The sequence below is a fragment of the Spea bombifrons genome, chromosome 2 (assembly GCF_027358695.1).
Source record: "Spea bombifrons isolate aSpeBom1 chromosome 2, aSpeBom1.2.pri, whole genome shotgun sequence".
In the NCBI taxonomy this organism is placed as follows: domain Eukaryota; kingdom Metazoa; phylum Chordata; class Amphibia; order Anura; family Pelobatidae; genus Spea; species Spea bombifrons.
The window spans coordinates 27,593,133-27,737,311 of record NC_071088.1 but is presented as its reverse complement, the minus strand read 5'-3'; the positions used below and the strand labels follow the sequence as shown (position 1 = coordinate 27,737,311).

The 144,179-nt window shown below is 38.4% G+C and overlaps 2 protein-coding genes across 2 annotated transcripts; both read left to right on the top strand.

Moving 5' to 3' along the window:
- Window positions 1-1,169: 1,169 nt before the first annotated feature.
- SMS (spermine synthase) lies at window positions 1,170-58,912 on the top strand. Its single transcript, XM_053457275.1, has 11 exons — window positions 1,170-1,309; window positions 13,092-13,212; window positions 22,089-22,179; window positions 22,578-22,642; window positions 24,763-24,938; window positions 26,780-26,937; window positions 27,974-28,060; window positions 28,858-28,972; window positions 31,311-31,390; window positions 51,394-51,509; window positions 57,016-58,912. The coding sequence occupies exons 1-11, from the start codon at window positions 1,261-1,263 to the stop codon at window positions 57,053-57,055; spliced, it is 1,098 nt and encodes a 365-aa protein (XP_053313250.1). The 5' UTR covers window positions 1,170-1,260; the 3' UTR covers window positions 57,056-58,912.
- A 10,611-nt stretch (window positions 58,913-69,523) lies between these two features.
- On the top strand, window positions 69,524-135,365 carry PHEX (phosphate regulating endopeptidase X-linked). The gene is made up of 22 exons (XM_053457274.1): window positions 69,524-69,787; window positions 74,768-74,833; window positions 79,162-79,323; window positions 81,289-81,375; window positions 81,771-81,997; window positions 83,807-83,875; window positions 97,980-98,096; window positions 99,514-99,597; window positions 99,990-100,135; window positions 102,794-102,887; window positions 104,405-104,533; window positions 106,568-106,669; window positions 117,043-117,120; window positions 118,466-118,569; window positions 121,054-121,112; window positions 126,722-126,776; window positions 130,654-130,721; window positions 131,256-131,386; window positions 131,696-131,761; window positions 132,388-132,492; window positions 132,659-132,735; window positions 135,060-135,365. Exons 1-22 carry the CDS (start codon window positions 69,664-69,666, stop codon window positions 135,160-135,162), a joined length of 2,253 nt encoding a protein of 750 aa, XP_053313249.1. The 5' UTR covers window positions 69,524-69,663; the 3' UTR covers window positions 135,163-135,365.
- Window positions 135,366-144,179: the final 8,814 nt, after the last annotated feature.

Here is a 144,179-nt window from a genome sequence, read left to right as displayed (position 1 = left end):
TAAATACCATCTGCCACATGGCACGTGATCAGGCCAATAAAATGAGCTGCCATAACCAGAGTATTTATTAACGCTACCTATACTCGTCTCTCTAGGCTTTGTTTACTAAACCATGAAGATATTTTGAGGTGAGCTGAGGTATTTCATATCCTCAACTACTAAACTCTTCTCCTCTTCTCCTTTCTGTGTAGTAAAATTGATGAGATAAAATGACTGATTTAATAACGGTGTGCAACCTGGCCAAGGGCATAGTACGGGTTTAAACTGAGTCACATCCTGGCCTTGGCTTACCAAGCCAAGCACCCACAACATCAAGAAAGCCATACCAATGACCAAAATACTAAACAAGATGAGTCTGAGCTGGCTTGGCTCTGGTTCATACGCCTTCATCCTTGTTGAGTCAAGTCAGGCACTGGGCCGGCTTGCCACGCTACGTGAGCTCACTGCGAATGGCGTAGAAACTGACTGGGGCAGCGCCTTCAATGTTAACGAGAGTACTTCAAACTCCCAGCTTAGTGGGTTCACCCTTTTATCTGAATGCTGCATCCTGTAAGTGGCATATGCGGGAAACAAATTAAGGACAACGTTGTCTATCAACGACCAGCACATAACGATACGTTTGAGGTTAAAATCCCAGTGGGATTGATACAGGGACAGATGGCTGGGAGCATATGAGCAAGAATCAGGGCATGTCCTTGGAATATCCCGCTAATACGTATGGCTGTAGGGAAGGATGGATTCCGTAGGATGGGGAGAGAGATCACAAACATAATTAAGAAAGAAAACAACATTTTAAATCAAGAAAAACTAAAATTTGTATCCGGTAACAATCAGGTGTCGTCAGTGCAATTAACAAATACACCAGGAAGCCATCCTGTATAAATATTGTACACTGCTGTGGAGTGTGATGCTGTATTATTATTATACAGTGCAATGACATTCTGCAGTGCAGCACAACGGGTAAACAGTGCCAGTGGGCTATGACGTCATAACGGAGACTTAGATAAAAGGTGAGGGGGGTATTAGTATGACGTTCAATAGCCCAGCACGTGAGGTAAGCGGTTATCATCTAATGTCATCTTGTTGTTTTAATGAATATGCATGAGGGTAAGTGTGGGGCTGGGAACGGCTTGCCGTGCAGATCCTCCCCTCCGGTCTGTGAGGCCGGCCGCACACACACACAGCAGTCAGTCTGTGACAAGCGCACGCAGGGCAGCAGCGGCCGCCTCCCCCAGGCATGGCACAGGGCTCTAGCTCACTATGGCAGCAGTGCGACAAAACACCCTCGACTTCCAGCTCGGTGCCGCAGGTAACGCGCGATAAGACTCCGGGGGGAGGGTCGCCGTATACAGCGGTTGGGTGAAATGGGGTGTGCGGTGCGCGCAGTGGGAAATTGCAAGCGGCGGTATCCATTGGCGTGCGGTGCACGGGTGCACACTGTCCTCCCTTGCTGTGTGAAGGTTGCACGGAGCCCCGCAGGAGGTGCTGTCCTTTCACCGGGCTGTCGGTGTATTGCACCGACCTCGCTGCCCATCGTGCATATAGTGGGAGGTGGGGTTCCTCGGACCCCCGGGGAGACGTGCATCACTTCGCCTGCTGTGGCTTTTTATTGCGTGCTCTGTGAATCCCGCAAGACGTACTGGGTGAGGCGGAACACTACCGGCCTTCCGTAAGGCCCGGCCGTCACCTACCGCCCGCACGCCTCTCTACCTTGTTCTAATGGTGGTCCCCGGTATTGGGCAGACACGGGAAGGTGGCGGTGTGTGGCCCTGCCTTGTGACGGCTCGCAGTGCCCCCTGAAAGCCCGGGACCATGGGGAAGTCTCCCCTGTCGTCAAGTTACCAAAGGGGCATCTGGACGGTGTTAGTAATTACCGTGTGCAAGGTGCTACAGAGGTGTATATCGCCAATAATAGCGCCCGCATCATCAACAACCTCTGTTATGGAGAAGCAATCCGCTCCTCATCTGTGATGACATTTATCGGCCATACAGACACACGCGTTATATATATATATATATATATATAATAGTGTGTGTACATGATGTGGAGATAATGTTATATGTATAAATATGCACATATCATATATGTAGCTATGTATGTATGTGCATATATATATATAATATATATTATATTATATTACACACATTACCGTCCCGTTAAGCTGTGGTCTTATTAAGCAGTGAATTAATTTAGGGGAACATTTCTGCTGACTGATAACGGTTTCGGCTGATCGGTAAAACAATGGAAAGGAATCATGAAATGGTCGTGACGCGATTGATCACTTTGAGTATTGAGGTCATCTGATTCCGCAGAGACACCATTCTGCTCCATTGAACCAAAGTGGAGGTTTTCCTGCTTCTAAAAAAAAAATTCACCTCCTATCGGTCTAATCAGGACTGTTCACGGGACAGATGCTGACTATGATGTGACACCCCAGCGTAGATGGTTACCATAAAGTCCAGGTTCTTCTGTAATTTAGGGTATCCAAAGTGTCATGTCATGTATGACGTTTCTATGTATGTGTATATATATATATATGTATGTGTGTGTGTGTGTATAGAATTAAAGTTACTTTGAAATTGATGAAAACTTTTGTACAAGATTGAGTTATCCACCATTGATTTGTTTTCTAACACAATAAAAAAAGCCCACATTATTTATATTGATACCCAGACATTATGTGTGAAAATGGCAGGAAATAGTCACCGACTATTTGGACTCGATCTGGACTAAGGTCTTAAAAATGCAACCCATTTTTAACGGCCCTTATGTGGCCATCCTTAGCCAAAATGTGCAGGGTATTTCCGAGCCGTCTAATAAGCTAGTTCAGCGTTAAGCGTTGCTGAACCTTTAATAGAAAGAACTACCAGACATGGGCCTGATAAGTAAAATGCTTTACTGTCCGCGCAGCACTGTATATATCATCATATCCGGCACAGCGCTGACGGGCAGAGCAAGACCTTACCGCGGACCATCTTGGGAAATATGATTTGGTTGGGTGTGATGATGGTTGGGGCAGCTCTACACTTACACACAATCTAGCACCTTACATATACGTACAGTCAATCAAGCACTGTATACTTACACATACACTCAACCTAGCACCATACATATACATACAGCCAATCAAGCACTGTATACTTACAGTCATAGAAGTTCCGGCAGCGGAAGTTGTCGCACTTGCAGCGCTGCGGAGATCTGGATCCTAACCCTACTGTTGGCCCGCAGCAGGGCTAAATGAAAAAAAAAAATGCTCGCCCGGAACTGCATGTCCTAGTCGTCGGGCGATACGAATTGCGCATCCCTGCGCTAAACCCAATTATAGGCCGCACCCGCACTTTAAGACTTAAAGGGGGGGGTGCGGCCTATAATCGGGCCAATACGGTACTTATTTATATATATAAACATTTTTTATTGAAATTGAAGTTCTTGTTAGGATATTTATTAAAAAAATATGTTATAGGCAATCTATTAACCTATGTTCTCGGTTGATCTAAACCTGCGATGCAGACAGGAGCGGACTGCGACGGGGGGGCAATTGCCACCCTAAATAAAACGGGCGGCCTTGTGGCCGCGCGCTAAAGTGACCGAGGCAGCCGTCGTTAATGCGGTGTAAAAGCCTGCAGCAACACCTGATGGCAAGGGATCCTGGCGTGGGTGTTGGTGCGGCAGAGCCTGTCCTGGTGTGTGTATGTTTGGGTGTCGGCGTGGCAGAGCCTGTCCTTGTGTATTTGGCAATCCAGTTTCCTGGCACTTTACTTACTGTAGGAATAAATAGAACTATGTCATTTTTGCTTATCCAGAGATAAAAAGCCCTCCTGAATTTGTGGTCAAACTTCAAAGGACAAAGCTTTCTAGGCCCGGAAATCAGTGAGAGGAAAAGTAAAAGTTTTTGTGTTAATTACTCTACTTCAATCTTAGTGGCACTAAATTGTGGCTGGGCATGGATGGTGGGCTGATTCGGTAGCGCAATGGGCCACTTGACTAGACTTGCCCCCCAGGCCTTAGGCTGCCAGCCCTCCCCTGAATGCAGGGACTGCGTCTGATATTCAGTTCATCCAAATAAAAAATTTTCATTCATTTATAAAACTGATCTTTTTCCTTTGGCCCATTTCGTACTGAAATGTTGAAGATCCCTGCCTTAAAGCAATCGGTCCATCATTGTTTGTCTGGGAGGTGGTGCTGAAATATCAGACAATAGCATACAGTGGTGAATTCTGGGTTAGGAAAAGCAGATTCTGGAAGCAGAATACTTCTTTGTGACTATATATTAGACACTTTTCTCATGAGACTCCCCCTTTAAACCAGAGATTGAGGCCCTAGTGCAGCACACTAGTGGCAATATAACTGAACGTATGATAAGCAACTTCCTATCAGCACATTAAAGATCCTGAAGAACGATATTGACATATGCTGACACGATCCATAGCCTTAAAAGGAAACGTTATTATATTTATATTTTTGGGCCTAACTTTTCCTTGAAAAGCCCTCTTTAAGTCCACCTGCCAATGTGTGAAGCATCTGCAGAGCTGCTTCCATCTCCACCCATTCCAGCGTATGTGTTGTTGTGGTATGGACGGTGGTGTATTAGCTAGGTGCAGCCCTAGCCCCCCACTGCTTACCTCTGTGGCCGCTGTCCTCTACGCTGAGGGCTGGGTTATGCCATCCAATGCCATTGTACCTCATTGAGCGAGTTTGCTATGGAGGTTATGCCAGCTGGTCATAGACCTCCATAGCGTTTATGGGCTGGCTACAATGAAGACATCTGTTTTCCTAAGCAGATCTGTGGAGCTGTGGCACGCTGGGGAACCTGTTTGCTTAGTTGGCCAATTTGTCTTCAATTATTCCAAAGTTTACTCCTAAGAGTAAGTTACCAGTTTGTCCAGTATTACTAGTGAATGGTGTACACATGTAATGTACTTCATACCATGTGTCTCGGGTGATCAATTAGGCCAAATTACATTTTTCTCATGACTACATGTTGTCATGTTTTTCATTAATGACCCAATTAGTTCAGTCTCTGTTTAATAAAAACATCTAGTTTTTTATTTTGAAGCCAACTAATTTTATGTACATGTCTCACCAATAACTGCCATTCTGTTTATGGTAAAAGGCTTGGCATTTTAAATGGCCTGAAGCATTATTACTCAGTAGTTCAATATCGTTTGGATACCGGAAGCTTTAGTGTTGCAGTTACACCTTACGGCTTGATAATCAGCCAGGCAGTCTAGTCTGAAAAAACTATTGTGATTGGAGAAAACCTTATCTTGGCTTTTTATACAGGTGGAATTTATTAGTTTAAATATGTTCCATTGATACGATATATGAACGCCATACTGTATTGCTGGCATATCATCTGGCAAACAGATTTGCAATGAATGACTATTTTTAGCTCCTCATTTTTGTTTTGTGGGTTTATTATTGGAATTGCTTTCTACCCTTTTTTGTGTATTTATATATTTGTATTTGAATGCCGAAAGCTCCTTTAGAATGCCCAGACAAGAAGTCCTCTACACAAGGGAAACAACTATTCTAGCTTTGTTTTGGTTTTTCAAAGGCCTTGTCAGGAAGGCACACTTTGCGTCTTTGCATAGTGACCATGCTATAATTTAAGCCGCAGTGCCTAAGAAGGCTGGAGTTGACAGGAATGTTCTTGACTTCACTATATATTAATGAAACCTCAAAAAGCTTCTGCTGCAGGAAGAGCTTGGTCCCCTGTATGATATTTAAAGTTATCTTATTTCAGCCCTTCGTTCTTGAGGAACCTGCCAACGTTGGTCCTTTGTAATCAATAGTAAAGTGAGGAAGTGGAAAACACAAATTGCTGACAACTCTTCCTTTCGTAATTTTAGAAACCATTGAACTTCCAGTATAGTTCAATGTTTCAGGTGCTGACGTCATTAAGCATTATACAGAGTCACCCCTTCATATTGGAGAAGCCAGTTGATGCTCACCCTCCATGTACAGTGAGTTTGGTTATTATAAATGGACATCCTACCTCCAAACTCTCAGCGTAATGCTATGTAAGTACCTGCTGCTCAATGGTAGTTCCTTCCTGAGTTTCTGATGCTGTTAATGAATTTCCTGCTTACCAGCGCACACATGTTATACTCACCAGCCAGCTCCAGTGCGGGCTTGCATGACATTTCAAGGGGGTCTTATAGGACCACCGGAACGCATGCTCATTTTAACAAGTTACGTTTTCTCATAAGTGTTTTGTATTCTAGATAAAGAATATGTATTAAAGTGCTTGCGTCAGTATACATTCATCATTGACAGGGAAGTATGGGTCAGTAGACTGTACCTTTTAGATACAATTAACATTTCATATTAAACAGGTGGAAGTAAATAAACCTCTCTGAAGCAATCCAAGGTATTCCAAGGAATGCCCAATCTCGTAGAGACAGGAAGAAGGCAAGACGTTGAGTATGAGGCAAAGGGGCAGATGAATTGTGGAATGTAATTAAAATGTAAATAACATCAATTAAATAGTAAAAGTAGATGCTATGTGTATTGGGTAGTAATGTATGTACGGTGTATTTAAATTGATTATAAATGGACCCTAACATTATCCAGTGTATGGAAAAAAACGCCCAGACGAATCTGAGACAACCGAGGTAATAATCAACAAAACACAAATGAGACAAGTTGAGAAATAGGTTAAATCCCTGGGATTAAGCAGAAGATTGAAATAAACCTGTCCTAGTGAACATATTGCTAGATGAGTACTGACGAATTGTTGTGATTCAGAGCAGTTTATTTATTCATTAAAATGAATTGATGAGTTACAGATTGGCGTAGACAAAAAAATGCATTTTCATATTTGCGCTGTTAGAAAGGCGTGGCGCTTCGAGGGATAGCTTCCTATTCCATGTCACGATATAAAATAAGGTGTTATAACAATTGCCTTTTATAAATTGCCAGCATGCTTCTATATGAGGGCTGGCTGCAGTGTATTTTTGGGGGGTTTGGGATTGTGTGCAAGGTTGCTGAAATAAATGACCAAAACACAGATCTAAAGCCTTGTATTCTCAGCCTTATCGGTTTCCTTAATGTGTCTTTCTTTTCTTAATTATGTCTTTATGAAATAGTTGGTGAACTTTCTACTTCCCATGCTATCAGAAATGTTTCTGCCAGGCACTCGGTGCAGACAGCTTAACTCTCTCCCCTGTTCTTTGGTAATCAAGCCTGTCTGGCAGGTATCCGTGCCAGTGGCTTAAAATGATGTTGATGGGTTCTGTCTGCAAATTGGAAATGCAGTAGGTTCTGTGTATGTGCGGCCCCCCTCCCTCAAGGCTTGTGCACGCGCGCTCCTGATTAACAGCATTGGCCACCGGTGAATAAACCTGTGATGTCAGGAGGTGAAAACACTGCTTGATTAGTAGATGACGGGATAGCAAAGCAGAGATAGATGTTGCTTCAGTGATGTCATTCTTTTATTTACTTTGCTGGCAGCATCTGCAGGTCTTGTGACGAGCAGCACATACAGGTCTACTAGGCATTGGGTAGGCCGTGTGATGAAGGTTGTGTTAATGTTATCATCTGATGATCACTTTTTATGTTAACAGTCCATGTTTCCACGCTCATTGCCATAGGCTAAAGCTTACAGTAAGGCTGAGAATGCACGTGTTCAGTTAATTGTTGTGCTTGGATACAGAGCTTCGCATAATTTGCATGAGTCTGGAGGGCATTTTACTTAAAGTACCGCCGATGACCTTGAAATACAGGTAAAGTCAGTTTTGAAGCTAGGCACACGTAATTGATTTGTTTTTTTTTATTTTCATATTTTAGTAAAGGGAGTATTTAATATACAACTATATATATTCACTACAGTAATCATCACTGATTGATTGAAGAAGCCAATCCTTGTCGGGGAAGTGGTCAAAATCAATTGGAGAGCTTTCCATGCATGTGCTTGGGAGGTATTTCATTGCGATGTTTACCCAGCTAGCACTGGAGCTAACTTGCGGTAACTATATCACTTCAGCCGAACACCCCCCCATACAGAAAATACCCGTAGAGAGGGGCAATTCGGTAGACTCCTCCAATGCATTTACATGTAAATTTAAAGGGACCTGTCAGCTATTTTGCGCATTAAAGTACAAATGTTCTCTGTAGTATCCCTTACAAATCTGCTATAGACCAGAATTGATTCCAGATACAGACTTTAACACAACGGTTCTGGACTTTCATTCTACGCTTAGTGTTCTATTTTATAAGCAGCTTTCATTTAGTCATGGTATAAGATCCTCCAGTAGTGTATGAATGGGCATATGTGTTTACCGTCCTGTAAGTAGGACACCTGGCATTTGGCGTTGCGTTTTTTTCCCTGGGGAAGAGTATGCTTCGTTTTATTTGGAGGTTTTTTTTTTAAGAGGCCCCCCCGAAGCATTTTGTTCTTGAGAAGTAAATAGTCTGGGATATTAGGATAATGGTTTAGTGTTCTGGAGTAAGTAGAAGACAGTAGGTGCACTGGAGCGAACTCTTCGAAAAAAATCCAAACATTTGCACATTAATACTAGTGTAGCTGCTTAGTATGTAGCGCAGGCAATGTGTTGTTACAAGAGCAGGGGTGCGTATTGTCGACACATCTCTGTTTAAAATACTTGGTTTTCTTCGTCTGTCTTGTTTTTCTCCCTTTTCCACCTTTCCCACCATATAGTTCACATGTAGAGTAAATGCCTCGAGGGCAGGGGCATAGCTTGTGGGTATCCATATTGCCTATGCATTTAAAATGAAGACTCACAGGGAAAAGCACTGGGAATTTATATCTCAGTAGTATGAAAATACTGCTCAGATAATACTCAGACTAGGGTCTGTGAGCCAAACATTACTGTGATTTACAGTACCTTTTTTTTTTTTAAACCCTTTTTTTTGGTGCGGTGTTGTGTAAATGTGCACTGGAATTTCCTTATATTCTCTATTTTCATTTAGGATGGATTTGATTGTTTCTGTATATAAGTCAATGCAGGGGTTTTCTTTTAGTTATTGAAGTTCTGGCTGCCTCCATTGAAACCCAAGGAGTAAGCAGGAAGCATATTTCCTGCACATGCTCAGTACCATTCCCATTGATATCAACAGGAGCAGCAGCAGGCATTGACATGTTTGCTAGCAAATATCACCCTTCAGGTAGCTTATGTCATTGGCTACCACCACTACTATTAATTTCAATGGGAGTGCTACTGAGCATGTGCAAGAACGGTACACACAAATGCTTCCTGGTTCCAGTAGCGATAGGTGGGGGAGGAGTTACGTAAGATGCATGCACTTATTTACCTGCAGTAAAATGTATGGTCAATGCAAACATTACTACAGCATGCATTTGACGTGACTCGCCAGGTTTGAAGAGCTGCTTCCCCTGGTCTCTGGGTCACATTCCTCTTGGCAGGTGAACAGTGTTCGGTAATTCCACTTCTCTGCCCAACTCAAGGTTATATGGTGCAACCCCCGTCCCTGTGCATGGCTGTTCCTGGCGCTTGCGTATACAGTCTTGCTGCTGTATAAAAGCAAGTAACTTTATTTTTTTGTCCGTATATGTTGAGAACATTTTAACTATACATGAGAATAAGTAACGCCCCCTTTCCCTCAAATGCAACAAATAAATAAAAAAAACCATCAACACAAAAACCAAAAGATCTCCTCTAATCCTCCCTACATGAACTGGACGGGGAGAGCGATCACAATCACCCAATTGGATTTTTCACCTTAGCACCGAGTGCAAATGAAAAAGTTAAGTAATTGGCCTTATTTGTGGAAGTTGGATGTGATCACATTGCATCCTTCATAAAGGATGTAATATAGTTCATAAAGGATGTAATATAGTTTGAATGCCATATCATAAACATATTTATTATTGTAAAAGAAGATATTCCACACTCCATTTTGTTTCAATTTTTCTGGAAAAACCTGTATTTTTCTGGGGGTTTTTTCCAGACCTTCCCAACTCTACTTATAACCCTTCCCAGATTGATGGGCAGCAATAATTGCTTCTCTATGATGACTGGTGTCTTTCCTCCTTGGCATCGTGTGGCAAACTGCTAAAACTTTGTTGTTTTTTTAAGTGGTAAATTGATCGATCGATCAATCAATCAAGGATGTTGGATTAACCCCTTAAGGACAATGGGCGGTCCCTAAACCCATTGAAAACAATGCATTTTGAGCCCGTACATGTACGGGCTTTGTCACTAAGGGGTTAACACCTGTCTGCAGTTTAGCATCTTAATTCCCGTGGATGGATTAAGGGAGTACTTAGTTTTTCACGCATGGCATCTCCATTCTGGCTTTATTTCTGTTGGATAAATCATGACTTGGTGTAATATGTCGTGTCGTATTTACCTACTTTTTAGACCTGCTAAGGAACATATGATTGTTATGTCCTGATATGTAATAGAATGCAAAGAAGAGTGTACTTACTTTTTTACATAACTGAAAATATATGTATGCCTGTATTTGGTAAGCTGCTGAATAATGTAATTGCTTGTGTCGGTTATATCCATTGCAGAGCTGCCAAAAATGTACACTGAACAATGTTGGCATGGAGTTATCTTTTGGAGAGCATTAGTGTTATTTTTCCGTGCACATTATCTGACTCTCCCTTCCTTGGATTCCCACAATGTTTTTTCTTATGTTCTGTAGCATGTTTATTGTGATTATTTTGGTACTTTAATTTGTTCACCAAACAGTTGAGATAGAAGGGGAAAGGAACTACATGAGGTTTATATGTTTGCAGGTACGTGCTGAAAACGAATTATGCCAAGGTCATGGGAAAAACCTTCCCACAAATGTGTATTAAATACAAATGCTACATTTCAGATATTTTTGGCACTAATCAGTCCATTATTTCCTGGGCCACAAATAGCTTTATATAAATATATAGCAGGGTAGACAAATACCGTATTGGCTCGAATATAGGCCGCACTTTTTTCCTCCACCTTAAGCCTTTAAAGTGGGGGTGCGGCCTATATTCGGGGTCTAGCGCCCGACGCCCGGGACCTCTCTGATACGCTCAGACAGCCTCTCCTGCCAGCACCCAGGGGGGGGTTGTGCGCCGGCACGGGAGGTTGTCTAAGCGCATGCGGACCGTCCGCACGATGCGTTTTACCTCTGAACCACCCCCCCCCACACACTTACCGGAGCAGAATCCGGGGTGTCTTGCGGGGCCGGCGGGGGACATCTACGCAATACGCTTATACAACTTCCGGTGCCGGCACATCCAGTGGCAGCATATCTCGGGGGGGGGGGGGGAGGACAGTGGTAGCATATCTCGGGGAGGGAGGACAGTGGCAGCATATCTCGGGGGGGGGGGGGGACAGAGTGGCAGCATGGTTTTTTTGGTGCTTTTTTAAAGAAAAAAACTTTTTCTTTATAAAAGCACCAAACTTTTAGGGTGCGGCCTATATACGGGGGCGGCCTATATCCGGGCCAGTACGGTAGGTCTTTTGGAACAAGGGATTTTGATTTGTGCAAGCATGGGCTCCTAGACCATACCTGCCCTTTGGCATTATGGCAGAGTACATTAAATGTTTTCCTCAGAAGACCATCATTGGGGAAATGGTCTAAGGTAATAAGCCTGTTTTTTCCACCGTGCAATTGGATAATACCTTGCTAATGTTATGTAGCAGAAACTATAGTAATATACCATGTTAATGCATATATAGGTATAATGTGTAATATGTTCACAACAGAGATATAGTTGTTTTTCCTCTTACCCCCCCCCCCCATGCACACAACACTATCCGGCAGCTCCTCAGCCCACAGTGGCATTTTCCAAAACAGTCACAATCACTGTAACTCCTCTGTGTTTATAAAGTATGAAGGTACAATTATTTTTGAGGCTGTTTTGTGCCATTGTGTGCCCTGCCTGTTTGCTCGGTGTAATTACAATTTGGCAGTAAGAAAAAACAAACGTTTTTAATGTCCAGACTTGACTTGTTCCAGCTATTATTAGTAAGAGAAGCCTAACTTTTAGAGGATATGTGTAATATTAGTGGTAGAGGAAATTTGAAGATGAAGCTGGATTTTGATTTACTTTGTACATGTGTGTTTTTTCCCATAATACAGAACGCACAGAATGGAACATACAATAGTCCTTTGTTTCCATATAATTGTACTATACAGCTCTTTGGGTGGTGGTAGACATTCTCATAAGAAACATCTCTATACTATAGGTCTCCTACTTGACATAAAGGTGACTGTACAACAAGCAAAGGATGAGGGATGAAAACGGAGATGGATAGCTGTCCGTTTATTAGTAATAATAATAGCATGTTACAGAAGGATTTAAGTGCATATACACATTTCAAAAGTGTGCAAGTGTGCACTCAATATATATATAAATTTGATTTTAATGATTTATTCTTTTTCATCTGATACGATAGTAATCTTACATCTTCCAGTTGAGTATACTAAATACAAATATGTAATTCTCTATTATAAAGTATGTGTATATCATAGGAGGAGGATGGAGAAGAATGTGAATGATTAGTCTTCCACATTTGGGTCTGTTTAAGGGGTCAGCAGATTTAAGGGTTGAGTGACCAGACTCGACTAAGGTTGCATGTTCTCACATCAAAACGCCTTACAAACGTACTTGTTATTCACTTACACTCAAGTTCACTGTGACCCGTTTTAAGCAAGGAGGCTTATGTTTATCTTCCTACCACACCCATTGTACACTGGGGTGGGATGGGGGTGTTAATATACAATTCAGGGGGTATAGGACTCCACAATATCCCCCTTGTTCAGGAGATGGGGGGTAAATATATAGTAAAATAAACTATGAAAATCACAGACCCCATCCCAGTAGGATGAGGGGTTTAAAAATAAATGAAATACCTCTTGGGGTATCTATGCTGTTAAATCGCTTTAAAAACCCTTTTGGAGAGTCACCATCGCCCTCTCATGACTATGACTCATGGGGGTCAGGGGAGTAGATTGTAAAAATCATTGTCAAGTGTGTAAAAGTAAATAATTGCACTGACTGACAAAAAAACACCAGCTATAGATGGTGCCGATAAATATATATATATGCCAAGAGCTGTGACGGTTTCCCATTAATAACACAATTTCCTTCCTGTCTTGTTTTCTGTAGCTGATGGAAATGACATCATTAAAGCGCTACAGCCTATTTTTCAAGAGCAAGAAATGACAGAAACGGTGCATAGTTGGGAAGACCATGGTTACCTAGCTACATACACTGCGAAAAACGGGAGGTACGTGTCAATTATCAAAGTATTCAGAGACTCAACTGTCGTTTTATCACATCCACCGTGATGCTAAACGGGCTGATGCACCATCAAGCTGCATCGAGCCTAGAAAGGAGTATCTCACACAGCGTGGGCTCAGCTCTTACTACATACCTGCATTGATCCGATGTGATTTTTGTGATCTTGCTCAGGAAAGACTTATGGGAGACAAAATCAATGTCGCTGAACGATATCCACCACATGCCTCCTTATTTATTTGGACTGTTTTTTCGCAATTAGGTTGATTATGTCATATATTTAGTCATTGTCGAACCAAAATATAATTTTGCGCTGCAGTGTACAGTATGTCTGGTGCATTGCCTTCTCTTTAACTATGGAAGGGATTAAAGAGACGTAATGAATGTGCTGTTACTTCAATATGTGTGTTAACGGGATGGCCACAGTGAGCTTTCTAGGTCATGTTAAAGCCCTGGGGTATTTTCTCATAGAATTTAGCGGTTTCCCATTGAACAGTTCCCTTGATGACGTCAATGAACCATTTAACAGACTGCATTATATAACGCACTTTATCCCTTTGGAACTTGTATGCTCTATATACCAAAATAATTTAATGACTCTCTTTGATATTGAAATTGAAAATGATGGCCTCGTGGTGGGAGGAATCATTGGGGGACAAGGAAAATGTTACAGGAATATGTTTGAGCCTCACATGCTTAAGGTTTATTGGGGCTTTGAGATATAAAGGGATGATTAATGAATAGTGATGTTTGATCAACCAGCATTTGTATCACTGATCTGTGTCTGACTGCTAAAACGTGGTTGTGCATAGTTATAAGACTTGCGTTGTGAGATCATTTGAAAGGTGGTGGTGGTTCCCCTTTGATTTAGAAGCATACCTAGGAACCTTCCAGGACTGGAGTGTCTCTTCTACTGCTTCTTATAGGAGTCTGGATAGGTTGTGGCTGTGATCAAGGGCAGGGCTGGCCTTTGTGATGTGGGCAAGGGGTAGGTTGAGGGTAGTTAGTTGCTGGGACCAAACGCCACTCTCTCATCCAGAAATTAAAGATGCTGACCCAGAGCCCTTGGGAAAGTCTTTCTCTGGGCAACTTCAGGTGGAACCCGTTAAGCCCTGAGTTCTGATTTGAAGTGGACTCCGTAGGTTAATTTGTCCACAGGGTGGGCTCTAAAGCTTAGCATTATGCCCTGCATCATAATTGGGTCAGACGATAAGGAACTAGCCTTGTTAACTAGCTTGTATAATTGTGCATTTGGATTCGTATGAAATGGGCAAACTTAGTTACTTTGTATAAATGTCCATATACGAGGATGGGCCCCAGCAAAGCAAACTAAAATGCTCACATGTCTCTCTACCTTCTCTGACAACCGCTTCAGTGTCTCTGCTTCTTCATCTTCTCTTTCTTGTTCAAAAGAATGCAAAGGTGTCGTGTCTCAGGTGAACAAACCGCTGAAATTAAGGACGAGCAATGATATTTTGATGACATACTTCCATTACACCGAAGACCAGATGTCCATGCTTGAGAAGATAAACCTTACACAGTGCCTTTCCTGTTGACAAAGAAAAGCTCATCACCATCTCTATGGGGTTAATTAATAATATATAGTAGGGATATTGGTGTCCTTCCTTTCTCACATGAGGACATTAAATATATGTGATATTTAGCCCAAAAACCCTTGGTGCCAAGATTATATTGTGAGTAATGCTGTGACCATAACCATAACGCAGGCAGATGACTGAAATGTGCTCAGTAGTAGGAAGCTGCTAACTGAATCAGAGTTGATTTAGGGATTAAACAGCACTTTCCAGTTAATGTTGCACAAGAAAGAAGATCATTGTCCTTAAGTTAAGCTTTCAAAATGTTATCACTGCCAGGTCTAATCAGATCTCCATATAATTAACCATAGAAAAATAACTATGCTGGATATGTTTTCCGAATCATGTTGATTTGTCCATTATATCAATGCTAATCCGGATAAGAACGGACACTCCTAAAACTTATCTAGTTTAGCAATATGAGCTGCAATCAAGACAAATACGTTGCATTCTAGCAGCCAGCAGCGTTACTGTTGAAATTCAGACAGTTATTTATCAACTGTGTGAAAGGTAAATGCCTTTCCGTTACAAACCTTTTCTTACACAGAAATCACACCGTGGTAACGGGGCCACATAATGCACGTTACGTGACCTCGCTGGGCACTTCGGTTACTGACCTATTGCATGGGGTGCAGCCAAGCAGAGGAGTCCAGCTTCCATGCTCTTCAGAGATCGGGGAAATGGGGGTCCCATGGTTGGCTGGGCCCAATACACCAATATTGGGTGTACCACCTGTTGGTAGTCCCAGCCAGTGCCCCCATGTCCTATAAAACCCTAGGCATCTGGAAGTGCTTTCTTCCGTTTCCTGAGCCCTGCCCTAGGGAGTAGAGGTTTTTCATGGCCATGCATTTCCTTGCTCATCCTGGCCTCTAGCATATCCTGTTTGCCATGGAAACCATATTTCTTCCAGCCTTGAAGATTATCATAGTATTTACAGGGGCGCTGATCAGTTACAAAACATATCTAGCAGCGTCGGTACATAAAACAATCCAGCGAGAATCAACGAGGCTTCTTACAACACCCTGCAATGGTTGACAGGAAAATTTTAATGTAATCTTCATCGAGGGATCGTCGGAAATGAAGGATCATTAGCATCAAATGGCTTTGCAGTGCGTTGGTGGAGGATCATACTGGAGCCGATGGACATAGAACTATTCATTTAACATATATATATATATATTTATATATATTTTTATATATATATATATATATATATATATATATATATATATATATTTTTTTATATATATATATATATTTATATATATATATATATATATATATATATATATATATTCATATAAAGTAGTTTAAGTAGATTCAATAAAGATAACAATAACAGAAGTAACAGAGTTTTCATTGCAGACTTTTTTTTTTAAACTCGGTATTAATATTTACAGGTGTAGTATAATAACAAAAAATTACAATTATATAATCTGATTTAAAATCAATTACTCCATTTAAAAAATATATTTGTAGCACTGAGGTTGTGAAATGGCAGTTGGGTTTTTAAAGCGCTGCATGTCACCAAATGTTTGATATCCTGTCTTTGTTTAATCAGGCTTCTGATTAATGCTTTGGTGAATTTTATTGGAGTTGGTCTTAATTAACTAAACCTCGCTGTGGCACACAGTCAAAAATGAAAGGAATGTGTTTATATTGCACATCTAAGCTTTGTGTTGTCCCATATTAGGGTTGGATGGATATTGGTGGTGTTTTACACAAAAAAAACCTTTAAAAAAAATAATCATGCAGACTCCAAGAACAGAAAGTAAAGATAGCTGTCCCAAGGTGAATACATAATTTAGGCGTTTGATTCATATAGATTGTGTATTTAAATATTTGAATAACATTGTTTACCGACATTGAAGGAACCATCAGTTTTATGGAATGGTTTATACATTAAGATGTTGTTGCAGGGCATGAAACTAGCAGTCCCTGCTTGAAAACACGCAAATGTCACTGAGTTTAAGCAGTTTATTTTTCTAAAAGTTGCAGAAATGATTTAACACCTTAATGCCCCTGTAGACATAAATATGCGTCCATTAAAAAGGTGGTAGGATGCCACTTAGGACATCCTTGCCAGTCATGACTTTTTGCTGTGAGAGATCAGGTTGTCTAGTGGCAGGTGGACTCTCGCCCTCTTTTTTTTTTTTTCTTTTTTTCTTCTTTTTGGTGACTTGCACTGGACATTGCATCTCTGTCAATTTATTTAGTGCTCCCATGCAATCATTTCAGGGTTAAATGTAAAGGATGGATGTGGTTCTCAAGAACATAAAAAAAAACCAAAAACTGTGTATGTTGACGAACATAAGCTGAGTCATTGTTCAGCAGTGGCGCCTACTGTGTAGAAGAAATTTCAAAAGTCAAATTGCAAAACCTTTTGTTTTCTATTTTAGCATAGATTTTTTTCATATTATTATTTTTTTTTTATAAAATAGTGTATAATTTGTGTGTGTGCAAACATGGTTAAAAAAAAAATTCTGGCCATTAGGATGTGAAACCCCCCTGATCCTGATAGGGTTAATAAATACAGCATCAAAATATATATATTTCTTTACCATGGTTTTGGTTGAAGATCTAAAGAATTTGAGTGGCAAAACATGCAGAAAATCAGACTGGGGAAAATACTTTGCCATACAACTGTACAGGATTAAAAAGGAGTTAAAGGAAGGAACGTATTTAGACAGAGTGAAAGTAATTTGACTGTTAATCTTGGTTATCTGGCATTGTGCCCTGGATCTGTACCATTATAGATTTGACCTTTTGGCTTGGCATGTCCTTAAGCAGCATTATCTCAGCGCCCTCAGAAAACATTAGGGAGTAGTTTATATATTTATACCAAGCTCATTTTTCACAGAACACAATAATCAGCTTTAAACAGCCAGTTTCTTGGAATCCAAGTTTGCCTATTGTTGCACTGTTCCTGTTGAGCTGAAAATAGGGAAATAATGTACAATATAACAATCTGATCTAATCTTCAAAATATTCTACTGTTTCCAAGGAGTCAAATGCCTTTATACTAACCGGCGCATATTTAGACTTTCTGGGTCCTTCGCTACAAAGGCCAACACTTGCAATCAGCAAAAAAATTAAATAAAAAAATAGATTCTTTTAATAAGAAATGCCCTTAACGTATCATAGTTCTAAAGGTCTAATTTAAGAGGAATGGTCACTGACCATTCTTGTAACCAAGCTTGACTGCATCAAGATTATTCAGTCAATTTCATATCCTAAGGTTCTCTTTCTTCTAAGCCACCCTACAAAGACTGAACCAATCAACAGCAATCAGCAACTCAACAGGAAGGATGAGATAATGACCACCTGCCATGCAGATGCAGAGAATAGGAAGTTAAAGGGACAGTTTAATGCCCTGTATAGCTAACCAACAAACGATGCATGTAAGAGTACTTCCTGAGAGTATTTTTCACCCCTTAATGACAATTGCCGGTTCTGGCACGTCATGCACTAACATCCGGTTAGTGACAATTGACGTGCCTGGACCGTCATGACTTTAAACGGGTGCAGAAAGCGATCTACGTTCGCTTTCTGCACCCAAACGGTATTGCTATAATGCCTCAATGATCACCTCCTAAACTTCAATGGTGTCGCTGGAATGCCTCGGTCATTGGCCAGCTTCAAAGATACCCGAAATGGCACATGGGAGGAAGAATTACCAGATTTGGAAAAAATGGCTTTGAAATAGCAAAACCCTACCATAATGTGTAGAAAAAAGCAAAAAAAAACCCATAAAAACATTGGGTATTTCTAAACTCAGGACGAATACTAGAATCTATTTAGCAGGTTTTTTTTATTACCTTTTATAGATGAGTAAAAGATTTAAACTAAACGTTAGTCATTTTTTTCAAATTTTTTCACCATATTTTATACTTTTTTTAAATAGTAAATAATATGATACAATCAAAACAATGTCATCTAAAGAAAGCCTTCCTTGTCCTGAAAAAAACAATATATAACTTGTGTGGGTTCAGTAAACGGGAAAGAAGAAAATTTGCTGAACTCTTTGAGTGCAAGCTATGTATGTTGTACGTATCCAACCAAAAAGAGCCAAAAAAAACAACTATGTACCAAGTATTGATCAACTGCCTGGCATGCCTGGTCGCAGATGCCCCTGTCCCCTCCAAACCCATTCACCACAACTAAGAAAAAAAGGAAAACCAAAATGCATAACTATTTAAACAAAACAAAAAATGGAAAGTTGAGCTTTTGTTGACTTCATCACTTTCTGATGCTGTTCTGATGAGGAGCTGTAGTTTCCTGAAGCAGATAGACCAGAAGTGTAAAGAAGTTGGTGTACTCCCCAGCACAGTATTTTCTGCTTAGTTAATGCCTACCCTACACTATATTGCGTACTGTGACCTTCATGGGCTCTGTGTGCAGTCTTACATGCATGTACAACCACCATCTGTTTTTTACGTTTACATTATGGGTATAAAAAGGGGTAACAAAAAAGCAATTTAAGTTATTTTTAATATTTGGTTTGGAATAAATGGTGAAATAATGGAGGGGACATTTTGTATATTTACCAATATATCATGTGAAAGGATGCCTGTTTACCCTAGGCTATGTATCTGTTAATCGCTTAACATCTCTTGGAAACAAACAAACAAACAATATTAGGGATGCACCGATATGAAAATTCTGGATTTACTGGCAAAAAAACGAAAATGACCCCCCACCTAATAAAAATAGATAAAAAATAACCACACTTTTATTAAAAGTAACACACCAAAATTAGACAAAAAATGCAATAACATTAATATTAATATATATAATTAACAGCAATTGCACTCCTACCATGCTCAGGCATACCTAGATTCCAGCATGTACTGGCATGACTTAGCATGAAAGGAGTGCGATTACTGTTAACAATTATATATATATATATATATATATATATATATATATTTGGTTGTGCTTTTAATAAAAGTGTGGTTAACACGCAAATTGGACCAAAAAAATCAACAATAATATATATATATATATATATATATATATATATATAAATACGTCAATCATACTCCTATCATGCCCAGGCAGCCAGTACATGCTAAAACCTGGGCATGATAGGAGTGTGATTGCCGTTATCAAATATATATTATTGTTGATATGTTGGCTCCCTATGCCATGCTACCCCCCCCCCCACTTACACATCCATTCTATCACAAACACTCATTCATATACTCATTCATTCCCTTAATCAGGCATACTTGCTCATACACCCTCCCTGCCCTTACCTGAACTGCAGATCTCTCACTTGCAGAATTCTGCAAGGGCCCTGTTGCTTCCCTCTGTGTTGGTGTGTGAGCAACTTCTCTTGTCCCGCCCCAGGGGAAGAAGGAACGGAGAGGAGTCATGTGACGGGCATTCACATGACTTTGCTGCTTTTCCTGACCAGTACAAGAGATGCTGGATGCACACTGTGCGGCCAATGCACAGCTAAGCAGCCTGGCCCCTGAGGACGATTATTTTTGGCCGTTTTTTTTATATTTCGGCATATTAAAACAGAACTTCAAAAATTGCCATGCACCCTGACGGGAAATTGTGCCCTAACCCCTGGCACTCATAGTTAAGATACCTTACTACATGGCTTACCCGTAAAGTTTTATTATGCATGTAACCATGACAAAAGTGTCATTAAGATGACTGGTGTTACAATCCAAATTACGTTTGCCATCGTATTAATATTCTAAAGTAGAGAGTGTATCGTATTTTAAGATGAAAGACCCCCCCCCTGTTCAGATGCAATGATGGGAGACCTACTCTAATGGAAATATACAGATAAATTATTCTGGTAAGTCTTTATAATTATTAAATGTTTCTTCAGTTTCTCGTACAGTTTGAGTTTCTCAAGAAGAAAATTAAAATCGAATCTTGCGGTAGGATCAGTTGAACAGGAAATAAGGTTTCTTTGTTCTGCATTTTAATGTTAACATATACATTTTTTTTAAAGGCACTTTACTCCACAAGTTACGTAGGTTTTTCATCCAATGACATGTTCATTTGAGATTGTAGATTGCTATGGCCATGCCGTTGTTTTCAGCCGTTTCCTTAGTATGATTTCGATGAGTCCTCCAGGCACTCTGTAGAGGTACTTTCCTTGCCCCTTTTGGCTCCAGGGCACATTTGCCTGTCCAACAGAGTAGTGTTCCTTGGACCAGACAGATGTGACTCTGGACTGAAAGGACATGGAGAATGCTCCCCATACCTGTACATGCCAGTAGCCAATGGCAAATTAAATGGGTGTAATGCTGTGTGTTGATGAATAAATGGCATCAGTGAGCCGAAAAAATTTATGCTTTAATGATGTCTTGTAAAAATATGGGGATCGCTTTAATAGTCATGCATACAAGTCTTGAGATTCACAGTGTAACCACGTTTTGTTTTTCATCAATTGCTCTTATTATTCTCTCTATATAAATATGTGGTAAAAGTAGTATTAGTTTTCCATGTGAGGTTCAATGTCTTGTATGATTGGCATTCATTTACATGCCAAGTTCTAACTGATCATCTTAAAACCTAATCCTTATTGTGACTCTGGCTATTATTACTCAACTTCCTCATTTAGCAAACACAGCTGATATTCGGTTTTCATGTTATTGGGCTACAATTTATCTGAATATGTAATATTCAGGCAAATGCGCTAATAGAATACTATTCCCATTAGCGGAGTAGATGATGACAATCATGCTACATTCTATGGATCTCAAAATGAAATGCCTTGGGTAGTTTCTGTTGACTGAGGGATTAATTGTTGAAATTGATGCTTCTATGAGCTGGTGGGAGAAATATGCCATTAAATGGGAAAGTCAAAGATAAAAACTAATTGCTCCAGTCACGTTCTCTGAAGTGGCCAACGGGCAAGGTAACGCATGAATTCCAAACATGCAAGCTTTATTGCATTGTAATGGACATGGACAGCAGCTGTTGGGTTGAACATCTAGAATTAGAAGGTACGGTCCTACTTATGATGGGTGCATGTAACCATGAAAATAACACCTTTTTGCATGGAAATGCCTTCCATGCGTTTGCCCTCTTTTGTTGCTGCCATCTCTGTGGCTTCTATTTATGTACCATATTATGTATGTATGTATGTATGTATGTTTGGCAAGTCTGTGTTGGGTTGTTGACTGTCACTTTAGGAATCTGTTCACACGTGAATTCTTGTTAGGCCGGCTTCTGGTTTCATGATTCCTATTTAGTTTACGATGCTTACTGGTTTAATTGATTGTCCTCATTGTTTTCCTAGTTTTTCTTCAGTAAGAATTTATCCCCACGGTTTAGTGCTCATCGATCTCCAGACTAATGATGAGCCAGATCAAAAGAATTTCGCTCAGGAGGTGAGTATATACATGTTTTTTTTGCTACTAATCAATAAAAATTAGAAATGATCTGATTGTCTTTCAGTATTAAAACAGGGTTTTTTACATTTGGACAAAGACTTGTAGAGAAATACACACAAAAAGTCACACGAGTTGAGTCTCTCAATCTTGTAATTGATGCAGTTTTCTTATGTAACATTGTGTGCTCAATTGTTGGCTGCTTTTGCACCAATGATGCATCGTACTTGGTACCGAGATACAATGGAAGATGATAGCTTGTGTACTCCTGACATGTGCTTATCCTACGTTAGTTCATTTACTGATGATCACATTGGTTACAAAGAACTCATGTGGCAGTTGGATTTTGTTTTGGTTGTTACATTTTTCTTATCTACTATTTTTTTGCATTTTCCCAGCTATTAGACCAGATAGAGGAGAAAATGAAAGAAACTTTGCACAATAGTATCAAACAGGTGAAACGGTAAGTAGTTTGACTTCCAAGAACACACACTTTCCTTTCGGCCTTGTGTTTGCTTATTTTTTGCATTTAAGCTTCCTTATTTCTTTTTTTAATTTGTTTAACATGACATGTTTTCAAGTTAATATTATTTTTATTGAAATCCACAATTTTAATCTGTCAGAAAAATAATTTCAGTGTTTGTTTTCTGTAGTGTAGAAGACACTGTGTTATCTTGCTTGTGTATCCCTTTTTGTTGGAAGCTGCTTCATGGCAGCAGGGAAGTAATTATGCATGTGAACCTAGGAAGACACATACCGATTTTTAAGAAAATGAACTTACTGGTATTTAATTTTTAAGATGAGAACGTTTTCCATCTCTTTAGCATTTGCAAGTGGCCGCTCCATTTTATTATAAACATGCCTGTCCTGCCTATTTTTCTTGTCAGTGAAATATAAAGTCTTCAAAGTTCTATAGTATAGTATAAAACACACGAATATATGTGTGCACATATGTGCGTGTATGTATGAATGTAAATATATAATTATATAGTAAATGTATTATTTGGGCCATGAACTTGTACTGGAAGTTCCTTGTGTTTTATCACCCTCTAGTGGCAACAGAAGGCAATGACTTGTAGCATGAACTGCATTAATTTTATGGTATTCTTATGGAAAAGCGGACCTGATATTATCTTTTATTTATATAGCTGCAGCAATTTACGCTGTGATCTTTACAGAACAGACTAAAACTAACCGATATATTGGGTAAAGAGGGCTCTGCTCGCAACCTTACACTGTAGAGATGATGGGATCAATTGGTTTCTTGCTTTATCTTCTTTGGTTAGGGTTATAGGGGAAGGGGACAGGGCAGGACTGGGACTGAAAAGCAGCCCTGGAAATATTTGGAGACCAGCCCCATATAGTTTATCTTGCGGTCGAGCTCTTATACCCACACGCACCGCTTATACACACCCGAGTCACACTATTTGCCAAACATTCTTTTTATCACATTATTTGTATTAAAGTGACAGAAAGCAAAAGTGTTAAAAGGCCCTAATAAATGAAATACATTACACATAATGGAATCCAAACATTTGCTACTGCAAACATTTTTAGATGAAAAAGTTCCATTTTTATTCAGTGGAACAAAACAGCGATCACATTATTCTTCACGATATTCTTGTAAGAATATATTTAGTTATGCACATCTGCCCCAGGCTTGCCACTGTGCCCCCTGAAATGCCTTTTAATCCCCTATATGCCTTTTAATCCCCTATATGCCACTCTACCATAAAGCCGGTCTGGCTTGCCATATTAAATTTAAAAAAAAGAAGAATTAAAGTAGCGGATTTCGGGCGGCCTGGGGGGCAATTGTCCCCCTGCCCAGCCCGCCCCTGGCGCCGGAGGAGGCTTCCAATCCCGCTCGCGGCTGCTCGGCGGCTGTTTTCAATGTTAGTTTGCCGGCCGCCCACGGATCTGCTGGCCCTGGAAAGGGAACATACTAATATGTTTGTGATGTGTCACAGATCTAAATTAAGCTTTCATAAACTGGATTTTCTATTGGAAACCTGTTTGAAATCGAATTAGTTTTAATATTGAAATTTGGTTGTGAAGTACCATATTGATATTCTCTTTAAACCTTACTGTATTCCCGAACAATGGATTATTTTGAATTTATTGTACAAGCAGATGTACAGTCTTGTATTTTCCCTGCTATTCTTGTAAAGCTTTTTACAAGTGATGAAAATATGGGAAAGATACACTCCAGCATTCATATTCTTATATCATACCCTTTTCGGATCTGAGTGCATAGAGGGATACATCCACACATATGGCGCTCTTCATACAGAAAGCACTGTTCATTTCGGTAGGAATGCCTCGCTGCTAGTGATTGACAGCAGTTTTTTCTATTACAGTACTATAGTAATATGTATCCTTTGTTGGTAGGGCTGTATGAGATGCCAGACTATCCCTGTAATTAAACAGTTTAGAAAATAGCCAAGAAATCTGTTTTATTACATAATACAAAATGTTATTAGTACTTTTTTTCCCCTTTTCATAACCAGTGCCTGGTGAGCATTAATGAGATAAGTCTGTGTATATAATGTATATTGTACAGTTTTTCTTTTCTGTTTTCCTTAGATTACCTGCGCTTGTTAGAGGAGCGTCGGTTGACAGATACTGGCCGACAGCCGACGGACGCCTTGTTGAATACGACATCGATGAACTTGTTTACAGTAAAGATTCGCCTTATCAGAATATAAAGATCCTTCACTCTAAGCAGTTTGGAAATATACTTATCCTCAATGGGGATGTTAGTAAGTATTATTGTCTTTAGATTTAAAAAAACCAATACAAATATACTACATTTTGTAGTATGTAGGGATATTGACATTTATATGGTGGCCTAGATTCTAGTGCTGTACTTATATAATATATATATATATACCGTATTGGCTCGAATATAGGCCGCACTTTTTCCCCCCACTTTAAGTCTTTAAAGTGGGGGTGCGGCCTATATTCGGGGTCTAGCGCCCGACGCCCGGGACATGGACATGGGGTTAGGATACAGATCCCCCGCAGCGGTGCAGGGGACCTGCATCCTACTCTCCGATACACTCAGACAGCCTCCCCTGCCAGCACTTCCCACGGGGGGGGGGGCCAGCACGGGAGGTTGTCTAAGCGCATCGTGCGGACCATCCGCACGATGCGTTTTACCTCTGCCCACCCCCGACTTACCGGAGCAGACTCCCGGGTGTCTTGCAGGGCACCGGAAGTTGCATACGCGTATTGCGTAGATGTCCCCCGCCGGCCCCGCAAGACACCCGGTAAGTCGAGGAGGGGGGGGCAGAGGAGGACAGTGGCAGCATATCTCGGGGGGGGGGAGGACAGTGGTAGCATATCGGGGGGGGAGGAGGAGGACAGTGGTAGCATATCGGGGGGGGAGGAGGAGGACAGTGGTAGCAAATCTCGGGGGGGGGACAGTGGCAGCATATCTCGGGGGGGGACAGAGTGGCAGCATGTTTTTTTTGGTGCTTTTTTAAAGAAAAAACTTTTTCTTTAAAAAAGCACCAACCTTTTAGGGTGCGGCCTATATACGGGGGCGGCCTATATCCGAGCCAATACGGTATATATATATATATATATATATATATATATATATATATATATATATATAGCTGTGTATCTATATGTTTCAGCATACGCTTTGCAAAGCAGGATTCCGTTGAAAGCATCTTCTACAAGTCAAGTTGCTGGGAGGGTAGTAGTAATTAGTGTAGTTTTTCTCTGGGAGTCTATTCAATAAAGGGAGGGTTTTAACAAAAGTTATGAATTCAACTCCTTGACCTCACTTTACATTATGAAGGCCCAACCCCTGTAAGCATTTGCTGCAGGAAGAGCTTGGCTGGCCATTTAAAATACACAGTGTAAGGGGGGCAGTTTACATCCCTGACAGCCCCCTAAAGAAGCACTGTCATATGCATCCTTTGAAAAGAAACTAGTAAATAATGGACTTTCTGTAGATAGAAGCTACAACACTGGAGGTACTTGTGTCTTCTGTGGTCTGACAATTCTCACTGCTGATTGGCTGCTTCAAGCAGCCAATCTGTGGCAGGAAAGTGCTCTCATTGAAATCAGTGGGAGCTCCTTCTGCACATTGGCACAGGGGTTCTCATTAGACTCCCCACAATGTTTGCCGAGTCGGTGCTGGGGCTGACTGGCAGTAAGTGTTCAGCCAAATACATCTGCTGCGCAGAAAACGGTGGTGGGGTGGGTAAAGGAGCCAATGAGCTGTCAGATTGAGAAAGAATCAAATCGATAGGGGGATTGTGCAAAAATTTTAAGGGACCTCACATTCATTAAAGTGCATATTTGAATATATCTATTGTATTAAGCGCTGCGTCAATTGTTGGCGCTATATAAATAAAAGATAATAATATTATGTCTTTTTATCTCTGGGAAAAACCTGGTAGCTGCAGTAGCACTCTGCCAACCGCCATGGGCTTACTTCAAAGTCTCTTCTCCCGTTAATTATTATACATTATATTATATACAGCTAAGACCTTCTTGCTAGAGCAACCTGCCATAATGAATAGTGAAGTGAGGGGGTTGAAACTCCTTTGTAACTGACTATACATCTAATGTTTTCTTCTTTTAGACTTGGCAGAAAGCGACCTGCCATATACCCATGCCATTATGGGCAGTGGCAAGGAAGACTACTATGGGAAAGAAGTTTTGATTCTTGGAGGTGGTGATGGAGGCATACTTTATGAGCTGGTCAAACTGAAACCAAAAATGGCTACCATGGTGGAGATATCCTTTCTAATCTGTTTTACTTTTGTATGCTGTTATTTAAAAAAAAATATATATACATTTATTGCATTGACATTCATAAAAAAACTGAGGGGGGGACATAATTTGCCATACCTTTTTTTTTTTTCCCACTATCTTTTTTATGACCAAAATGCAAAGTTTGTATCCTGCTCTACATCTTAATCTTTTTTAGTAATTCTAGGCCCACTAAGCATGTCCTCCTCCTATCTGCTGACCCCACACGTACGGTATACTGTAGCCACTTTATATTAACCGCCTCAGCCGTTTCCGTTCTATTTTCTATTAATGGGACAGCTGAGTGGAGGTAGGAATGCATGCTTGCGCTCATCTGTACGCCTCTCCTGATACTAGCACTGGGGGTACTGGACAGTATATATTTTTAGAATCTTATTAGATGTGCGTTTTGTCTGTTAAATGATAATTGTAATTGTTTGGCAGATATTATAAACATTGCTTTTCACCCAATGGGGATGAACTAGTATATTTTTTCGCCTGATGTTGTTATAACTCCTTAGCGATGCTTACAAAAGCAACTTACAAAAGAGGAAAAATACCTTGGAGGCTCAGTTCCGCTTACTCTGCGTAATTTGACTTTTGTCACCTAATGCAACATTAGAAATGTTATTCCTGATACCGTTAGATCTCCAAACCCTTTCCAGAAATTAAGTATAATTTTGTCTCATTAATGTTGGCTCGGAACAGGAACGGGAAGTTAAGATGGTTGTACCTATAATAAGGTGGACCATCGCAGTGTTAGCAAAATACCACTTAATCCAAGATGAAGTTTAAAGACTAAAAGTGGACCTGCCCCCCAAAATTGCATATTTCTGTCCTTGTAGTGGCAGAACGAGTGGTGTGAAGAACAGGGGTCATGTGACTGAATAAACTATCACTTTGGCACAGAATGGCACAACATTCTATTATACTGTACGGGAAATGGGGGTGGTTTTCTGAAGATAAATTTAAATGAGGCATTTAACATGGAAACAACATTACACCTTAACGTGCTTTAAACATAGACCAAATGGTGATTGACGGATGTAGGAAGTATATGCGAAAGACATGTGGCGACGTGTTAGACAATCTCAAAGGTGACTGTTATCAGGTATGTGGCTGTATGCTATGCATATCTGTTTGCCGGACAACTTATGCTAGGACTTGGTAGACCGGTCTCGGCCTGTTGTCTGGCCCAGCAATGGCCCTATCCCTAGTAAGGGGGATAGGGCCATTCACAGTGACTTCACGACTAGAGGAAAGGTGGGATGTCCATAACTGTCTTTATATAAATAATTAGCAAGTAAAACAAAAAAAAATTAAGTTTGACATATCGATCTTTTCTGAATATACCAGTGAGTTCCAGCTTGAAGAATAATCTTGGAATTAATGTTTCACTTGAGACTTCTTGGCTTTCTAGGCTTTGCACCCAGCAGAGAAGTAGCAGTGGAGATCAGTTCAACTGTAACAAAGTTGCAAAGTACATGAAGCACATTAGTCTAATGAAAAGCTTCACACTGTATGGGTCTCACTGGGGGCATTAACTGTGCGCAATACAGATGTCTTAATCATATGAGTATTATTATTTTATACACTTTTTGAATATGCTGAGACAATTAAAACAATAATTAATATATATACTGGAATCATGGCCACCCATGATTGGCATTCCCTTTGGAGGCAATCTGAGGAATCTAAAGAAAGTGCCGATGGATTTACAGTTGTAAATGGTTTGCCATATAGTGAAAGTGGTTAAAACATATCTCTGCCTGGATCTTGTTTTGCACAGTTCCACTTGTATTTTTCTTAATTTATTAAAAATGGGATATTTAAAGTGGTTTAAGTGTTAAATTAATTGGAGATCTGTGACATATTGGATGATTGTTTTGTCATTTCTGCTTCGCCTAGGTTTTAGTTGAAGACTGTGTCCCAATATTGAAGAAGTATGCCAAAGAAGGGCGAATGTTTGATTATGTGATTAATGACCTCACAGCTGTCCCAATCTCCACATCTCCAGAAGAAGGTTTGTAATGAAACCTTATATATGTATGTTCTGTTGTACCTGAGGAACTATGCATGTAACAATTATAACTATTATTTTTAATTTATTGATTTGTGGGATCTGCCACTTCTAAGCTAATGGTAACATGGAGCTACTAGAACATGAGGCGCAAAGTAGAGTTATCTAAAACTCTGTTACATAGCATACAACATGCCTGCCAAGGGTGCCCCCTGAAAGTCACATGGATGTGTATATATAAAGCAGAAATGTGTAAATACATACATTACACACACATATTTAAATATACATTTAATAATGGGATCAATAATTAAAAGTGTGAATAAAAAGCATGCTTATCCTTCCTTATGAATTCCTTAAAACTGGTCACAGAGCAATTGTCTTGTGCATCGGGGATTCGTACGAATCCCAGAAAACAAGGAGGGAACCCTCAATGAAACAAACGAAAACAAAGCAAAGATCTTCGAGCTTTCCTTGGAATTTGGTTGGACTCACTCATGCACTCACCCACTCTTGTGAGCCGTATCTCCCTAGACAGCAGGACATGACCTCCCAGTGGACTTGTGCAAAATGGCGGAGGTTCCGGGCAAACATTCTCCCCCCTATTGGAACGGGGGGAGAGTGTGTGCCCAGAGGCTCCACCCTTTTGCGAAATTCACTGTGATGTTAGTTAAGGGAAAAAGGCAGAGCCGCCAGGCACACCATCTCCCTTGTTCATCCAATCAGGAAAGAGGATGTTTCCTGGAAGTGCCGCCATTTCACCATAAGGTTACTTTGTGTAAAAGAGGCGGATCTTCTGGGCACACCCTCTCCCCGTTCCTCCAGTCGGGACAGAGAGCGTGCCTGGAAGCTCCACCATTTTGAGAAGGTTCACAGGAGGCGAATGGGCAGGAAATGGAATTCATTGTTCAAAAACAAAATGAAACGTGTCCAAATCGTTTTTGGTCCATTGTCACAAGTCTACAAAGTAACTTAAAAGTCTGCAACTGAAAGAAAAGAGGGATTTACCTTTTTCCTATCATCACCACCACCATGTAAGTCAGAGTGTGCTGGGGAGAGGAGGGACCATGCTAGATAGGGTACAGGGTAAGCTGTAGAGAGGAATTATGACGTCCACACCTGCTTCAAAAGAGGAAAATTGATCAGTAGGTAATTTAGTAATTAAGCATTCATATTAATATGCATTCTTCTTTACAAGGGAGTGTCAGGGAAATTAGATTGTCCCTTAAAATCTGATGAAATTTTTTGGTGATAAAACCTCAGATGGCGTGCCACTAGGTCCAAGTTCCATTCCTGGAGATGCTACTGTGCTCAAATGAAAGGTCTCTGTAGACCCCCGATTCGGTATACAGCAGCAGTATAATATGAGTTGCCAGGCATTTCACTGCTCATTAACTTTTACCATGCCTGTTTTATTCCTTCTACTTGTTCTGCAGTATTAGTCTGAGTCATTTCTGTGTTTGTACAATAGACATATAACCATTGTTCCATGGCCGCCTTTTTCTTCAGATTAATACCGCGTAATGTGAATTTTATACCCGCCGTCATAGCGCGGCTTCCGTGTATCCAGTGCCTCAGGGCGAATGTGGAGAAATTAGTTCCTGGAATTTGCAAACGGTTTGGTTTTATCATGTTTGCTTAGACGTGTGGAAATTTCTTAACAAAATGCTGTTCTGTACTCGGCTGTAAATCACAAGGTTTCATTTCATACATTGTGTTATATAGGAATAATATAATTTCCTTCCTCTTTGCATGTACTGGTGTTTCCTTTAGGGAGTATTCACAGATAGCTCGAAACCTGAGAATTATCACTCCATGTATTCAGTTATCTTTCCTCTTCTTGAGTGTAAAACAATCTGGGCTCTATTCACTAAACTGGGAGTTTGGAGGCACTTATTTATTTAAAACAAAAGTTTGTAGCAAGAAAAAAATAAAAATCCGTTCATCATTAGCACACTATATATTTTAAACAGATCAGTATGATAAAGTGTTGATTAGTCTTGTAGATCTCTGGTAATATAAATGCATTTATTACTAGGGCAGTTTGATGTCCCTGACAGCCTAACCAAATATAGTATATTAAACTATTTAATACACATTCTTTAAAATTAAACAAAAATGCAACAAATCTGGGGGTGGGAAAGGGGCAAATGTGTAGGGGGATCCTGCGGGATCCCCCATGTATTTGCAGGGGGGGCACCATGTATGCGTTAAAGCGCACATTTAATAGTACCTGTGTTTATTTTAACTTTACAAATAATGATTATTTGGCTAGGCAAATACACTAGATATTTTGGAGATTATTTTTGCTTATTGTCGTTTTCTTGCATTATTTGCACAGATTCAACATGGGATTTTTTGCGATTGATTTTGGATCTTTCCATAAGAGTCTTGAAGCAGGATGGAAAGTACTTCACTCAGGTAAAATCTTACATTTTGGAAAGTGATGTAATAGATACCTGATTTGTAACGTAGATGTCACAGATGATATTGTCAAATGGCCCCAAAACTGAATTTGTGTACATTCCGCAGCTTTATAGGCTTGCAAAGTTGTAAATTGCTGAATTAAACAGTGTTCGATTTGCTGAATATGCTGAATTACACTGCTGAGTGAAACATTCCTATTGGAATTTAGTCCATAAAACTGTCAAAAGTATTTAAGGATAGGCAGGAATTGGTAAGGAATGACCACCACCTTGCACTTTAACACAACGTGGTAACATCAGCCTTTTGTAAATGAAGACAAGGTAGATGACCAGCACTCAGGACTTAGATCAGAAGACACAGGGATACAGTAGAGTAATTCTAGAGTAAGAAGTAGATGCTTCTCAGATATCATCCAGGACTCGGGAGGTCGGCTGAAGGTGTTTACAGTGTACTTGATACAGGTTATAAGTCAGACAGGCCAGGGTTCGGCACCAGGTGGGCAAAGCATTATCTGTCAAGATGAAAAGCCATAGTTAGCACCTGGAGGTCTGCAAAGTTGTACAGGGGGTCAGGAGCTTTAGAGGGCAAAGTCAGAGATCAGCACCAGGGGAGACGGGAAAACCCAGGAACAGAGCTGTTTGAGAGGTTCAGACACTAACAACAGAGCACCTAGGAGTGGGTGTCAGGAATAGTCTGTTAATTGTAAGGACAATTAAATAATAGGTTCCAGTTGTGTGGTCTGAACAAGCTGCTAGCCAAGAAGCTTAAAGTTATAACAGCCAGTCTCTGAATCTGTCAAACTGGGGTTCAAGTCTCAGGGGTTAATGCTAAAACCTTTCCTGATCTAGTTCTTGAATTGTGTAAAATGCTATGTCTAGGTATATTTTAAGGTAATGCAGTTAAAGGAACAGTTCTGGTGTCCTTAAAAATCATCTTTCCGCTCATACTGAGAACACACAACTAACCTGCCTCCCGGATGGATTCAGGCACGTTTCAAGGGGCAAGTAACGTATGGCCGAATAACACGGCATACTGAAAATACTGCTTGACTGTTTCCACACCCAAATAAACTGCTAAGAAAGTGTACACAGGGGACACAGAAATGATTACAAGTGAAAAGTCTAGATTGTAAGCTCTTTTGACCAAGTCATTGTTTTGTGATGCACCACTTGCCATGTCCTGTTGTACAGTGCTGTGGAATATGGTGGAGCTATATAAATCATTAAATAATAACCGCAGATTCTACAAATCAGAGCAACACTAGGGCTCGTCACCATCTCCTGCCAACCCTTCTTTCTTGACTTCTCTTCTAGTTATGTGATATAAACTTTCAGAACCATTGAGATGTAACATTATAGGATTGATTATCTTTTCATCAATGTGTGTGTGTAGGTTTTGCTTCTCCGGTCCATTTTTACCCTTAGAAATGTATTTCAAAATAACACATTATACAAAGAAAAGAGTGGTGAAATACATCACAACGTTTTCAAATGCAGATAAACTGTTCATAGGTTCCTGTGTTTTGCTGCTATTTGTAGACTATAAAGCATCGCTTTTGTTTTGCGTGTTTTTTGGGATGTTAGAGAATGTCATGTTGTTTATTAGTGGCAGAATACTAAGCCTTCTGATGAGCTGCAAAAAAACTAAAGGAAATTGAAGGTCGCTGGCTAATACCTGTATAACCAAACTGAAGTTTTCATTTTGAATTTATTTATTTTAAAGGTCAGCATCAATTCACATTATCGTTCTGCAGCTTACTTTATACATAGAGCAATAATAATAATAATAAAGGGAAAAGCAGCTTTGTGCTGTTTGTAGGAATTGAGGTTTTGCAGCAGAAGCGTACTCTCGTGGCATTTGGCAGCAGAAAAAGGTATCTTTTGGTTTATTAACATCCATTTTAGTGCTGCCTATATATCTGTGTCTGGGCTCAGCTTTGTTAGCGTGCGGGGTCCCAAGGACCAACACCCCCACCTTGCCTCTTTTAAATATCATTTTCTACAAATCCTGACATTTTAGTCAGAAACCTGCTTCCCCCCCAGAAGCCCTATACTTTATATGTCTTCTTAAAGACCACATTGCAAAAGTCATGCGCACCACTGGTGTTTCCCTTCTGAAAAACATAGGAGTTTCTATACATCAGTGTCATTTATGGTCTGTATTAGTCCTTCAATTTTTAATTATTTATTTTTTGTGTGCCTGACATTTATATCAGTTTGATGAAGTCTGTTTTTTTTTTTCTCCAAACAACTTAGAAAACAAAATTAGATTAAATATTTATAGATTATCGATAATACATATATATACAATAACTGAGATGAAAACATTTAATAATCATGTCTTTCCAACCTGTCTTGAAGGTATGTTAATTTACTATGTTTAGCACTTTTTATGCATGATTTAAATTCTGCTGTATATCATAAAGACACGGTGTTGTTGCTTTTATTCCCACTAGGGGGCGATATAAGCACATTTAATTGTAGAATGTATTGCGAGAAATAACTAGACTGATTAGGCCAATATATGATCTCTTTGAACCGACTTTTCCGCGGACCTTCCCTATATATGGCTATTTTTTGGTGTTATTTCTTAGGTTTTATTGTCAATTTTCCTTAAAGAAAAATGATTACTTAAAGCAGTGTAGGACAAACCCCGTCACGGGCTGCCAGTAGCCGCTGATGATATAGTGTTTTGTTAGTGTTAAAAACCTCCAAAAATGTATGGACAGTGAGTGTGTATTGAATAAGTCTTAGATGCAATAATAGGTTAAATAATATGTTAAGTGTAATATACTGATATTGATCCTGGTATTTATTAAATTATATTGCGATTGATTTATATAGCTCTTTCTTTTTATATAATCATTTGTACCAACAACTAGATTGGTGTTTGAAGTCATCTAAATGTTTAAGGAAACGGGTCACACCAATAAATGAAATCAGCCCGGTAATAATGCATGGTACCCAGAGAAAGCAATGCTTGTTGATCATTTATATTGCTTTGTCTGCACGGCTAGCAGAATATGCAGCTTAATGATATGTCAGATATGTTACAATAGGGGAAACAGAAAATTAATATTACATGCACGTTACGAGATACTAGCTCTTGCTAGCTTACAATGTATTAGATTTAACATACATATAAATTTGCTACCGTGACAGTTCCTGTGCTTATTGCTTACGTCTAGACAAAGGATCCCTGCTTGCTTACGCTCTCTGCTCACAAGACAAATTGTTCATGTGCATTCTGTGGTTTGAGCTGACATTTACTTGGCATTTTCTTCATCAAATCCCTAATCAGAAAGGAATAGTGGAATCAAGGGTATTCCGGGCTGGAATGTGTTGCATCTGCATTGTTTTCCTCAGTAGAATCAAAACATTATTTACCATTGTTAAACAAAGAAGATGAGGAATCACCGCGGGACCACAGTATGAGCAGAGAAATCCCATCCAACATTGGGTTTCATAGAATAAGAAACACCTTGGGGTTGGCATTGTTTGTTGTATGTACAGCATGTTTAAAATCCTTACATATCCTCTCATATCATATTATATAAGCTGTTTATTGACCACCTTATTTGACTCAGGGATGTGCAAATATATTTAACGTTTAGAAGCCAGACAGACAATTTTGGGGGCTAGCTTTATTCATTTGCGAGCTCGGGGTGTGTATACCCAAAGAGGTTAATATACATAACACAGAGCTGGGCAATAACATTTTCCGAGTCTTGGCTGCCATCCTCTGGGTGGTTGTCCAGCACAGTTGTAATGCCCAAGCATTTTTATGAAGCTTCCAGTTTCCCGTACTCCGTAATGGCAATGTGTGTGATAAGTTAATTTTACCTCTCATAACATTGGCACTTTTATTTTCCGTTGCATCAAGAGTTTTTTTTTTCCCCCTTAACGCATTGTATGTGCCCTAAGTGTTATAGAACATCTATTTGTAATACTGTGCAGTCTCTACACTGGTAATACATTAAATAAATAAAAACCATCTTGAAGATCTTCACTATAACTAATTTTAATATGGGCAACACGGGTACTTAAGAGGACTACCATCAAATAAATACCATAAACTTTGCTTTGATGATAATGGTCTTCTTTAGCCCGACACTCCTAATGCGTTTCGCACTGGGTGCTCATTCATATGCAATTTGAAGCAATGTGTTTGAATACGTGTTGTGGACATACTTGATGCTGTGTGAAGAACTTTTTAGTAATGCACATTCTTACAGGGAGTTAAATGGTTAACATAGGATAATCTGTCAGGGATATATTGACTATGAGTAGTCTTCAAATACATATTGTGTAAATAAAAAGTAACAATTAGCACAAATAATGGAAATGAGCAAAAGAGGGGATTTAATTCCAGTACTATGCTGCGTTAATTTCTTGAACAAGTCCAAGACTCCAATGTTAAGTATACTTGGGGGTTCTATTGGGAAAAAAACATCCATAAATTTGGTAAAGATGATGCCTTTACTGGTATATAACAGGCTGCCAGCAAGACTATCTAGGTCTGTTCTTCAGGCGTATTATTATATCGTACAGAAAAGCTCGTATTCTGTTACCAAGTTACATAATCCATTCCGTGGTTGGATTAATATTCTTCTAGAGGTGTTTGGTGCAAAATAATTGCTGGATTCGCACCCTGTTCCATTTGTGGCTGTTGTAATGTTGTATGTTTATGATGCTCTCAGGTTAAAATGCATGAGTGCAATGCATTGTTTGTCCTCCATGTGTTCAGTGTGGGATGTAGAGGTAAATACCGTATTGGCTTGAATATAGGCCGCACTCCCCCCCCCCACTTTAAGTCTTTATAGTGGGGGTGCGGCCTATATTCGGGGTCTAGCGCCCAGCGCCCGGGACATGCAGTCCCGGGCACTGGGCAGGCAGTGCGGTTAGGATACAGATCCCCCGCAGTGGTGCAGGGGACCCGTATCCTACTCTCGGATGTGCCCAGACAGCCTCCCCTGCCAGCACTTCCCACAGGGGGAGTGCCGGCACGGGAGGTTGTCTAAGCGCATCGTGCAGACGTGCAGCGGCGATGCGCGTAAACAGCCTCCGCTGCCGGCACGTCTGCACGATGTGCATTAACAATCTCCCTTGCCGGGAATTCCCACGGGGGGAGTCCCGGCAAGGGAGATTTTTAAAGCACATCTTGCAGACGTGCCGGCAGTGGAGGTTGTTTCTGCTCGCGTCGCCGCTGCCGGTGAACATCTGCGCGTACAATCTTCCTTGCCGGTACTTCCCACGGCGGAAGTGCCGGCACCGGAAGTTAAATACGTGTTATGTGTAGATGTCCCCCACCGGCCCCGCAAGACCCTGTGGAGTCTGCACCGGTAAGTCTGGTGGGGGGGGACATCTTGGGGACAGAGTGGCAGCATATCTCGGGGGTGGGTAGAGTGGCAGCATATCTCGGGGGTGGGTAGAGTGGCAGCATATCTCGGGGGGGTAGAGTGGCAGCATATCTCGGGGGGGTACATCTTCGTGGCAGCATATCTCGGGGGGGGCAGAAACTTTTTTCATTAAAAAAGCACCTAACTTTTAGGGTGCGGCCTATATCCGGGTGCGGCCTATATCCGAGCCAATACGGTAAATGTGCTTAAAGACAAAACGTAGGTTGGTCCAGTGATACCCACCATGCATTGGTTTGTTGAGTTGTTTGCCCTATCTATCCGCTAATTTTAGCACATGCTCATAAAATAAACTTTTATTTTTTATATTTTTGAACTTTTAAAAAAAATACATTTTGTTGGAACTGGTAAGAGATGGTAAGCGCTATAAGGGAAGATACTTCCTTTCCTAATGTGTTCTTGCCTATGATATCCCAATCAAATTGTTTATATGATTGCTGTACATATTATATGCATTTACTGTACCGCCCCTTTTATTACTGTATACCGAGAATATAAAGCGATAATTCTAAATAAAAATATACATACCATTTATACCCACCCTTAATCCTGAAGAATAGGAAGAAAAGGGAACTCCGCAACATGAAGTCTTACGATCTGCTTTCAGTGTTTAGACACAAAAAATAAGAATGTTCTTTCTATAATAAGCCAAGGACATACCGAGATGTTATAATGAATAGATTTCTGACTTGTTATTATCATCCTATAAAACTGTATTCTTAGGTCTGTGTTCAAAATACTTGCAGCCCTATGTTTACTTAGTCCACGTAAACACTAGAAATGTTATAAAACTTATTTATTGACGCAGTCGACATGCGAATGAATCACGGCAACTTCTGTTATGCCTTATTTTCATTATACATAAAACCCCAGCTGCACCATCCCGCTTAGTCAATATGTATAATATTATTTTATGCTTGTAGTAAATAGCAACAGTATTGTCAGCAAAGATAAATGCTGACATTTTCTTCAATATTTTAAAATGATGGCTGCAGTCGTTTGAGGGAGTTGGTAAATAGTATTATAGATTACAGCAATGAGTCTTAACAAAATTTATCACGTTCTGCTAGCAGGAAATAATTCAGTCTCTGGAGATCCTTCCCATGTAATAGCTAAGCTGTATGAGGCAAGCGTGCCGAATCAGTTATTGGGTAAAAAAAATCCTTTATAATTTCTTTTGCAATATTGCCATGTGCATTTTAGAACCATCTATATCGAGTTCTTCTTTCCCATTTAACTTCTTCCGCAACAGAATCTACTGGGTTCTTCTCGCGCACGCACGGTAGAATCCCATTTTACTCAACAGGAGCTGAGCAAATACCGTCTTATTCATCGGTAAATTTACATAGGGTTCAAGACTGATGATGCATGGTACATGCCTACTAAATTTCAGTCCATTCATTCCTCTTCTTTGCCATAATTCTGTAAACGTCCAACAGATTTTGGTTGAATATTTTATATTCATTATTAAGTTTAGAGAGCTGTGGAAGATTTAGAAACCAAGTAGTTATGCACCCAACTGGATGTTCCTAAATTAATTAGAGGGGGTAATTTATTTGTAATGTATGTTGTAATCCAATCTGTTGTTGGACTCCATCACCTGGTGTATTGATGGTCCTTTATACGCCCTGTCTTTGTGCTCTCCTAGAGGCAACAAACCCAAGAACTATATATGTATGTTTCTGTTGAACAGTAATCTATGTATCTATAATTTTACTGAAGCATAACTGAGCATAGACTAGTGTTCTGATTGAAAAGAAACAATACATTTTTTACATTTTATGGAATTTGGAAAGGCTGAAAATTGAGTAATTTTTCCCCCCGATTCCAGGCATATCATTGTATTCAAAAAGCTACTTTTAATAAGCTACCTTTTAATAAAAAGAAAAGAAATCTAGGTGCACGTTTTACCCAAGTGAAATAAAGGATGATTCCGATGTCCCTTATAGCCATTATCAAGTGGAATATTCATGTAAAGTGTAGACAGGATGTCTGTTCTCATGTTATGGAGCAATGTAACTAAAGCTTTTGCATAAAGAGTAAAGCATGTTTAGGTCTGTTGGCGTTCCCGTTCTTCTTGTGGTCTAATCAGTTCATTATGCAGCTGTGCAGATTTTTCTTATTCTTTGTAATTCATTACAGAACAGAAGGAAGCGAAGTTCACTGCCTCACAATGTTATACTACTTTTTATATTTCCTTATAAAACTTCTTCCTTCTCGCACAGCCTGGGTTTTTGGCTCTCACAGCATTGGGGTTAAGCCATTTCTAAATAAGTCGCATCACCTCAAGGCAATAAAGAAGGGAAGGGGGGATTTTCAAGCTCCTTATTTTTTTTTTTTACTGCTTATATTAACCAAAATTTGCCCTCTCTCTTTTGTCTGTCTCCTCTGTTTTTTCCCCATATACTTGAATGGTCTATTGGCAATGGCATAATATACCTCTTGGGGTACAGATTTATCATGGATTCATAAACTCTGACAACACTCAAACTCCTTTGTGACTTAGTCCCATACATTCATTAATAGGTCATTCCAAATAAAGAAACTTAGACAAAAACTTCAAAGTCTCATATTTATACAATGAAATATTAAAATATGGTCCTGTATTAATGGTCTAATGCTCCAGATAATTTAGGGGTGTAAGAAGGTTTGGTGCTGCTGTAGACCTAGAACTGAAGCTGAGGAACCACAGGAACCCTAGATAGACCATAAAGACATTAATTGGACGTTCCTGGGAATTTATGACTTCAGCTCTTAATTCAATCGAAATCGGTGTATGTGCATTTTAAATCAAAATCCTTGGTTTTCTTTTGTCATTCTAACCCAGTCTTCCGGTAAAAGTAATTAAAGATTCTAAAAGTGAGTTGTGCAATTACATTTCATTTGATTTACTCTCAGGGCTCTTTAAAAAAATGGATGGCAGGTTTTTTTTTATGGATGATTTAATGGTACTATTTTATAAAACATTAAAAACCACTATTTCACTTATTCATACTTGGGTCGGGTGCCATCTGTCTTAATACAGGCTATATTCAACACCTCCTGCATCTTATACTGGTTAAACTTATCTTTAGATTTGCAACACAAGTCTATTTTCAAGAATATTTAGACACGAGGAGAATATAATTGGAAGCAAACTGAATATTCAGCTCTTACAGTACAAATTGAGATATAAGGCAAAAGATTGTTATATAGAATTATGGTTCTTAAAAGAATTCACTACCCCCCATTTAATTTTTTTTTTTTTTTTTTTTTTTTTATAGCTGATTTTAGAAATATACCTGGATAAACATTCCTGCCTCATCCGGCTTCTTCCTACATGTTTTGTGGTTGTTCAGATGCCCGGAAGCAAACACTTTTTTCCTTTTTTTTTTTTTTTTTTCTTCGTCCGTTGAGCTATCTCAAATCGTATGAGGAAAACAAACAGGCTAGAAATAAAATACTATCCAAACTACGCACATTTTTGTCTTCAGAAAATAGCTACGTTTGCTTTGTTTGTATTTGTGGTTTTTAGGAAGTGCAGGGCATTACAAAACTTTTTTTCATGTTTTTTTTTTAACTTCTGGATAGCACAGAAGTGTTCTGGTAGTGTAACAACTCAAAATAGATTTTATCGTAGACAGTAACAAACTTAACTGTTTAAGCATTGGAGACTTCGATCCTAATTTACGTTACATTAAAGTGACCGAGAGTACTGGAGGCAGATTCCATTATGATGTGAATTCTCTTGATTGTGTTGTTGAGTGTTTTTTTTTCTTTTTCAAAGTGCAACTTATCTTTCCAATGTACCTACCCTTCCTTACGTACCTACCCTCAATATCCCAATCACTTGGGTTTAATTTAAACAACCCTTAGAATATCTAATGTGCACTCAAATTATTAAACTCAAATTAGTCAACTCAAATATACCTGTTTAGCCTTATCTGAAACATCATTGGGACAAGTGATACATTTTCAGGGGCCCTATATTTGTTTGAGTAGCCTTAAGTTAACAATCTAGTTCGAGGTGTTACTCTCTCCCAGTCCACGGAGGGCACAAGCAAAGGGTGGATCTAGGAATATTTTTATGAGCATTCACCTTTTAGAAACTGCTACGTGTAAACTATGGCAAACATTCCAGGGTCTGGGGAATGGGGAGGACAACAGCCATAGTCAGAAACATGCCAAGATCAAAGGACTGGAGAAAGCAGGGGTCAAAGTTCACACCAGAGGTCAAAGCTAGAAAATCAGATATGCCAATAACAAACAAAGCCAGGAACTGCGATGATCTGGCATGGAGGCTGATGTTGTGCCCAGGATAAATAGGTCCTCAATTGAGGGATAAGTGGGAGTCAAGAGAGGAGCAGGCAGGCATCAAATGTCCATGGGCAGGCAGAGAGTCCAGTGACCCAAAAGCCACCCGGTGGGGTAAGGTTAGATGGAATACCTACCTTACGCAGCACCATCACATCACGTCAAATGCACCACTAACCGTTTGCACATACATATCATCCCTATTTAGCTAAATGCACTGATAAAATAAGATGCGGTATTTGTTAAAGTTTAAAGTCCCCCCCCCTTCTCTAAATATCTCCTGCTTCTTAGCCCTGTGTTGAAGCTCAACAAGTATTACATACACAGGTCATTGTCTAACTATTCTGCAGGAGTTTATATAGGTTATCTGGAATGGTTGTATTTTTCCTTTGAGCTAATTCGTGATTAGTCCTTTCTCATGATGTATGTTGTGGTGTGATTTTGTGGTAGTCGTTTACTGCTTATGTGAATTTCGGCTTATGGTAATTTGCTGATAGTATAGACTATTAATGTCTTAAATCTGTAATCTTTAAACATCGTGGCATATGTTTTAGTGTATGGAACTGCAAAATCTAGGACTTGAAAGGAAATCTAGGAAAGTGAAAGGTATTAAAGGTTCCCAAAATGTATTTTAAGTAGATTCAAAGTAAACCTGTGTTTAAACTCTGTTTAAAGTTTGTTGGTTAAATTATTTTACACTACATTACAATGAGAGATGGACAGTGTGGAGAAAACCCAACTAAGGTCTAGATTGGTTAAAGTTAAACTCTAGCCACGATATGTCTTTTGATGTTTGTGATAGCCGAGGGTCACCTATTATTTTCCTGTTTTTTATGCAAAAGCATAGAGCGATTAATCAGAACTCGTTTGCGCTGTTTCCCCGCCCTCAGCTTTTTGATTTGCTGGAGATGCGTTCCATTGAACAGGTCTGGAGCCGCAGTGTCTCCAGCAGGTGTTTATTCCTTTTCTTTCACGTAAACAAAACCCCAAAATATTCAAGTAGGTCCTATGTACTTTAATATGCATTAATCGTTGGTAAGGTATTTTGGGGCTGGATCCATTCTTCTTTGTATGCCAAAAGCTCTGATTCCCCCCCCCCCACAAAATACTCTTTGATTTCATAGATAACAGGATGCCACACTCCTAGGCCTGATGGCAGAAAGGGTGGTGGTGTAGGCATCCTTCTCTCACCTGACTGCACCTTCCAGCATATACCAAGCCCTCCCTCCCTCTCATTCTGTTGCTTTGAAGTTCACACAATCCATCTTTTCTCTCCACTCTCTCTTCAAATTGCTGTCATATATCGCCCTCCAGGCCCTACCTCACAGTTCTTTGACTGCCTGGCTCCCTTTCTTCCTCTCTCCTAATATCCCCTGCCTTATTCTGGGTGACTTTAACATTCCTTTAGATATATATAACAACTCTGCTAGCTCCAAACTCCTCTCCCCGACATCCTCCTCTGGTCTGAGGACACTCACTTGATCTGGTTTTCTCCAGACATCCTCCTCTGGTCTGAGGGACACTCACTTGATCTGGTTTTCTCCAGATCATGCTCCCTTTCAGATTTCTCCATCTACCCCTTCCCTCTGTCTGACCACCACCTTTTATCCTTTTCTCCAGTGCTAACCCTTAATAAAACAAACTTACATCCCTCACATTCAGTCCCTCGCCAGATCCTGACGCTTGCACCTAAAAAACATCTCTCGTGTCCGCCCATTCCTCACCCAAGAATCCACAAAAACTCTGGTTCATTCACTTATCATTTCCCGTCTTGACTTCTGCAACACTCTTCTGGTTGGCATTCAACTGTCGCTGCTAGGCTTATCTTCCTTGCACGTCGCTCCTCTTCTGCTTCCCCACTCTGTGAAACCCTCCACTGGCTCCCAATTGCCTTTAGAATTACATTTAAAATCCTGGTACTGACATATAAGGCCATCCATAATACGGTTCCTCCATACATTTCTGACCTCATTAGCAAATACTCTCTTACTCGATCCCTACGTTCTTCCCATGGGCTAAGGCACTCCTCCTCACTTATCACCTCTTCCTTTTCCCGTCTACAAGATCTCACTCGAGCTGCCATATATCTCTGGAATCTACTCCCAAGGAACCTTCAGCATTCACCCTCCCTCCCGACATTCAAGAAACATCTCAAAACCCACTTCTTCAGAGAAGCATACCATCTTAGCTGCTAGAACTTCCTTGTCATTGATACAACCATCACACTACCTCTCACAGTTTCTCTGTGCCTTATGTTTGTCACCCCATTCCCTCAAGATTGTAAGCTTGCGAGCAGGGCTCTCTCTGTCAATTCTTGTCTTGTCATATCCCTTGAATTCATCTTCTTTTTTTTATCCCTATGTTCATATCTACTACAATTTAAATAAAAGCAGTACACATTAGTACTCATAAACATCTGGGACTATGCTATGCAGCTTATACTACAACATGACCATTGAATCTGAATGCGGGAATTGACCATTCGGGTAACTTTCTTTTTAGTTTTCCCATTACATATTTTTCGGTAGCATTAAAATATAAGTATTACATTTAAAGAGATGCTGAAACCTGTGAATTTGGCGATTAAAGCCAGCAAAACTAAATACCTCCCAGATGCGAATGGCTTTGAAAATGATGCATCAGTCTAGTTCTGTATTCAGCAGGTATAGACGATCTACTGTCAGCAATACTGACCTAAAGTGCTAGCTTCTGTTGGATCTGCTTGTCATAAGAATGGATTGGGCATTCAGTTGGCAGTAATGACTCACATCTGGGGACATTAAATATTGAAAGGAATACGTACAGTAGACCTGAAATATTAATCCTTTTTTGTTCGTTTTCTAAAAAAATAATAAAAAAAGAACATTTAAAATGTCTTAAAAGAAACCTGCTATTTGTTTTCCCAAACCCAAAGTCAAAATTTATTTAAGAGTGAAAGGCGCAAAACACTGTGGTCTAAACCAGCAGGAACAGGATGCAAGCCGATTCACTTGGTGGTGAAGGGATTACAAAGGAAATTTAGGTAGAAGAAGGGGTGGGTATAGTTCTGAATTCCATTCTAGTTTCCACCTCCATTCTTCACCGCCCGCCGTCCTCTCCTCCTGGGTGACCTCTGCCGCGCGGGGGTGACCAGATCCCTCTTCCTTCGTGCTTCTGTCCACTTTGTGAATGGGGGGGTCGTGTGGTCCTCAGAATCTGAAGAGTCAGTGTCCTCTGTTGAGTTCTGATATTCAAAATCTGTATCTTCAGAGTCCTCACTGGATTCAACCTCACTGATTCCTGAGCTCTCATCTTCCTCCCTGCCACGGACCTCCTCCTTATACTTCTCCAGGAGCTTCTCGCCTAACGCTGCTCTGCTACCCTGGCTACGGAGAACCTGTTTGAGGCGATCCTTCACAACCTCTTTCAGCTTCTTCCTCTTTCCTTTCTCTTCAGCCTTCATGGTTTTCATGGCATCGATCCAGAGGTGGACCTGTTCTTCGTCACTGGAGTCGACCTCCTCTTCGATAGCCTCAGAGTATGCCAGTGGAGCCATACAAATTGTGCAGATGTTATCAAGGATCTCAAAGCAGCCCCTGCAGTACATCCCTTTACAGCCTGGGGTGATGCAGGCCACGCAGTCCTGCCCCTCGCTGCCAGTGATTATCTTGGCACATGCCATGCAGTACTGCTCATTGGTGCCCAACAGCTGGGCAAACCAGCGGCACCCGGGGAGTTTTGCCGCCAGGACCTGCAGTAAGCTAGAGTGCCCCCCGTCCTCTGCATTCATCCTCACGCTCCTGATCAAGGAGTCCTCAATGTTTGTGCGTTTGGTTATCAAGTTGTTGTAAAGAAAACAGATGCGCTCCTGCTCACGGGATGGGTAATAATAGGCACAGATTACGCGCTGCAGCCTCCGTATGTAGACGCCAAATATCGCAATGAGGAAGCACAGGCCATACATTGAACCTATGAGTATGTATCCTTTAAAGTCTGGGGCGGACGGAGCGACTAGGCATTTCTTTGACAAAACTGTCAAGTTCCCTCTCTGAAGGATGTCAAACGCAGACACCACATTGGAGAAGATTTCGCTGGCATAACCGGAGCCGTTGATCAGCACAGAGAACGTCACCGGAGCTCTGGCAACCACGTCCGCTTGCAGCAGGTAATACACCATGTCCAGCACCCAGTAGATGATGAAGTCAATCACCATCATAAATGCGACCACCAGAACATTTCGGAAGACGTTGATGATGTCAAAAGAATATCCCTTCCTCTCACGTTTGGTCAGGTAAAGCGAACCTGGCAGGATGAAGTTGTAGGCCTCTCTGGCGGAAAGGGGCAGGAGGGTTCTGCGCCCTTGCTTGGCTCTCATCACGTCCAGCTCTATGAAGGACCGCGTTATGTAGATATTGTCGTGGTTATCTTCATAGAGGTACTTGCGCTGGTACCGAGCGGCCATGATGTAGATGAAGAGGCAAACAAATGTCATTGAATAGCTGAACATGCTGAGCACATCCAGATAGGGGTTCAGTGTGCTCTGCACTTCGCTCATGATGCCGACTGCCACCTGCTTGATGCTCTTGCTGGAGTTCAGGTTTATGTCGAAGTCGTGAATAACCGTCACGTTAAACTCAAACTTGTCCTTGATGTTGCGGAGCATGTTGATGATGGGGTTTTTCACATGCTTTCGGACATATTTCTGGAGATACTTTGGCAGGAGGCATAGGATTGTAACGGTTTTAGCCAGTCCACACAGCGGTTTGAAGGCGTCCACAATGTAGCACAGGAATGACAAGAATGACATCACCTGGAAGCACTGATTCCGTGCCGTGTCAAATATTTTCCTGCACTTTAGATAGGGAACTTCCAGTTCCTCGTTACAGACCTCCCCGATATTGGCGATAAAACGCCACACATTCCGCAGGACACGTCCGATGTGCTTCACTCCGTCTGTCACCGTCTTGAAGAACTTTCTGGCCCGATCGGCCACTCCTTTCAGCCTCTGGCCGATGTTCCTCAGAATATCCAGCGCACTCACTAACGGCCTTTTAACTTTTTCCAGGAGCTCCTTGGTCTGGTTCATGGCCAGTTCCACGCCGCAGGACACGGACTCAGATGAGCGCCGGAAATTCTCCAAGGTGTTGGCTGCAGGTCCCTGTAAGGCCAGCGAGAAGGCGACCAGGAGCACGATGGTCTTGCCCTCAATTGAGAAGAGCTGGGGCAGCATAAGGAACACTGTGACCCGCATCTTCATGAAGAAGGCCATGCCGAGGGTGAGGAGGATGCAGATGACCACTGAGGACACGATGCAGTACTTCAGGCTATAGTTCTTCACAAAGAGGACGATGGCCGCATACATGGCGGTGAGAATCAACCCAAAGGTGAAGGCGCCACAGCTCCTCAGAGAAGATTTCACCGCGTTGTCCTCTCGGAGTTGGGCTCTCACCTCCTTTTTGTCCTTGTCAATGTAATCCTCGGCGCTCACTTCCTCGACCTTCACTTCTTCAGGGCACAGGTTTGACAAGCAATCACGGGAGCAGTCACAGGGGCAGTCGCGAGGGCAGTCGCAGTCCCGCGGGCAGTCGCAGGGGCAGTCGCAGGGGCACTTGCGCTTGCAGGGGCACTTGCAGGAGCAAGGACAGTTGCAGGAACAGGCGCAGGGGCAGGCACGCCGGCATAGGCCACATGTGGTTTTGCAGCAGGTACACATCCATTCCCAGGGGCCTAGTGTTGTCCCCATCTCGTCAGTTGTTTTTGCGACAATATCTGCCCTGACTTGCCTCACTCAGCGATCACAAAAGCAGGAGGAGAAATGGGTCAAAATGAAGAAATAAAAGTCAGTCTCTTTACTAATCTTTTGCACTACTGGAGGTTCAGTCACTACAAGTAGCTTGCTGTCTCCTCTAGTACTGAAGCTCCACGCCCAGTGTGAGGTTATTATGCTCTGATGATGTCACAATAGCACTGCTGTCATGACAGGGAGAGCAGGGCACATGCCAGCACCTACGGGGGAGGGGCACCTTGCTTTTTATTAGGATGAACTGACATAACGGTTATGAGAAGCTTATTAAACTATATATATATATATATATATATATATATATATATTTATCTCTCTTTTTCTCTCTCTCTCTCTCTCTCTCTCTCTCTCTCTCTCTCTATATATATATATATATATATATATATATATATATATATATACATTAAATTACATATCCTTTAAGACATAAAATCTGGTTGTAGTCAGAAAAATCTGTGCGGCACAATTAAGTCCTTGACTAAAAGATAATAAAGGGTATGAGCCAAAATGCATGTAAGGACCATATCACGTAATGAAACCACAAGGGTTTGCTTTGAGAGCAGCCAAACCTCTTTACCAGCAGTTAGACCAAAGGGACTGTAGAAAAAGACCTGAGGTATCTAAAGTGTAAAATGACAGACACATGTTTCTAATTTAAGTTGGTGGAGATCCCAGAACAGTACTGAATGCCCAATTATTGCTTTGGCAGAAATCCCTTAACAGTATGCAAGGATCTCAGCAACTCGGAAATTGGGCTCATTTGCTTCTTATAATTCTAAGTCTATTATTCACAGAACTTGACAAAGTCACTGGGTCAGCATTGAGAGGGTTAAATACCCTTGCTATAAGGTTTTGCTTTACTTGTCCAGTGTGTTTATTTGGTTTTACACCATTAAGATCAATTAAAGTTTAGTCAGGTCATTGAGTCAATTGTGGCTAACTCTGGTTTTGGAGCCTCCTCGTGTATACCGCCTTACTAATCCAACAGACATCCTGGCAGAGGTGCCCCTACCATCTAGGTGCCCTGCTCAGGGTTGCCTTATGTTAATGCCGGTCTACCTTTTGGGGCTTACATCCTAATGACATTTTCACCACACCAAAAGATTGCAGAGTAGAAAAAATGTGTCACGCAGAAAGATTCATTTCAGCGGCTTATGTGTGTATGCAGGGTGGAAGCCACTAAAACTGGCTAGGAGAATGGCTTAGCTGTATAAGTAATAGATACATTGATACTGTTCAAACCTGACATTGATTTACCCTTGCAGCTTTTTCGCTGAGGCAGCTGTTTCAAAATTCATATCAGTATATTGGAATCTTTGAACTCTCCTCAGTTGGCCATATACTAACAGTTTCATAAACTAATGAGATACATTGTTTTATTAGTGTAATTTTGTAGTGATTTAGTTTACTTCAGGGAAGCTGAGATCTATGTCTCACTGTGGAACAGGCAGCATTATCTAGTCGTTTCCCTGCCCCTTGAAGTTTTTTGAAGCATATATATAGAGGCATTGAATCGGTATGTTCATGCTGTGTATAGAATGTCCGTTCTGTGTTTTCCGACGCTGACTAGCTTTAGTCAGGTCCATTGAATTGAGCCCTATGTGCCTAGAACCTTGTAATTCACCACGCAAAGTGTGTAGCCTTACAATGATGCTAATCCTTGTAGTGCCAGATGGACAAATAACACAATTCAAGACCCTAAGGCAGGACTATTAATAGCAATTTGCTCAAGGAATCATAATGAAGTACAGAGCTATGATGGATGGTTTGTGACAAGAAAGAGAATGCACACAATCTACCATATCTTCCATAATCCCTTTCCTTTTTTCCACAGTATCTTGTGTTTCTTGACAAAAGTTTAAAAATGGTTAATCGGAAATGCCACCCTGAAAAAGTGATTCACGGAAAATACTTTAATTTCAAATGCAAGGAGAGTTTCCGAATGTATAATTACTCCAGCCAAAAAAACAGCGCTATAATTAGAAGACTGTGTTGTGTCGGCTTTAATCCAGAATAATAATGTGTATGTAACCATGTGATCGCAAACGGCATGCATGAGACTCTTTTTAATATCAGTGTGTGCTTTGTTCTTTAGTTACAAATGAAATTATTATGATTAAATGCAAGTTAATGGTCTGTTCCAACAATGATCACCCCCCCCCCATAAAGGTATAATGATGTAATGCTGATTTAGGTCTTGCATTGTTTTGTACTCACTCTTACATTCTTATAATTTTTTGTTTGTTAGATTTGTATACACCGCAAGTCATTGTCAGGATGTCGGACAAAATGAAATTTTATTTTGTGAGTTTTAGAAACTAAATCAAAAAGTGTTACATTTTGTGCAGGATGCACTTATTAGGGTACAATAACTCCTAGAAGGGCTTGTGTTCTCTTTTGCCTGTTTGTCTTGTAATATGTGAAATTTGTGTTCATCTACTTAAAGTGGCAAGATGTTGACCAGAATATTCCAGGAAAAAAATAAATTACGACTAATCTTTTAATTTAAGCATTACTTTGCTTGCATAGCATTTTGGTGGTTACATTTCATTTTATATCATTGTCATGGCGGTGTGCTTAGGGGAAATTATTTTTAAGGAACAGCCACATCAATTATTTTTTTTCTGCCTAGATAGCGAAACCACTAGGTGAGCTTCTTGCCCCCCCCCCCATTCTATTTTGTAGCAACTGGCTTTGGTCCTTCAGATGCCTTAACTCGCTTGCTTCACTTATCCATGTAGCTCTTCAGTCATTGTATGTCTTTCAGTCTGCTTTTCTCTATCTGTCCATCAATCCACCATCCGTTCAAGTGTGCGCTCGTTTATCCAGATGTTTAGGGTTGTTAATGTCAGGGGTGTCTGGCATTAAAAAACATGATACATTTGTCACCATATTTTATGTTCTTTACTCAAACATAGGGAGTAAGATTCCAGGACAAATGCTAAATGAGTGTACTATACATTAAAGAGCTACAGGGTAAATAATGTGTGGTCTGAGCAGGTTTAACGGGTTATCCTCTGTGTAGCCATGTTAATTTATAATGTGGAACAGCATTATTTGTAAATTACTTCCAACTGGATAAACATGTGATGCCAGCCATATGACTAGCTTAAAAATGACCTTATGAATGCTGAGGAGATGACTGAAGCTCTGAATAAACGTTTTATCCAGCTGCAACATATATATTTAAATCCTCATTGTCTCATGACCCTATTCTGAAGGTGATCACTCTCACGAAAGCAGAAACTTTAGAATACAAGAAGAAAACAGTAAAACTTGGCTTAGGGGGAAAGTGTAGCAAGAGCGAGGAAACTAAAGCAGTCACACACAATGAGAACCGTTTCCGAGTTTTACCTCTACAAGACAAAAGACCAGTGAATGTCCCCACATAGGCAACAGATGCATAGGTGGCTTCTTCAAGGTCCTCATATTTCCTCATAAGGTCCTCATACAAAACCTGGTCCTGGTTGATTTTTAGTCCAAAAAAGCAATATTTCCGTAATATCAAACAGTTACTACTACAATTAAATAATAAATTATATTTGCTCAAATTTATACATATTAACCAAGGTTACCATAAGATTAGTCCTATACAAAGCGGTGAGCAGTCGTGTTGCGTATCTGTTGGACACTCAAATAGTTAAGAGCAAAGCATGAATCAGCATTCGTCCCATGGCTGGACTCCGACAGGAAGGTTCCCCCTACAGAACATAAAGAATGTAACTGTAATTACTCCAGGCAGGGAGGGTCGTGAAATGATACAGCAGGCAGGATGTTTTTTGTTTTCAAACTTTCATGTCTAGCATGTCATTTAGGTTGTGTTTGAAGACCCGTAAGAGGCTTAATAGCAAATTTCCTCAGTTATTCTGCCTACCATCAGCATCGTATGAAAGTAGAATTACAACCTCTTCTGTAAAAAATAAATAAATAAATAATAATTGCCTTGTTATATGTTCAGTGGAATTGTCCTTGGTATAAACTATGGTTTCAAGTAAAATAACCAGAGGTATAACACATTAGATGTAATGCCTACATCTTAAGAGGTTTATAGTACAAAGTGTGTATACTGTGTGTGCTTTGAATTTGGCGTAAGTGATATCTGCTGCTAATGGCTTCTGTAATTGCTACTAGGCACGCACAAGTTGACGCTTTTATTTTGTTTTCTCCATAATATCACCACGCCTGAGTGCCAGTGTTTATGTGCTTTGTGACGACTTCTGAGATGTGGATATTTAGATCCAAAGATGGTACATAGCTGAAAACACGGCTTGGGTTGTGTCTGAAATGCCAGATGAGTGGCGTGGTGCTGCTCATATATACAGTATGTGTGTCATTCCTGTCTAGAGGTGCCTAGGTCAATTCTGCTTGTATTCCACTCGTTGTTGCCATAAGAGAATTAGTTTAATGCTTAGTGATGGATGTGTTCTTGCTGTTTTGCTTCACAAGGCCATCGTTTATAATACTTGTCAATAACCGTATAATTCACCTTTCCTTTTCTCCCCACAGGGAAACTGTGTAAACCTGACTGAGGCGTTGACACTCTACGAGGAACAGCTGAAAATGCTTTATTGCCCTGTAGAATTCTCCAAGGAAACAGTTTGCATTCCCTCCTACATGGAATTGTATCCTTTTGTAAATGTAAACTCTGATAGTAGAAATATTGCAGCAGTACATGGGTTTATGTAATGATGTCAGACTTGTGTTGTTATTGATGGTAAAAAGACTATTCCACTATTTAAAATATACAGTATTTGCTCTATTATAGGATGACCCTGATTACCCTGTTTTTAATGAAAAAAGGAAAATGTCGGCATATAGGACGACCCTATTGGAAAAACAATAAAACCATTTGTTTTTGCTTTTGTAGCTCACTGTCAGTCTCTCTCACGCTCACTGTCAATGTCTTCCTACCTCCTCCGCCGGCCGCTTCAGTCTCCCCGTCTCTTTTCTGCAGCTTCTTCGGGTTGGCAGGGAAGGTAGGGAGACATTGAGAGGGAACGTGAGAGAGCGTGAGGGTGAGTGACAAGCCCCTGGGTTTAGTCGGTTGTGTGGTGGTTCTACAAATCTGAGGTTCTGAAAAAAACCTTGTCTTATAATCAAGCAACAATGATACTTAAAATAGAATTTCATAACGGGATCTTTAACAATACACTGTGTTTCTGGACACTCAGGGTGAGCATTAACAAACAAGGTAAGGGAAACCTCAAGTCCTAGTACTACTGAAGCAGATGATGTCTTCCTGAGTCTACAGATGCAGAGTTAGGAGACGTAAAGGAGGCAAAAGAGTTAACAGCTGTGTTCCTCACTACTATCCAGGTATTACCAGAGGTCACTGCAACTATGGAACACATTCTATATGTGGACGCTTAGTTAGGATTAAACACCAGGAGCAAGCTCAGTCCTGTTCTATTTCCACTCTTTACGATGCAGAGAGTTAAGTCAGATCAAGGATTAGGTCGCAGAAGTGCTAAGTGAGCATCTAGTTCTGCTGTGTATCCCCTACTCAGGCCTTCTTCTCACTATGCTTACATTAAATGTTAAATATGGTACTTTTAAAAGAGATCTGTAATTTTCCTACATTTTACAGTTCTGCCCACTTAATAAGCCAGTGTGTGTGTGTATATATATATATGTGTATATATATATATATATATGTATGTAATATATATATATATATATATATATATATATATATATATATATATATATATATATATATATATATATATAATGTGTGTGTATTAGAAATCCACCTATTCTACCATGGGAGCCACCATCTTCATTCTCTCAGGGTCTGTATTATTTCTCCTCATTAAGTTAAAGCACGTTTTAATAAAAGTCAATGAATCCTGCTTAAGTACAAATCCATGTTAGTAAATGCTTGTGACCCTGTGACCAGGTAAAGCAAGTCTACCCAACATGTTGGTAGAAATGTGTTCAAAACAAGTTACCTTTGCTTGACTAAACAGAACAAAACAACAAAATAAAATCCACACTTTAGCAATGCCAGCGTCATGTCTAAAAACATGTTTTACATCCTTTGAGACCGATGTCTCCAGACAAAGACTATGTGTGAAAAACTACTTATTATCCAGTTACAGAATGAGAAGGTAGATAACTTTTCCCTTATTTCCTACTACTTGAAACCATTTTTTTATGTTTAGAAAAGTAATTTAGTATCCCTCGTTCTTCTTCCCTGCACCCAATCATCAGCCTCTGCCAGTGTTAAATTTGGCCTTGGAAGCAATGCTGGCTTCACACAGATAAAGCATTTTTCCAAGATATTGTTAATCCTTAAAGCTGTTAGCACATAGCTCTTGCTTTAGTGGCGTAAAGATTATTAGCTTTGCTGTCAATCCATTTCATTTATTTTTCATCAGAAGCTTTTTATAGAGCTACATGGAAGAATCTGGTGATACGATCATGGAAAACACACAGAAACATAGAATTTGATAGCAGATAAGAAGCATTCGGTCTATCCAGTTTGCCCGTTGTTCCTAATGTAAAAACTCAAACTTGAATCAGTCCATGGTCTTGTTTTAGATTCAGCATAGCTATGTGCCTATACCATTTTCTCCTGCTGTTGTGCTTACTCAGTCTACTACCTTCCTATATATTATACAAAGCGGTGGTGTTGAAGACATAAAATTGCACCCGACACCCTGTTGTCGAGTCAGCTCAACAAAGACCACGGACAAACCCGTACTACTAACATTAAATATTTATCAGCAACTAGGAGAATAATTCCTATATTCTTATACTCATACCTGAGAACTTTTGGGCTACCAGGAGCCTACCCTTGCGGGACGCGGTCAAAACTGCCTACTGATGTCAGTGGGCGGGCCGGTGACATCATGGACATTCCTGCTAATGTCGGTGAGCAATCAAGCTGACGTGTTGGAAATACCCTCTATATAAGTGGGAAATGGGTGGGCTCCTGCTACCCAGAGAATGAATGTGTTGAACCGGAAAAGCAGAGCTTCTCCCGGATTCTCTGGGTGAAATCCAGACAGTTCCGAGGTATGCTCGTAATTTGCTAAATATTCTCTGTGTGAATTAAAAGTCAAAATCCTAGGTTTTTTTCAGGGATTTAAATAGTGAATCAGACTGTAACGCTTTCCAATAACTTACCTGCTGCTTAACGTCCGGCATTAAGAGTTCAGCAAATTGACCTGGCCTAGCAGCTCTCCAGGGGGGAACTTCAGTATTTTTAAGAATATACTTCTTCATAAGGGGTGGATGATTGTTCCATTAATGAAAGTGGTATAATGTTTGCATTGAAATCTTTGAAATAGTTTGGAGATATTTTATTTTAAGTAAGTAAGAAACGGTAGCTAAGCGTTATTGGAAATGTGGGCTACATGACAGGTCTTCATTAGCATTATTCCTTTACCAAATGCTAGTATGATGCATTAAATCGTAAAAGTGAATTCTCCCTAAAGCCAATTTATATAACTGCCTCTACAGGCAGAGAAAGATAAAATCAGCATTGCTCCTACTAAAGAAAGGTTCTTGAAGATTATCAGCATCTGTCAAGCTGGAACTGACCTAGATATTTTCAACTACTAGCTCTGCCAAATGTTTTTATCCAGGGTGTGATTTAACACGTGTCTAGCAGTGTATCTTAAATAAATCATTTTACATATACTATATGTATGTATATATATTGGAAAAGAACTGCTTCTGCCAGGGCTGGTTTTCAAGATTCTCTCCTAATGCTAGTTCTCCTTCAACTGTTTGTTCAGATTAAGAACAACCAACAAATTTCACATTGCTTTGATCTTCAGACCTTTAGGAACTAGCTGGCTTTTTTCCCCCTTTTCTCCATTTGTTTACACCAACATATTTTGGTTTTCTGTTCTTAGAGATTGCGGCCAGATCATACGTTAAAGTGGCTCAGTCACTAGAAATAAACTTAAATCAAAATTAGTATTGCCTATAGGTGTTAACTTTTTTTTTTTCTTTTTTCAAATCTTGCAGATGTTTTTATGCTTTCTGTAATAAAATATTTTTATTTATTTTTCTTTAGGCATTAAGCCTCACCAAGATAACATATTGTTAAATAAGTAGCTGAATAGGCTAAGCCGAGATCATGGAAGTGGAAGAGTTTGTGTGGCTCTGCAGAATTATTTTCACAGAATCACTTTGCAACACATGGGGTGCTAGGAGGAGAGTCTCTATAAAGAACAGGTCAAAATATTTTACAGACATTTAGGTACACTATATGGACAAATGTATTACGCCAACGGGGACTTTTATGACAATATGTAGTTGGTCCCCCCACTTTGAAGCTATAACAGCTTGGAAGGGTTTCCAAAAGAGTTTGGAGTGTTTATGTGGAGATGTTTGCCCATTCCTCCAGTAGAGCATTTGTGAGGTCAGCCACTGATGTTGGGTGAGAAGGTCTGGCTCAAAATCTCTGTTCCAGTTCATCACAAAGGTGTTTGATGGGGTTGAGGTCATGACTCTGTGTGGGTCAGTGAAGTTCATCCACACCAAACTCATCCGCCATGTCTTTATGCACCTTGGTTTGTAGGCTGGGGCGCAATCATGCTGGACCTGACTTTGTAGGCTGGGGCGCAATCATGCTGGAAAAAAGGGCCTTCACCAGACTGTTCCCACAAAGTTGGAAGCATAGCATTGTCCAAAATGTCTCTGGGTATGCTGAAGCAATAAGATTTTCCTTCACTGACAGTAAGGGGTCTAGGCCAACCCTTATTCCAATATAGACATGGTTGGATAGGTTTTGTGTGGAAGAACTTGAGTGGCCCCCACAGAGTCCTGACCTGAATCCCATTGAACACCTTTGGGATCAACTGGAACAGAGATTGGACTTCTTGTCCGACATCGGTGCCTGACTTCACATATGCCCTACTGGATAAATGGGCGAACATTCCCACAGAAACACTCCAAAATTGTCAGTTACTAATTGATTTTGGTCATTTTTCTTTTTATTCTTATCTTTAGCAAGTGAAACAACCCAACCAGTCAAGAATACTATTTGAACGCTTTTTTAGCTGTACAAAATTCCTTACCTGAGTGGATCTACTGGAAATCTGTCTTGTCGTGAAAACAAATGATCCCGGTTGGAAGACTCCATATATTACCAAATGTCAGGGCTAGAGATAATATGATGTGTCAGGGGGGCACCGTGTTTATCTCTCTGCGTTTTTCCTCCTCATTCTCTCTTATCATTTACTATAGACTTCTTCCTCCACATCTGGATGTCATTATTTTCATTTTGTTCTATTTACAAGTATTCTGGAAATACGAGGATTTACTTTTCACGGCCAGAATATGTTTATTGATAAAATGAATTGAAAGTGTGTTTTAATTTGAAACATCCTGGGTTTTATCGTGAAGACATGTAGGTAGTCTCAGTAGTATTCAAGTGCTTTATTGTTATTGCTTGCTATTCTATTTAATTATTTTTAATCTTAAGGATCTGTGTGCCAAAATAATGCACACATCTGAATATCTGGGAACTCCCGCATCTCCGGGTCACTTTTCACTCATGCCATGGGAGCAGCATTTATCCATGCCTGTTCCCTGCTTCCTTCCGCATCTATTGCCCCCTAGGGCAAACCCCACAACCATGGTCACCCAGCCCCACCCCATGCTACACTATACCCATCTACATAACAAATTAGCCCCCATCCTATAGATCAAAGGATTTTACAGGTATAACAGCTGATTGATCCGAGTATTCCAATGTGTGCTTAACCCTATGCATTTTTGTGTCTAACATTTTCAGCTTATTTTATTTATTTTGGGAAGCAATATATAAATAAAACCAACATTGACGTATATAAGTAATCTTTAGGCAGATGAGCAGAAAATGGTATACTACCTTGTCACCGTTTATTATAACTTTTATCCTTTATTTAGTGCTGACATATTTGGCAGCACAGTACAATGTAAAGATGTGGTGGTTAACAAATATATATAACAAATACACATTGACCTAAACAGATACAACAGGAGTTGAGGACCCTGTCCATGAGCTTGACATCTACCTTTATGGAACTTTGATAGAACGTTTACGGCAAGAATGGCGGGCTTATAAGGGACCCACTCATGAGCTTTGTTCACTGTTCATTTTTAGATCTCCTTAACTACTCCTCTCAGATGGGTATTCTACACAATTTGGAAGACAAACAATTCCTGAACCCTTCGAAAACGATCAAAATCTTCCACGCTGCATGGCGCATACTACGCTTAGCACCTGCTGCATGTGGGCATTGCAAAACCTTAAATTATACTCTGTAGATAATTCTCAGATAAGTACTAAATGTATGTAGAGGTTTTAAAATATTTAAGTTAGACAAAGTAGGAGTGGCTTGAAAAAAATGAATATTTTGATGAGCTGGTATGTTTATTTTAAGACAATTTGGGATTTGCAGCATGTATGAGGCTGCTGGATGCACTGAACCTAAAGAATGTGATTATTTTTATTTTTTCTGTTTTACTAGGTTACACCAGACGTCTTCTTAAAAAAACCATAATAGAAATACGAAAGCTTTCCTTTCATTTTATTATTCCCTAAATCTATGGTTGTGACTTTTTGCACTTTCTACATCTTAAGATCCAACAGACTATAACTACCACTAGAGTATCTTGATGCAAGCTGTTATCAGAACTATTTCTGTAACAATAAAAGTATGGATTTAGGATGAAGACGTTATCAGCTAAGCCTACAAAGCAAATCTTGTTATAAATTATAGATTGCTAGAGACCCATTTGGCGCAAGAAAAGTGAGGGATTATAGGCAGTTATAGCAAACCTTTTACTTCCTTTATTATACACAAAAAAATTGTTCGTTATGACAACAGCTTAAAAGAACGTATGTTCTGCCAGTTGATTTAGAATATGTGCCCAACTTAGTAGTAAACCTAGCAGTTAATTGTATCTACTGCGCTACTTAAAGGGAACCCATGGTCTAAGTAGCACTTCATGCACATTAGTTATGTTATAACTAACATTGGTGCTATGACATAATATTCATTATTGCACAGACCGCACATAGTGCTTCCATTAAGACTTGAGTCCTTGTTTATGAGGTTGCGTGCATACATTGCGCAACATTGTAGTTGTTTCTACTGTGCTGTACAGTTCTTTGTACTAAAGAGACTTCTTCATTCTTATATGTGTTATTAAATAGGGGTTTTGTTGGCAGTGAGAAAAAAAAAAGCACCCTTGGCCAAATATGCAGTTCATTTTAAAAGGACACATGATCAGTAGGTAGTTAAACGCGTTTTGTGGTTTTGCAAGCACCCTCCTTATACATTGTCCCATTACTAATGGTGAATGCAGCAACTTTTATGTTACTAAAAATGTACTTCCACATATTTATTTGAAAAAGCAATAATCCAAACTTTCGGCGTGACGTAGCCTTTGACGAAGGTCTTTAAAGAGTGGACGTCTTGTCGGTTTTGTGGTTTGGAGGATAAATATTTTGGGCCCCTTTGCCTTTTAACTCATTCTCACCAGGATTACCATATTGATTTATGGTGCCATTAGGCCATTGTGATATTTTGGTGACATAACTATCTCTACAGTCTGTTTAACGTGTTCATGGCAATCTTACATCAATCCCGCATAAATAGCTTCAAGAAAAAAATAAATTGCAGGTCACCAGGAAGTAAATAGGCATCTTTCTTTACTCATTTCCTGCTGTTTTTAAGGAAGTGATGTACTTTTCTTTTGAGAGATAAAGCTATATATAGTATACAACAATGTATGTAGTCGGGAAGTTAGGAGCGGATTCATATAGTTTGCAAATATTTTTCGCGTGTGAAGGTGAATATTGGGATACCACAAACCAAATGACAAGAATGAATTTGAATTTTAAATAAACTTTCAAGAGCAGAACCAAATGCCCCTTGGATAAAAAGTTTTTTTTTTTTTTTCTTTAGATGTTATTAAATTATCATGCATTGATTGGTTATGTTTGCATTAATGTTTGGATGTCGGTTGTTTCATTTAAAATGTGAACTATGTTAAAAAAAAATGTAAAAAAAATAAAGGTGTTTTTTTTATGTATATAGTTTTAAAGTGCACTACGCTTCCATAGACTTCAGAAACTGGAGGGAATGGTTTCAATTAGCTACAAATATAAATAAAATGTTTGGTACACTTGCATCATTTTAGATTTTTCATTACAATTTCTAGTTGGAGAAAAAAAGGATGGGGACAGAACTTAGATGGCTATAATCACTTGGCGTTGTTAACCCTTAGCCTTACAAATTAGTACCCATGCCTAATAACCGAATCCTGCCACCTATACGCCAGTCGCACTCCTGCTGTACGGCCCTTTATTTTACACTTTACATAAAGCTTCCCATTTTGCAATTCCTCCATCCAAGCGTTTTTTTTTGTTGTTAAACAATGTTGAGTTGACTTTTTTCGATTTCTATACATAAATGTTTGTGTTTAGATGCAAAAACAAAGCAGAAAGTTGCACTGTTACTCAACTCTCCAAGAACGGATAATAACCTGATCTTTCGCACTGTAAAAAGTAAATGTCATGTAATGTATACGCTTTATTTCCTCCCAAACTGCTGGATTTAGTTTACTGTCATTGAAAGCATTTCATTATTTGATTAAAGTAGTTTTCATACACATGAAAGGCTTCATCAAAACACTGGCCGTTCATTTCTGCTTTAATAGCAAAGACTTCAAGGCGCGAGAAGAGATTGTCTTTGTAGAAGAAACAGATAATCACCTTCTCTGGTTTTTGTAGAAATGTTAGAACAGAATTTGCTCCATTGTAAAGATTGATTCGCGTCTGATTTTTGGCAGGTTAGACAGGGCACTTGAGTTCACCCGTGCACAAGCAGACGTAAGACACTGATTGACATGGTTTATTTCATTGTTTGCACTAAACCCTGCTGCCATCTGGAAATGCGATACATATTTTGGAAACCTGATTGTTACTAATTTGACTCTTGCAACGAGAATGCTTGCCTTGCATCTGCTGCACCTGTGTAGTACCTATGTTTAAATAAAGGTACACTTATTACTTTTATGGCTCACTTCTCTTATTTATTTACCCTGTCTGTTCAAAACGATGACCTGGAGGTTTATTCAGCGAAGGATATTTGTCAACTCGCCACAGCTCGACTGTGTAACGAATAAATCCCTTAATGTATTAGCCATTATCAGGATATCTAAAAAGCATGCCCCCAGAGGATGTTAATAAAATATCTCTGTCGTTATCAAATGTTATGATGGAATCAAAACTGAAAAGGTGAAGTGTATATTGAAACAGTCTGCATTTCAGGTACAGTATTGTAAATAGATTAAATGCATGGTCATCTGCTATTGTTGCAATCACGTAGGCATACACAAAAAGGATTGAGAACCACTGAACCAAGAATGCACAGCAACTTAATAGCCTGCTGTATGGTATGTCCCTGTTCAGGAGCATCTCAAGGATATAGATACTATGGTACTCAATGCCTCCAACTCCTTCACCAGCTCCCTTGTAATTGCCTTTGGGTTCAGTTGATCCTCTCTGACCAAAGTATATTCAGTCCTGGCAATTAATTTGTTCCTCCTTCCTGGACGATGCAGTGTCTGTGTGGCCCCATGTTTTTTATATTTGCATAGAATTTTGTGTACAATTGATCAGGTTACATCTGTTTTTTGGAAATTGCTCCTAAGAAGGAACCGGACTTGTGGAAGTCCACAATCTGGTTTTCTGAGATCTTGGCTGCATTGCTTGGATTTTTCCCATGGTATCAAGGGAAAAAGCCTTGGCTGTACAGGTAGGCCCTTAAATACAGCCTCAGGTGCCAATTCCTCCTAATATGAAAACTGGACAATTATCTCATCTTTTTTCTTTTTCTCTCCTCTTTCTTTATCTCTCCTCTGCTTTTCCTCTACTTTCTCTTTACCTCTCCCCTTTCTCTACATCTCAACCTTTCTCATCATTTCCTCTTCTTGCTATCTCCCCTTTCTCTACATCTCAACATTTCTCATTATTTCCTCTTCTCGCTATCTCCCCTTTCTACACATCTCAACCTTTCTCACTATTTCCTCTTCTCGCTATCTCCCTTTTCTCACCATCTCTACCTTTTCTCATCTCTTCTCTCTAGCTTTCCTCTTTATCTCTCCTCATTATCTCACCCCTATGTCTTTTTCTCTTGATCTCTCAATTTTCTTACTATCTCTCCTCCTTCTCACTAGGTTTCCTTTCTGAAGTCATGTGGTGGGAGCACGGGGTCTGTCCCTACAGACCTCTGTTTCAGTGCTCCATTGCGGTGCATCTTCAGTGCTGAGCGCTTGGATGTATGACCTCATATCCCGGAGCCCTCCGCATCAATAGCTGGCATGCTTCCCAAATGAGCAGTGAAACAGAGCTCTGTATAAACAGATCTTACACTCCCTTTATTTTGGGCCATAAGAGGGAGATCCAGGGTCAGCTGGCAATCTGACCACATGCCATAGATTCACCATTGCTGGCCTAGGTGTATGTTAACTTTCGACCTCAATTGTAGCTTTCTGTTACATAATGCATTCTCCAGTATGAAACAATACAGATGGTTTGAAGAAGCTATCAGTGTCTGCTTTGTCACAGGGCAGGTTTTCCCACTTAAGAAATGTTTTTTTTTAGTACTGGATTTAGTTACAAACATTTTAAATGCACCACTTTAAATCCACACTACTAGATAACATTAGTTAGAATTATAGTTATTAGGTTTTATATTGTTTATAGTGGAACAACCCTTACCCTAGACATTTCACATATAGATAATTAGGTGGAAGCATGTGCAGTGTCATCCAGAAAAACAGTTTGTGGTGAGTTATCTGTAACCTTGGAAGTTGCCAAAAAAGCTCCTCTATTTTATAATGACAACAGACAAAAAAAGAGAACAGTTACAATACCTGACACTCTTCAATGTTTACATAAAAATGAAACTCGGTTACAATATAAAGATGAAGATAAAATGCTTGCTTCAGCTCAGACATATATCCATATAGCAATGTATAATCAAAAGATGTGCTGTGATAGACTCTCACTGAAACAAAGTGACCGTTATATATCCTAGGATTAGTTGCTGAGGGCCACCAAGACACATGAGTTGTGTTACAACTTGAGTGCAATTGAGTGCAAAGAAAATATTTAAGCTTCATGTGACACAAATATGATTCTGATTAATGACCTTGTGATGATTACATTATCTGTATAGTTCAGGTCATTGCGTTGGAATTTTGTGTTCTATTCCAACCCAAATTGTGAAATCACTTCAAACAATGCCCTTAACAGACAAGTCTAGCAAAACAGACTTGGTAGAATGTGCATGAGATGTATTAGTTGACACTTCATTCACAGTAATGTAAAAACATTATTATATTAAAGAAAAGCCAGACATGGCAAAATGAGCAATCGCCCGGGCCCAGGTGTACCTTAAGAGCCTACAGCAGCCTGCGCCCTTGGAATTGAGTTATGGATAAGCATATGTGAATGGCCTCATTATTATTAAAGACTACGCTAACCATTTCTGTTCCATTGTAACATTTTAACATTAGCAACAGGTGAAAGTATTCATTTCCATATTGGTCACATCTACTGGACAATACTAAACTTATCTTACAATACTCACTGAGAATCACTAGCAGCCTATAAACCATAATCATAGGGGGCACCTAAGCATGACCACCTTTTTGTATTCCGATGTCTTTTACCTACGGTCCTTTCATGCTGCCACACCACTGTTACTCCCATAAATTAATGTTGCACTGATCATGGCAGAATTTTGACATGAACAAGATGATTTTCTTATAAATTGGTAATTTTAATACACAGACACCATTACTTAGTACAGTATAGAGAACTGATGGGAAATAACAGTTCATACCTAATGTTCTCCACCAGTTACAGTCGATGAACTTATATCACATGTAATTGTTACTACCGTTGATCCTTGAAGCAACATATATATCAACTAGAACAGCCTACCAATACCTTAAATAAACTGATTGGGGGAATATGAAGTACAATTATGTTACAGATGTAAAAGTGTTTTTGGGAGAAAATATGGTTACAGGTTCTAATAATAAAAATACCTTTTCTCATTACCTAGCATTTAAAGTGTTAAAATTGACTCATAGTCCGGTGTATAAATGTTTTACTTTTATACAAGGCTTACAAAACTGCGCTTCATAAAAAAAAAAAAAAGTTTTGCTGCCAGAAATTTAGTTGCATAACTAAAAGCAGTCTTGGCAAAGTCTATAACGCCATAAAAATTCTGCTGTTCCACCAGTGTATAATTTAGCTAAAACATCAAATGAATACTCATCAGAGCAGGTATTTCCTGGCGCAGAAACGTTTCTCTTACAGAGGGAGATTATTCTTAGTGAACGTAGAAACATCAAAATAGTTTCTTAGTTGAAAGCAAGATGTAAATTTTTTGCTGAGCATTTTTCATTAGGCACTTAAGGATTCTCTAGGAACCTTACACATTAGCTATAAAAAACCCTATAACCTTTTCATATCATTTTACATCAAACTTAAAGGCTTGCGTCAGGCGTTTATATTCTAAAATCTGCACGGCAGGAATTGCTGAAGACCCAAATTTACTCTATGAAGGTTTGCTTGCTACGGTGTAACTAGTCTGCATTTTGTCTCACTAAGTTGAATCTTCACAGGACTAAAGTTTTGTTATATGTAAGGTGTGATTTACATTCAGGCATCACTAGGCACAAAGACCACCGCATATATTCCAGAACATTCTCAAAAAAAACTGGATAGAGACTATGCGGTATCCAAACATCTCACAAGGAACCCTAGAACCCTTACCACAGTGTGTGTCCAACCATATGAAACAATCAAAAGTAACTAGCATACTTGGAAACCTCCCAGGGTTGGCTGTCCGGACATTAGTCTCTCCTGGGCATGATAAGCAGTCGGGGCTAGCTGAGTGTGAGAGCAGAGCTAGACCCGGTTAGACTTCAACGGGGTGGGAGAGTAGGGGAGAGTAGGGAGTGCGTGTGATCAAACACAGCTGCCTCGCCTGAAGATTAAACATATTAACCCAGAGACTCCCGATGAAACTCGTCAAGTTCCTTGGTATGGTGACCAGGCCAGGTCCTTTAATCAGGGACACATATAGAAACTGTATACTGCACGACAACAGTCTGATCAGTAATTCTGCCTAAAGACCTCTTTTTTCAGGCTCTGCCATGTGTCCATTTGCAGAATTACAAAAGGAGTCTTCAATCAAAGTATTTAACTTTTGGGCCAGCGCAGAAAAAGATCGATCATAATCTTTCGGGGACTGTGTTGGTGGCATGATGTTTTAAAACCCTAGAAGGATATAACATGTAATAATAATTAGTGCTAGTATGAAAAAATGAATTAGGATTTCTTCTACAAAGCAGATGCCACTGCTGAAAATAACCCAATTTATGTTCAGCAACATTACATGATTACAGGTGATAACCCTGCATAGTTCTAGAGGGGCACATCCTTCCCTCATATAGTACCCTATACTTTTAATGGTTTTTGTTATTTTTTAATTTTTTTAAAAAAATGTTATTATTATATTCTTTTTTTTTTACTTTTCCCAAGGAATAATGGATAGAGACCTCAGGGATCTCTCCCACTTCTTATAGAGGCCAGTGACTTCTGGGTCTCTACTACTTCCCTGAGTCCTTCTGTTGGTGTCAATATTGATGCCCACTGAGAGGAAATGCCTGAGGCATTCAAACAGTAACGGTGTACAGGCGCTCGCACCAAGCAGGGCTAAAACAGATCTGTCAGGAGGATGCTGGCTCCTTCTAACAAGGGAGACTCCAGCCGTTCTTTAGAGAGCCTGTGGCATGGTGCAGAGGCTTGTAGGTGATCATTCAACTTACCCGGCAGCCGTGTTGGAATTTTTTTTTTTTTACTCTATGGCCTCAGTGCCTGACAGCAAATATATAATAGGGTTGAATTCAATCATTTTTTTAAAAATTAGCTGGCACAACATATAAGCGAAATGTTACCCCTAGAAGCTAGCACCCTGTATTGTTTTAGTGACTTGCTTGAAATTCTCAATTCTCAAGACAGTGGCAGACTAAAGACTAAAGGAATATGGTTCTCGGTAACAGCGTAAAGGATGAAAATGAGAAATGGAGTCAAAAGATATCCGCAGCAGATAAGTGCTTTAAAATGTCCTTATTTCTGGGCATTGGGCTATGACATCATATCACAACGCCCCTTAGTGTTAATGGGCTGGTAGGGGAGATCAGTGATCTCCCTCTTAATTGACCCATTGAGTAGTGGCATTGCAGGGAGCCTGAGGCTCTTTGTTATGCCTCAGATAAGCTGCTGCCCAAAACTGGTGACAGACAGTGAAGCAAATATTCTTTTGTTCCCTAATCGCTGCGAAAAATTGGATTATTAGCCCTTTAATTGTTTCCAGTTTGAGAGAAACATTCATACAGAAAATACATGCCAGAAAGCACAAAGGTTGACTACTGATGATATAATTGGAATTCATTCTTTAAAACAGACAATGATTCAGAACATATCTCGGAGCAAACATTTTTCTGTCCTAATTTCCTTTCTGTTTAACACTATGCTTTAGTTGCTTAGAATCATTAATCTTTCTAATGCTTCCAACTGTAAACTGATTTCCCTGATGCCAACTTGGAAAAGAATGCTACATTATTAGTGTGGATTGCTGTGATGGTTAAAACAGTTCTTTTGACTATGTTGGGCATATGGCGTCTTCAATCATTATCCAACAAATAATACATTTGAAAGCACTTATCTGTTGCGGATATCCTTTGACTCCATTTGTCATTGTCATCCTTCAGGGTGTTGCCGAGAACCATATCCCTTAAGTCTTTAGTCTTTGCTATAATTAGCTGCATTCCATATCAATTAAATTGTTCAGACATATGCAACTACTTGACTTAATTTAAAGTTAAATAATGTTTTTATGTGTTTGATTTCATAATTCTTTTGATTGGAAGTTGTAGCATTTATGTTCATATAATACATATAGATAATACATGAATTTCTACAGTAAATAACCTTTACTTGGGTACAACTTGGGTAGCACCAATGGTTCTATCATTGTGACCCAGCCTCTGATAAGACAGAAAGGGGGGTAAATGCCCTAATATTTATTTTACAACATCTCGCTCTTTTAAAGGAACTTAAGAGAACTTAAGAGTGACAGTTTAATGTACCTAACGGCACCACCAAAGAAAAATTCACATTCAAGTATATTATGACTACTTAAATAAATAAATAAATAAAGCACGTATCATGGAAAGAAGCTGCAGCTCCCCTTCTATTCCTATATTTTTGCATGGAAAATAGTGGAGATGGGTAAGGGGTTAATGCATATGGAGGTATTCTGCAGAATATCCCCCATGCATTTGCAAGGGGAGACACCATGTCAATATAAAGAGACCTCATAGTTATAATATGCATGAAAGTTCTTATGATGGCTAGGGTACTCCTTTAATGAGTCTGAAAGTTTGTTATTCCTAAACTCCCCATCGTTTGATTTTCACCTCCCGTACAACCCTCCAAACCTTTCCTCTTCTTTTCATTTTATTTATATAACCCTGAGCTGAGTTTTCTGGTCTCTCTGCTTTTCTTCATAGAACTAAACATAGATTGTGAGTGATAGGAACGGCCTTGTATACAGAGTAGGTAGGTCTGTAGGAACTGACCTAAATAAACAGGAATAAATTAACCTATAGCCAAGGTACCTTGCTTTGTTAACCTTTTCAATGACTCAGTAAAATGTCTCATTGTTTTCACAATTCTCAAAGCCAAGACCTGATGAAAGTAAATAGCACAGGACTGATGAAAATGATGGCATACAGATCCCTTGTCTGCAGGAAAATGAACGATAAATGAGATTGGGCAGACTTTTGCCTACTCTATTCCGGACCCGTATAATAAAGCATTACGGATTCCTGCCTTTTGCCAGGTTATTCTTAGCACCATGGCTTCTGCAACATACATAAGGCCATTAAAAGAGGAGAGACGGCAGGAACGTTGCAGGAACATCTTGAGAGCAGAACTTCAACTGCCCAACCCCCCCAACGACACCTGAATGACACTCTGACTGACAACTATACTTTTCATTATTAGGTGGAGACAGCCACGAGGTCCAATTTCCAGGCAGTGTCAGATTATCCATTAGTCACACTAGGCACATGCTTAGGGCACCTAAACTCGGGGCAAGCCATGTCATTTTCCATGGCTGTCTCTAAGCGTACAAGCTACACATCCTATAAACAATCTCTCCACTGTTTAGCCCTCTTTGTATACCCTGGATTGGTTTGTCAATATGAAACTGACTTTCCGATAACTAGAAATGAGGTTTCCTCATTGAGTGCCACACTTGAGTGCCCCCCTGCCAATTGCTCCGCCAATGGCGTCAGTAGGTAAAAAATCACATTGTAAGGACAAGGGTTTATAATTATCCTGAAATGAGTGGAATTTAATTGATACTGGTATTAGGTCACCTTGAAATATAACACGCATGCTATTCCAATAAATGAATCCATATTTCATGGTAATGCACCCAGTCTAATACTTTTTAGGAAAAAGTCTACCATTGACTACCATAAGTCTACAACTTAACCCTTTTGCTTCCTGCTCCTGTACCTACATTTTATTTTTTTATTTCATGGTTTAAAAAAAAAAAAACTAAGCATGATTTTAGAAATACCAGACAGCCTGAAGATATATTTGCAGATATAGATGACAACCGATAGTTGGAAAATCTCGTCTCCGAGAATCATTGCTTTCACCAATACTAGACAGATGAAATAATAACCACTAAAAATAAAAAATAAAATAGTGTGTGGCAAACTTGTGGCTATTGAATAATGGAAAGCCATCACTGAAACCTTCTGCATATCCAACATTGACGATGTTTAAGGACACATAAATATTTTTATAATTTCTGTGGTTCTAGATTACTGGTTTTTTTTCTTCTATTTCCAAGCCAATATGTATATAAATCATAGTAAAATCAACATTAAAGTGTAGGTAACCTTGGTGTTCTGTGTATATTTGCTTGTTTGGAAGTACGTTCAGGTTAAGAGATGAAGTATAGATGTCTGGAGAGAACATAGCAATTTGGTTGGCTGAAATAATTATATTTAGTACATTAATTACAAGTTCAACTTTCTCTGTGTTGAGAAAGGAAAACATTTGGCTTCGATTATAAAACCCTACTGGACTCTTTGCGGTTTTCTGATTACCAAGTGTATGTGGCCTCCCCACATTGCAAGAACCTCAGTGATTAGGTGGGATTTAAATTGGCACTCAATGTTTTTGTTCTAAACCTGTCATGTTTTTTTAGATTAAAACGGAAACGCCGGCCAAGACTTAACTGCCTATGACGTAGTAAGCATTAGGCAGAGATAAGATATATTAAGACTTGTTTTCCATGGATGTGCATAGCTGCTCTTAAAGGCTACATTTTTTAAAAATGCCAAGAACAATTAAGACTTACTATAACTGATGTGTGTTATAATTGTTGAAACTAACTTTTTAGAGTACTTATTTTTGTTATATCCATACAAATGAATGGGCCACTGAATGTGTATATATACTGGTATATTGAAGTCTGCACATGCGCACTGGGGGATGGTACACACCGGGTTCAGACACTCCTAGCACCACAGGTGTGGTAAGTCTTGCTAATTATGTTGTTTTAGGATATAAATTTGACTTGCTTTTGGTTTTTTGTTATGTCCTGATGAAAGTCTGTAATAAACAAGACTGAAACGTTGACTTAAAAACCGAAGTTGTTTGTGTGGTCATTTGCAAAGTCCCTGGAGTGCCGGTAATTATTTTTGGACTTTATATTATTTACTGCTGCAGTTATTTGGCACCGGGCAGAAATTTGGCATTTGGAGTGCAATTGTTAATTTTGGATTTTATATACTGGTATATCTATCATCTATCTATCTATCTATCTATCTATCTATCTATCTATCTATCTATCTATCTATATCTATATAGATATATATATATATATATATATATATATATATATATATATATATATATATACACATTCAGTGGCCCATTCATTTGTATGGATATAACAAAAATAAGTACTCTAAAAAGTTAGTTTCAATAATACCGATATATACATATATGTGTGTATATATACGGTATATATATATATATATATATTTATATGTCAATACCAATAGTTAATGTTATTTCAATAGAGTATCAAGACTACAATCAGAAACAAACACACAGAGTTTGGAGAACATTCCATTGATAGATGATATCATTTTTGGCAATCTTGAATTCGGTAATTTTTAGGACTGGGATTCGGTTGTCTCTCTGGAACTGAGGTGGTTAACTGTTTAATAACAAAGCCTGCTGTGAGCAGAACATCACACACATGGATGGAGTAGTTAAACCATCTGAACATGTGGCTAATAATGTGAGACCCTGACAGGCAGGGGAGAGGGGGTCATGACACTGGCACTTTGATGAAGTCTGGGTGGATATCACAGTTACCAGTTACTTTGTCAAGTTTCAGCTGATGACTTCTTCACCCCCATTTAAAAAGCAGAGTTAGGGTTATTGTGTGCCTGTTTTTTTTCTTCTTTTCCTTATCCCACCCCTCTGGGAAGGAGGAGAAAGAAGGAAAAGTCTGATGTCAGAAAACTTCTGTAACATGTGTACTGTGTAAGGAAGACGTGGGAATCCAGGACTCATTTAGAACATGGATCTGTAAATAAAAGGAGTGTGGAGAAGTACTGCTCCTCAAGAGGTATCTGTGAAGTATGGAAGTAGAAGTGATGGGTACTACAAAGCCTAACAACAGGAGACCAGCCACTAGAGCCACCAAAGTGGCCCTTGCATTCTTCATTATCGTTACAGGAGTTCTTGCCATTCTGCTTTTACTGGGTAAGCCCTATATTCCCTCCTTAATTATAACAAATGTTGTTTCTGTACGTCATCTTGTTATGTTATGTATTCATTGTTATGTCTTGTCCTTTTGTACAGCGCTGCGGAATCTAATGGCGCTATATAAAACAATAAATAATAATAATGATAGAGTCATATAGAGAATGAGTGTATGTTTTTGTGTTTATATACAACATACACATATTGGTGTGTTTATCATTTTGTTATTTATTTGCTGATGTTATATGTTGTTATGATGTATGATATAAGGCAGAATGACATGAGATATTTCCGTAGATGGTCCTGTTCAGAAGTATGTCTTTGGCATATACTAAGCATCCCGTGTGTCTACAGGTTCGCTATTCTAGCTGCGTGAGACAGAAAATAGAATGAAATGAAGGGATTTTTTTACTGCTAAACCTGTGATTATACCATGTATTATTGTTATAATTTTTTTCTCTAGTAAATACATACTTTTTAAAGCTGTACATAGACAGAACTCACGCTTGTGCCATAATAATATGTATAAACATAATACTTATTTGTGTTATGAATGGAATGACATTTTTTTGGATGTGATGGATAATTTTGTTTTGCTTTGGTGCAAAATTCTGTATGAGATGTATTATGTTTACGAATGTTCATTCGAGGATTTGCTTTCCGGCCAGGGCTTTCACAGTCAATAAAGTTTTGTCAGAAAGCCATTCACACATTGGCGCAGTTGCTATTTTGCAAGAACTTTGCCCCGGTCTTTGTACCTGCAGAAGTCATTCATTCCTTAATAGATTTAGGATTTTTTTGCTGTGTTTCTATTAAAGGAATAGTCAATTCAGAAAAATGTATATAACCATACCTAGGAACTCTGGCTCCAGCTACCCAGAGCCCCCCTGATGGGATGCGAGTGGAAGGTCCCACTGATGTCAGTGGGCGGTCCCGCCAGTGTTGCGGAAGACACTCCATTTTTGGAGAGAGAGTGGGCGGGTAGTGGGGCGTGTCAAAACGCAGCTCCTGCGACGCAGCGTTTCAGGCAGTGACCCGGAGACCCAGAGAAGTGGAGCTTCAACTGGAGTCTCCGGGCAAAACCCGGAAAGTTCCCAAGTATTTATATAACATTAATTTGTAATGCTCATGTGCCACTTGGAATACCTCTTCCAAAGGGTCGGTGACATCACAGAGTAAAAGTGATTGACTCTATTTGTTGGCAAAACATTAATATTTCAGAAAAGTTCATGCATTGCAAAACTCATAGGCATTCTAGTGTTTGATGCAGCCCTATGGATGAAGAATGCTTATACTTTTATAATATTAGTACCTTTTATTTATATACCTCCAACAATGCACGCAGCATTTCTTACATACATACAGTGTATTAAAAGGGTACGACAAAAGTTGGCAGACTAAGACAAACCGATAAATTAGGTAAAGCCAGCTCTACTCACACGCTTACATGTATTCTTTAGCCATGTATTACAAGCCAGTTACCTTTAGGGGAAGCTGCAGCTCCAGAGCTGCAGGACACCGCTCCTTTCTGTACATGCGTGGAATACTCATTAGAGCCGCCGGGACTGTGTGAGGCAGTGCTGGAGCTGGATGGTGGTGATTATACTGTGTGTGTGTGCACATTGGGGGGCAGGGGATGCGTTTGACCAAACACATCTCGTGTAAGAGAGGAGCTGAGATACAGCGAAAAAGGCGAATACACTGGGGAGATCCTGCAGAATCCCCCATGCATTTGCATAGGGACACAAACATTTAAAGTGCATACGATGGTTGGAGGGTCCCATTAAATATAAAGCTAAGGGGCTTGCTTTTAGTACGGATCTGAGTACATTTTCAGTTGCATGCTGGGATATATCAGCTGTCAGCAACAGAAACTGGGGGGGGGGATATAAGCGCATGTCCTGTGTTACAGATATCATAAATGTCTTATTGTTTCATGTAATTTGTAGCTTAACTGAAAACTTCTATGGGCTACTGATTAATATTACGTTTATTTTTGATGACGGGTCAGTTTTAAGCTATAATTTACATACATTCCAAGCATAACATAGGAGAAATGTAGATGTGGGAGTTTTCTTCTCTTAAATACCGATGCTCTTTATCTGAGGTTAACTAGACCTCTTTCTTCATGTAAGGCTTGAGAACATATGGTCCTTTTTACCATTAACTGGATAAAGGCTGAGTTATGGCTGTGTAGGGAAGTACTATAACAATAGTGGATGTCATAAATTTAGTGTAGCCATATGGGCAATTAGTTTAGCCGGCAGTATATCATTTTTCGTTATGTACTATGGATGTCACTATGATTCCATAGAATAAGTATCTGCACACCGCCTATGTTCCTCTGATACCACATTGTCCCAATGACTTCTTTTGATGTCGCTTCCTCCTTTTCATTCCTAATAGTGGTATTTAATCCTACGTAAGGTTTTTACAGATTTCAGGTCCATATAGATGATACTTCATGCTGGACCATCTGCTGCTTGTAGCAGCACTTTATTTCTAGCATTTTGTGGCCTAGGGTATCAGTATCTCCTAAATAATAATGAAGGTGGCCTGGCTGGCTATATAGTAGACCCTTTAATAATGGTTTCAGCTACGGAACCTGCGTTCTACTTCAGTATAAGTAGTTTTTTTTGTATGCATGCCAGCTAACCAATTTAGGTACCTGGGCCGATTTTTAAGATAATATGAATTATCTTTTGAATAATCTATTTTATAATGTTATTATTATTATTATTATTATTATTATGTATAAGTGAAAGGGTATTGGGAGGCCCATCTCTAAAACAATCATGATAATTACGATGGCAAGTTTGTGTAAAAAAAAAAAGATACATTATTGTGAAAAATACATTATGGAGAAAATAACATCTGATAGGGCTGTAATAACTGTAAGATCTAAAAAAGAAACTATTGTTTCAATGAAGACGTATTAATACACAGCCTTCCCATTAACTGTGCATACTGCTAATTACATTTCCACATTGGGTGTGTGTATATGCATGCAAAATGTCACAACTAACTAGTGTTTCTGAACCAAACAAGCATGATTTGGATTTTTTAAATAATGATACATATATATATATATATATATATACTGTATGTATTTACACACACACACAAACACACAAGTGTAAATGTGGTAGATGAGATTTTACGCCTATGCTTTGCGTGCCAGAGTGGGAACGTGATAAATGACCCCTTTATGGCACTTTCTGTGCTTGTCCAAATATTTTGTCAGCCTCCTGAGGCATGACTGACCCCAACTGAAGTAATGTAGCAGATAATCACAGGCTGTGACAGGAAGCCAGGCATAGAAGTGCTCTTTAGAAATTCTCATGATATCCAGCACCGGTGACAGGAACATAATGCATGGGATTGTAGGGAGACCGCCAGAGTGACATTCACATGGTAGATGAGATCACCAGCCAGAGACAGGCAACATCCGGCACAAAGCTGAACAATACGCTGCACTCGCCCTCACAACAGATCACTGGCTATGCTCCACTTCAAACCATTTGAGATGCCAGGGGTTGCCTACTTAAGGTAGCCAAACTGGTAATGATATTTATCGGTTTATATAGTGCCAATAAATCTAAAATGAAATAATTTGTAACAAACAAAACATTTTTATTGTCCTAAGATATTATTGACCTGTCATATTATATTAATAGTTCAAGGGACGCTGGAAGGCATAGTAACATAGTAACATAGTTCATAAGGTTAAAAAAAGACCAAAGTCCATCAAGTTCAACCTATATACATATTGTGTCCCTACTGTGTTGAGGCATTTGCTAGCTGACTGTCAACCTATACATTTTTATGTAGATACATATATGAGAATGCCCTTATGCATTTACTCTTTCCCTGCACCTGGATATTTCCGTTGGAGGAGGAGGGTTCGGTCAAACAAAAATGGCACCTGGACCACAAGATGATTAGAAACATTAAAGTTTGCCTGTACGCTGGTAACAATAACCCTGGAACACTTGCATTTGTTTCTATATATCACTTATGTATTTAAGTTCCTATAATACAACAACATTAGGATCTGTTGATGCTTTATAACTAAATACTTATAGTAAAAAGGCATCATTGCTCAAAAAATGAACCATCTGGTCACCCTGTCTCCCAAGTCATAGTAAAATGACAGTAACATTGCAGTTACACATGTGAATTTCTGTGGTGAGTTTAAGTAGATTTTTTATCTTTCCGTGCCTTAATGTATGGGTAGTTCAGAGACTTAGATGCGAAGATGTTTTTACTTTACAGAGAAGGTGTTACATATGTGAAACGGAGTTCTTTCATGCAGTGTTGCATGCCATAGGCCTATGACTATTGTGAAACAAATGACCAGATACGTTTTGAGGTTTTTACAGCGAGAAGTAATCGGCAGAATAGATGAGCCAAATGGTTCTTATCTGCATCTATAATGTTTTAAGATTTTTACATGCCTAAGGCAGAGCACTAACAACCTCTGACCAGGGCCCATGGGCTTCAATTTATGGTTGTGTCATTCCCATAAAACCCTTATAGTCTTTGTGCCTAAGGCCATATGAAGAATAAACCTGATGCTATCTATCTATCTATCTATCTATCTATCTATCTATCTATCTATCTATCTACTGCTCCATGATTCACAAGGGGTGTACGTATTTGACGCCATTGCAACTGGTTTCTGTAAGTAGAACATCAGTGGGCTCTGTGAACATGCTTATCTCACCTATTAAAGAGTTAACGTTCTAGGCAAAAAGGGTGTTTAGATTAGGTCAGTAAATTGATATCTCCGTCAAACGATGAACAGAACATTAAAAACAGATGTATGCACAGTAAGCATGTAAGGAGAGGACTGATCAGCAGTATCCATAGCAATGGCCATAGAAGGTAACATTGAAAGTTTTAGGTCTTTGTATTGCAGCACTCTGGCTAATGTCAACAACATGATAACTAATATAACGTATGCCTCTTATTTTACAGTCACTCAAGGACTCATTAGCTTCCAGAAGGAGAAGTATTGTTTAACTCCAGAATGCATCGAAGCAGGTAAGATATTACGTAATATAGGTACTGCGGGATTGCATACTTTTTTGGGGAAAAAAAAAAGATTTATTTAAATGCTTTCAGAGGGAGATTATTGAGCAAAATTCTACATAGGAAGCATTCCTAGATGTAATCTATTTACCGAGAGGTAAACAGCCTCCCGTCAGAAGCGGTAGAGGCTAATACAGTGGGAATTGGAACATTGCTGGGATGGACATAACGCTATCCTGAATCTAACACATGACCAAGAACTAATTAAGGTCTAAGTCTGTAAGTCTCTAAATCAGGAAAAGATGGTCTGAATTGTTCTTATTTGCCATCAAATTCTATGTTTCCATGTAGTTTGTCTGTTCGTTTCAATATTTGGTCAACATTCACAGGACAGTGGAGATTAGGAATAAACACAATTATTCTTGTGTAAGGTTTACATAGAGTAACCCATAAAATGCTCCAGACAGCAAGAACATTTCAGCGGTTGTTATAAAGATGTGACAACATTTGAAACGTTACCCCGTGAATCACTTTTATAGATAACCACACACATATCGGCTTTCTCACAAAGGCACTCTCGATAATAAGCAGTTTGAAAGGTTTGCTTAGTGCTATACAGGGACTTGGGGTGACGGGACAGCCCTGACACCTTAAGGCCAGTGTCTTCCTAATGACATAATGTGCCGCCGACGGCTGGATGTGCGCAGCTGAACATTATGATACCTAACACTGCAGCCCCCGAGCCGCAGATCAGGTGAATATGAAGTGCTCCAATCTGGGTCTTTCCTTTTAGCATATAATATATTTATGACACATTAGTTAAGTGTAAAGCCTAATCTTTGTACCTATTCTAATAGTGATATTACCATTACCACAGGGCCAAAGGGCTCCAGGCATTATTTGTGGAAGTGTCTCATTCTATTGTTATTAGCCGTTATTAAATTAGCCGTTATTAAATTAACGCTGCCGCAGTTTCACTTTTAACAACTACATGAAGAATTTCCATGCACGGCAACACACAAATAATTACAATTAAAAGTCTTGCAAAGATTAAAATAAAAAAACGCCCTGTACATAAAATATTATCATATATATGAACATAAAATATTCAAATTTTATACCAGTTACAAAATTGGCTTGCAGGATTGGTAATTAGTTTATGTTCCCTCTCCTTCGCAGTTAATGTCTCCTTACTAGGCAAGATTAATTAAAGGAGATTAATTAAAGTCAGGAAATTTACGTTTATATAAGAACATTTTACATTTTCACGGTATGTTACATTTGATTTAAGGATGCCCCCTTGCTGCCCATGATCAATGATGCGTGTCATGATTTGCCGTGGAGGCTTTAGTTGAAGGTGATACCTTTTATTAGACCAACATAGTAGAAGATGTAGAGTTGCATAAACTCAAAATGTTTTTTGAGGAAATTAACATAAAGTTATAATCCATAGAAAGTGTGCAACCATGAGACAGACAGACATATCGGATTAGTAGGGGTGAATGAAATAAAAAAGGGTCTGTCCATTCTTGACAGGGACACCTGGATATTATGTTTTTTTGTTTCATATACATCCAATACAAAAGTATTGGGACACACCTATCAATTATTGAATGCAGTCTGCATTTACAAACATTCGTGAAAAAATGGGTTGTTCTGAAGACCCACCTTTGCAATAAGTCCAATTCATGAAATTTCGTCAGCTGTAATTAGTATTATTGGAAAGTAGAAGCATTAAGGAACAGCAGCAACCCAGCCACAAAGCAGAAGACTATGTAAAGTCACAGAGCGAGGTCACTGAGTGCTGAGGTGCATGGTGTGTAAAAAAAAAAGAGTTCAAATCACTGGCATTAATAATAGTACACAAACTGTGCGGCAGGAGCTTCATGGAATGGGTTTCCTTGGCCGAGCAGCTTCATGCAAGCCTCGCATCTCCAAGTACAATGCCAAGTGTCGAATCGAATGGTGTACAGCACACTACCACTGGACTCTGGAGCAGTGGAAACGTTTTCTATGGAGTTATGGATCGTACTTGTCTGTTTGGCAGTCTGATGGCGAGTCTGGGTTTGGTAGATGCCAGGAGAACGTTATCTGCCTGACTGCATTATGCCTACTGTAAAGTTCGCTGGAGGAGGGATAATGGTATGGGGCTGTTTTTCAGGAGTTGGGCTAGGGCCCTTACTTCCAGTGAAGGGAAATGGTTTCAGCATACCAAGACAATGTTTTGTTTTCAACTTTGTGGAAACAGTCTAGGGAAGACCCTTTTCTATTCCAACATGACTGTGCCCCAGTGCACAAAGCAAGGTCCATAAAGACATGGTTGGTGTAGAGTTTGGTGTAGAAGAACTTGACCGGACGCACAGAGCCCTGATCTCAACCCCATGGAAAAGATTGCAAGTCAGGCTTCTCGCCCAACATTAGTGCCTCACCTCACAATTACACTACTGGACGAATGGGCAAAATTTCCTACAGAAATAATCTAAAATCTTGTAGTAAGCGTTCCCAGAAGAGTGGGAGCTGTTATTGCTGCAAAAGGGGGGACCAACTACATATTAATGTCTATGTATTTAGAATGCAATGTCATCAAAGTCCCAGTTGATGTAATGGTCAGGTGTCCCATTACCTTTGTCTGTATAGTGTAGGTATCAAAGCAGCTATGTTGAAACCTAATGTTGACATTATGCTGAAAATTCTAGCACAACATAGTTGTATGCTCTAATTCTGAGGGGCGCACAGTTCCTCTTTAGTGGCAGGGCACATAAACAAACTCTGCTTGACCACACACTACCATGTAACATTTAGTTCTGTTTTCGGAGTGCGACGGTTATGGTCGTTGTGGTTGCTGATAAATGAGTATGTATTTTTGCACTCTCTAAGGGATTCTTTGTTAGAAGTCCTTTTAATTCCCTGATTCAGCTTCCGGGTAGTTTGTGGTATTTGATTGAAATCATCTTTTAAAACAGGATTTTGATGAGCAATCAGTCTGCTTCTTTTATTTCTTTTCTGCCATCATTTTCCTGCATAAAGGCAAGGTTTTAACAACTCGTTTTTTCAATCCTGATTGTGCCTTAACCCATTCTGCACCATTGAAGTGGGAAATGCACCGCTCAGGAAAGCTTACCCTACCATCTAGTAATGAAAGGGCTAAATAAACTATAGCACTACAAAAACAATATTTTATTTCTGATTTTGTGGTTTGTTATATGGTACCTAGACTAGAGTCAGGCAATTTTATTTTTTGTATACACACTATGTGTAGGCTTCCATTTCATCAACTTTCTCCGTGCTTCAGCAATGCTAGGGTAGGTGCCCTCCCTTTGCACCTCCATTTGGACTTAGTTATTCAAAATCACTGCACTGCATTTCACATTTTAAACCTTTAATTTGCTTAAAGGGTACGTATGTCCCTCTGTGCATCACCACTAATGAAGCATGCATATTGAAATACTTCTGTATGTGCTTTAATATGCGTTCTTTGGCTATAAAAAACATCTTTAGAAGAAGTTGCTTCCTCTGAGGTCTGGGTTTTGCAGCAGTTTTGGGTGCCTGAAATCAAGAGGAGCGCTTTCATGCAAGTAGAGGGGTTTCATTATACCTGCTGGAACTCTCACACAAGCCATCACTCGAGCTGGCTGGCAGCATGCATGGACAAGGGGAAAAGTCCCATCAAGTGCATTGAAGTTGATTGTCCCTTTAATATACTAGTATGTGCTAATAATATCCCCAGGTAGACATATTTTCTTCAAAGTAAACAAGCCTAATTTGGAAAGTCTGTCATATGTGAGATCTTCCGCTTCTTCTTGTTGCACGTTTATGAATCATGTTGTGTTCTATAATGTTTTTTTTATGCTGCCTAAAATTGTTCTGAATATTCAAGGTGTGTAAGGATTATCCTGGATACTGTATGCCCCCCTATTAATACAGCATAACAAGTTGCTTGGTTTTGCATTGTATTATCAACAAATACTCCCAGATCATTTTCTATAGAGGATTTCCCTAATAAAATAGCCATTCAATGTATAATTAGCATGCTTGTCTTACTTCCCCAAATGCCTAATTTTTTTTTATATGTTAAAACATATTTGCCATTTTTTTGCCCAGTCTCCTATTTGTCAAAAATGAGATTAAATTCAGTTCAGGTTTGAACCACTAAGATGTGAGACAAAAACCTTGCAATGCTGGCCATATCACACCATAATTTTTCCCAAATGTTCCCACTAAAATGAACCAGAATTTAGAATTTTGAGAAGCTTTAAGAATCCAATATATATATATGTATATATATATAGACTCTGAATAATGTATACTGTTGAATTAAAGCTTCTGTCTTATTTACACAGCTGCCCTTATCCAGCTTAAGATGAATCTTTCTGTGGATCCGTGCAACAACTTTTTTGAGTATGCCTGCAGTGGATGGATGCAAGATAATCCAATTCCAGATGATATGTCAAACTATGGGATCTACCCATGGCTTAGGAATAACGTTGATCTTAAAATTAAAGGTAAGCGTGTAAAATGATTAGACAGCTGAACGCACACACTGGGGGAACTAAACTGGGTTCACATTTAAAAAGAAGCAGTAAAGCTGCAATATATGAAAAAGTGTTAGCCAATTTGGGCTACTTGCTCACAAAAAGCAGGACATGGTAGGCTATCATGGCTGAATGGGCTTTCCAGTCTCACTTAATATGCAAATGTATAGTAGTTTTCTTGAGGATCAGCGGCAGGAGGTTTGGGGTAGGATGGCGGCTTCTAAGTCTCCGTTTTATACTACTATTTCCTCCTTTACAATATAGTTCTCTACTTCCTACCTTAGTACTGGATCATTGTGTAATACACATAGTGAACACTCATTTCTGCCACCATTAAATAAGTATATTTAATGAACCTCAGTGAAAATGCAAACTCGTAGGCATTGGTTGGTAGCCTCCCACACGGACCTTTAAGAATAATCCTCTCCCTCTTCAGAATGAATATGAACTCTATATATGTATATTATAAACTGTGTGTAGAGCCTTGTATTTACAGGAGATTAACATGTTTGTAACCACAGCGTGAATGATGTGTTATTATTATCTGGCCTCTTAGATCCTCGTTGCTTGGCTTATTATTCGGGATTGCTACTTTTTCTTTTTGGATCACACACCGAAACAAGTGAGCCAAAATCTGAATTCTAGCCAGATGATGACGCTTTATTACTGCTGTTAGCCAAGAACACTTTGTGAAATATTTACTTAAGACATTAAGGTCACTTTTATTTGTTCAGGATTGTACTAAAGTTCAGTTATAACTGAAAATGAGTTATTTTTTTTCTCAGAAAATGAAATAAAGTATGGAAACTGTCAGTCTTGTCATGGAGACTGGTGTCTTTGTACAAACATTCTGCCTACCTATGACACTGAGGCCTTTTATTTTGTATTTGTAGTTTGTAGGTTAATTATCTGTTCTGCGTTCTGTAAGGGGCAGGTTATTAACCTTCCATTTAGTTTGGAAGGTGAGATGTTCCTGCTCTTTAAAGTCAACAAGAAGATTGGTTATTTGTTATTTTGGGACATTCCAGTGATCCATGCTGCTCTACCAATGGAGACTTCAATACTTTTATATGTATTCTTTAGCTGAAAGGAAAACTTTAGGAGAAGCTGCAGTACAAAGTTCCGTCCGTTGTGAGGTTTTCACAGTAACTATGGCTGCTAGAACCAGCAAATCCCTGGCAGCAAAGCTTTCCCATCTGCTTGTGCTCTCTGACAAAACCCTGTATGTTGAATAAGTCACTTTTGTTTGGGATCTTAAGCACAATCCTCTTATGCAGGCTTCATAAGAATCCCAGACTCGATCCTCCAACCATCCATTCTTTTGGAAATTTGGAGTTTGTAGCATTGGGCCGTCATGCTCTCTATGGCATAAAATCTATGCATAATAACACAACAAAACACTTGAGGCTTTAAAGTGTTACAGTGAGCTGCGGTCATTATAGATCACCTGGACGTCTTGCACAAGCCAGCTCCAGAACTTGCTGGGTTGGTGAACATAATGCGCAAGTAGGAGATGTATTTGGCAGATGGTTAGAGAGTGGATTTTGCTAAGTCCTTCTCTGCATTTGCTAGGCTGAAAATGTTCATGTAAAGCAAGAATGCTAGAATTTCCATTAGAGTTAAAAGAAAAATGCTAACGAACATATGGTTAATTACTGTAACACTTTGCTTTGTCCACCTGATGTGGAATCTCTCCCCATATCCCTCTACATGTAATGTGGCGGAGCATCCTGTAAGGTTCTCAGGTATGACTGATACGTGTAACACATTACCTTTTTATTTAGCCTGTTTAGGGTATGCTTCCCTAAGTAAGCTTACGTACTTCTATACACCCAAAACTAGGTAGGCTTATAAAAATGAATTGTGATACATATATGAATGTGTGATGTGTCTAGTTACACTTGCTGTTAATTGTATTTTGTTGCTATTGTCTAGCACTCCTAGAGAAACCATTAAGCAAGAGACGAGATATAGAGGCTGTTCAAAAGGCGAAGATATTTTACATTTCCTGCATGAATGAAAGTAAGTGACATTATCACATGTTAATCTTATAGTAATGTTGGTGCGTATGTTTATGGTATACCACAGTTTTTTGGGTTTTTTTAATTGTCAGAACCATATATAAATTTACATCTCTAAGGACATTTCACAAAATATAAGCTTGAACACTTATTCTCATAATTCTTGTGAGGTCCTGTTTTAGTCACATGATATCCAACACCCTAGTCTAACATTTATCCAAAGTTGACTTGCGTTGAGCTCATACATAAAACACTTTGTGTATAAAATGAATATGAAAAATGTTAATTGCTGCAAGGGCTAGTTAGCAAATAAAATATTTTAATGGTCAGTACTGCATTTTTGGCTCTGTATTCTAAAATATTTTTTTACACATATTTCTTTATAATACGGTTTAGCTCAAATAGAGGAAGCTGATACAAAGCCCATTCTGAAGATACTGAAACAACCATCTATGCGATGGCCAGTACTGGAATCCAATATTGGAAATGATGGGAAATGGTCAGAGAGAAAATTCAATTTTCTTCAAACTCTAGCAGACCTGCGAGGAAAGTACAGTACTTCTGTGTTACTGCGAGCGTTTGTAGCAACAGATGACAAGCTGTCTAATAAGTTCATTTTAAAGGTAAGGGTAATGAGTAGAGATCAAATTACAAACATAAATGTTTCAAGAAAATTTTCCAACTTCAACAGCCATTTTTTGGTTTTAGTTTTAATCATGTTAATATAACCAACCTCTGTTATTAAGAACAATCCCATGCTGGAAAGGGCACCCTACCTTGAACCTCCTCCTAGTAGTATCCACCAAATGCCACCACCAAACCCCCAAACAGTGGATCAGGCACTACCCAGTAAAGCACCACAACTATGGATCCCTTTCCATAAAGTCAATCAACCACAGGTCTAGATTGCCCCCACTTTCGGTGGGCCAACCTGACCCAGAGACAACCTGTCTCAAAGGCAGGGACCCAAAGCTGTCCCCAATCTAAACAAATCCCAACTAAGGAGGTTGGGAAAGATAACTTTATGAGTTATTTCAAAAAGAAAGTAGTCTCAGCCCTGCAGACCCTTCTGTCCCAAACCGTCTGCTCCTTGTGGACTGAACAGGCCCAGCAAGACCTAGCACATTTTCACTACCCTCTGGCTTGGTCATGCCGACCTTCTGTTCAGTCTTCTCTATAGAGACCCTTGAAGCTCTTATGTATTGTGTATTCCATCTGAGGTCACTGAGAGAAGGGTAATAATGCGAAGGTATATTCATATAGATGGGAGATACATTAAAATGAGTATTGTCAGGCACACCCTACATACTTTTTTGCTCAATGTTTATTTTTAATGTTCACCCCCCATGCTATACTATCCACAAGGTCTATCTACAAAGGTTTAAATTCAGTCAACTCAGCTTCCATCTAGACTACCAGGCGACATTTACCTTGGCAGCAGCTTGGTAGCTGCTCAGTGCATCACAAAATAACTCAAAAATGTCAGACTCAACAAAATTCACCATCAAGCTTGGTTTTGAGTCGGGTCTATGTATTTTGAGTTACCTCACTATGCTTGAGTCTTCTTTCCATCATCTATTTTCCTTAGTATAATTGTACTTTTTTTATTAACTAAATTAAACACTGTTCCAATTTACATATTCTCTTATTCCTTCACTTTCCGACCTGTCCTCTTCAGTTCAACACTATGAAGAGGTAAAACACAGTCTAACTGGAAACTGTTTTCTCTGTAATTATATTGAAACAACAGCAGATTGAATACAAATAAATTCCAATTGCAGTAGAGAACATATTTATTTCAATGAGTGTGCTTGGAGTGGCAGGGACTCAACAGAAAATTTGTAACCTTATTGTTTTTATTTATCTTTTATTATGTCTCATTAAGTCATTTGTGGAATAAGGTTAAATTATTTTCTAGCACTAAATTATATTCATTATGGAGGTTTCTACTACTATGCATTCCTCGTGTGCCTGGCTAGCTGCCTGGTTTACCGGAGTGAGGCATTGTGTGTGTGTGTGCTGAGGTGGTTGGGTACTCTTTTTATTTTTGTAATTCTTGTAGTTTTAAATGAAGCCACCATTTTCTAGTGTAACCACAGCTTTAGGGACAACAAGATAGGGACAACAATCCCTATCTTGATCCTTCCTTTCCTTCCTTTATGGACTAATTCCAGAAAACGTGGTGATTTACTGTATGTATGTGACATACTTACATAGATTACTTATTTTTGGTGTCTATATATAACGTTCAACCAGAATTGGTTTTGTTGTTACTACCTATTTTTATGACAGTTTGGATGCAGTCCTAATCAGCAGCCGACATTGAAATATCTGCTTGTCAAAGCTCTTGGTAGCTGCTTAACATGTTTGTAACACCATCAGAGCATTGCATTATAACGTAGCACTGAATCAAATATGTATCTCATTCACAGCTGGACCAAGCATCGCTTTCCCTGTTATCTCATGAGGATTATCTTGACAATAGCACTACTACAAAATTAGTAAGTATTACCACTGTTGGTCTGTATTTGCTTTTCATTTTGTTTTTGCAGCAGTCATTTTTTTCAAATCGATCATTGTGGGATCTATTGTTTATTTTTAAGTAGAAAAAAAGGAATATAACCAGCAGTTCTGTTAAGAACCCTCAGGTATATCAACAAATTTATTTCAGAAGATTGTGTTTTGGCTCAACCACATTTACATCCCCCTTTATAATATGTTTTATTTTTCTACATCTCTTTTGTTACTTAATTATCAGAACTTCCATCATGTCCGTACTCAACTTCTGAGGCAGAATACTCCTATATGATTGTAACCCTTTTTTTACCTTGCTCTGCTGCCAGGCTGGTAGTTACATATTTCAGTGACGCTGGTGACAGGAAACCTGAGCCTCCGCAATTGCTGGGAGATCGGGACATCTTCTTTCTTTATGCAGTGCCTCCACTCAGTGATTTGTACTACGTTGAGTAGGGGAACCCACCCACTGAGAAATGGCCCCTTTCACACAAGAAAATAACACACACAACTGAAATGCTAATTATTTATAGAATATATTAAAATAAACAGGTATTATAATATAAGGACCCAGCTGCTGTGCCTATGAAGTTCAGTTCTAGCAGTGGGTGAACAGTCCTGAGAATATATATATATTTAACACAGATAACTGCCAACACCCGCTCCCCCACCCCAAATGTAGGTGTTCTTCCCACCCAGATGTCCCAGTGTTGGTGCACTGTTGGGGCCCTTGATGCAGGTAGCGCTACCCGGGGAGACAAGGATATATTTATGTTGATAGATATATATTAGTGAAGTACCTCTCCTTAATGTCTTCAGGCAGCTCTGGGATGCTGCCCCTTTAACCTCCTGGCTGAGAGTATAACTGTCTTCCCACACAGATGTCTGTCTGCAGCTCTGCTTTCACCTCACTGGTACAGGATGCAGGACTTGGACGCTCTGGGTACTTGCAGTCTCTCACTCTCACTCAGGAACATACAGCACCATGCTGTATTCTCTGCACACTTCTACTTAAACTTCAGTGTACTGCTTGGATGTCAGCAGTACACACACTAAAGGCAACAGGTTTACTTCAGGCTTGCTTACAGGGAGGGCAGTCTGTCTCTCTTCCTTCTTCACTCCCCTGCTTAGCTCTGCTCTTCCAGAAGTTTCTTCCTAGACCCTCTCCTCTGATAGGCTGAGAAACATTCCCTAGCTTGGGAAAACTGACAAATGTCCCATAGAGATACTGATTGGCTCAGAGGAGACAAGTAATCTGGTGCTGGAAGGAAAGGTCAGTATCCATGACAACCCAGCTGTAATGTTATTAAACAAAATAACTGCACTGGGTTACACCCTCCACCTCGAAAAAAAATATCCTGCCTCCCACTGGCAGGAACAGAACATCTTAGCAAAGTATAAAACAGTAAAACACAACATGGTGCGTGATACACGAACAGCGACTTAGAACAGTAAAGCACTCTCACCAAGAATTTCGGTTAGAGCGTGCAACACATTTATCAATTTATTGTACATGGGTTGGGATTGAAAGTAGGTGGGTTCCCCAATGTTGTCATATGTTAGAAACCTCGGTGGCCTTCTATTTCTCCTGCTGCGACCCAGATTCCTCTGAGGAAGTCCTCTGGTATCTTCAGCACAAGGTCTTCCCCTTGCACTGTTGGGGAGGGGTCCAGTCGCTTGAGGCTCTGGTTCTCCCATAGTACTTAAGTCTCTTTCAGAGGAACCTGGGACAAAGCTAGGGCTTTCAGGATTCAGACAATTTGGAGGAGAATCGTGGACAGAAGGTTGGGGTAAAGTCCACCAGTCTTGTTCACAGCCAGATTCAGCAGCTCCTCTGCTAACAGGAACAACTCCACTAGAACCTTCTCCAGGGTCAATTGTTGATGGAGGTTGCATACTAGGGCCCTCATTTCCATTACTCTGACTATTTTCAGGAAAAGCCACAGGTAATAAGTGATTCCTGTGCCATGCCTTTATCCGGCCTTCAGGCCCCTTGATTCTGTACACGGGAATCCCTGGGATCTTGGAAACAACTTCAAACAAGATGTCTTTCCAACGGTCAGCCAACTTGTGTTTTCCTGGAATGCCTAAATTTCTCAGTAGGACTTTGTCTCCAGGCTGAATGTCCTTATAACGTACTTTAGTATCATACCTTTGCTTGTTATCTTCATTCAGCTTGGCTGTGGCCTGCTCAGCCAACCCATAAGCCTTTTGTAAGTTCTCCTTTAATTGCCTGACATATCGGTAGTGAGATCCATGGTTCATTCCATCTGAGGACACTCCCAGACGGATGTCAATGGGCAATCTTGCTTCTCTTCCAAACATCAAAAAATATGGGGAGAAGCCAGTGGATTCATGCCGTGTACAATTGTATGCATGAACCATCGCTTCTACATGCCGACTCCAGGACCTTTTCTCACAATCTTTAAGTGTCCCTAACATATTAAGCAGCGTTCGGTTGAACCTCTCAGGAAGAGCATCTCCCTCAGGGTGGTATGGGGTCGTTCTAGACTTTTCAATCTGAAGTAGCTTCAACATCTCATGAATAAGCTTACTTTCAAAATCTCTACCTTGATCGGAGTGCAGCCGGTTTGGGAACCCATAATGTACAAAGAACTTTTGCCATAATACTTTAGCAACAGTGGCAGCTTTCTGATCTTTTGTTGGGTATGCTTGGGCGTACCTGGTGAAATGATCAGTAATCACCAAAACATTGCTGGTGCCAGTAGAATCGGCTTCTATGCAGAGAAAATCCATGCAGACTAAATCCATGGGGCCCGAACTCCTAAGGTGGCCCATGGGTGCAGCTCTGGTAGGTAGGGTCTTCCTCTGGATGCATCTTCTGCACCTCCGGCAATACAGCTCTACAGATTCTCTCATTCCAGGCCAGTAGAAGCGATCTCGTATCAACCCAAAGGTTTTGTCTACTCCTAAGTGGCCATGGTGGTCATGAAGAGACCTCAGGACCATCCCTCTATACCTTTGAGGTAGGACTAATTGTTTCCTGCCAGGATGATCATGGTATTGTATAATACGATACAGGAGTTTATTTTCAATATGGAATCGACGCCACTCCTTCTTAAACTGTTGTTGTAGCTCAGCGGGTAAATCATTCAAAAGCTTAAGATTATTAGTCTTCACAGCTCTTAACAAACGACCAACTACAGGATCTTGGTTCTGGGCTTTTTGCTTTTCCTCTATTCGAATCATGGACCACAGGGGAATTGTGGCTGGAAGGCACATAGCCTCTGGAATGGCTTCAGGCGTACAGCTGAGAGAGTCTATACACCGCAACTCTGAGAAATTTACCCACTCATTTTCCACTGTTGAGGTTTGGCAAAGGGCTCTGACTCCTGGGCCAGGGATCTCAACCCACTCCTCTTCATCTTTCACTGCAGGCAATCCAGGTCGTCTAGATAGAGCATCAGCCCCCACATTCGTTGGTCCTGCCTTGTATTTCAATGAAAACTCATAATTGGATAACGCAGCTAACCACCGATGACCTGTAGCATCCAACTTGGCTGTAGTCAAAATGTAAGTGAGAGGATTGTTGTCAGTTCGCACCTCAAACTTAACACCATACAAGTAATCATGCAACTTCTCCACAATAGCCCACTTAAGGGCAAGGAACTCTAATTTATGTACTGGATAATTCTTCTCACTTCCGGTTAAACTCCGACTGATATAGGCCACTGGCCTAAGCCCTTCAGGATATGGTTGGTGTAGGACACCCCCAAGTCCTTCCAAACTCGCATCCACGTGTAAAACATATGGCTTGTCAGGATCAGCATAAGCTAGAACGGGCGCCTCAGTCATCTTCTGTTTAAGAAGCTGAAAAGCCTCTTCACACTCTGAAGTCCACTTTTCCCCAATAGGGTCTTTGGGGTGACGAATTTTGCGCCCCTTTTTAACAGGTTCCACTTGCAGAAGATTGTGGAGACTTCGGGCTATCTTGGAGTAGCCTTCCACAAAACGCCGGTAATAGCCACAAAATCCCAAGAAAGAACGCAACTCCTCAATGTTACTTGGTTTGGGCCAGTTAACAACTGCTTCAATTTTGGCAGGGTCTGTGGCCACTCCTTCAGCGGATACGATGTGTCCAACATATGTAACTGAATTCTGAGCAAATTTGCACTTATCTAATGAAAGTTTGAGACCTTCAGCCTGTAAACGATCTAACACTTTCAGCAGCCGCTTTTCATGCTCTTCGGGATTCTTTCCAAATACAATTATGTCATCCAGATAGACCAGACACTCCCTTGGATTCAGATCCCCTAATGTCTTCTCCATTAGTCGTTGAAAAGTGGCTGGAGCTCCGGTTACACCTTGTGGCATACGGGTAAATTGGAAAAACCCCAAGGGACAAATGAATGCAGTCTTCTGCTGATCTTCTTCTCTCATAGGCACTTGATAGTATCCAGACCGTAGATCTAAGACACTAAACCACTTGCTCCCGGTTAAGGCATTCAGGAGGTCTTCTATCCTTGGCAGTGTATACTGATCAGGGATAGTTCTCTTATTCAATGTGCGATAATCAATGCACAGGCGCACTGAACCATTCTTCTTTCTCACCACGACTATGGGAGAAGCATACTGACTTCTGGACTCACAAATAATTCCAGCCTCTTCCATTTCTTGAAGTATGTTTCTCACATCTTCAATATCTCGAGGAGCAATTCGTCGGGATCTCTCACGAAAGGGAGCAGGATCATTCAGCCTAATGCTATGCTGGGCACTTTTGGCACAGCCCACATCCATATCTCCTGTAGAGAAGGCCCCTTCTCGGGATCTAAGAGCCTTCAACAGTCTCTCTGTCCATTCTGGGGATAGGTGGGACCCATCCAGATTGAACTTTAGGTCTCTGGAAGAATTTTCTTCACAATTTACTGTCAGCATCGTGAGAGGGGTTATCTCTTCCAGAAGGTGGATAACTCCCAACTGCTGACAATGATCTATACAAATATCAGTAGCAGATCGATTGAAGACAGTTACTGCAAATATGTCGATCTTCTGACTTCTCCAGTCTTTCACTTCTGGCATAATAGTCCAACCTTTAATGGAGTCTTCCTCAGGAAGGGATTCCAGGCAGAACTGACAATCCCCAGAAAACATACCTTCTCCCAAGACTGCAACAGCTGTAACAGACTTAATTTCTCCAGGCTTTAGAGAAACAGGTTGGGGGCCCCAATAATGAAACTGTCCAGTTTGGGTCTCAAGAGCCAATTTATGACATTCTTGTCTCAGGGCTGGTTCTAGTTCTTCCATCCTTTTCATATAGACATCTCCCACTTCCTTAAGGTAGGTTTGCAACAGACCTCGAACCATGTGAGTGTTCGTCCCAAGTATAATGGGAATACCAGGCCGACCTAGGTTTGGACACACTAAGGCTTCAACATCCATAGGATACACCATTCCAGTGTCCAGCTGAGGAATCACAATCTGCACCTTGACGACTCCTTCGACAGGATAAGCCTGGGAACTCAACCCCCACAACTTGACATCATCTGCTGGCAAGATAGGTAAATGGCTTAGATGCTCATCGTAGAATGGATGGAAAATTATAGTTACTTGGGAGCCTGTGTCCAGCAATGCTGAGGCATGAATCCCTTCAACCATAAGAGATATGAGAGACTTTGGGCCTATCCTAATATCTGTAGACAGTTCATCATTACTTTTACTAGGTAGCTTTTTCCTTTGCTTCCTTTGCTTCTTCTTCCTCTGATATTTAAGCTCTGCAGGACTCTGTTCAATAGTTAGGACTTCTACATTAGCAGAACCAGCCTTAAGAGGGCATTTACTTAGCAGATGTCCCTTTTGTCCACAGTTGAAACACTTAAATTCTCTCCTCATCTCGGGCTGTGGCCACGCTCTAGGAGTCTTCTCTGAGTCTTTGGGTTGAGCATCCACTTTCTTTTCCTTGAACTCAGTTTTCCGTTCTTCCTTTCCAGAGGCTTTGGTGTCAATTCCCTTTTGGCTAGCTGCATAGGAGAATTCCTTCTCAATGGCTTTAGCCTCCTTTATTAGATCTGAAAAGCTAAGAGGACCTCTAGATCGCAACAGAGCAGTTAAGGACATAACTCTATTATCCTGTGAACGAGTCCCTCTAAGTACTTGTTTTCTTCTGTATGCATCAATTTCACCTCGAGAAATTATCTTCTTTTCAAACAGCTTACCTAATATCAACTCTAAGCGAACCAAATAAGCAGGGAGTTTCTCCTTTTCTTTCTGGATGGTATTATAGTACTGAGTACGTAGTTCATCCTCTGTATCATCATCTCCATAGACTTCATTCAACACCTCAATAATATCATTGGCTGTTGAGTCAGGGTATAGCAAGAGATGATGTCTCACTAATTCCAATGCTGGAGTTTTCAAACCTTCAATGATTCGTTGACGTTTAACATTCTCAACACAGGTCCACTCTTCTAACATCTGGACTGCATTACTTTTCCAGGTAGAGAAATCCTCCTCACCTGTGGGCACAGGCATAACACCGGAAAAGGTTTTCAACTTCCTGTAGTGCTGTTCATGAGATGCTTGTACAACACTTTTAGACAGCTGAGCCAGTACTTCAGTTAAGGATGGACTTGTCTCATTTCTCTGAGTAACAGGGGTGGTATGATACTTCTTTCGAGATCTGTCTCGCGTGGGCAGCTTAAGATGCTTCCTTACAGTTTCACAACCGCTCTCACTGTCACTATGGATTTCGGTATCAGAGTCGGGGCTGAAAATGTTGTCATTGTCCCCATCGTTGACTTCACCGTCATCGTCGCTATTTTCATAAGCGTAAATCAAAGGACTGCCAGGTATATGTGTCCCTGGCAACTGTATACACATAGGACCATCTTCCTTGTTCAGAGGTCCATAGCCTCTTACTAGAGCCACAGCCAATCCTGCTGTTTCATCCTTCCGGGTCTGTACTAGACGAAAATGCTCTAATCCTTGTATCTGTCGAATGGCATCATCAAAACTTTTTCTTTTTAATGCAAGAGGTATATTGCATATAGCCACAGCCTGGTTAGGTGGAATAGATTTTCGCAGTGCCCATTCCCGAACTTCTAGGGAGTTGGGGTACGAAATGCTACTAATAACTCTATTAACGTCCCAACTCATCTCAGCAGTGCCTCCATCTGTAACCCTTTTTTTACCTTGCTCTGCTGCCAGGCTGGTAGTTACATATTTCAGTGACGCTGGTGACAGGAAACCTGAGCCTCCGCAATTGCTGGGAGATCGGGACATCTTCTTTCTTTATGCAGTGCCTCCACTCAGTGATTTGTACTACGTTGAGTAGGGGAACCCACCCACTGAGAAATGGCCCCTTTCACACAAGAAAATAACACACACAACTGAAATGCTAATTATTTATAGAATATATTAAAATAAACAGGTATTATAATATAAGGACCCAGCTGCTGTGCCTATGAAGTTCAGTTCTAGCAGTGGGTGAACAGTCCTGAGAATATATATATATTTAACACAGATAACTGCCAACACCCGCTCCCCCACCCCAAATGTAGGTGTTCTTCCCACCCAGATGTCCCAGTGTTGGTGCACTGTTGGGGCCCTTGATGCAGGTAGCGCTACCCGGGGAGACAAGGATATATTTATGTTGATAGATATATATTAGTGAAGTACCTCTCCTTAATGTCTTCAGGCAGCTCTGGGATGCTGCCCCTTTAACCTCCTGGCTGAGAGTATAACTGTCTTCCCACACAGATGTCTGTCTGCAGCTCTGCTTTCACCTCACTGGTACAGGATGCAGGACTTGGACGCTCTGGGTACTTGCAGTCTCTCACTCTCACTCAGGAACATACAGCACCATGCTGTATTCTCTGCACACTTCTACTTAAACTTCAGTGTACTGCTTGGATGTCAGCAGTACACACACTAAAGGCAACAGGTTTACTTCAGGCTTGCTTACAGGGAGGGCAGTCTGTCTCTCTTCCTTCTTCACTCCCCTGCTTAGCTCTGCTCTTCCAGAAGTTTCTTCCTAGACCCTCTCCTCTGATAGGCTGAGAAACATTCCCTAGCTTGGGAAAACTGACAAATGTCCCATAGAGATACTGATTGGCTCAGAGGAGACAAGTAACCTGGTGCTGGAAGGAAAGGTCAGTATCCATGACAACCCAGCTGTAATGTTATTAAACAAAATAACTGCACTGGGTTACACCATATTCCCCTATCTATTTTACTTTGTTTATTTTCTGTAAATGTGAAAAATCAGTAGGAAAAACAAATTATCAATACAGCACAGGAAGCACCGGTAAGTGTGTGTGTGTGGGGGGGTGTTAAATGGGGGGGGACAGGAGGATCCAGGTCCCCTGCAGCGGTGCGGGGGATCTGGATCTTAGTCTCATAATCAGACCTCTATTTGAGGTCTGATTAGAAGACGACCCCGATTAGAAGACGAGGGGTATTTTTCAGAGCAAATGCTCGTCTTATAATCGAGCAAATACGGTACTTAGTAGAAAAAATAAAACTATATTCCACCTTGTCCTGACTCTGATAATCTATTCCCTGGGTTTTCTCTGTTTGTCGAAATGCTGAGTGGAAGCGAAAAGGAAGTGATGCTTGAGTGAGTACCTCAAGGGAGTGTAGGTCATTGACAGCTCTAACCTTTTGTTATTACAAGGTCTCTTGTGTATATGTAACATCCAGAAATATGCACAAGATGGATATTTTTGTAAAAATGAGAGAACTGTACTGTATAACAACAAAAGGTTATAGTACAAAGCTCTCTAGAGAAGAATCAGAATAATGGTTTTGGGAAAAAATCCTGGGGAACTTACCCGTTTTATGTTTGTTTTTATTAATGCTTAAAGGGATAGTCTAATGTCCCTAACATCCCCTGTAAACAAGAATGCATATTATATTTTGTCTTGTTTCTGAAGAGTATACATTCTTCCAAAACAAAACAGAAATAAAGCATTTACCTGACACAGACATGACTGCCCTGCAGTAGCAACTGCCCTCCTCTTCCACGGTCCTACTATTCTTGTCAATTAAAGCAGTCAGTCAGTGGCAGAAAAATGTTCCCATTGAAATCAGTTACATCGCTTTCTGTATATGCACACTGGGCTCTGAACAGTCCCCTGCCCCCAGCTTTCCCTGAGCCAGAGATGTAGGTGAGTATATCAAGTGCTGGCTATTTGGGCAAACACATCCCCTGCAAGGTAGTTAGCTTGGGGTGGACAAATGCATATGGGGGGTTCTGGAGAATCCCCCCATGCATTTGCAAAATGGACATGAAAATGTAAAGGGACACTGCAGCTATCATATACATTTAAGTGTATTCTGGAGCACTGTAGTTTATGCAATGCATTTACTAAATGTCAAAATGTATGTCATGTGGTGAAAAGTCCATAGTTAATGTGGTAAGATGATATTTCCTTTCATCCATAACTTAGAAAATAAACCTCAGCGTAACAAATTATTTGACTTATTAATAAATAAGAAATTATTTTAAAAGCTTTAATTCTAGTAAATGGATATTAATCTCTTCATGACAATGTCTGTACATGAAAAATACACACCTTCCAAAAGTGGCCTTTTAGCCCCAAAACAACCCGACAAACCTATGCATGCTTGGTATTGCTGTATTCAGGAGGTGTTGCTGAACACATATTGGGGTGGTGTTTGGTTGTTACCTGAAGTAAAATGTGTTTACAAAAAGAAAATACTACCCCATACTTTCAAAATGGCTGGTGGTAGAATTAGTGCATGGAAAGAGTTAAAGTAACAGCATAACTGCGACGTCTAGTTTCCGAAAATATATGGTTTGATGGGTTAAATCAAAGATTTTTTATTAATTTTATATAATAAATTAGAGGATATGGTTAAAATAAAGGTATCTAAAGAAAGCAATTCTTGTCCTGAAAAAACATATATAATTTGTGTGTCAACGCTAAATGAGAGAGAAGAAAATTGCAGCTAAACAGCAATACTGCAAATATGTTAAGACAGCCGTTGTCACGAAGGGTAATACAAATAAAAAACAGTCTTGTCAATAGGGGGTAAAACTGAGCACTTTTGAGCCCAATGATTGCCATGGACAATGCTTGTTTTTATGAATACATAAAAAAAAATCTTTTTAGAGGGAATGTAACAGCATCAGAAGTGATAGCTTTTTGTTTGTGAAATGGTTTGTTTGATGGATGAGCACTGACTTGCTTTTTATGTCAGTGAAGGTCATCATTAATGCCTCATAAATCCATAATCTACCTCTAGCTAATATGTAAATTTGCTAACTTCCTGCCCCTCCAAAAAAAGAAAATATTCTAAATTATTATTTTTTTTTACATTAAATAAACAAAATGTAGCGTTGAAACTGAGTCATCTTAATAATCTAAATGGAGAAACCTCTTTTAGGAGTTTGAATGCTTGCCATGCAAGTTACACCCAGACCAAGGCATTTAAATCAACACTCGCTTAATGATGCTGATTTGTTTAGAATGAACCTTAGTGAATCATGTATCATTTTATTCTGTCCTCTGACGGCTTAGTATCATAAAAACAACAGACACATTTAAGAAGCCTTTTCAGCTTATATGGCAACAACCTATCAGTGCCTGCTTTTGTGTCACATGACAATGAAGTACTCATTGGCCAGTGTATACGTGAGACTTCCATTTAGAAGAAATGCTAATGTTTACATTTAAACATTCATGCTTCATCTAGAAGATCTTATCTGATATTCCCTGACAAGGCTAGGAGGTGAAGCACAGTTGAGGTTTGTGCTGCAACTTGCATCTCCTTTGCAGCTCCCACACGATGATTGTATTACCAGGTGGCTAACTGGGTAAGGTGGGCTGGTGATCTTGCCTCCCACTTGCATTACAATTCTGGGATTGTCCATGCCCGTCCTCGCCTCTTGTCATACACCCCAACACAGGTATCCCAACTTGGACAACTAAAATGTTGGGGGTGGTACAATGTATGTACAACATATTTAATGTCTTTTTCCAATTTGGTTTGGTATATATGGGAAGATAATGGGAAAAATATACATTTATACTATTTTATCACGTGATGTTATGGAGAGTTTGACTTAAGCAAGGTTTCTAGCGTAAGTTTCCCTAGTTAAACTATAAGCTGTTTATAAAGCTGTCACTTACATCTAACTATAGCAAAACTATAAAAATTGGCCTGGCCAAGGAGAAAAATATGTCCCAACCCCATGCAATCAAAGTGTTAAAGCATATATTGTGAAGATAAACAATATATATATATATATATATATATATATATATATATATAATACATATATAATATGCAGTATAATGCAGTATATATTAACTAACTTATGCGAGATAACATTTTAGATCTTTTTAAATTGTTAAATATTAAATATTAAAGGACTTTGACTCAGTTACTAAGAAGACATGAAAAGTGAAGCATAACCATATTATACTACTTTATTATTACTTTATTATTACACCCCCCCTTTTCCATTAGTCATTGATTAATGTGTCTGCAATAGAGTTGAAAGCATTGGTAGATTGGAATGAGTACCATGTGTCTCTTACAGAACTAAAAGGCAACCTTGTATCTCAGAACAGGTCAGGAATTTCAGAAATGTATATCTAAACACAAATAAATTGGTTAATTTTAATATGGAAATGAACTCACTAATGGTAGGATGTTTATCTCAGAGTAAATATGGGGCAACGTTTTAATATGCTGCTTCCTGCCATTAGAGAATTTGATATATAGGCTACTACACTGTTCTTCAAATATTTTGTTTCTTGGAACAATTTAATAAAACATGTGAATGCTTAACATACACTATTCTTCAGATTTGATTTTCTGAGCAATAGCATACTAGGTAATCTTAATATGGGCTGTGATAAGAAAGTCCCTGTTCCCAAATTAGGCAGCATTGATGGGATAAAGTGAGCAGATTCACTATATGTACATAATACTTTGAGTAAAAAAAGCTAAAATGGACAGTCTAATGTCCCACGCAGCTTTATTAATTAAGAATGCCTATTAATGTACATTGTGAGTATTTTCATATGAATTAAAATGTAAAAAAGTACTTACCTTTTAGAAAAGCTCAGTGGTCCAACGTTTTTGTGCTACTGATTAGCTCAGGAAATCATCATACCCATTGAAATCAATGACCTACCAAACCCTTGTTGAGCTGACTGGGGGTAAGTATATCACATACATAGCAAATAGTTGGGGAGCTTGGAAAGGGACAAGTGTATTTGCAACTGGGACCCGACAGAAATTTAAAAGGGACCAAATCAGATCACTTACCACATTGGTCTCATGGACCAAAAGATTTTGAGTATGTTGCTGGAAGCCTATGTTCCAATCCAAATCTGCAGAAGGTGAGGTTTATGTCTTGTATAAGTCTGTAAATGTGTTATTGTGTATAATATTGAAAAATAAGCATTCTTTACTTTTGTTTCTTGTTGTTTTGGGTTGATATACAGGGTCAGTTCAGTCCAGGAGAAGCTCATTGGGGCCTGCTTCTGATACTATTGCATTGATATCAAGGAGGTTACATGTGAAAACACCCAGTTTCATGAACACACTTCACTGTCAGCCTGACACATGTTAAAAACATACCCTAACATTCAAATACACGCTACTTAGAAATCAAATAAATCTATTTTCCAACTGAGGATGGTACAGAAAAAGATAGGCCATCCACCCTGGCAAATAAAGGGTGGAACGTGCAGCAGAATAGAGAGCACACTCCACTGTGTATCAGGTTAAAGAAATGTTTAAGCATCGTTCACATTAGTCCTCCTTGCCCTTGGCGGTAGTTGTAATTTGTTTGCTGTGTAAATAAGGGTCCACTTTTCTTCACTTCTAAAACACGCTGGTGTTGAGAGGTATTCCACATAGTTCTTAAATTTTCAGGATGAGACAGAGATTATCTCCCCCAGCAGTGATTCTAGTGATGCCAGGTATTGATCCAGCTGAATTTGCCATCAAAAGCACAAAGCAAGGTCACTCTGTCTCTTCTCGGCAAAAGACCCGTCACCCTTCTTCTGGTCTGTTTAACACCAAATGAAGTGATTTTATTTCCTAGCTCCATGTAACAATACCACATGCTAACAGCCGCTATAATGTTATTATTTGATTTGATCTAATAATCCTTTGTTCGTCTGAGTCTAAAATCTGAAATTGGATTGTTCAAGGAACAGCCAGGAACCATTATCCTAAAACTGAAATTATGTATGCTGGGAAATGTTTAAAAAAAAATAAAATACAAAAATATATATATATATATATATATAATATATAAAAGTCTACTAAGAATGTAGATTGTATTTAGAATTTTACTGATGTATGTACAGTAATTATGTATTTTTTTTTTACATCTGCAGCAGTATAAAGGGTTGTGATTCTGTTTATACATATCATGATACATAAACATGATTTTAGGCATTGGGTGTATTACGTATTGGGTGTATTAAGACAACTCCAGTATATCCAATCATTTATAAGAAATGAAGTCACTAGAAGTATTAAAATCCATAAACAATATTTAACCCAATATAAGTACAGCCAGGCCTGGACAGTCCAACTGGCACGATGGGGAGGTACCTGGTGGTGCTGTATATTTACTGATACTGCTGCTCCAAAGGCAGATATGTAGTGTGCGGCCACCGGCAGCCGCATGTACATCATTTCCTAGTTATCCCCAGTATAGTACTCGGCACAATTATGAGGTTATTATTACAGTTTACTGTTTACAGTTTACTAGAGATCCAAATTACCAAATAAACATGTTTAAAATATATGTTTCATCTATATTAATGGCCATTTTTTTTTTATATTGCTAAAATAAAATGCCAAATGTAGATGTCTAGAAAATATAATGATGTAATAATAATCTATAGTCTATGGGAGTTACGGTATGTATAAAAAAAGTGATTCTAGCGCAACCAAAGAATTGATCCATTCAAAGTTGCTATGGTGTCACTCTAATTGCTTTTTATATACGGTATAACCCCCATAGTTCAAGTTAGTATAAATCCGCTGTATTTATCAATGTAAAGGTGTTGAGGGATACTGTCTGATTTGGTTTCTCCTGCGAAGCCCCATTATTTGATCTCTTTTATTCACTCCCAGTACAGAGACTCTCTTCTACAGCTGATGGTTGATGTTGCTGTTTTTCTTGGAGCCAACAAGACCAGAGCCGAATCAGATATGAAAACAGTGATTGACCTGGAAACAAAGCTAGCCCAGGTAAGTGAAATAAATATATGTTAAGAGCACTGCACTTTAATCTGCTGTGTAACATTATCCCAAGAATGAACTATGGTATACACCAGTGCTCCTCAACCTTCTCCTCAATGAACAGTCCAGGAGTTAGGTGTTACCCAGGTGTGTCTAAGGTGTTTCAACTACGTAGCCTGCTCTATTCTTAGGCAGTAGCTGACTTTTAGAAATACATTTCACTTTTCCCCAGTTAATTTCTGACTTTGTTTGTTAAGATATGTATTTACCCTTTTCACTGCTTGGGTACATGAGAAACACTTAGCAAAACAGGATTTAATTCACAGTATCTTTTCCATCATAGCAATTAATTCACATCTAATATTGCCCGTAAGTGCATTCTTATGTTCTATGGTTTTAGCAGGCACTTCCAGTTTTCATGCGTAGCTAGAAACATGTCAAATTTACACTTCCATAAACGATTGCTTTTTAGCACGAATGTTCTGGTTGTCCGGTTTACAACTATGATCATTTATTCATTAGATGATTTTTTCTTTAAGGTGGATAGATTTAAATGGCTTGTAGGCATTCCATAGGATGAGGGGTCAATATAGATAAGATTCATACCCCACCCATGCATTGCATACAAAGCCTTTTACTTATTATATGTTTTATTATATTTATCCCACGAGACCAACTATGGTACTCTGGAAACAAGATTGCAAGCCCATATTAACTAGTTTCACAAGCTGATATAGGGATGTGGCTACTGCACACTAGGAAAGCCCCGGCAGTACTTTTTGGCCTCCCTGGCTCCCTCTACTAGTATAGAGTATTACAGAGGCATTGTAGTGTTGCTTAGATCATTGTATTGCTTTGCCCCATGCGACTACACAAAAGTTAACCCAAGAACATTTTTGACCATGCCTTTATCCAACAGTAATAGTCTTTCTCATTTAGAATATCAATCCGAACTATATATTGAGGTCTATTCCCTATGTTTAACTGAAGCACTCAAAATAATTCACTGATGCTAAAAGGAGTTTAGCTCATGAAGTGTTCACGAGTAGTAAATGCAAAGTGGAACTTAACTTAGTTATGGTTAGCTAGCTATTATAGTCATCTTTATTTATATAAGAAGTGTTTGTAGAAGTGTAACGCAATTGATATTTATTTTTGAAGGGTCCTGTATGTGTACTGTGCATGTGTCTTCACATGACTTGAAGACAGACATAGAGCTTCAGTTCAGCTAACCAGTGATCAGTTAAGCAATAGTCAGGAGTCCATGATTATTCTTTTTTAACTCTTTGGCTTTGAAATGAGGGAACACATAGGCAGGGGTAGGGATAGGGCAAATACAGGGAAACAAAAAGATCTTAGAAATCATAGAACAGATGGAGATGAAGACAGTGTATGAATGCATTCTTTGTATTCTCTATTGTCCTAGATAACAGTTCCTCATGACAACAGGACGAGTGAAACAATGTATAACAAGATGAACATCTCCGAACTCAATGCTATGATCCCCCAGGTAAGCATGGAAAATTATGCCTTTTCAGGGCCCATTCAGGGCACAATTTCAAAGGAATAGTTATGCCGTATTTTGACATGGCTGTTCCATAGCATGAAATAGTGTTAAACACCCAGACAGAGTGTGGCCTCTTCCCACCATCCAACTATGTTATGCCAGTGGCATGGATGGGTCACAGCCCCTATTTCAGAACTACATTTTCGCAGCTTCACTGGCCCTGGAAAAAATGGGCATGCCTGTCCTTTGAAAAACAATATTAGGCCGATGCCATGCACATCTCGTAACTTAAATACTAATTCTAAAATAAGTTGCTAATTAATTTGAAAACAGAAATCATGGTAATGCCACATAAAATGAGAACTATATTTGTCAATCATATTTTCCTTTTGCAGTTTGACTGGTTGACCTACCTAAAGAAAATAATTGATTTCAACATGTACCCTGAACTTAAAGACATTGATTCTTCAGAAAATGTGATTGTCCGGGTGCCACAGTATTTTAAAGAACTGATTAAAATAATAGAAGCTGAGGATAAAAGGTAAGCGTTTTTCTGCAATAGAATAGAAATAAAAAGGAGGTCCGCAGACTTCCACTTAAACTGCAGCAAATGTTCCCCTCCCTAGCCTCAGGGAGCCCACCAGTGTCCATTTGCTTTCCCTTTCTGTGTCCAGGAGGAGACATGTAACTCAGTTGTGCCTTTCTGCATCCTCCATCACCTGCGCTTTGGGATCGGGGCTTAAGTACAGGAAAATAAAATTCCGAAAAAGTTAAAATAAATAAATAAACCCAACCGTGTTGCTTACATCTAAGAGTTCCAGCTCGCAATTGTTACCTGCAAGCAACTCGGGTTAATAAATCTGTGAATTGTTTGTTTTTAAACTAAGATGGACCTGCACTTTAGCGAGTAGACCTCAAAGCCCCAAATCTACAGCTCTGCAAATATAAAGCTACATAAAGTAACATCAAACGTCTTATCCTTTGTTCCAACACGTGTGCTGGATACTTATGTGGAATTCCTTTTCTCTTTATTTATATTTTTGTGGCAGTGGGAATGTTTACTTGGCTCTGTATACATTTGCTGGCGATTTTTCATGCTGGGTTTTCTGAGTGCTGTTTTGACATATTTCTCTATAGATCCAAATATAAAATTATTCCCAGACATTTTTGTCACCCCCTGATCAGTTGGACAAATGTTCCCTTGTATACGATACGATGCTGGGAATACAGAGGCTTTTCCTCTACTTGTAGGGGTTATTAAACTCATTTATACATAGGAGATTTCTAGTATGAGGAAGCACTTGTCTCCTTCATCAGTGTTCAGTCTAGACACGGAGCTACCCCCACAAGGTTAGCAAGAACAACACCGGACATGGGCGCTGCACGTTTTATATTCTAACTTCTTTTACACACCTTCATTTGAGACACACGTTAAGTTAATTGGCTATAACAGGAGAACATCAATATGTGAATACCTTTATGATATTATAGTTTACTCTAAATTAGCTGATGTATCAGATAAAAACTGCCCCTTTTATGAGCTATCCATAGGCTGTATAGGATGTTCAGAGCAAAAAAACTCAACGCGTTCTGAATCTTCTTTTGGAGGTTGTCATGGAAACTATCATTGATCACAATCATTTGCTGTCATATTACTTAGTCTCGAAACATTCTGTTGTTCTGCAAGACTGTGTAAATACTCCCCAACCTTGTTATTCATACGAGATGTATTATTCATGGAAAAATTCCCCTTAAGTCATGATAATAATGTAGATAGCTTAGAATCAGTTTCCTGATATGCTTTCTTAAACTAATTCTGAAAAAATCAGTGCAAAAACATGCCTTTTCAGTCTAAATATCTCTAGCATTTCATTTCCCTCCCCCAAAAGGAAGCAACACAAAATACGAAAAAGGACATTTGTATAGTTTGTGGCCATTAATCGATAAACTCAATAGTTTTATATGCAAACTTAGGAATTCTGATCACTGTTTTGCTTATTTTCCCTTTTTCTGGTTGCTGGCTTTGGCATACCTCAGACTGGAGTGTATAAAACACTTAGTGGTGTCTCGAGAGTAATAGACTGTACATATTATATAATGCCATACATTTTACTGTAGCACTGGATTTAGCGTTACATTCGTTACCGTGAAGGGCTGAATTATTCCCTATAGCAATGTATGTTTCTCCAGTCACCCAGAAGAGAAGATACAGCGGATGTGTTTCAGCCTCTGCATCACTTTTGGGGGGTTTCATGCTGCTTCTGTAAAACATATTTCCACAGTTAAGTGCGGCTTTTGCCAAGTCATTTCAGAGATAAATGATTCCTGTTTTCAGATGTGCATCTTTTCATGGTCGGTTTCACTTTGAAAGAGTCCGGAGTGATTTCACACCTAGAAAATGTTTATTTTTGTAGATCTGTAAAACAGAAAAAAAAAAAAAGAATTTGTAAATAGTTCTTTCTACAATCAAGCCCTCCACCTTAACAGAAAAAAACAAACTGAAAAAAACCCCAAAAGTAATTGTCACGCTGACTCTGCAGATTAGGAAGAGACTTTCAGAGTCAGTGTGGTCTTCCCCCCTTCTGATCCTAGTGTAAGAGGTCTTCACACCACATGGGCAGGAGCAAAATACTATGCCGATCGCATAGCAAACGAATGGTGCGAGTCCTTAGGTGTTCAAGCACCCCTGTGGCGCCCCCTCCCAGAGTCCCTTGCAGGTATAGTGCAACTGAAAATCCGCATTGAAGGTATAGATCAAATAAATAATGCATGGAAACCCTAAATAGATCACAGGTCACACACCCCAGAGGTCAGCCCTGGCACCCAGATTGCATTCATAGGATACATAGAATTTACCTGTTAGCAATGGATGTGGCTGAAACACGTAAACTCAATCATTTATATGGTTTATGATAAACTAATTTAACCATTAATGGCCTTTTTTTTAAAGATACAACTTCTATATGCAGTACTTTTGCCACATACTAATTAAGAATTCTCAGCAAAAATTGTAGGGAATCTGCTGGCACTTCATGTATAAATATAAAAGATTTAGCTTTTTTTTTTTTTAGAGTTTTTAGAGACAAGAATTTCTTCCAGGTCCTCACTGGCAACAAATGGAAGGACATTCAAATATATTGAATATGTTAGTCCCTCTTCAAAATATATTACTTATATGTGTCTGCTTATGTTTGCCCAGGACCCTTGCCAACTACCTGATATGGAGATTTGTGTACTCGAGAATTTCCAACCTCAGTAGACGTTTTCAGTACAGACAGCTGGAATATGCCCGGGTAAGAAACGGATAAAGACCTTTCATTAAAAAAATATCTTGTTTGTTGTCAATAGGTTTTGACTTGTATTGGGAAGAGTCTGGATATATTGTGTTAGGTTTGACAGGAGTGTTCTTTTTGATAGTACTAATTTGTTATTTATGCTATTTATGAGTATGTTGGGTTAATTCCACCTTCTATCATGTCGCAATAATTCACAGAACTCGTTTGAGTTACTTTTTTAAGTATAAATATCTAATGTATTTTGACTTGCATTTACTGTATTGTATTGTTTTTGTTTACTGTTTTGTTAATTACTTTACATTTTCAGTATTATTTGAAACCACATACTTTAAAATATGTGCATACTCTGATTCAAAGTGAGATTGGACCATGTTGCTAATATGGATGTTGATTTATGTAAAACAGCAAGTGGTAGATTCAAGGCTAACATCAGCAAAGATATTTGTTTATAAAGCATGGATGTAGGTCAATATGTAAAATAGTCTGGCAGGCATAATGTATGTGAAATAAATTAACCAAATTGTGGTATGGCCACTGTTAGCAGATATCTCAGTGTTCTGGTTTGAATGAGTGCAGACAGCTCTGTATGTATACATGGGAAGAACCAGGTCATTACATTGATTACATAATGCGTACCAATAAAACATTTTTTCATGTAATGTTTCCGTGTGAGAAAGGATTAAGGTGTTTACCAGAAAAAAATAGAACACAGATGTGTATAATTTCCGGATATAATTTAGACTTAAAAGGTAGGAAAAAATATAATTTCATATTTAGTATTTAATAAGTCCATACCTCCAAACTCTCATTGGGACCCAAATAAATCTATCCCCTTTTTTTAGGGGATATATTTTAGAACATTTGTTCTGCACATGAGTGTATTACAATGTTCTACACAGGGATGGATCTAGGGTTAGAGGAGCTTACACATATACATCCTCTCCCACACACCATTAACCATAGGCACACACCTGACACTCTAATACCAATTTGCTGACACACACATGCTAACACTATACACTAACACACTTTACCATCATACATTAATACACACACACGCTAACACCATATGCTCACACGCATATAGACACCATACACTAACACATACATATTCTACTGCCATCCAGTAACATACACTTACACTGAGACCATATGCTCACACACATGCTACCACCATACACTAACAGACTCAAGTTGCCACCATATACACACTCCTATTCTATACATTAACATACAGACACTCTAATACCATGTGCTTGGATGCTGTGCTCACGCGTCTTCCTCCTTAGTGCCTCCCTGGTTCTACAGTCCTAAAATTCACAATAATGTGCATAGAAACAACAGAAATGTATTTAGAAATAAAACTGTGTAGATAAAATATATTCTTCTTCCTAATGTCTTGCCCCGCCACCGAAATATTAATAGTTATCAATAGGTTCAAATTTTCAGTAAAAACCTATCCCCTACCCATGTCTCAAACCATATTTACCGGTATTTTATGATTTGTCACACAGGTTCTTCTGGGTACCAATTCTCTGGCAGCTCGTTGGGACAGATGTGTAAATTACATAGAAAATTCTCTCCCTTATGCTGTGGGGAAGATGTTTGTGAATGCTCACTTCCAAGAGGACAAGAAAAAAATGGTATATTGTAACATATGTTTTTACATTGTCTGGTTTGTATATTCTGAATAACCGTGTATTCCTTATATACCATATTTTCCAAAATATTTGCTTCTAGAAATGAAGTGAAGAACATGGTATTCCTAAGTAATGTGAACTTTACCTGTAGATTCATTATAGAGGAATTCTTACCTTTAAGAACTTTACATTGATATTTAGAAGAAAAAACTATATGTTGAATTTGCATTTTTTCAATTTATTTACCGTATAATACGGTTTCAATGAAAGGTTTTAACATAATTGTAGTATAACTCATTTTAATGTGGAATACAAAAAAAACATTTAAATCCCAACCTCAATTTAATTTTGGCAACAGTTATACAACAAACCACAACTAAATATATAATATGATGGACCAATTGCATTATGGGTATTGTTTCATTCCAAACGCATTAGACATTTAATATTAATTTAAATGTATTATTCAAATACTGACTGTTAACATGCTCGATCATTTTTATGCTTAAACCAATTAATATAATGTACCGATGAGTAACAGCTTCTCTAAAGATTCTTTGCATCTAATATCTTTCAACTTTAATTTTCCAACTGGTTTGTAAACATGGCACGCCATAAGATTTTCATACATTTTCTGCTGGGTAATCCAAGAGATTCCATTCTCCAAATGTTTGATTCTAAATGCACCTCAGATATCTTTGCCATACACAGGCAGTTTTCTTTAGAGAGTGCAAATTATGTTTACCCTAAGGCTAGGTTTCCACTTGGGTATTTTTTGCAAAAACGCCCATAATAACGCCAATTCAGCCACACGGCGTTTCATTAGTGAAAAAACGCTGCGGCCAGATGTTGGCTGTTCTTCAATAGGAAATCACACAATGCCATATCCACTTGGCGTTTTTCTGTTTGGCGTTTTTTCAGTCCTCTTCTGCTTTTTTGGGCTCTGTGGCAGTTTTTCAGAATCGCAGCATGTTGACACCCCGGCGTTTTTTGCAAGGAAATCTTGGCGTTTTTCTCCAATAGAAGTCTATGGGAGAGAAAAAACGCCATGAAAACGCCATGTGGGTTTTGCCTTGGCTTTTTTTATGGCGTTTTTTTCCACAGTTACAAAAAAGGGGCAGGACCCAGGAAGAGGAAGAGCTGCCATTTTCCCAGTACTGTGGTAAAATATTTATCTGCTTGTACATTGTGTGCTGTCTCTGTGTAATTTATTAATAATTCGGAATAAAACATGCTTTACAAACCACAGAAAACAGTAAAAAGGGTCCGCCGGGGCGTTTAAGTAGAACTCTACCAAGGAAATGACATCAGGAGGGGGCAGATACTTGCCATTTATCCTAATCCCTTTTAGCTGGGTGAATATTCTAACTTGTAAAGGCTGGAAAAACGGCCTAAGGTCAAAAAGCAATGTCCACAGAAAGGCTAAAATGCCAGAAAAAAACACAAAAACGCAGGAAAATGCAGTGTTTTTCCTGGCGTTATTCATCAAGAAAATAACGTAGGAAAAAAAACCAAGTGGAAACCTAGCCTAATACCAATTGCGCAAGAATGAAACCTTTTAACAACCAGTTGTCCATATGAAAACCATGTTTTTAGAACTGCCAGATGTACTAACTCTTTTAGTGAATTATCAACATTTATCACTGAGGGCATCTGAGGGTATCTAGTTAGCCTCCATTTAATCCTCACCTTTTGCCTATTATACCAATGGGAAATATGACACTGTTAACGAAAGGGTTATTTGATAGAATACATATGCATATGTGCATAAATAATATCTTTACAATTTTATTTAATAGAGCTGAATAATCTAAAATGTTTCAGTCTGTCTGTGTCTTTCTGCTAATATATTTTGGACTATGTTCAATCTTTCCTACTGTAACGTTAAATAATGTTTTGTTTTGTTTTTTTAATAAAAATGAAATTGCCAAAATAATTTAACATAAAATGCAGGCTGAACAGACAGAACGCTATAGCCATTGGTTTGTATGATATAACCAAAATCCATCTTTCTGAAAAATGATGTTTGTTATTCAGATGCAAGAGCTGATTGAAGGTATCCGCTGGGCATTTATCGACATGCTGGAAAAAGAAAATGACTGGATGGATGAAGAAACCAAAAGAAAAGCAGAAGAGAAGGTACAACATACATGAATAATGCATGCCTCAATGGATTTGAGTTGAATTCTATCAATAATAGGATTGTTGCTGGTAAAATTAGTGGTAGACTAAATAAAAAATGGCAACTATGTTTTAATTATGTCTCTCCAACATGTAGTGAATTTCTATGAAAAGAATACAGGTATCTGACTTGAGTAGAACTAACGTTCCAATGTGTATGATAGACTAGGATGACAACTCTACTCACAGATGATACCCTCATGTCTTATGTCGACTGACAAACTCAATGGCCAACTCATCAGCAGTTGTCTTGAACCTGACAGTAAGGTGATAGCAACTCATCAGGGAGACTCATAGTGTCCACCTCAACAGTGATCAACGCAACAGAACTCTATGGGAGACTAAAAAATTACAATTCAACCCTGAATTCAAGTCAATAACTCAGACAAAAAAACAGACCTGGCTGTTGAATTTTTTTTGACCAATTATGCAAGTCCATTCGCCTTCTTGCAGCTAGTGCTATTAAAGACGTATATGACTAATTGTGCCCATTATTAGGCACTGATTCTGTCCTGGGTGTCACTTTTTTCAGCTAAACTTTATGTTCACCTTTATTTTATTTTATTTCTGCATTGACTGTTCTAAAACAAGTTTAATTTACTCTGTCATCACCAAATGCCATTAAATAGTATGAATTATTAGTAATTATAAACATTCCAGCGCAAAGGTTTAACTTGTGTTTCTTCACCATATTAAAAGAAAAAAAGATAAATTAGGTATGTAGACTACTTACTTGTTATTTGACCATAGACCAAGTAATTGTTATACCTATACACAGGTAATTATAATAATTTTTTATTGATGTAATAGTGCCTTTATATTCTATACAATATATAATAAAACAAAAAAACTAAAAGTCTAACTTAAAATATAGTACAAGATTTGAGGTCCCACATTCAAGTCCTGTGCCAGGCACATCCCTGACAAGTTGTCTGCAGACCTTTAATACGGACTGGAGCATAACCCTGACACTTGCCCAAATACTCAATTTATGTAGTTTGGGGGACAGATCTTATAATTTGGTCTTTTTCGAGGTAAAGACCGTAGAAACAAGCCATAAATGTATCATTGTAGTCAGTTTTATATGTATAGTATTACTTCTAGTTTGAAAGATTTAGCATTTTGCTAAGTTTACATTAAATGAGTCTTTCCACTCAGTTCTTGCAGCCTAAGATGAGAAGTTGAGAAGAAGGAAAAGGAATTTAGGCCAGGACATTAATTATTTAAATTTTACTTTTACATCATACTGAACTCATCATAGGAGAGGTTAAATAGTACCTTAATTAAACTAAATATCTCACAAACATTGCAAAAATCAGTGGTTTAAATAAGTCAGTGTAATCATGCCATGTAACAAGGTGAGTTAATTGAAGGAGGCTGCACCTAGATATTACTAGCACGTACCTGCATAGAGCTAGGCTACAACAGTAGGCAAGTGAAGTCTAATCCCTCCCTTTATGTGATCTTTATAAGCCTTTTACCTATATGGACGTGTGATAGTGTATTGGCAGTATGTAAAAGCACCGACAAAGTATAGAAAAATTACTTCTAAAAAATATTTCTCACAAACAATCTAGTTAGTGAATAGCCTCGTAAAGGGACACTGCAGTGTCCCATCACCCGACCAACAAATAATGTAAATAAATAAAATCAATTACTCTGCCCTCCATGATCCTGTTCTTCTCACCACTGTCAACGTTAGGGAAGCACTCCCATTGAAGTCAGTGTGGTCTCATTAGATCTCCTAGAAATCTCATGCGAGTTAGCTCTGGGGCAGTGAACATAGCCTTACCTGTAAATGCTTAGGATTTGACTTATTGTATCTGGGTGACCCACTACACCCCCAGGTCTCTTGGTCACATTCTTGTTTCTCCAGACAGGAGATCTGCATTTGGTCATGTCTGCCTCCTGCCTACTCCACCCTACTCCCCTCCCAATAAAGGCACTTTGAGACTAGCTATTCCCCTAAACCTGGCTCCATAATTGTCTAGCCTCACACCTTCTTATGGATTCTCCCACAGAAAAGAGAGCTCCAGGTAGACTACCCTGAGGACTTCCCAGGTATGGGTATAGTATGTATGCGCTTTAGTGAGCAGCAGTTATGTTCTGCCAAAGACTTTTCCTGCAAACTTAGGAGCTAGGTGGTGGGGAAAGAGGCGAATACACATGGAGGAGCCTGCAGAAAATTAAAGGAACTACTAAGATACCATATGCATTAAAGTGAATATGATGGCTGGCGTGTCTCTTTTAACTTGTAACTATTGAATTCTGGGGAGACTTATGAGAAAGATTTTTTGTGTGACTTCCCATGAAACCTGGGTCTACATCAATAACACATAATCTGTTTTTTTTTGTACAAACAAATGTGTTTGGAAGATGTGTCCGACATTGTTCTGCACCAGCTGTTATGAACAAAATTAGCCATGAAGAGAATCCTAAATTATAGTGATAAGAATGAGACACTGAAATTGAATGTGTGTTTTTAAATACCTTTCTGAATTCCAAGCTTCATTAAGATTAGTTAAGATGATTAAGAGACGATCTGGTTTTATATTCATAAAAGGATTTCTGGCTTCCATAGTCATTGTGTTTCAGACGATGGCAGATAATGACCAAAATATTTAACCCTTCCACTGCTGCAGAGGGTGGTGTTGATTACCGAGACCGATTTGTCTCGTGTAGGGTTTTTATAACAGAGCATTTAGCTAGAGACCCTGGGGGCTCCCTGCTCGGCTGAGGCCTATGTTAAGTTATCAACAAATGTACCATGATAATTTTTATTGATGCAATAATAATATGAGCAGGATACTTGCTGATGCAATAAAAAAAACCTTAATTTTTTATGATTGACTTGTTTGTAGTGAGTGCAAATTATGCAGTAGGCTATATATATATATATATATATATATATATATATATATATATATATATTCTCTGCCTTTGCAGTAAACTAAATATTTTTTATGGAGAAAATTACAGAAGTTCACAACTACATAATATAAGTAACCAGATTTTCATATACATTTGGGCGCTTCAGGAATCAAATATCTATACTACACTGATTGTGTTTAAACATAAATATAATGAGACAATAATTTGATTATGTGTTTCTTTTAGCAGTGTTTTAGATAATTGGTAAATACAAAATGTGATTTATCTTTCAGCATCTTCTTTTTCTATTATATTTGTATTTTGAACTATTTGCATGAATATTTAACAGTAATCTACATATTAATGAATTATTCATGCAAGTATATTATAACAGCTGTCATAACAGAATAGAAATAGACATTGTAATTCTTGTTTTCAAAATGAAATGTTCTATAGGCAAGATAGCTTTTGCCATTGTCTACTCGAGGTAGTTGTCAAGCATATGAATTACTGCTGCTGAGGGTTAAAATAAGTGAACATATGAACTTGTTGTACACTTGCGTTGACAGTCTATTAACACAAATTAGGAATTTAATATTTTGACTTCTGGAAGTTTCTGACAATTTAGATAGAGCTCCATATAAAACTAGTTGTTTCTCAATAACATTGATGATATTTTTTGTACTCAGTTTTATACAACCAGGGCCTGCCTTGGACATTCAGGCACCCGGTGGGGGCCACCCTGTGGTGCCCCCATCATCACCCTAGGTTCCCCTTGTCCCCTCCTACTACTGAGAAATGCAGGGAATTAGAAGAATACGCAATACAAATACTAAGCACTTGAAATGCACTCAGGATGGCCTAAGGCATTGTGCTGCAAAGCCAACATGGCATCCCCCACTAAAAAAATAAATACTATATGGGGTTTAATTCAAAGTATAGATAAACTTAATACCAAATAACATAGAGCTTAACTAAATGCCACATGATAACATAGCGATCAACTGAATAATACAGACAAACCCTGTATTGCAGGTCTAGATCTACTGAATAACTCATGCAAAACCAATATAGCAGATGTAGATCAACTACATACAACCCATCTAGTTCAAGTGTAGATCAAATAAAGAACAGATGGAAACACAACATTGCAGGCACAGATCAACTGAATAAGACAAACAAACAAATGTATATACAAACTTAAAATCATCAGTATGCGTCTGTTTCCGTATTAATTCCCAATGTAGGTTAATATAAAAAAGAAAAACACATACAGGTAAAAATTCTTAGTGTACTATTTCAGTAATAGTCATGTATTTATCAACTGTCTATGGACATTTTTTATAAGATTCAACTACTTGTACAGTGGCAGGAAATACATTTAACCCCTATTCATCATTATTTAGAACGCATGTTTAAAAGCATTTCAGGTCATTAAATTATGATTTTTTTTGGCACAAATAAATGAACATTATATTTTTTAAAATACATTTGCAGCCATTTGGTCTTAAATTGAATCCCTTTCCTCAATTCCTTATTTTCAATAACTAATGAGGAATAAGGTGGTATAATCAAGCAATATAGCAATGTATTTAAGATGGCTGCCTTCGAAGGCATACCTTAGAGTTGTATTAAATATACATTGGGAAAACATTATTGGATAAATACATGATTGGGGAATCATAATAAATACCAAGTCTCATCATAAGATGGCAGCAGATCCCAGCCAACATGTGCCTTAGCACTGCAGAAATTACACACCCAGTAAAATGTCTCTGTCAGACTCTGTGTTAATATTCTTATCCAAATCATTATATGATTATTAACATATTTCTGTCGACATTGAGGCCCCATTTAATGTACATTTGTGAGGGTTTGTTTTGAAGAGACAAGCAGCTCTAGTTTTCTTAATCCTTTCTCTCACTTTTTCCGGTACCCCACCCTTGTTGCAGATATAATCCATGCTTCTCATTGCAAATAGGGACATATAATTTGACGGCAGAGAAGAACAACTTGGACAGTTTTAAAGACTCAAACATTGACCGGTCCTTGGACTTGATGGATTCAGGATAGCAAATGTCTATTAATGCATGTTTAAATTCCCTCACAGTATTAACCTCTACTCTATACATCCTATTTTCCACCTGCTCTGTAAAGTAAAACATTTACATCTAAGCCTTTGACCCTCTAGTTTTAGATTATGACCTTGTGTTCTAACAATTCCCTCAAGTACATTGTCAAATAACTTATGTATTTAAATGTTTCTATAATATCCCAATTTTCTCAACATAACTCTTCTTTTGAATTCAAGCAAACTGTACTGTGTTCAGTTTACGGTAATCTAATTTTCATATCAAACAGTTAGTTTATATTATTTAGCCAAAAATCTCAACATTCAGAATTCATTTTGTAGAAATGCAAGCAATTTCCATTTGCACAAAACCATCCCCATTCAGAGAAGCAACATAGATGCATTGGATTTTGATCAGTGCATATTACACCCCTCTAAAACCATATTACACCCCTCTAAAACCATATCACACCCCTCGCTTCTGCTTTGTGCCCCATAAATCTTATTCATAGGTTAGGCTAAATTAGGGTGACTAGTACTACCGGTATATATACTACCTTTTTGTTTTCAAGCTATTTAAACCAGTACTGTGCTAGAGACCCTATCTATACAAGGTTTAAATGATCAGGTAAAACTAATGCAGCTTAAATATTGTAGTTTGTAAGAAAGGTGTGGGAGAACTGATGAGATTTTTAATATATGGGTTAAATGGAAATGGTAGGACAAGAGGTTATAGTCTAAAACTAAACCAGGGTTAATAAATGGAATAGCATTCCGGCTGAAGATACAGTGGTTAATACAATGGGTAGGTTCTAGGCTTGAGAAAGACAGCTGTTTGATTTGAAATTAAGGACAAATGGACTTCATTTGCCAAGTTCTGCATTTTTTTGCCAAGTTCTGCATTTCCACATTTAATTTGACCTGGCGATGAAGAGAAACACTAGTGCCTGGGTACAATAAAACCATCCTTAATTTCTTTAACATATTTCTACATGTCATGATTTCTTGTGACTACATGATATTTAGTGAGTAAAGCCAGCCTCACGTGAGATGTTGTCTACATAGCACAGTTTAGGAAGTCATACACTGGTTCTAATGATGTGTCTGCGCATACTTTCAAGAATCGTTGCAGACACATAATTAAGATATCTTTGTAGTTTTTTTTACAGGGAAAAAGGGCAAATTAAAAGGCATGAAAAATGTGTTATAAGTCAGTTAACAAAAAGTGGTGGTTAATTGTTATAATAAAATAGTGTTTTAGGCAGGTGTAAGAAAATGCTGTGAAGTAAGAATGCTTTCAAAAATAGACATGTAAATAGTTTATTTTTTTTTATCATTTAACAAATGCAAAGTGACAGAACAGAAGAAGAATCTAAATCTAATCAATATTTGGTATTAGCCTTTGCCTTCTAAACAGCATCAATTCTTGGATGGTAGGTTGGCAGGTAGTTTGTTCCAAACATCTTGCTAAGCAAACTACAGTTCTTCTGTGGATTTATGCAGCATCAGTAATCAGCATTCATGTAATCCCAGACAGATTTGATGATGTTCAGATCAGGGGCCTGTGGGGGCCACACGATCAGTTTCAGCCCCCAAACTTGCCACCATGCTTCACTGTTGCCCTCAAGCACTCATTCTTGTACAACTTTCTAGCCCTTTGGGGAACAGACTTCCTTCTGTTACAGCCAAATATATGCCATTTTCTTTACCCCAGTTCCTGTGTTTTCTTAAATAGTTGAGTAGTTTGGGCTTGTTTCCATGCCGGGGGTATGGCTTTTTGGCCATGAAGACAACTTCTAACCAGAATTCTTAGAACAGTAGATGTGTATACCCAGGTGTCTCTGTTTTCTGCCAATGCTGAGCTGATGGCATTGCTGGGCCTCTTCTGATTGTGAAGGGAAGTATGATGTGTCTTTCATCTACTGCACTGTTATCTTGGCTGACCACTGCATGTACGGTCCTCAACATTACCCGTTTCATTGTGCTTCTTCAAAATAGCTCAGTCTTACCATGGTGTATGACTTTCGACATTAAACTGTCTTCAGCAATGTCACCTTGGTGAGTTTGGCTGGTCCTCATCCAGTTTAATCCCCCCGAAGCTGTTTCAGTTTAAGTTAATGATTGTGTTTCAACCTACATTAAACTGATGACCATTAGTGGCTGTTATTTTTTTGTAATTAATATATATATTAATTGAAATTCTGTGCTTTTTGGTGATTTATTGAATCAATATCTTACCGCATAACAAGTTATAAATATGAAATACATACCACATACAATTTCAAAATGTTAGCAGGCTAAAAAAACAATTTGTATTTTTTTTCCCATATAGCAAGACCAAAATATGTTATAAATGTATCCTCACTCAAAGTTCAAAAGTTATATTATGTTTGAATTACAGCATTCAACTGGCACTCTGGCTTGGATAATTTATTATCAGTAATATTTTTAAACAAATCTAGATGACTGAGAAAAATCAGCCATGCTTTCTAATAAAGGCAAGTTGAATTAATCTTCATAATTAAATGGCTCATAACTTGGCCATTAAAATTCAATCCAATTCAATCCAAATCTAGTTTTATCTATATCAAAACTTAGGCTAAAGATGTCAATGTAAATAGCAGAGACCATCTCTCACTTGAAAGAAGTTGCGTTAATATGTTGGGTCTTAAATACAGTGCCATATACAGTAATGTAAATTAGCATTGAAGAAAACTTTGTGTTATTATATATTGTTTCAATAAACTTCTTTTATCTGAATACCTGGAGGCGGCCATTGTTGTCAGTCGTGATATTTTAGGTGACTTTCCCTACTCATGTGCGGCCGCCAGCTGGATATGTGTGGCCCAGTGTTACATTCCTGTACTCTTGCAGCATGTGGCCGCACATAGCCAGCTAGTGGCCTCACACTGCAGAACCATATATGCCTCTGAAGCAGCAATAATTCTAATTACTTGGCTTTATTGGCCACAAGCCCTCCAGCCATTTGCCGGATGGCCACTCCGGGCCTGAGTAGATGTATTTTACAGAGGTTCAAATAAGTTTGTATTGTAAATCAAAGGTCAAGATGAAAAATGTTGGGTTATGGGGAGAGGAAATCGGTGAAATAATTTAATGTGAGGTAAAAATATGGAACAGAGATATAATGGGAGTGTATGTGTGTGTGTGAGGGCACTGTATTTATATGTGTGTGTGTAAGGACAGTGTATGTGTTTATGGGCAGGTGTGTATAAAGGCAATGTGTAAGGGTCCTGGGAGGGAGGCTAACATTAGGCTTTTCTTAATAAAAAAAAAAAATCTCTGCTGTTGTTGACTACTCTTCCAATGATACTCAAGCAGCATTATGGTGGAGCCCTGGCTGGCTGAGAATCATAGGAATTGTATTTCACAGCCAGCATCTGCAGCTTTACTGCATCATGGAAGCAGTATGTCTGACTGAGCCTCATGTGAACTGTAGTTAACAGTAGATGATATGACAGGTGTTAGTTGTGAATTTAAACTCCCACGTTGCCTAGTCATGTAGGCACCTGGCTGGCTGAGCATCATGGGAATTGTAATTCACAGCTAACATCTACTGTTAACTGCACTTCCCATGATGCTCAGCCAGCATCATGGAAGTAGTATGTCTGACTGAGCCTCATGGGAATTCGATGTGTTCTTTATTTTTAATATGCATGACTGTGCTGACAAAAATGTAGCGTGTTTTAAGTAACGATGCCAGCGCGGCATTGCAAAGTGCAATTGTATTGATGAGTTCCCCTCTTTCACATTTGTTGGGAGGTATGGTACTGGACTATTTGGATGCTGATATAAAAAGGATGACAAAATGTGTTAAGTATAACAAATAAAAAAAATTATAGGGTTACCCATTAAATGAATTACCATATTTCCTGTACCGAAAGCTACATGTGTTTTTTTTTATTTAGTCTTGACTTGCTTGTATATTTAGCATCTTATTTTTTATATAGATTTTTTATTTATTGGGTGTAATATTTTTTACGTGTTAAGTAATGACAGACCATACTGCAGCTCCCAGCTTGCAGGGTTGTGGCACTTTGGTATATTTATGATTTTGCTGCAATCAGAATCAGCCTGTTTACAAAGTAATTGGATGCTCATAAAGTTGTTGAGTGTGGCATCTAGATACAATAGGCTTCCTCGCATGGTGTTATTTATTACCTGTCATAATACATCCAGATGTTACTCCACAGTGAACATGTAATATGCTCATCTTTCATGTTAACACATAGACTGCTGGATATCAGTTGTATTTGTGGAGCAGTGGAATGCACTATGAACTGATGGGCTTAAACTGCCTAAAATAATAGCAAGCTTATTAGGAAGATGTTCTAACTATACTCAGAGGTATTTTTTTTTAAAACATCTTAGAGAACCAACCACAGTTCTCCTGTGAATTTAGGCAGCCTCAGTTGCTTCTATTTCTTGACGTAATCCCAGACAGACTCAATGATGTTTAAAACCATCACTTCCCCGACTCCTTCTTCTTCTTCTTTACACTGAAGATAGCTCTTGATGACTTTGGCTGTATGTGTGGGGTCATTGTCATGCTGCAGCATGAATTGGGGCCAATCAGAAGCCTCCCTGATGCATCTAAATGAAATCAATATTTGGTGTGACCAGCCTTTGCCTCAAAATTAGCATCAATTCATCTAGGTACTCTCGCACAAAGTCAGGGATTTTGTAGGCATATAGCAACATGTATGATTAAACAATTATACCAAACAGTGTATGATGGATAAGTATTTGTGCTTCTTCAAAATAACTTAGGCAGAACATCAGAAAACCCCTGTCTGCCTTGACAATTCTGCCTGGTTATTACTGTGCTCAGTCTTACCATGGTGTATGACTTTCAACCTTAAATTGTCTTCAGCAACCTCACCTTGATGAGTTTGACTGTTCTTCTCCCAGTTTTATTCCTCCTACACAGCGGTTTCAGTTAATAATTGTGTTTCAACCTACATATGAAATTGATGATCATTCGCACCCGTTTGGTATAATTGTTTAATCATACTTGTTGCTATATGCCTACAAAATCCCTGACTTTGTGCGAGAGTACCTAGATGAATTGATGCTAATTTTGAGGCAAATTGTGGTCACACCAAATATTGATTTCATTTAGATTTTCTTTATGTTCACTTACATTATATTTTGTTAAATTATGAAATTACAGTATTACCATGTCTTGAAACATATTTAAAGCATTCTTACTTTACAGTATTTGTATGCACCTCCCTAAAACTCCTTTTGTATATAAGATTGTTCTTTTGCTCCTTTAACGCCAGCATCAATCCCTATGTATTAATTGCTAGTAAAGCAGGAAGTTGTACATAGAAAGTTGTTTTATTTTTTCCCCCATTTCCATTTCCAGGCAAAAACTGTGATGGCCAAAGTTGGATATCCAGAATTCCTTTTGAATGACACTTACATAAATGAAGAAGTCAAAATGGTGAGATCTTCAAGAGCCTTTCATTTATCTTCTGAACATTTTGTGTGACAGTTGCCACACATTCACAAAAACATTAGAGCCTGCTTTTTAATTGCCACATGATAAAGAAGAATACATATTACTGTGAATAATTTAATATGCATTCTTCCATAACGGAATCTCCTTGTCTCTGGTCTGACGGTTCTCGCTACTGATTGGCTGCTTGAGAAGGGATTCCGCATAAAACAATAATAGCAACAGCAATGTATTTATCTTTGCTGCTGCCCTAGGTCTGACCCAGGGCAGCGCCCCCCCTGCGGGCACTGTTCTTACTGCTGAGCGCTTTTATATGATGTCATATCCTGGTACTGTGCCTAATAAAAATATGTGGCTTGAACAATGGAGGTTGTGCTGATGTATTTAAGGATAGATTTGGTACATCATCTGTCCCATTCGAATTATGATAATAAAATTGTTCTGTAAATTGTAGTTTAGGCTTGCATCATGGATTTAGAATAGGGTTTCTTTCAGGAGATGCCAAGAAACTCTTTTTTGAGCAATTATTTAATACTCCAGTAACATTTTCATTTTTGTTTTTGCTGCATTATGATCTTTCTAATAGGAAACGAAATCCTTCCAGTATGAGAATGGCTATCTAATTTATATCTAATGCATGCAATAACTTGATGCCACACTACATTTACTGCTCATATAGTACATTAAATTTAATATGCATTGGGCCCTTCCAAAGAAGCTATTTACATAATTATTCCACCAGCTATAGAAGAGAAACATCACGCATCATTTTGGAACAAAATAATTTATTACAGTTTGTATAAAACAGCTTGGGTTGCCATTATGACTGGGATTGTTGTGAGATAAATTATTTTTTTGTAGGAACAAATCTGAATTCACAAGGGATGCACATAAGAAAATGTTAATTTGACAGAACTGCACAAAAATGTATGTGTTTCAGCTGCCCATATTTCATATACTGTATGTTTAAAATTTGGTTCTAAGAGAAGCCATTATACCTGACAGGTATAAAATGCAGTAACCGAGGGAAAACATTTTGCATGTTTACTATTCAGTAAGCATACACTATTGATTTTTAACCTAAAAATATATATTTATGACTGATATAGGCATAGCATAGGCAAATGCATAGCATTTACTAAATCCCTGTTTAAGTATTAGGCCTGGATATCAAATAAAAACAGCGTACACTTTTGGAATATTAATAAGCATCTTCTGAAAGTTTGGTTAATTTCTAATAGTGTGAAAAGAAAACAGACAGGAGCTTGCATTCTAATGAAGAATCATCACATTAATGTGCGAGTATATTTTTTTTATCTCCATTCTGCAGCTGAAATTTTCAGAATCGGATTATTTTGGGAATGTACTGCAGACCCTGCACTTTTTATCACAATCTGATTTCCATTGGTTGAGGAAAGAGGTTCCTAAAAAAGAGTAAGTTACAAACAACATATAATCTTTCAAGAAAATGTATTTGTTATATTACTAGGACTTTTTTTTATTATTATTATTTTAAAAAAGTGTGGTTTTATTTTAGTATATTAGTTATTTCTGTTTTGTTTTTTAGTATAGCATGTGTTTTAAGTTCATATGTTACATATTAAATTAGCATGCATTAGAGATGAAATCATAGATTTGCAATGCATCACTTTGGCTAAAACTCATAGATATATTTCCTGATGGTTATTTCTTTGTCCTTTTCTTGTTTTGTAGCTTACATGGTTAAGTTGTTAAAAATAAACATTACTATAGATCTGCTGAGTTCTGCACATTTACATTGACCTTGAAATTACCACAGTACATCAACCGGTGAAGAACATTAGATAGGATTATTACTACTGAAGTTTGATTTTTAATCAAATAGTATAAATTAAATTATAAAAATAGTGTAATATTTATCAACAGGATAAATTGATTTGTGGTATGCCAAATATCTTAAAAACAAATATCTTTTAAAAAGTTAATTTATTTGAATATTGTAAGATAGGAATTAATAGGGAGATTTATTGAATTATTTTATTGACTTTCCCATCTATAAAAGTTAATGCACATGTTACATAATCTGTTGTAGTATTAGCCATTTAAATACATCCATAGACAGAACTTTCTAGCAATAAAGAGGGATATTATTGGTCAGACTTAAATTTAAAATGAAAATCCCAAAGCTATTCCGTGGAGCTCAATTTGCTGATTAATCGACTCCATTGTATAATGTTGATGTATTCATTGGAATCCCCCCTCTGGTACATCAGTGTCACCCTTCTCTAATTTACTGCATCCAACAATATCATTGATTGGACGACGGAGGGCCTTTGATAAACATACTAAAAAATGGGTTTTTAATTTTTATCAGGCGCTACCTACTACAGTGCTGTGAAAAAGTATTTGCCCCATGCCGATTTTTTCCATTTTTGCATATTTGTCACATTTGTTTCAGATCAAACTAATTTTAATATTAGAAAAAAAGATAACCTGAGGTAACACTGCAGCTTTACAAAAGTTACTAAATCTACCAATTAACCATTTTTAATTGATAATTGGGTGCACACACACAGGCATGATTAATACCCGCCCTATTGAATCTAAACATTTAATAGACTCTGTCTTGAAAAGTGAAGTAGGCTCAAAGGTCTCAAAAACCAGCAGTCTAAAGAAAGTAGAAACAAATTTATTGACATCTATCAGTCTGGGAAGGGTTAAAAAGCCATGTCTAAGGCTCTAGGACTCCAGTGAACCACAGTGAGAGCCGTTACCTACAAATGGAGAAAACCTGGAAAAGTGTGGAACCTTCCTTGGAGTGGCCTACCAAGATTCCTCCAAGAGCGCATTGATGACTCATCCAGGAGGTCACAAAAGAACCCAGACTAACATGTATAGAACTGCAGGCCTCACTTGTCTCAGCTAATGTCAATGTTCACAATTCCACAATAAGAAAGAGACTGTGTAAAAATGGTATCCATGGGAGTGTTGCAAGCCAAAACCACTGCTGACCAAAAAGAACACAAAAGCTTGTCTCGCCCAAAAACATAATGATGTTTTCAAGACTTTTGGAAGATGTGGGTCCTGTTACAATAAAATTAAGGTTTTGGCGTGGCCAATTTTAAAGCCCCGACTTCATGCTCAAAAACCTTCCAATATGGCTGAATTAAAACAATTCTACCAAGAAAAGTGGCCAGAATTCCTCCACAGTGATGTAAAGAACATTTTATTACAAATATTTGATTGCAGTTGTTGCTATCAATGGTGATGCAACATGTTATTAGGTTTAGGGGGGCAATTACTTTTTCACATGGATGATATAGCTTTTGATGAACTCTTTACCTTCAATGACATGATCACATAAAAGCTGCAATTTTTGTTAACTAGCATTTTGTATTATATTAAAATTAGCTGGATGACCTGAAACAGTTAAATGTGACAAATAAGCAAAACTATAAGAAATTGGGAAGGGAGTCAATCTTTTTTCACTGCACTGTATATTGTGTATGGACTATTTAAATTAATTGAGTTAGGAAGTTTGATATCATCTGACATTATCCACATTCAGGAACAGCTGATTTAACAGAGCATGTCTTCCAGACCAATTCATCTGGCTCATGTTCCTTGTTGAATTACCTGCTGACATAAGTAGAACTCTGGTGGAATGATTCGAGTTTTGCAGTCATGTTTAATGATGTAACAAACATTTTTCATGCTAGATTTTTTGGTCACTATATATTTTATTTGGTATGTTTTAATTAAATATATTTGAAATTCTCTTTAGAAGTACATATCTTATGATTATCGTACACTAATGTTCTAATGTTATCGTATTCTAATGTTTTAACTGTATTTGCTAAACTCCAGTGTTTGATTGGTTTTTATTTTTAATAGGATTGGAGATGAATGGGAAATAAAATGTCTTTTCTTTCCCAACAGGTGGTTTACAAGTCCGACAACAGTCAATGCTTTCTACAGCGCATCTACTAACCAAATTAGTAAGTACTTAATTAGGATTCTGTTGCTTTACCACTGTGAAAATTCCATGCCATTTATCCTTGAAATGATGAGTTTTTTGAAAAATTGTAAGGTACTAATGGTGTGGTTACTTAAAACAATATGCAAGAACATATTCTTAAAAGCTTCTAAAGAACTTAATGTAAAAGGATCTTTCCTACAAAAAATGTGATTTGAAAAAGGTGATTATTTTTCTAAAGAAGCAATCATTTTATGAATATAACAAACTAAGTAAAAATGTCTTTAGTTCAAATTGTTATGTGATGTACCACTGGCTATGTCCTCTTTACCCATTGTACAGAACTTCAGATACTGCTACGACTGATAGTATGTATATTAACATACTTTATTTAGTTATAGCATATACTGTAGTCTATATAAAAAAAAGTTTGACTTTTCAGGAACCAGCCTGGGATTATTAAATTATTATAAACTTGACTGTGAAGTCAGAACTCTTGTATTTATCCAAAACTAAAATATGGATTGCATATGTTAGAGGATATTTTCAGCAGTAAGGGCTGAATTTCCTATATGACTTAGAGTCTTTGGATGTTTATGCCACCTGTCTCTTTTTTGTTTTGTCTATGTTCTACTTCCTCCATATGGCTCACCAATAAACACCCCAATCACATTTACATACAGGGAGCTCTTGTTAACTATCAAAAGGCAAACAATAAGGGAGTTATAAGAGATAATTCCACATTATCATTAATTTATGCCCTCACTGCAAGCCATATGGAAATGTAAAAGTGAAATGATACATATAAATAAGGGTCAAGATTCCACACTGGAAGATGAACCATGGTATCAGTTACAGTTTTCTCTTTTAGGTCATTTAAATCCCTCTTTGATACTCTGGTTTGATCAAAACTCTACTAAAAATAATTGAAAAACTAGACATCACTTTAAGAATGAATAACAAACTTTCAATTTACTTCTCCATAGACATTCCTAATTAAAACATTGGTGATTTCAACCTCAATGATTGGCATGATTACAATAAATGACCTAATGACTGTACAGGAGTTAAAACCATTTGAACAATTAATGTAGGAAACCATTATATCTGTCACATACACTATCATATGGATAGCTGAGGTCCCACTTACCCGCTCCCCCGTTCCAGCTGTGAATGGAGACTCCCCCTCCTCTGCTCGCAGACACAGAAGTGAGCAGAGTTAGTATGTCGACGTGCCCTTCTCATTGCCGACCTCGGCTTTGTGACCTATCCTGGATTTTTGATTTAAACCCTTCGGATACCTCGCCTTGCTCTTATTGTTGTGTGATTTCCTGCCAATAGGAACCTACTCTGTTTATCGGCTCACGGATACAATACCTGTTAGAAATATATTTTTCTATTTTAGGATAAAACAATGTCTCTGTTTATTGGAATAGATAAGTGGTCCCAGGGATGTAATACCAAAGTAATGTCTAAATGTTATGGTCTATGTTATGGTCTATGGTCTATGATCTATACAAGCAATAGATCAAGATATTAAACCCAACCCATGGTTAAAATGGGAAAAGCATATTGGAAAAATATTTAATATAAAGCATTGATATAGAGCTAGTGTGGAAGTAACTAAAATAATTCACTGTTTAAGCCCGGTAGTATAAAATCCAAAATAGATGGTGGTTTTAGCCAAGTACCATACATAAGAAAAACCCAACCACCTTTGTTGGCTCTGTAACACTGAAAAAGGTAATTTTCAACACATATGGTGGGGATGTATAAGCGTTATAGGTTGATGGGCCTGACTAACCACATAAATAAAAACCATGTTAGGGTCCAATATCAAATACCTACCCGATGTTGCTTTGCTATAATTGAATCTTCCGAGTTTCCCTCTTGCTAAGCTCTACTTGGTGATTCACCTCAATGAAAACCGAAATAATTAAGACTATGGTTACAATTTGAAATCCCATCCTAGGACCACTTTATACACCAAGTACAATATCAATATAGAATGGGGAAAGGAGTGTCCTTTATTCATGGCAACAGTAATGTATTTGAAAATAAGATGGAAACCCTAGCTCCTAAAATATCCCGATAGATATAATTCAGTATGTGTGGTCCCTGTGCCCAAGATAACAAATTAAAACACCACTAAGAGGAGGCTCCCTATATAAAAAGCCCTTAAAAAGATTTCTAATAGATGTAAAAAAATAAATAAAAAGATGGCAACAATACTTGTCAGTGGCTTTATATGTTGGTAGACGTAAGAACTTAAACAGTAGTTTTTGATGTATTATAAAACATGATGTCATCATCAACTGTATTTCTATTTTCTTGTATTTATTTCCACGTAGATCAATTATGTTGAGTACCATTTTCCACAATTATTTTAATAAAGATTACGAAGACGTGAATAGCAAAAAATATAACACAGTGCAACGGGACTTGGTCTTTAAAATTTGTCTTCTGTGGTCAGAAAGATAAAGTAAAATCAAAGCAGATTGTAGATAGTCAAATGTGTTACCTTTAGTGATCAAGCAACCCGGTAGAAGCCTGTTCTTTTCATTATATTACAGGCAGCTGTAAACCATAGAAAAATAAACACGTGTCACATTAAATTATCTTAAAAATCAGAATGAATCATCTGTGGATCACATAAACACAGCCAAGAATTACATTAAATCCAATCGGACCGTATGAGCAGGTTTTAGTGATTTGTAAAGTGGGGCATAGGCTGTCATAAGGTCATATAAAACCACCCAAGCTACACAATAATCCATTTGTGTATGCCAGTAATTTATTTAAGGTTATATCGCATCATCTGAGCCACTCTGGCTTGGGTCTACATTAGTATACTCATACAAAACAGTAATAAAATGAAAATTAAAATCTACAGTTCCTCAGTTTTCAAGGTTCTATATTTTGGAATTGTATTTAATACACAGTGTTACAAAGAAAAAATAACATAAGAAAACAAATAGTTAATGCGTTCATTGTAAGATTGCATTCTCAAAAAGTGATTTATGTATTACATATTTAAAAATGTAAGAATGTTTTAATGGCAAAGCCATGGGAGTTGTACATAAAAAAGTGACCACAAAAAAAGTACCGTATATTCCGGCGTATAAGACGACCCCCAACTTTTACAGTCCAAATATAGAGTTTGGACTATACTCGCCGTATAAGACTACCCCTCTACCCAGCGTACAACAACCAGCCAATCACGGCAAGCGATGTACCTTACCGGTGATTTGCTGGTTGATTTGCTGACATATACATACATGCACTGCCCTTGCCCTTACACACACACACACACACACACACACACACAGACACACACACACACACACATATATAATATATATATCTATATATATATCTACACATATGCCTGTCCATACATACACATTTATACACTGCCCTCACCACACACCCCTGCCTTTACACACACATGTATATGTATATGTATATATATATATATATATATATATATATATATATATATATACACACACACGTATGTATATATATATACACACACACACACACGCCTAGTGATTAGAGAGCAGGGAAGCCGAGGTCTGAAGTGCCAGACCTCGGGCTTCCCTGCTCCCTCATCACTACGCGCCGGCAATTGATGCCGGGCGCCGGGACATGACGGCATCCCTGCGCTCGGCATCAATAGCCGGCGCGTAGTGATTAGAGAGATTGGTGGCTTCGTGGGAACCTCCGGCTTGGTAAGTACCCGGCGTATAAGACGACCCCCCACTTTTAAGAAGATTTTTGGGGGTTAAAAAGTCGTCTTATACGCCGGAATATACGGTAGTCTTATTAGCATGGCAGCAAATGAAATCTTTTGCTGATTTGTTGCTTGTTACGGTAGCACCAAGAGAGGTCTTTTCTTCCATCTTTTTATGGTAAGACACTAATATATACGGTAGATAATAGTTACAGATCAACTGGCCATCTCTAGAATTATGAACCCAGGATGAAAAAACCCTACGAAACCATGATCTCATGTAGTGCCAGGCAGGGACATTTTTGACCCAGTGTTTTGACCTTGGTTTTCACGTTCCAACCTATGCTCTTCATGCCAGTTTTTACCTTTACCTTTTAGTTGGTTGTTCTGGTTCTTGTGTTCATGGGACTTTGATCCATTGTACTTTCAGTATTTTTTTCTCTTGTTTCCTAAGCCCTCTTTTATCATTTCTAGATTCTAGTTATCTAACATTAGATCTGTTTCTTGTTTAACCTTATTGCCCTGATCTCTGCACTGTGTTTGACTTTGCTTCTGAACTAAACCTCTATGCTCCCTGTATAGGATTAGATTCTCCTTCACGTTATATACAAACTCCTGCAGAATCTGCTTTTTTAAATAGATCTTTTGAGACATAAAGGCCTTCAAGAAGAGTTCTTCACAATATACATAAATACAATATACATAAATACAATATATATATATATATATATATATATATATATATATATATATATATATATATATATATGACATATAAACGAAGGACTATTGTGATGTCATGGGTTGGAACAAATTGTGTGTACCCTTACTAGATTGGTATAGAGGAAAATATCCATTAGAAAGACAACATTTAAAATAAAAACCATTTTCTGAGAATGGAGAGCAAGTTGAAATACCTATTAACGGAATCATATACAAATCTTGTTAAAAATTTTAATGGCAGTGCACCGCATAAATGATATTAATATGTTTAAAATGAACAACTTAGTTTAAATATATGAATCCATCAGCGCTTTAACCCTCAAATCCAGTGGCATACAAGATTTCTAATGAACGCTGCTATTGTGCAGAGGAGATATGCATAATGTAGACATTAGTTACAGGGCTAATTTTACAAAAGCCCATGAAAGACATTGACACTCTGACACTATCTGTATCTTTCAATTTGCACAGATGGCCAGAGGTGAAGAGCAATTCATTATAGCTTTCATTTATTCAACTGCCCAGCACATGGAAAATTGCTCTTTAAGGATACATTCTCTCTAGCAAGCACATATCTGATAGCTGTAAAAAAATAATGCCTGCTTTCAAAAAGCTTGAATCTGAAACATTGAATTTTGTTTGATGGTATGTCTTTAATACAGTTTGCATTTTAAAAAGGTACCTGCTGTGCTTTTTCTTCTTTCGAATATATATATATATATATATATATATATATACATATATAGACACATGTAACGTATTGATTTGTATAGGGCCATCATTATCTACAACATTGTACAATAGGTACATAACAAGCCGTTTAACCCTGTAATTGGGTTAGATTCATTATAAGTTTGATTGACGTGCCAAATCATTTACATAGCATAATGTACATTTGGAGGCAAATAGTGAATGTTTTTAAATGTTCCAATTAAGGTACAGAACCTCTCTTCTTTGTACTTGGTGGTAGGACAGCAGGTTTAATAAGACGCATTGCTCATCTGGAAACTTCTGGGTTCTAGGTATTTAGATCCGAGTTTAAATCATTTTATATTATTAAAGATTTGTGCATTTGTGGCTACAACGCACTACACTGATATGAACAGATCTGAATCAGATTTGGTGTTTCTACATATTTACATTATTCACGAAATGTATTTTAATCATTGCAGGGTTCCCTGCAGGAGAACTTCAGAAGCCTTTTTTCTGGGGAACAGAATACCCACGGTAGGTAATAAAACAAAAGCACTAAGCAGTTGTAAACATATATGAAATTTCAGCTTTGTCATTGTTGGTGCTATAAATAATAAATCTTCTGTCTGTACATAACAACATATCATAATATATTTGCATTGTTTCTACTTACTTGTCTTCTACTGATTAACTACTTTAACAAAAGTTATACCTTTCTTTAAGCAGTTCATCTCCCAAAACAGTTTTATGTTGGATTTAGCTGTGTACACAAATTTAACACTGTGTATACAGTGATAGAGAACAAGGTTGGTCATCATAGCTATACTATAACATACCGCATTTTATTATAAGTGTCAGTTTTTCAAATGAAAAATATTTTGTTCATACAAGCAACAAAATGTTCAAGCCTATGTGAGGTTTAGTATGAGTAAGGGACGATGCTGCCACATCCAAAAAAAGCTCTTAAGGGCCTTACCATGGAGGAGTATTAGCCGCTTGACTCTAGGTTTTGCTTCTCCGCTGATGATCCAGTCTTAACAGGAGATGGGCTTGAGCTTTTCCAGCTCTACGAAAGCCTATAATTTGTTATTTCTTAAATTGGAGTTTTATTGAAAAGCCAGCTGTAATCACAATGGGTGCTTGGCTTATAAAACTGTTATAAAGCCCTAAAAGATTATTATAAGATGTATGGAGTAGTTCCAGCTGTACCAGGCAGATAGTAAACGCTGCACCTTGCTCATGTCAGCCATCCTACAGAATATTAATGTTCATTGCTTAATCAGTGTTCACCTTTAGCGAGCCTTTACTAAATGTATGGTTTCTTATTTGCATAATTGTTATTAAAAGTATTCTAAGTCTGTAAGTAAAATAAAAGAGAGTTAAAATGTAACATCTCTTATATGTGTGTGTAATGGCATCATTTTTAGAGTAAAAGGGTTTAATGAAGGCAAGCTTCCAATTTGTCTGTATTCCAGCTTCTCAATTATGCGCAGAACCTACTCTATGCACCTGAAATTGTCTTCCTTCTCTGTATTTCCGACCTTGAAAAATTATCAGTAATAAGCTTTACATAATACAACACAAGTCAGGAAAAGCCATCCATCTATTGTACAGGGGTGGCCATTAAGGACACGAAATACTCCTAAATTGCATAATGGACAGCAGTAAAGAAAGTGAAATATCGTTGTCTGATTGATACAGAGTACACAAACTGTAACTGTTCTACAAGCATGTTCCTTACTGAAAAGTACATAGTTATACACATTGTGACAATACATTTTAGGCCATTCTTTCTTATAGAACTGCTTAAGCTCAGCCATAGTCTTTGGATGTCTGGTGTGAACAGCTCTCTTGAGGCCATTCCACAGCATCTATAATGGGTAAAGGTTTGGGCTGCGATTGGGCCACTCCAAAAGCGGATTTTCCTTTTTTAAGCCATTCTGTAGTAGATCTACTTCAATGTTGTCCTGCTGCATCACTGAACTTCTACTGAGCTTTAGCCATCCAAACACTATCTGTATACTATCAAAATACTATCCTGTATTATACCTTGATAAATTTCATTGTCCCCTTGATGATGGCTTGCTGTCCAGGCCCGAGGCAGAAAAGCAGCCATAAATGATGTTTCCTCCACCGTACTTCGCCATTAAGATTACATTTTTATGTATTCCCAGTAGAGCTGTGGAGTGTCAAGGCTTCCTCCGTCCTGTCCTGCCATAGACTCCATGTCTGTTTAGTGTATTGTAGTGTCATGACCAGATACACCAATCAGCCATAACACTTTGACCACTGACAGGTGAAGTGAATAACACCGATAATCTTGTTATCATGGCGCCTGTCAGTGGGTGAGATATATTAGGCAGCAAGTGAACATTTCATACTCAAAGTTGATGTGTTAGAAGCAGGAAAAATGGGTAAGCGTAATGATCTGAGCGACTTTGACAAGGGCAAAATTGTGATGACTAGACGACTGGGTCAGAGCATCTATAAAACTGCAGCTCTTGTGGGGTGTTCCCAGTCTGCAGTGGCCCAAGGAAGGAAAAGCAGTGAACCGGCGACCATGTTAAGGGTGCCCAAGGCTCAATGATGCGGGGGGGGGGGGGCGAAGGCTGGCAGATGAACTACTGTAGCTCAAATTGCTGAAAAAGTTAATGCTGGTTGTGATGGAAAGGTGTCAGAACACACAGTGCATCATAGTTTGTTGCTTATGGAGACCAGTTAGGGTGCCCATGCTGACCCTTGGCCACTGCGGAAAGTGCGTAAAATGGGCACATGAGCATAAGAACTGGACCATGGAGCAATGAAAGAAGGTGGCCTGGTCTGATGAATCGCGTTTTCTTTTACATCACGTGGGTGGCTGGGTGGGTGTGACCTAGAGAACACATGGCACAGGATGCATCCATGGAGGACCCTCCTCGCAACATACAGTACTTAAAGGATCTGCTACTAACCTTTTGGTGCTAGATACCACAGCACACCTTCAGAGGTCTCGTGGAGTCCATGCCTTGATGGGTCAGGGCTGTTTTGGCAGCAAACATTATGCAGGTGGTCATACTGTTATGACTGGTTGGTGTAAGTTAACCTTCAAGCCTTTAGCTGTTCAAAAGGGTTCTTTATTACCTCTTTGAGCATTCTTTGTGTCCTTGGTGTCATCTTGGCTAGCTAGGTGATAAGTGAGGAGGAGAGCCTTAGCCCATGGAATGAATGTAAAGATCGAGTAGGGGAGTATTTGTTTATGAGGGCAGAAATGTATGGAGGAGCAGTGTTATGAAGGCCCTTATATCAGTGGATGATTTCACAGAGTGGAGAAGCAGAAGAGGCGCTGCATGCAAGGAAGATAAGTCTTGTAGCAGCATTTAGGACTGCAGAGGAGAGAGTTGAGACCGTGGAATGCCAACCAGAAGAGTGTTGCAGTGGTCAAGACGGGAAATGATAAGTGAAGAAACCAGAGTTTTTGTTGATTCTTGGGTGAGGAATCTATACTTATGCAAACACCCAGTGCTCCTAGCCCCTTACATCCACCTTCAGGTTCACTCGGGTGGCCAATCTAACCTTAAGCATATGACTGCCAGCTGGATACACACGGCACATGTCTACATAAAGAAGGCTGTTAGAAAAGCTTAGCATGTGACCATTTGTATCCAGCAGGTGACTCCATGACTCTGACTGCCTCTAAATTGCCAATTTTCAGCCCCATTACAGTCCTGATATTAATAGTTTTATTTTGCTTTTACTGGAGCATTAAAATAAAAATGCCACCAGATATTTATCAGTAGCGAATCTGAATGTGGTTATATACAAGATGATAAAACCCCTTTAAATGTCCATGGGCTACAAAGATCCTGTGCTGCGGGGGCAAATGAGATGTAAATTCAGCCCTAGGCCTTGGTTATGAATGGTGTCACTGATTGTTGAAGGAAAGAAGGAATCTTACCCTACCTCATGAAAATCCAAAGACCGATTAATCACATAATGTAGTGGATCTTACCTAATAAATATGTGAAAAGCAGACTCTATTGTCACAGTTGGTATTGATATGTGTGTCTTCTCTCCCCTTTATAGACATGTAAAGGAGCATTAATTTCAGTTAAATTATGTGTATGTACAAGGAAACTGACTGTCAACTTAAAAATATAATGGAAACTGAATTTGCATGCATCAGTGTCAAACACTTCCCACCTTTCTCGGGGAGGAATTATTAGAACCGGCAGGCCGATGATCCTGTTTCATCTTTGATCTATGATATTCCAATGCAACATTATCAAAATGAATAATTACATTTTGAATCCTAGCAGGTTCCTGATCAAAAAATAAATGGTCTCACGGAGAGCAGAATCCTTCACAAGAGGCAATGCTGGTGAATAATTTGTATTATTAACTGTATTTATACGTGTTTTCTTTAATTTGGCAGATCTCTGAGCTATGGAGCAATTGGGGTAATTGTTGGCCATGAGTTCACACACGGCTTTGACAGCAATGGTAAATATGTTTTATGTATGCATGATATTAACTAAAATATAATGAAAAAAATATTTGTGACGTATGGATAAGGTGAATTTAATAGGGGTATTTAATTAAGAAGCTTTTATATGTTTCAAAGGAACATGACATGATCTAAATCTAGAGAGTTTAAGTCTTAGATATAAAGTAAGGAAGTTTTACCTTTAGATGGTGCTAAATATGTGGAACAGCATCTCAGCAGATGTGGTAGAGGTTAATACAGTTATGGAATTTAAACACGCAAAATTAGTTGGACTTCAGACAGTTAAAGTTGCAGTGAAATAGCTTCTGGATGAAAATAGATGTCACGTGTCATAATCACACATATGAACGCCCCTAGGATTTGACCAAAGGCTGGTATCACAGCCTTCATCAGTGAAACGTCTCTATAGATGCCCTCAAATATGGATGTAACCCCAACAAATTATAGGTAGTGAGACCAAATCAGTCCTGTTTTTAATGTAACTAAAAACAAAAACTATTATTTTTTTATTTTTTATTTTCTCCTTGGAGGTCGTAAGTATGACAAAGATGGAAATTTGCATTCATGGTGGACCAGTGAATCAGAAGAAAGATTTAAAGACAAAACTAAATGCATAATAGACCAATATAATGATTACTACTGGAAGCAAGCTGGGTTACATGTAAGTAAATAAAGGAAATGTTATATTGTATATTCATTGTGCGCTTTCACCTCAAGTAACAGAACTCATGAAGAAACGTAATATTTAAAAAATAGGTATAGAATATAAATTTATATTACAAAATTTCATTACAAAATTTCAATTACATTAATGCATATAAACAGCAGTTAACATAATTGCTTAATTAGACTGGAGTCTGCAGGGATATCGAAGATGCCTAATTTGAATTACTTATGAATATATTTCTCATTCATCCATTTTAATCGACATAAACCTATTGAAACTGCGTTACCCTGCCCTTTTTATTAGGTAAAGGGAACAAAGACATTGGCAGAAAATATTGCGGATAATGGAGGGATGAGAGAAGCTTTTCGGGTAAGAAACACCTATGTGTCAATCATTAAAATATAAATGATACAATTTTCTTACCTAAAATTGGGAAAACTATGTGTTGTCAAAATTCTGGCATTATACCACTACTTTTTATGGGTAGTTGAAATGGTCTGAATTTGATGTTGAATTTCTACAGCTATACTTTTGATGACATCGTGAGTGTATCTCTTTGAGATGTTCTGCTTTCCACTGTCCTACAGTTTGCTATTTTGTCTCATTATCTGTGTAGACAAAAGTTACCTTCAGCGCACACACTATATCTATCTCTCTGTCACAAAAGAGAGAAAGCAAAGTGGGAGTTCAGTTTTTTTTTACTAGTGTCTATTAGAATGTTTTAAGAATGGTTGAATTGGCCAATGCTAAACCATCTAATTTTCTTAATGTCAACATTATTATTGACAGCTGACCCAGATCACATGTCATTTTGGAGACTTTGTAGCATCTGGTTAGGTATAAAAATGGCTCATTTGATACCTTTATTGGCAAAACAATTGTAATAGAATACAAGCCTCTTCTTTTTATCTAGTGAATGAATGAATAAAAATATTAACCATTATTTAATGTGTTCATTTTTCTTTTCTTTTTAATATATTTTTTTATAATTTTAGGCTTACAGAAAATGGATCAGTGAAATGAGAAGTGGTAAGGAAGAGCTTCTTCTTCCTGGCCTAAAATTCACTAATAACCAGCTCTTTTTCTTGAGTTATGCACATGTAAGTAACAGAAAACAAAGTCGTCATAATATTATATAAGTATAAGCAGTTATTTTATTAAAATAAATCTAGACCTAGAAATAAAAGAGATAATGTCTGTGATTCATATTGTTTTGTAGTTATTTCAACTTAATAAAACATTTTAAAATGTATTTTACCTTATTAGGTAAGGTGTAACGCCTTCCGGCCTGAAGCTGCAAGAGATCAAATTGTGAATGGTGTACATAGCCCTCCACAGTTCAGGTAATGTTATCTTACTAGTTCCAAACTTATTTAGTAGGCAGGTTAGGAGGATAACAATTTCCTACTGTTAGGGATTGACCACTCACACTAGTAAGGTGTCAGAAGCAGGCGATGAACTAGGAAAGGTGAGCTAAAGGAATATGGGGGGAAGGGCATTAACACATAAGCTCGTAGGCATCCTTAAGGAAGTGGGTCTTGAGGGATTTTATGAAGGACCGAAGGCAAGGAGAAAGACATTCCAGAGGATAGGGGCAGCTGTTAATAAATCTTGCAAGAGCATATGAGAGCTAGAGATCAGAGCACTGGGCAGATGGAGACCTTCGGATGAGCAGAGAGACTGAGTATGCGTGTATTTGGAGATGTAAGTAGAGAAATGGCTATGAGGAACTTTAAAAGTAAGGATTTTGAAATTAATTTATATTTTAAAGAAACCTACAGAGGGGAGAAATGTTATTGAAGCAATGAATGAGGAAGATAAGTCTGGCAGCAGAGTTCATAGTGGATTGTAGAGGGCCAAGACAGGTATGAGGGTGACCAGCTAAGCAAAGGTTACAGTAGTCAAGGTGGGAGATAATGAGGACATAAACAAGAGCCTTACTGGTATCTTGTTTTAGCAAGAGACCAATGCTTTTAATGAGCCAGCAGTTTCAGTGAAACGGAATGGATATGGAGGGTCAATGAAATATCAGAGTCAAGGGTGACTCTAAGACAGCAAGCGTGAGGGGCGGGGACATGATTGCACCATTGACATTGACGAAAATTTGTATTGGAGGAAGGGAAGATAAAAGTTTGATTTTTGGAGAGATTGAGTTTTTGGAATCATGCAAACATCCAGTTAGAGACAGATACAAGACAGTTATTTACACAATATAAGAATGAGGGAGAGAAATCAAGAAAGAATAAGTAAATCTGGATGTCATTGGCAAACAGGTGGTATTGAAAGGTTAAGGTCTGGTAGTGAGAATGGAAGGACAGAACAAATCCTAGAGCCTTGGGGTAAACCAACTGAGAGGGGGAAAGGGAAGCATTACTGTAGAGAGAGATGCTGAAGGTACGATCAGAAAGGTACGATGTGAACCAAGAGAGATCAGTGTCACGGAACCAAGATCATGAAAAGTTTGAAGGAGAATAGGGTGGTCCACAGTGTCAAAAGCAGCAGAAAGATCCAATAGGATTAGCATAGAGTAGTGGCCCTTGGATTTAGAAGTGTGTAAGTCATTAGTAACTTTAATAAGAGCAGTATTAGTAGAATGTCAAGAGCGGAATCCAGATTGAATAGAGTCAAGTAAAGAGTTTGAGTCCTGAAACTTAGTTAGTTAGGCCTATACAATTTGTTCAAGAGGCTTGGAGGCAAGAAGAATTTGAGAGATGGGACGGTAGTTGGACAGATCAGTGAGGTCCAAGGAGGCCTTTTTCAAGATTGGAGTTATGGTAGCATGCTTGAAGGAGAATGTGACAGATCCCGTAGAGAGGGAGAAATTTAATATATGAGATATTGTAGGGACAAGAGTAGGTGACAGGGAAGAGTTTAGGGAGATGAAGTAGGTTTCCTTAGCAATGGTGAGAGCAGAGTAGTAGGAATGGAGCATGAATTCATATGGCAGGAAATCAGGGGATTGTGGATATGGTACTTGGAGAATGCTGGTGATGGGAGTTAAGTAGTAGTAAAGAGTAAAGGGAGTGGAACAAACACAATAAACCAGTATGGCAGTGGTTGATGAATGATCAGTGGAGTATTGATTGATTTGTCCTTCCTTGTTGAACTGGCACACAGATGGAAAATGGCCTGTGCCTCTGAAGTCAGTTCAAATCTAAGGCATGGCTGCGTTTTAGGTATTTACCAACTGATTAATTACCCCACAATAAAATCGAAGACACATGGGGAGAGGATAGCTTACAGGGTACTAATAATTCAATAAGGACAAAGTCAAACAACATCAACCAAAGAAATGATACTGATACAAAAAGTGGAATACCTAAGTAATTAATTAATTAAGCAGGACAGTTAGTAATGATCCATATGACAAGCAGATGTAAATGCAAAAAAGTTTGCTCTCTATAAATATTTACCTTTGAGTTAATGTTAGAGCTCATGGAAATGAGCCCTCCATTAAAGCTGCAGTAGAAAAGCTGCAGCTACCATATCTGCTCATTTTTCAAAGCCTCTAATTTTTCCAATGATGGCTGTAGATGCAAGTATTACATTTAAACGTTTATTCACTAAAGAGGAAAAAATGCAGTTTATCCTATTAAAATACATATAAAGAAAAGACAGATATTGTAATAGATTTTTAAATACTTGTATTTTTTGTATTTTTTTTTAGGGTAATTGGTACAATGAGCAATTTTGAAGAGTTTCGCAAAGCTTTTAACTGTCCAGAAAACTCTACAATGAATAGAGGGAGTCGTTCTTGTCGGATCTGGTAGAAGTGAAGATTTTTTTTTCAATACTTCAAATATAATACATGGACTGCTGTTTTAACTGCTGTTTTTTTAGAAGTGAAGAAAATCCACTGATTTCTGGAGAAACATATTTTTTATACTCAATAAGGATTGAATGAGAATGTTTCTTGTTTTATTGAGCTATTTTATAAACCAATCACATTTCCTAATACAAATTTTACTGGCAATGTTTCAGTATTTTGAGTTTTTTTATGAGGTTAATCTCCAAAAATGTTCTTAATGTAAAAAAAGAACACTGAATAACAACACCTATTTACATTTATATCACACAATTGTTCATCAGTGCTTCATTTATGAATATATGCAAAACGATTTACATTAATGCTTTAATTCATATAAAGGATCAGTGTGAGAAGCATTGTCAATATATATAACAATTTAATAATAATAATAAAATAATAATGGAGCACAGGAGAACTAAGAACATAAGAACAAATACATTGTTTCATTCTTATTATATAATGAGGCAATACAAGCGCATGTATCTGTGTTCCAGTTGCTTTACAGAGTTTAAGCAATGTAGAAAAAAGGGATATGTATGGATCTCCTTTTTCTGTTTCTTTAACCTATACTATATCATTCCTTAGTATGCCTTCCAAAGATAACTATTGCATGATGTTTTTCTAAACTTTCAGGTGGACAAATTTCCTAGATTGCCCACATTTATATAGTTTATAACAGTGTTCGCATGACTACTTCCATAGTGATGTTCTAATGAAAATGAAATGTATCGGTTGGTTATGTTTGCACTTAAAGAAAACGCTACTGGGTGATCTGTTATGAGGGATGTAGCTAACATTCAAACAGAAAGGGCAAAATGGCAAAATTGTAAGAAAAAGTGAAATTTAAGCATATATTATAAATGGCCCCTTGCAGATTAAAACATTTATATTTTTTTTATTATATTAGTACATTGAAAAGTCTACCCATAACATGCGATTTAAAAATAAATGACATTAGCAATAACAGCAAAACACATAAACACACACTGGTACAGAAGGACAAGAGGGCCTTTCTCTTGTGAACGTCAATATATCAGGAGGTATAGAGAGACAAAAGGTGAGGGCCTCTTTGGACAAGGATGAATTGATTGTAGCGAAAGTCCTTTGGAGGTTTTAGTGGCCTAGATATCTCGAAGGTTGAGGGACAGATGGTTTTAAGCATCAACAGAGGGTTAAAATATTATAATAATGGGTTCAGAGTTGTCAGAGTGATGCACTTGGGAGACATGAAAGGGTTAGTGTAGGAAAACAATTTGCCAACTGTTAGCCAGAGATGGATGTCTAAATAGTCCATTGGAACTCTTTGGATGAGAAGGTGTCCAAAGTAGATCGTATAATGCATTAAAAAAAAAAAGTCCCAAGTTGACCTTTCATGAGGTTACTTAAATTTAGCAACTTACCCATAAACCTATGTGTTTAGGTAACCTCATGAAAAAGTACAACACTGAATTGTCAATGTAACACCAGAAACTTGAGTTGAAAATGTATGATTATGTTCAGAATGGTTTTGTCCTGAATAAGCCAATGGTATAAAGAGTTGTATTTCAACTCCTTGACTTTAGGATACATTATGAAGGTCCAACTTCAGTGAGCTTCCTCTAGGTAGAGCTTGGGGTCCTTGTATAATGCATGGTCAAATCAGTGAGGTTTCTTCAATCCTTTGAACTGTGTATTATACAGCATTACTGCTGGAGAAGCCTGCCAGGAAAGGCCCTTCAGAATTAACACTGAAGTGAAACACAACTCTCCTGGCAGCTCTCCCTTTAGTGAGAAAAACCCATTGATATGATATCACGTGTAGAGAGATTGAAGAAAAGTAATAGTAATAATTGTATTTTCTTTCGTGCTTTTAAAGTGTATTTTTGGGTTGCGACTGCACATTTAATAAATATATTTTGTTTTACAATATGCATATGATATATGAGAACGTATATATATAATGCCTAACTTTGTTGTAGTTCAATGGAAAAACACATTACCAAATCTACCCAAGTGTCTAACAGTGTTTTGAGTAGATGGCATACAATTAAATAGAATTCTATTTGTCATTATATAGACATAAACAAATGTAACACTATACTATGAATTTAGAATTTAGGAGAAATTACCTATTAAAGGATATTATTCAGAGAAGCATCAAATCTGACTCTGCATAAGAGCTATTTAGGCCATTTAGTCTGCTTGTTTTTCCTGCTTTAAAGAATCAAAACTTAATTAGTCGTCAATGACTATGCCATGTATGATTAAATTCCATAGATATCTACACAATTATACAAAATAAAATATTTTGAGAAAAGTATACATGCAAAAAAGTAACAATATCTGTGGCTAATGTAGTGTTTTGATGATACTACCAGACCATTCCCTTAAAGAGGTTCACAAAATCAAGTTAATTATTGTAATAGTGATTTATATTCAAATAAATAAATCCAAGTTCATTTAATTTGTAAGAATAATTTAAATTATATTACAAGGCCAAAGTGATATCTTTTGCAGTTCCATAAAAGACTACACTTAACAAAAATGCTGAATTGCAGTTATCCCTATCCTGTAATATTTTTTTTTTTTACTGCTGAAATATTGTAGATAAGGTTCCTGCTAAGCTTGCAGGCTGATAAACGAGCAAGCTGACTATTTCCAACTATATTTATATATAATATATTTTATAAATGCGTTTTCTTTAGCATAATCAATTATTAATCTCTTCATTACTGGTACTATATCGCTGAGGACCAAGAATTTGCTGTTGCCTCATAATAAATCAAACCATTTATGTTACCTGAAGAAATATTAGGTAATTCTATGGTACTTGAGCTAAAAAAGGAATATATTCATGTTTGGGATTATGTATATGTATACTTTTTATAAGAAGATAAAATAAAGGAAAACACTAGGAGCATAATCACCAACATATTTGCTGCTACTATATTTTGTATTTAGACTTTTATTAATTCAACAGACCTAATCAAAGACACATATTCACACACTAAAATACTCACATACACTAACATACCCAAAGACACATGTTCACACACTAACATACCCACAAATACTAACACCCAGAAATACACACTAACACACTGACACACCCAGACGCACTAACATACCCAAATACATAAGGAATCCCAGAAAGACACACATACATACATAGACACACACATATAACTTACCTTGCAGAGCCTCACCCTTTCTTTGATGCAGCTGACCTGGTGAGCTGCGGTGCTACTCATGCAGGGTCATGCAGTGCATCCTCCTAGAAATTAGGGAGAAAAATCTGTGTGTAAGGACTCGTATATATCCCTACTCCTGAAGCATGCCTCCATGTATGTCAGGAAGCGAGGGGGGGGGTTAATCGCCCCGTTGCCCCCTCTGGGCCCATCAATGGTTGGAGGTACAGTTTTCATCCAGCTGCACCTTGATGTTCAGCGGGTCGCATTTGCCACCCAGGGCTGCATGTTAGTCAGCCCAGATTTATGAGAATACAGAAAAAAGAAAGATGTACATATAAGCAAAAATTAATACTTTTACTAAGATTATGCAATAAATAAATCTGTGTCAATATTCAGTGTATTTTCACTAGTGATACCACAGGCAAAGGGCTTTAACAAATGCCCAACATGTAAACTCATGAGACATTTTACATTTAGACCTCTTCTATGCAATGTTTCACCTAAGTTCCTAAAGCTAGAAGGAAGACATAGAATCACAAAATTTGTTCAAGCTAGAGTTGCTATAGGATCAATTTCAAGTTTACAACTGTCTGGTAAAATGCTAAAAGAGGAGCTCTGGTTTTCTGTGCCTTGGGAGATGAAGAGAACAGAGCCCTCCTTATAACTTAAATTTCAATTCAACTGAGACTCTGGTCACCAGAGATAAGCGCAGAGTACCGGCTACCTAATAGTGAATGTTTACAACTACAATCACTGGGTTTTTTTCTGAAGTACCAGAAACATCAGAATTTTCTCAAATTAACATTAATATCTGTTACATCTGTCCTCACGTGAAAGCCAGGAACCCAGCACTGTTTGGATCAGTTGAGTACTGAATGTATGGCATGCCTTGGTGTGCTATGCTGCTCTGGACTCCTATTGTTTCTTTACAAGCATGTTCTGTATGGGGTGTCTCAACCTTATTACTATCTACCAAGTGGAAGCCTCTACACAGTAGGTTGTCCAGCTAAATGATAGTCTTGGTTCCCACGGCTTGTACTTTGTTCCATATTTGAAATTCTCACTGGATAAAGCCAAAGAGGCAGATTAGAGATGTAAGAACGTGTTCCACTTGTCGTATGGTTTTGGACTGAACACTGTTCTCTACAGTCACATCAAGGAGAACAGGTTTAGATATCAATGTTTGGTGCTAAGAAATATCTATTTATTCACCTAATGCATTTTTTTGGGGTGTACAAATGTACTAATGTAAAGACCAATCAGGTTTGTAAGTATGTAATGTGAAAGAGTTAATCAGGTTAAATGCTGTTTGAACAAATATGCATTATTTTGTGGTATCAATGCAATTTACTTTTAATTATTTATAGAGTTTTATATATTATAGAAATGTAATCAATGGATTTTATAACAATATATGCAATGTTCTTAAGAGCTTTACTCTTTAAAAAATAATTAGAGCTGTCTTATATAAAATTAACCACAACTTAATAATATGCAATTTTATAATTTACAAAGAAAAAATATTTCATTGTCATGTATGTTTTCCATTTCCTTTGTATGATTTTGTTTTAAGAAGTTATTTAATAAACCTTTCAGTAAAATCTTTTTTGAGTGTTTTAATTATAAGTTTTCAGATTTAGTATTTTAGACAAACTAGTCAGAAAGTGAGGGCCGTAGAAGTCAATGCCAGAATATTGTCACAGATCAGAGCATTGACAGCAAGCATTGTGATTGCATCTGATTGGCATTCATGATGTCATATAACTGAAATAACATGGAATGTCTTCACTCAGGTTGCCCTCTAATCCAAGGGTGCTGAAATGAAAATGGAGAAGGACAGATGGTGCTAAAATTCGGTTGTAGGGGGTTGCTACAATGCTACACGTAGTAAGGTTGGGAGAAGAAAAATATATAATTCCTTAAGATCGACCTTCCTGAGATATGTATAGTTAAATTAAACCATATGAACATAAAAAAAACACAATTTTGCCCAGAAAGGGGGATACCTTCATGACTCCAAGGGCAGCAAGAATAATCCCTGGATCACCTACTTTTTATGTGAAATGGGTAACCATGAATACCTTTCCTTGCTATACCTGAGGGTCATATACATACTTCAGATATGTTTGTACATTATGACTGCCTTTTATATAACAAATAAATCCAATTTAGCTAAATGCTCACCAGAACACTTCCATTTCCTTTATTAAACATGTGAACATTCGGTGAACTCTTTCCAATTCAATCACATTCTTTTTTTTTGCTAAAATGATACCAAAATCTGAACTATGGATCCAATACTAATAAATAGCAGCTGCTAGGTGTAAAAATTAGATCGTAATTAGTTTTAAATCCCAAACGCATTAAATATAATTTATTGTTGTTTAAATGAGGAGAACGACATGGGGGCTGAAGCAAAAGTGTTAGGAAGAAGAGGTAAAGTGAAGGTTGGAAGAGGAGAGAAGGTGGCAATGATATGAATGTGAAAAGGTCAAATGAAGAAAAAGGGAGTTAATAAAATTGAATATGGAGAGGGAATTGCTAAAGTGTTAGAAAACCTTCTGAAGGGCTGTATACAACTAATGCAGATCTTATGGTATGCAATTTTTTAAATATATATATTTGGGTGAATATATATATATTCACCCAAACCGAACACAGGAACAGGCGAATATTCGGGGAATACAAAGACCCCCCATGAAGACGAACACAAAGACAAACAAGAAGAGTTGGCTGGCGCCCAAGTCTAATATACAGTATATACTGTATGTGTATGTATGTATATATATAATATATCATTACAGTACTTACAGTGAATTTGGGCTGTTTGGGGCTGGACTGAAGCCACCAAAATGGGCTCTTTACACAGTGGGTGTTATATAATATGAATTATAGTGCAAAGTTAAAACGTATTACCATGACAACCAATGGAACTGTCCAGCCAGCAGGTATGTTTCCCTGGTTGCTATGGAGATCACATTTCAGTCTGGCCTGGCACCAGAATCTCTTTTTATATACATACCCAATATGTGCATCATGGCGTGCATTGAAATATACAGAGAATAGCTGATCCGTTAAAGTATATATTGCTCTTAAGATGGAAATGCTTTATTTAAAAATGAAGCTATTTCCAGACCGGTTCAGTTACATTTAAATTGAGGACACGGTATTTTGCGGAATATACTTTGCTGTCATGGATCACTGACAAATTCTATTGCTTAAATTACTCTGAGAATATAACTAGGAGAAATCTCTTGAAACGCAAATTAGACATATTTTCTGCATGTCCGACACTGTGCAGATAACAAGGCCATTTCTGGTTCTACCCACTAGAGGAAAAAAATATTAACCTCCAGAGTCTATGAATTACCTGTAAAAGTACTTGTTATCCTAGAAAAAACATCCAAAGATAGCTCATTGTTATTATGTCGCATTTTTCACATTCATCCCGTTGAGTTTTTTCAATGTTATTTTATTTTTAAGATATGCAATAGAAATGTGTATTTTTATGGTTTTATGCAAATATTTTAATACTAAAGAAAGTAAGCTTTCTTAATATTTTAATATAGCATAAAAACCTTTTACGAGTTAAACGGGAAGTCCCATGTAAAAAAATATTTTCCCTTTGAGCATAAAAATCAATGCTGTGTATAGTAATGTAGGTTACCATTTACAAAAACCTAGTTTTATCTCATTTCGCCAATGAATTCCTTTCTCTGCGGAACTGCCGCCATTTTGTTAATCATGTGATCGTCGGCATGACTTTCCCTGCCAAAGAAACATACTGAGCTGATTCTTTATGCTAATGAAGTCCATTCCTCATAAATGTTCATTAGTCAGAGTGTCCGGCTAGGGGATTAAGACTGATTCATTCTATAGCTTAGGGTTTTTGTCTTTATTGTTTAACCCCTTAACATCCATGACGGGTCAGGCATGTCACGAAAAAAACGGTCACTTAACGACCTATGATGTGCCTGACACGTTATTTCTACGATCACGTTCTTCGCTTAAACGGTGTTGCTGTAATGCCTCGATGTCCAAGCATTCAGCAACACCGAGATCCATGTCTGGCCCCTCCCCGTGGGCGTCAACATCCGTCATACAGTCTATGGCGGCGGACGCCTGTTTTAAAAAGTTTAGGAGGTGATCAACGCCTCGTTCCTAAAGGATACAAAAGGTAAAACACAGCCTGGCCCTTAAGGGGTTAAAGAGTTGAGGTGTTTTCTTGGTAGACTTGGCTAAGATAGCAGTGCTAGGGCACATACCAATGGATAACATGCATCTACCTGAAAATTATATGATTTCATGTTTATACTAGTAATAACAAATAGTGGGAGTTCCCCTCTAAAAAAAATATGAAGTTCCGTAATTTCCTTCACATAACTGATGTGTCTCCCATTTTTAATATAATAATCACTCAACATATTGTATTACAGAAAGGTCTCCAGGGAGCGTCCACAATTAGATCAGGTATTTTTCTTTTATGCATAGTTCTTTAATCACGACACCTCCACTACATGACACTGTTACTTTTTCAATGTCCAGGCAGCTTGGGACATCATAAATCTTTCTTTTAATGTAATTTTGTGTCTAGCCGTATTATTTAAACTTGGTCTGTGGAAATGACCTTATTCTTTCCTTACCAAGTTCTTTCAATGAATATAGTTTGGCGAGCTTCCAAATAGTTGTACAACTATGTCATGTTTTAATATGGGGCATTTCAGTTCATGTTTAAATCTATATCAAAAGTTTCAACGTGGGTAATGGAGTCTATTTTTAAGTATCCGTACGTGTGTGCAGTGATTTTTTTTTTTTAAAAAAGTTTGTTTAACAAGATCGGAAAATCTGATGCAAACCACACACATACAATTTTAAATAAAATAAAAAGAACAGTCTTAGAAGCACCGGCGGAAGTGCCGGGTAGCAGCAGCGGTTGTCTATGCTCATCGCGCAGAGCTTGGGGATGCATCAGAAAGTCTCAGGGGGCAGAGTGGCATATAGGGGCATATAAGGCATATCTGGGGGGGCAGAGTGGCAAGCCGGGGGCAGATGTGCATAACTGGGGGGCAGGTTGGTAAATATTTACTAGTAAAACTTTTTTCCTATAGGGTAGTCTTATATTCAGGCTTTCTTTTTTCCCTCTAAATTAATATTCACATTTTGGGGGGTTGTCTTATAATCGAGCAGATACAGTATTTGTGAAATATGGAGTGAAATACAAAGGAAAATGAAATTTAGAGTGCTGTTCATTCTTGTGTACTATCTGAGGCAGCGAGCATTGTCCTGTGTACCTGATTCACCAATGGTAGGGTAAAACAATACGTCTGAAATAAAGGTGCCTGAATTTCTGCACTTGCGGCAACCTCTGTCAGTAGGGCAGAGCAAAAAACAAATGTAACCCAATAAAAACTATTATATCCTAATCCTATTTACATGCATATTCATGTCTTATTTTAACAAATTAAACAACTCTTAAAAAAGACATATCAGCACTTTGTTAGCACACAAACCCTGTTCCAGTTGGGTTTAAACATAATCAGAAAAGCAAATAGCAGAAGTTTTTGAATATACAGCAGCGTTTAGAACATGAATTAATAATAATAAACAATTTCTTCTTGCCGTTGTAGTTCTACAAAATCCTCCTTTAAGTTATTCCCCTTTTCCGTGAAATTCTATAATTTGATTTATAAATATTGATTGTCTTTGCAAATTAGTATTGGCAAGTTACTTTAAGAACGATATGCATATTCCATTTCTAACAGTAAACATGTTTATGGGTAGTTACTGCATTTTGGCTGAATTACAGTAA

Excerpts from the sequence above, each read along its gene's own strand:
- SMS (XM_053457275.1), top strand. The coding sequence starts at position 1,261 with ATGGCAGCAGTGCGACAAAACACCCTCGACTTCCAGCTCGGTGCCGCA. Across the intron at positions 28,061-28,857 it reads TCAAAGGTGACTGTTATCAG|GTTTTAGTTGAAGACTGTGT; the intron begins GTATGTGGCTGT and ends TGCTTCGCCTAG. Across the intron at positions 51,510-57,015 it reads ATTCCCTCCTACATGGAATT|ATGGGTATTCTACACAATTT; the intron begins GTATCCTTTTGT and ends TACTCCTCTCAG.
- PHEX (XM_053457274.1), top strand. The coding sequence starts at position 69,664 with ATGGAAGTAGAAGTGATGGGTACTACAAAGCCTAACAACAGGAGACCA. Across the intron at positions 69,788-74,767 it reads TGCCATTCTGCTTTTACTGG|TCACTCAAGGACTCATTAGC; the intron begins GTAAGCCCTATA and ends CTTATTTTACAG. Across the intron at positions 81,998-83,806 it reads CTAATAAGTTCATTTTAAAG|CTGGACCAAGCATCGCTTTC; the intron begins GTAAGGGTAATG and ends TCTCATTCACAG.